This window comes from Mirounga angustirostris, unplaced genomic scaffold, assembly GCF_029215605.1.
Source record: "Mirounga angustirostris isolate CCGP_5_RB_7025 unplaced genomic scaffold, mMirAng1.0.hap1 SCAF_1, whole genome shotgun sequence".
NCBI lineage: Eukaryota > Metazoa > Chordata > Mammalia > Carnivora > Phocidae > Mirounga > Mirounga angustirostris.
In genome coordinates, this window is record NW_026991709.1 from 200,412,924 (window position 1) to 200,555,509 (window position 142,586).

Below are 142,586 nucleotides of genomic sequence, written 5' to 3' on the forward strand. Positions count from 1 at the left end.
TCCTTCTGAGTTCTGAGTAAAGAACTCCTTCTGAGCCTTCTGAGTAAAGAAAGAACCAACGTCCATGAAACAGCGCAATGAGCCAAAGGCTTGAATGGGAGATTACTGGCAGTCCAGTGCCACAGGCACAGGTGGGGGGGGGTACAAAAGTCAGAATGGAGCTTGAAGGAGTGGTTAGGAAAGCTGTGGAGTCCCAGACTCCCATGTGAGAATGACCCACGGACATGTACAGTGTTTCATGAGCCCCTGGAGTTGGACACAGTATTTTACATAACTAGGCATCAGCATTATCTTGGGCAGAATATGGACCCATGGCCCAAAATAAATTTTAAATAAAGTGGTAGACTTCTACCTGTGACTCCTAGTACCAATGCCACACTAGGTGGTAGCGAGTCGGGGAACTTCCTCCATCACCATCCACCTGGAGATCCAAGGGTCTATTCTACTGACAGTGTACAGAATGGACCTTCTGTTCTACCTCTCCCAGTTTGCTTCATCCAGTCTTCCCCATCTCAGCAATGCAAGTCCCTTCTTCTAGCTTCTCAGGCCAAGCACCCTAGCGGCGTCCCCTTCTCCTGACGCTCACACCCCACATTCCCGGGGGGATATAAGCAAACCCCATGGTGTCCACCTTTAAAACACATCTAGAATCCAACCCATGCTGCCACTTCCCCCCTGCTGCACCCCAGACCAAGCTGTCCCATCTCTCTCGCAGATTATTGCTGAGCCCCCATAACTGTCCGTCTGCTTCCCTCCTGCCCCTCCCTCTTAGTCTACTCTCAGGCCCCTCCAATGGCTCCTCCCTCCCTCAGAATGAAAGCAAAGGTTCTTCAGGTTTCCTGCGAGGCCCCACAATTCCTGGTCCCTATAACCTCTCCCTCAGTCACTTGGTTCTAGCCAGGCCCAACTTGTGGAGGTTGCTGGAAGATGCCAGGGTGGGGGAGTATGGGGGCTTTCCCAGCCTCTTCCAGAGCTGCCCCAGACGGTGACACCTCCCCCATTTACAGGGCACTGGGCACGAGCATGGTCTTTCATGCCTTTTCCTGCACATTCTCATCTCCCCTGTGGTAGTAACTGTCTGCTCTCTTGTCTGTTGTCCTTGGGGGCAGGGACCACTTCTGATGCATGTTGCTGACCCACAGCACTTGACAATGACCTGGCCCAGAGCAAATGCTCTGTTGAGATGTCTTCAGCTGAAGGGAACCTTGCTTCCCCATACTCTCCTCACTCCACCTAGTGCAAGTCAGGAAGCCAGAGTCCACCTAGCCCTACTGGGGCCAGTCTGGGCAGGCCACATGCACTGTCTGTGCTTAGAGATCCCACTTTTAAAATGGTATCCAGGGAAACATTCAGCTCTGAAAGTGTCTGATTTTTTAGTTAGCTTATTTCATGGGAGCAATCTCAAAACAAAACATTTCCAAACATCCTGGAAATTGCTCACTTCCGACTCTCCTCCATTTCCAAATAGCCATCAGGTTCTGCTTCAACTACTGGGTCTCCATCTACTTTGCCCACCACTTCCTTATTCTACAAGTCGTCTTCTGCCTTCGTGTCTTTACAGTGACCCTCTGGCATTCATGTTGCATCCTGGGGCCACTTCCTCGTCAAAGTGCAACTTCCCCAGTGACCAGGGAATGGTGGCTAAAAACCAGCTGGGCCTGGACTCACCTGGATTCACCTGGACTCACCTGGACTCACCTGGACTCAGTCCCTAGAGCTCTCCGTGGCCCCTACCGTTGCCTACTGATGGGCAAAGCACATCACCTGTCCTTAGTCACCAACACCGTGACCTTCAGCTCCTGGGGAAGAGACCAAGTGGCTACACAGGCTCCAGGAAAGCTTCTCCTATAGCCCAGGGAAGCTTGGAAGCGGGAGGGAGAAGGCACTGTAGAGCAGAGATAGGACCTGAGAGCCGAGAGTTAGCTGGCTAGGAGATAGATCAGAAGTGCTGAGGACAGTGAAGAGACTGCTGGGAGAGGCCATTAGGGGACTTGGGGGCTGTGGGGCTGAGGGAGAGGGCAGGAGTGATGAGAGTGACAGAGAGATGTAGTGGGAGGATGAGACAGAGAGAGACCTGGAGTTGAGAAAAAGCCAGAAGTCCTAACAGAGAGTTACAGACAAATAACAGGACAGAACAAGGGATCAGAAAGACAGATGTCATGGGTCAAACATGGAGGGCATGCTGTCGGGGTCAGCTTCAAGAGCGAGACTGTGGGGAAGGGGCTCCCACTCTGTCCCCGGTCCTACCTGCTCCTCCCGGGTCTCAGCCCCACTCACCCATTGAATATTTGGATGCTTAGTTTCTCTCTTTTTTAAAAGATTTATTTATTTGAGAGAGAGAGAAGGAGAGCGTACAAGCAGTGGGGATGGGCAGAGGGAGAGGGAGAGAGAACCTGAAGCAGACTCCACACTGAGCATGGAGACCAGCATGGGCTTGATCTCACGACCCTGAGATCATGACCTGAGCCAAAACCAAGAGGCAGAAGCTCAACCGACTGAGCCACCCAGACACCCCTGGATGTTTAGTTTTTAAGAGTTTGGAGATTTTCCTCTTTTTGTTATTGATTTTTAGTTTGATTTCATTTTGATCAGAGAATACGTTTTGAGTGATTTCAATTGCTTTGTTGAAGTTTGTTTTATGTTCTAGGACAGGGTCGGTCTTGATAAATGTTCTGTGGGAACTGGAGAATTATATTTTGCTATTGTTGGGCAGAGTGCTCCTTAAATGTTGCTTACGTCTTGTTGGTTGGTGGTGTTGTTGGTCTTCTGCACCCTTGCTGAGTTGCTGTCTTCTTGTTCTCTCAGTTGTTGAGAGAGGGGTTTGACGTCTCCCATTATAATTGTGGACTTGTCTATTTCTTCTTTTAATTCTATCAGTTTTTTTTTAGGATTTTATTTATTTATTTATTTGAAAGAGAGTGAGTGTGAGCGGGGGGGAGGGGCAGAGGGAGAGGGAGAAGCAGACTCCCCGCTGAGCAGGGAGCCCAAAGCAGAGCTTCGTCCCAGGACCCCAGGATCATGACTTGAGCTGAAGGCAGATGCTCAGCTGACTGAGCCACCCAGGCGCCACAATTCTATCAGTTTTTTCTTCATGTATTTTGTAGCTCTGCTTTTTGGTGTGTACACATTTAGGATTGTTACCCTTTTATCATTATGTAATGTCCCTCTGTGCCCCTAACAGTTTTCTTTGCTCTGAATTTGACTTTGATATTAATACAGCCACTCCTACTTTCTTTTTATTAATATTTACATGATATATATTTTTCTATTCTTCTACTTTCAACCTAGTTATGTCGTTATATTTTCCAGTGAGTTTCTTGCAGACAGCCAATAGCTGGATTATGTTTTTTTATTTTTATTTTTAAATTTTTTTTTAAGACTTTTAAAAATTTATTTATTTGACAGAGAGATAGCACAAGTAGGCAGAGCGGCAGGTGGAAGGAAAGGGAGAAGCAGGCTCTCTGCTGACCAGGGAGCCTGATGTGGGGCTCGATCCCAGGACCCTGGGATCATGACTGGAGCCGAAGGCAGCTGCTTAACTGACTGAGCCACCCAGGTGCCCTGGGTTATGTTTTTTTAAAACCACTTTGCCAATCCCAGTCTTTTAATTGGAGTATTTAGCCTATTTATATATGATATAATTATTGATATACTAGGGTTACATCTGCCATTTTATTTTTTATTTGTTTTCTCTGTTTTTACATTTTTCATCATTTTCTTTTTCCTACTGTCCTGTGGGTTACTTAAACATATTTTTACAATTCCATTTTGATTTATCTACAGTGTTTTTGAGTGTATCTCCGTAGTTTACTTAGCGGTCACTCCAGTGGCCACTTCGCGTACATGATTCATCACAATCTACTGGCCTGTTAGGCTGAGTAATGGAGCCCAAAGATGTCCATGTCCTAATTCCTGGAACCTGTAAATATGTTACCTTATGTGGCAAAAGGGACTTTGCAGACATGATTAAATTAAAGATCTTGTGATGGGGAGAGTATTCTGGGGATTATCCAAGTGGGCCCACTGTAATCACAAGGGTTTTTATAAGAAGGAGGCAGGGGATCAGAGTGAGAGACAGAGGTGTGAAAGTGGAAACAGAAGAGGGAATGGTATGGGGCCAAGACCCAAGGAACTCAGTCATTTAGGATTGTTACTAGAAGCTGGAAAAGGCAAGGAAGTGAAGTCCCCTGAGAGTCTCCAGAAAGAATGCAGCTATGTGTTCTTTAGCCCACTGAGGATGATCTGAACCTCAACATTTAGAACTGGAGGATGATAAATCTGTGTTGTTTTAAGCCATGATAGCAATCATCCCCAGAGTTTTAAGCTGTATGTGGGAGGAGTAAGGAAAGATGTGTCTGCTCCATCTTGATCCAGAACTGGAAGTCAGACATGCGGTTTTGAGGTGCTGGTGAGACTTCCAGGTTGAGCTGTCCTGCTCACGGTTGAGCACACCTCCATCAGAGTAGACATGAGATCTGGGTGGGCAATATAGTTCCAGGAGTTTTCAGCACAGAGAGGGTAATTTAATCTAAAGGAGGAAGGAGGATGAAGTTCTTCAGGGATAGAGTGTAGGGAGAAGAGAAGAAGGGCAAGGAAAGAAGCCACTGTGGGCTCTGTGGTTTTGAGAGTCCCTTGGAGAGGGACTGCAATGGGGCAGCGAGAGGCAGGAGGGTGATCAGGATCTGAGGCAGGAGCCTAGGACCATCTCATGACCACTGAATGGGAAGGGATGCATGGGCACAAGAGGCAGGATGAAGGAAGGCCAGATGGCACCCAGGGAGTGAAGGAGAAGGGGGCATCTGAAAACACACACAAGTATTGACTTAGACTGGGAGCTGAGCCAAGCCCTGCCAGATTGGAATGAAGAGAAAACCATAGGGGGCTAGGATTCCAGAGAGGAAGGAAGACACGAAGAAGAGGCAGGAAGGATGAGCAGAGAGAAGCTCTTTCATTGCCAAGTTTCCTTTACAAATGGGGCAACATTGGGCAATAACAGTGTTGGTCAGAGCCTTGCTCTCCTGTATCCCCAGCCCCCACCCCTCAGCTTCCCCCAACCCTCCCTCGAACACCACACATGCCAAGGTGGTGACTGAACTTTAATCTTTTCCCAAATGGGTTTCTCTGGAAGTTAATGCTCTCTGGAGGAAGACTTTGCTCAGGATCAAGACCTGCTCAGTGGATCAAGAAAAGGGGGCGTCTTGGGGCACCTGGGTGGCTCAGTCAGTTAAGTGTCCGACTCTTGGTTTTGGCTCAGGTCATGATCTCAGGGTCATGAGATGGAGCCCTGCATTGGGCTCCACACTCAGCATGGAGTCTGCTTAAGACTCTCCCTCCCTCTCCCTCTATCTCTCCCCACCCCACCCACCCCACCCCTGTCTCCCTCTCTTAAAAAAAAAAAAGTCAAATTCCACTTGTTTAAAAAAAAGAAAAGAAAAGGGAGTGTCTTGCTCCCCCTCTCTGCCCCTCCTCTCACTCAATGTGAGTACACAGGAGGTTAAGGATGAGCAGACAGAGTGCCAGGACAGACCCCGGTCTAGTGCTCTCTGTAGTCTTGGGAGAGCAAAAGTTCAGTGATAATGTACACTTGTGGGGTGATGTCCCAGCTCACATGCCAGCACCTCCTACAGGGACCTGGGTTTGTGTTAGCTCTATCTCTGCTTTCATGAACAAGAGAAGGGGGAGGGAAGAGGAGGAGTGGATCTAGAGCTGGGAGGGAGAGGGAAGGAGGGGGTGGGAAGGGTGGGGTATCCCTGGAGAACACAGCACCTAGAAGGAGCTAGAGAAAGAGGTCCCAGGCGGCCAGGGCCCTTCTGGACATTCCAACAGGCCTTTGGCTGCAGACTAATTCATTAAGATGAGAGCGTCTCTGGCCTGGAAAGGGGGGCGCATTAGGGTTTGGGAGGCTCTGGTTCCCCGCTTCCACAGTCCTCCCAGCTCATCACTGGTATTTCCCTGCTGCTCTCCTGGGGCCCCCCTCTCCTTGTCTTTGGAAGCTGATGTGGGCTGTAGGGGAGGGAAGAGGTCTTTCAGTAGAAGGGGACCCTAGCTTCCCTGTAGGGGAGTTCTGGGTGTTGGGGGTCACGGAGGAATCCCTTCTCCAGCCTTTCCCATCAACCCCCTAGCTGCTGTCCTCAGACAGATGCTTCTTAGGATAACAGGCCCACAGACGCTAGATGCTGCACAGGTCAGGGCAGGGGCAGGACAGGAATATCCCATCTGCTGGGAGGTCTCTGCAGGGTGCAGAGGCGGGGGGGGGGGGGCGGCTGGGAGAGGAGATGGGGCAGGTGCCCCCCCACCCCCTCACGCCGCACTGGACCTCAGTGCTCCAGTCACTCTCATGGGCCAGCTTCCTCCTACCTCCACGAGGATGAGAAGGGTGCCAATTAGACTTACAACCAAAGGATTTTGGGGAGGGGGATTTTGACCTCTCCTCCTGTTTCTCCTGTTTCTCTGATCCAGAGATAGGTCAGAGGCAGCCCCTTCTTCCCAAAGCTTGGCATCAGGAGAGGGGGGAGGGAAGATGGGTCAGTGTCACAATCACTGTGACAGAAGGACGCTCAGCCAGGGTCAGCAGGCTCCCTTTGGAGGGGCACCCAAAAGGAATGTGGACCGGTGAGTTTAGGAGGGAGGGCCAGAGCTGGAGCTGGAGAACGAAGCCAAGGAGGGAGAGGCAGAATGAGAGGAGACCGAAGAGGCAGGAAACAGGGACAGAGACATGGAAGAGGAGATGCAGTGCACGCTAGGGTAAGACTGACACTCTAGAACACACAGGCAGTTGAGGGCAGCCGCATGCTCTGTCCAAAGGAGGGGCAGGTGGGAAAAATCACTCTGCCATTGTCTTTGCTCCGGGGGGCTGTCTCCCCCCTCCCCCCCCCGCCAGAGCTCCCAGCAGCACCTTGTTGGGAGACCTGCACTTGGGATGGAGACTTTTAGCACACACAGCCCCTCCTGATGGGCCAGGTGTCCCCAGAGGCCACTGCCTGCTTCCTCCGCACCCCTGTGCCCAGCCGAGGCCTACACAGCTCATGACACTCATGCGTGTCAGCAAATATGACCGATAGCTTGCCTGTACTGAGCGCTGTGTAAGCATCTCAAACATCAGATTTTAACTCTACCCACTTCATACGGTGGATATTATTTGTATCCCTTTTTTACATATGGGGCAACTGAGGCTTGCACGGGTTAAGAGCCTAGCCCAGGTCCAGGTGGTTATTTAGAGTGGAACAGGTTCCAACACAGGTATCCAACCAATCTCTTATGCCTCTAACCATTTCTCCCCTGGGCCCTCCAGCCCGCCAGGCTGTCCAGTGCAGAAATGAATGAGGGGATGTGGAAGAGGCATTTGCCTGGAGTAGGTCAGGGGGCTGGCCACTCCTAGCCTGGGACAGCTGGCGAAGAGCAGCTCTGGCCTCGCCCCAGGGGCATGGAGGAAAACAGCGGCTCCTTGCTTTTCTGGGCACCCACTCAAGCTCCTTCTCAGAGATGGCCCAGCAATGGTCCCCTGTGGCTGGGCGGGGGGCAGCCAGCGAAGCTGCCAGGGGCTCTCCAGTTCAGGTGCTTCCTGCCTGGGATTTCTCTGGCAGGGACCTCATTCCTTCTGGGAAGAAATTTGCATGGCTGGCCCTGGGCCAGCAACTGCCACCCTCCAGGCGGCCCCTGGCTGGCACCTTCCAGGAAGACTCTCCCTGGGCCTGGCCTGCTGCATGTTCTCATCTGGACATGGTGATTAGGTGCTCATGGAGTTCGGATTTATGCCAGGGAAATGGGGGTGCTAACCAGGCCGGGAGAATTGAAATCTTGCACCTGGAAAACCTAGGACGTTTCCACTGGCCCCTGGACTATTGGGCAGAATGGTGCAGTGTCATTCGGCAGGTCTGTGGGGTGCTGGCCCTGAGAGGGGAGGGTCCAGAAGGGCAGAGGGTGCTGATTATGAGGAGAGGAAGGTGAAGGAGGAGGAAGAGGGCTATCCAAGGACACAGAAGCTCTTGTCTCTGTGGGTTCTTTGTAAATTGGGCAACATTCGGCAACAAGACATATTAGTTAATAAAACCACCATTTTCCTGCCCGCCACCCTTCAGCTCAGCCCCCACCACCCACAGACACCCCTGAAGACTCCCCAGGGCTTTTGGCTATATGCAAGGGGCCTGCTTGGGGCGGAATATTAGGACCTTGCTCTGGAAATAGTGACCATCTCACTGGCCAAGAAAGTAGGGAGCTCTGCGTCCACGTCACCCTCACTTTCTGCTCTCTCTTCAGGGTGGTCAGCAAAGGAACGATCGATAGCCATCAAGGATCACTGGATAGGGGGCAGGCGGCAGTGGCAGATTTCTAGACCTGACCAGCGGCATGACCATGGATGAGTTGCTTTGCCTGATTCCCCCCATTTGGAAAACAGGCCTGCTGAGGCACGTCGTGGTGCTTCCACGAGGATCAAGAACCACGGCTGACGTGTGGAAGGTGCTGGACAGTCCTGCGCCACAAGGGGCTCAATCCCTGCGGGTTTTCCTTCCTGCCGAGATCAAGAGCTAGGTCTCTCTCTGGATCTCAGCCTCTGCAGAGGAGGACAGACCAGCTGTGGGCCTCAGGGGAGACTCAGGGCCGGCAGTTCCATCTTTGCATCTTACTCACTGGGTGACTGTAGGGCAACCCTCAGTTTACCTGTTTTTAGAGCAGTAAGTGTGACTTCCAGAGCTGTCCGAGCCACCAGAGACAAGGCCACAGGCAGCTCTGTTTGGAGTTCCGAGTGCCAGCCAAATGCTTCGGGTTATTATCTTGTCTGTCCCCTAGGATGGCACCCCCTCCTCCGCACGTAGCCACGCTGACATGGGGACCGCATGCCCCCACACAGTGACGACACCGGGCCGTGATGTGCTGTAAACTTGCTCCCCAGGAGGGAAACATGTTCCGATTCACAGTGTTTGCTAATTTCCACGGTGTAGATACTCCCACCACGAATGAATTCAAGCTACCAACGTTCAACAACCTGCCACAAAATCCCTGAATATTTAACAAGCGGCTCTCTGGCAAGTCAGTAACTTCCCACCACTGGCAGGGGCAAGCAGCCCGGCCCGCGGTCTCCGGTCGGCCAGGGTGGAGCCCCCCGTGTGAGCAGATGTCTCAAGAACTCCTTTTCTCCTTTGTTCCATCTAGAGCTGGTTCTGCCCAGATCTACACCTTCTTCCCAAAGCTCCTCTTGGGGTTTGAACCTGGAGGGCTCCATCGAGGGCAGGGTGTGGGACTTACTGCGCACCTGTCGGGAGGGCGCTTGGCTTGGGCCAGTCCTTGAGCTGGCAAAGGGTCCCTGTGTGAATTTTGGGGGTGAAGAGGGAGTGAGGATGTGGGAGAAGTTTGTTGGCTTCCCTCACCTGCCTGCCACACACCAGCTCCTGCCATTATATGGTGGTTTGTACCATCTGCACCCTTCTTTGCCCTGCTTATATTCACACCATGCCACGGTCTCAGCATTGCAAAACCCGCCTCCTACTTCCCCGCAGGATCTGCAAGATCTGGCCCAGCTCCTGGCCCCTCAGAGAGCCATGCAGATCGATGCTGAGCTCACGGGCAAAGTAATGACCCCGGGCACACAGGTTCTGGGGAGGCCTGGCATCGCCAGCCCTGTCTTTCAGACCTGACACATGGCGAGCAGGATCCTTCAGCCCTGTCCCTCCTCCTTGCTCCTTCATTCATTCAACCGATAGTGATCATCAGGTGCCCATCGCACGGACAGGGCTAGCTGGCCAGAGGATTTGAGGAACTTCTGAGGCTCTTTGTTTGGAGGGTTTGGTGGAAGGTGGTAGGAAATCTGAGAGAAGGTGCAGGGCTGGAGGGAGTGGATGGCTCCATTTCAGATGCACGGAATTCTGGTGCCTACAGGACGTGCAGGAGGAGCTATCCAGAGGCAGATGGACACTGGTGTGGAGCTCAGGACAGAGGAGGTGACGCTGTTAATCCTTCCAAGGAGAGGTCCAGGCCAGAAAACCCAGAGGGACCTTTTGTGGTTCTCGTGCTTAGGTAATTGGTCACCGAGTGCTCATGCTCCCACGCCCTTTCTTGGCTGTTTCCTCCACCTGAATGTTCTCCCTGTAGAAATGCGGCCCTTCCCCCACCGATACCCAGGTCAATGTTCTTCCTTGAACCTTTCTGGAGCCTTCATGATGGAAGCTGGTCGGTCATTCCTCCTCCCACCTTGACTTTGTTTATGCTGCCGTGTCTGTGACTGCCCCCCACCCTTGACTGTGCTGTGAGCTCCTGAGGGCAAGGACAGACCCCTCTTCTCCGTTCTCCTGGAACTCACCAGTTCTGGCATGAACAAATGAAGAATGAATGCTGATGATAGTTCAGTTGAACTTCATAGTCTCCTGGGTAGACCCCACCCTTCTATCCACTTCCTCTGCAGATGGCCTTGGCATGGCCATGCTCTGCATGTGTCCAGCTGAGCACATCCCTGGCCTGTGACTGGGCCATGCCCTATAGACAGAGCATACAAGCAGTCTGCCCCGGGGCCTGACCTATCCCAGTCCTGCCTCCAGGGCATATCCCTTCAGCTCAGCCTCTTTTTTTTTTTAATTTTTTATTGTTATGTTAATCCCCATACATTCCATCATTAGTTTTAGATGTAGTGTTCCATGATTCATTGTTTGTGCATAACACCCAGTGCTCCATGCAGAACGTGCCCTCCTCAATACCCATCACCAGGCTAACCCATCCTCCCACCCCCCTCCCCTCTAGAACCCTCAGTTTGTTTTTCAGAGTCCATCGTCTCTCATGGTTCGTCTACCCCTCCGATTTCCCCCCCTTCATTCTTCCCCTCCTGCTACATTCTCCTTCTTCTTCTTTTTTTTCTTTCTTAACATATATTGCATTATTTGTTTCAGAGGTACAGATCTGAGATTCAACAGTCTTGCACAATTCACAGCTCAGCTCAGCCTCTTGATTGTGGCCCCAGGTTCTCTGTGTTCCTGCCAACGCTGTAACAGACATAAGAGGGTCTGAAGGCCCCTGACTTCACAAGCCACCCTTTGTAAAATTTGCATTCAGAGACAGACACATGGGTGGTGACATTTCTTAATTCTTCTATAATTATGGAAGGGCAGAGCTGAGTGGCTAATTTAGGTACAAAGATGCTTCAGCACTCCTGAGAATTAGTCAATTTTGTATTTCTTCACTATTTTTGAAAGCGCTTATTGCAATTATTGATGAAAGCAACTTTTAATGTTGTGACACTGTTTCCAAACAATAGGAGATTCTGGATCTGTCACCCCCAAACCCAGGTGGTGATTCTAGTGCTGAACCCCAGACCCCACTCTTGTGTCTGGCAAGCAGGGTACCTGATCAGACCCTACTCTGTGCCCTGGCAGGCTCCACACCGGGGGCAGAGGGGCCCCACGGCCTCCCTGAGGGTCTCAAGGAGGCACACTCTTTGACAGCCCCCAGACATGGATGTTTAATTTGCTTCCAGTTGGTTAATGACACACAGTGTTGCCCTGGAAACCCTCATATGTGAGCCGTTGTGCATCATGGGAGTGTATTTACAAGATATATTCTTGGCAGCCGAATCCTAGAGTTGAAAAACACCTTTCTGAAATAAGGTAAGCTTATGTTGACAAAATATGACATTTATCAAAATGAGGTTCCCATCTCCCACCTCATACCACCACAAAACAAAAGAAAAATGACACAAGTGTTAATGAGGGGACAGGGAAAGAGCCACTGGGCCTGGGTGGTGGTCACTTCCCCTGAGGCCTCTGGCTCTGTTTTCTGGAAGCTGTACTGTGGTCTCAGTGGGGCCGGGAGAGACCCATGGGCAGCCTGGGGCAGACTCTGGGCAGCGACCATCACCTCGGCTAGCTGTCCCACAAGGCTGATCTCAGGCCGAGGCAGCTCCCAGGCCCTTTAGACCCATCTGTGAAAGGAAAGGCGAGCCTCACAGTTCAGGATGATCACAAATGTTCACCTTAGGACCCCTGCTCTACGTCCAGCCGTCTAGGAGGCAATGAGACCAGAGGAAGGACAAGGACAAGACAGAATCCCTAGAGACTTGCAGACTGGTGGAGAGAAAAGACCATCCCAGTAACCACGCAGCACCAGCGTGCACGAGATTGCCTGTGGGCCGGGTTTCCTCTCTCCTGGTGGTCAGGCTGCTGAGGCTCCGGTCCTTCTCCCCTCCCACCTCTGTTTCCCCTCCCCCTCCCCCCTTTCTTGGCCGCCAGGAACTAGTGGAGGAGGGGTGCGAGGGCTCAGGGCAGGGGATCCCTATTGGGCTACAGGGCGGGGCAAACCCTGTGAGGTCACCAAGCCCTGGATAAAGGGGTGCCGGTGGCAGAGACTTCGTTCGCCAGAGTCGCCTCAGGAGCCCAGAATGAAGCTAGTCTTCCCTGCCCTGCTGTTCCTCGGGGCCCTTGGTGAGTGCAGGTACCTGGGGGCGCGCCCTGCCGGGTGGGCGCCCCCCCCCCCCCCCCCCCCCCCCCCCGTCCCCGACGCCCGGTGGGTGGGTGCCTGCGTCCCCACTCCCCCGCCCCGCACCTGTCCATCCCTGCGCCCCGCAGCCGGGTCCCGCCCACCTGCCTGGGGAGGAGCCAGAGCAGGGCTTAGAGGAGCTGGTCCGGGTGTCCCTAGAGCTGCGCAAAGCGACCCTGTCCCATTGTGTCCCTCCCGGAACTTTGGTACCCATAGTACTGTGGCGGGCTTTTTACATGGGAGGAAAATGAGACCCAGAGACCGTGAGTGACTTGCCCAAGACACACAGGAGACGAGCTCAGAGCCCAGCTCCTGCAAGGATTGTGTAACTTGGAAGAGACAGAGCCCCAGTTTCTTCGATTAAAAAAAAAAAGTCCAGGGCGCCTGGGTGGCTCAGTTGGTTAAGCGACTGCCTTCGGCTCAGGTCATGATCCTGGAGTCCCTGGATCGAGTCCCGCATCGGGCTCCCTGCTCAGCACGGAGTCTGCTTCTCCTTCTAACCCTCCTCCCTCTCATGTGCTCTCTCTCTCTCATTCTCTCTGTCTCAAATAAATAAATAAAATCTTAAAAAAAAAAAAAAGAAAAAGTCCAGCCGTCTTCCCACGCAGCTGTGAGGTGGAGGCTGGCTGCCACCTGCCCAACGGCGGGCAGAGGTATACACACGCGCTTCCCGCTGCAGAAGGGCGGGGGGTGGTGGCCCAGACCCTCCTGAGGGGACCCCTCCTTCAGAGCGTCTAAGAGAGAAATGATTGATTCCTGGTTTGAAATGCACCCAGACTAGGACTGTCTGAAATAATTTCTGGGGTGTGCAGAGGGCACTGGCCAGTCATGGACATCAGAGACGTGAATGTGTGAGGGCAGGTGGTGGGGGGCTGTGACGGGCATCAGTGCCTAGGCAGTATGTGGGGGGTCAGAGGAAAACGACAGGTGTCCCCTCCCTCCCTGGGCTCCTACCAGCCCGGGTCAGCCTCCTCCTGGCTAAGAGCATGTACTCCCAGCTGGGGAGCTTCCTGGATGGAAAAGGGTCATAGAGAGCACAGTGAGCTTACACCCCCAAACCTAGGGACCATGAAGCCATCCCTGTCCCCACCTTCTGATCCCCTTCTCCAAAGTCCTTCCTATGGGTATTGTCATCCCGGTCTTCTCTGAGGCAGGATTGGGTCTGCCAGGACCAACTGCTCAGGGCCAGCTTCCCTTCTGCTCCCTGACCTGTAGCCTGCTGGGAGCACAGCACAGGGTTGAGTCCACCTGGGAGAGCCCGAGAAGGAGGAAACCTTACTTTCCTGGAGGTGGTCATGGGCTATGGTGCAGGATCTGGGCTCAGAGTTGCACCCCTGGGTTCCATTTTCACTTGAGTCTTTGGTTGCCTTGGACTCCTGCTCTAGGGGATTCTTGCCCTGCTCCCATGGGCATCCTGGCTGGCGGAGGTTGGGTGGGGTGAGAGGAGTAGCTCCATCCCGGCCCCTGCCCTTGAGGTTCAGGGCACTGCATGTCTGCAAAGAAGCAATCAGGGGATGCATACTTTCAGGAAGATTCCATCCAGGCTCAGGGGGGCAGCGTTTGAATGGTTGACACAGTTCAGGTGTGGGGGTGGGGATACAGCCCCAGACCTGCTTCAGAGAGCACGTGGTCTTAAGGGGGACATGTGGCTTCGGAGGTGGCTGGTGAGAGGGGGAGGGATGAGTGGGTGGTGCATTCTGACTCAGGCCCTGGTGTTTTGGGGGCTGGGACTGTGGATCTTGGAAAACCCCTCGGTGGTCCTTTATAGTCTTCTGGTTCAGCCCTTCCCAAGAGAAGAAACCAACTCTGCCCGTGGGTTCCCCATTCCTGCCGCTATTCATGCCCCCCCACCCCACCTTGACGCCTGGTCTTCTGTTTTGCTCTCCCTCTTCACCCTCTGGTCCCATCCGTCACCAAGCTAATTTCTGACACCACCTCCCTGTTCCTGCCCCTTGTCCATTCCCACTGCTTTTCTGCTTGGTTCCCTGCTTTCAGTCTACCCTTCCCCCATTCTAGGCAGAACTCTTAACTCTGCTCTCTTTCACGAGAGAGCTCTACTCCCTCTAGAATAAGACCTCCTTGGACCAGCACTGAGGGCTTTCCATGATCTGACCCCAAACCCTTTACTCACCCCATCTCCACTGCAGCCCATCTCTAACCTAGCCAACCTAAATAGGAAAGCTAGCTTTTGTGGTAAGAGACTTTAGCTTTGTGTCTGACTTCGTAGGTTCAAATCCTGGACCCAACACTTATTAGTTTGGGGGACCTTGGGAAAGCCATATAACTAGCCAAAGCCACTATTTTCTGCCCTGGAAATGAGGGTGTTAGCAGCACTGACAGTTCAGGGAGTTGGGAGGATCAATGGACAGAGAAGGTGTGAGGTGCTGAGTAAAGCACCTGGCATAAAACATGCTTGCAACAATGGGGCCATTATTCTTACCCTCCTGGACTGCCACCACCCTGATTACTGGCAGAGGTCATGGGGACCTCACTTCTGGTTTGGTATTTGTTTCTTCTAGAGCATTCATCATCCTTAGCTTCCTCTTTTTTGACTTTCTGCCTCTCCAAATGGGAGGTAAGATCTAGTCTTGTCTGCTTACATGTTCCTCTGTATGACACACAGTGCTGTGTATACAGAGGGCATCCAGTAAATGCTACTGGGTCACAAGTGGCTGAATATGACCGGGTTAATTTTTATGGCAGGACAGTTCCATGAGAGCCTCAGGCTAGATTACATCCCCTGGGATTTCCTGGGACGATGGCTGGTGGAGAAGGATTGTGGCAGCATGCTCTTGAGTCCCTGCAGACCTGGCCTGGGAGCCACTGGTCTCCTCACCAAGCCCTCCCAGCGAGCTTCAAATACTTTGGTGGGTCTGATTATGCAGGGAATGGTTCATGAATAACAGGTGGCAGAGAGCTGAGTGTTCCACTCTAAAGCACATCCAAATGAGAAGGGGGCTTTTGCAATCAAGTGTTTTGGGTTTTTTTTGTTTTGTTTTGTAATAGCTTTATTGAGGTATATTTTACATATCCCCAGATTCACCTATTTTTTTTTTTTAAAGATTTTATTTATTCACTCGAGACACAGGGATACAAAGAGAGAGAGAGAGAGAGAGCACGAGCAGGGGGAGAGGCAGAGGAAGAAACAGGCTCCCCGCTGAGCCAGGAGCCAGATGTGGGGCTCGATCCCAGGACCCTGGGATCATGACCCGAGCCAAAGGCAGATGTGTAACCATCTGAGCCACCCAGGCGCCCCCAAATTCACCTATTTTAAGTGTACAATTCAATGATTTTTAGTAATTTTACCAAGTGGCACGACCATCACTGTAAATCAGTTTTAGTACATTTCCACCCCCTAATGAGTTTCTTCATGTCCATTTAAAATTACTTCTCATTCCCACCCCCGCATCAGGCAATCATTAATCTACTTTCTGTTGTTGTTGTTTTTTTTTAAAGATTTTATTTATTTATTTGTGAGAGAGAGAGAGAGAGACAGAACACAAGTAGGGGGAGAGGCAGGCAGAGGGAGAAGCAGGCTCCCCGCCGAGCAAGGAGCCTGATGTGGGACTCGATCCCAGGACCCTGGGATCATGACCTGAGCCGAAGGCAGCCGCTTAACTGACTGAGCCACCCAGGCATCCCTACTTTCTGTTTTATAAATGTGCCTTTTAGGACATTTCATACAAGTAGAATCACATAATAGGTAATGTCTTGTGTCTGGCTTCTTTCATTTAGCATAAATGAGGCTCATCCGTATCATGGTCCATATCACTAGTTCTTTCCTTTTCACTGCCAAATAATGTTCTGTTGTGTGGATGTATCACGTTTTCTCTAGCCATTCACCAGTGGCTGGACTTTCAGGTTGTTTCCAGCTTTCGGCTTTTCTGAATAATGCTGCTATGAATATTCATATAAGAGTTTTTATGTGGATATGTTTTTTTATTTCTTTGGGTTATATATCTAGAAGTGGATTGCTGGGTCATAGGGTAACTCTATGTTTAACATTTTGAGAAACTGCCGACCTGTTTCCTAAAGTGGCTCCACCATTTTACAATGTACAAGGGGTCCCATTTCTTCACATCCTTACCCATATGTTTTCCTCTGTTTTAGTTACTAGAACTAGTTCCAGTAGGTATGAACAAATATCTCATTGTACTTTTAACTTGCATTTTCCTAATGATTAATGATATTGAACATCTTTTCACGGGCTTATTAGCATTCATGTATCTTCTTTTGTGAAATGTCTGTTCATATCTTTTGCCTATTTTTTGATTGGGTTGTTTGTCTTTGCTGAGTTGTCAAATTCTTTGTAAATATTTTCTCCCAACCTGTTGCTTGTGTTTGCATTTTCTTTTCTTCTTTTTTTTTTTTTTAAGATTTTATTTATTTATATGACACAGAGAGAGTGAGACGGAGAGCAAGCACAAGCAGGGGGGTAACACCAGGCAGGGGAGAACCAGGCTCCCTACTGAGCAAGGAGCCCGACGTGGGGCTCGATCCCAGGACCCTGGGATCATGACCTGAGCCGAAGGCAGATGCTTAACGACTGAGCCACCCAGGTGCCCCGTCTTTGCATTTTCTTAACTGTCTTTTGAAAAATAAAAGTTTTAAATTTTGATAAGCCCAATTTATTAATGGTTTTTTTTCATTTATGGACTGTGCTTTTGGTGTCATAGCTAATTAAACTTTGCCTAACCCAAGGTTGCATAGTTTTTCCCTTGTGCTTCCTTTTAAAAGTTTGTTTTATTTCTTACGCTAAATTCTATGATCCACTTCAAGTTCATTTCTGTGTGTGGTGTGAGGTAGGGCTCTAAGTTAATCTTTTTATATGTGGATATCTGTGTGCTAGCACCACTTGTTAATAAACTATCCTTCTGCCAATGAATTGCCTTAGTGTTGTAAAAAATCAATTCAATGTAAATATAAGGATTTACTTCTGGACTCAATTCTGTTTCATTGATCTATATGTCTGTCTTTATGCTAATCACTGTTTTGATAACTGTAGCTTTATAGTACGTTTTGAAACTAGGAAGTAAAATTGCAATAGGTTTTTTCTTTTTCAAAATTGTTTTGACTATTGAATATAAATTATATAAAAATAAATTGTAAATATAAATTACATAAAATTTCTTTGGCTATTTTATATCAATTTACTTATTTATCCTATATAAATTTTAGAATCTGTTTGTCAATTCCTACGCCCCCCCCCCAAAAAAAAACCAAAAAAAACCCTGGCCTGCCAGAATTTTGAGAGTATTTGTGTTGATTCTCTATATCAATTTAGGGAGAATTACCATCTTAACAATATTGAGTTTTATAAAGCATGAACACAAATGTTTCTCCATTTTTTAGATCTTCTTTAATTTCCCTCAGCAAAGTTTTATAATTTTCAGTGTACAAATCTTACATTTGTTTTGTTAAATGTTTTCCTAAGTATTTAATTATTTTTGATGTTATTTGAATAGAATTATATTCTTAATTTCATTTTTGGATCATCCAGTGCTTAGATGCAAAAATATAATTGCTCTTTGTGTATTGATCTTTATCCTGTGACCTTGTTATACTTGTGTATTAGTTCTTTTTTTTTTTTTTTAAGATTTTATTTATTTGACAGAGAGAGATACAGCAAGTGAGGGAACACAAGCAGGGGGAGTGGGAGAGGGAGAAGCAGGCTTCCCGTGGAGCAGGGAGCCCGACGCGGGGCTCGATCCCAGGACCCCGGGATCACGACCTGAGCCGAAGGCAGACGCTTAACGACTGAGCCACCCAGGCGCCCCTGTGTATTAGTTCTAATAGCATTTTGTGCACTCCTTAGGATTTTCTACATAGAGCCTCATGTAATCTGCAAACAAAGAGAGTTTCACTCCTTCCTTTCCAGTATGGGTGTCTTCTATTGCTTTTTCTTGCCTTATTACTGTGGCTAGGATCTCAAGTATTATGTTGAATAGAAAAACTGAGAGTGGATACCTGATCTTAGGGGAAAAGGATTCAGTCTTTCACCATTTTAATATAATGTTCACTATAAGTTTTTCAGTGACATGGTTTTTAAGGGCTGTGAGCAAATCTGGTCCAGCCTCCTTCCTGATTGCATAGATTCCACCAACAAGGCAGTCTCGGCAGGAGAACCAGTCTTTCTGATACAGAGGTGAATGGTGGTAACTCAGGCACGCTGACCCATTTGGTACACCACTTCCTGTAGCTACTGACAAGGAGTCAGGTGTGTTTTAGTTGCCTTGGCATCATCTGGGGAGTTTCTTGTCGATGCAACAGTCTAGAGAGACCTGGATTCTAGGCTGGATTTTGCCACTGCTGAGCAGCCAGTCACTCAGCCTTCTCAAGAGCCAGTTTCCACATTAACAAAACAGGAACAGTAATCCCTTTCCTGCCCATCTCTCGGCTTCAAGGGGGGCAGAGCAGGTGGAAGACCTCACAAACTGAGGCAAAAGGTCATTGTCATTTTTTAGAGGTAGGAAATGTGTCAGTTACAGGAAGGAAAATGTGTCAGTTACAGGAAGGAAAATAATCCAGAGGCTCTGACTATCTCCTTTCATTTATTGAGAATCACATCCCTCCAGCCAGCAGAGAATGCTCATTAGACCATCAGGACACCTCCACTCGAGGAGAGTGGCCTGATTTTGGCATTGAATGGAGAGGAAAGGGGAGGAGCAGAGAAATGGAGGAGTCTGGAAAACCCTGTCAAAGGGTGAGGCGGTGTCTCCCGTGGGCAGTGCTTGAGCCCTGACTCCTTGGTTTCTCTCTCCTAGGACTGTGTCTGGCCACCGCTACGAAAAATGTTCGGTGGTGCACCGTATCAGAAGCAGAGTTGGCAAAATGCCTCAAATTCCAACAGAATATGGAAAAAGTGGGTGGCCCCAGTGTCTCCTGCACAGGGGGAACCTCCCGCAAACAATGTATCCAGGACATCAAGGTAAGTCAGTGCCAAGTGTTGGGTGGGACCAAACTGAGTGGAGGGAATGAAATGGAGTGAAATAGGAAATGTGTTTTCCCCTACTTCCTCTGCTTTTCTCTCCGGGTACCTGTAAGTTGGGAGTGTTCCTTCCTCATAGGACACAAGGTTATTTTGAAAGCAGATATTAACATTTCAAGTGTGGGGAATCTGGGATTGCAACTCAGATTGTTAATTACAGCTGTTGCAAACACAGAAGCAGTCACATTGGATGAATATGTAACACTGGCAAAAGTCACGGTCCCTCTGAAAGGTAAAACCTCCAGAAGATCATTACTGCCAAACCCTGAGCAAAGTAAGCTCAGCTGGTCTGTAGTTACCACATCACATTGCTGGGGAAGGGCCGGCCAGGGCACCGGCCATTGGACAGACATTCGTGCAAGACGTTTCCAGAGGGAGAGAAGAGGGAATCATGACTTCCGGATGATTTCAGATTCCTTTTGTTTTTTGAGATATAAGATCTACTGAAATAATTTTTACTCATTCACTCAACATATATGTTCTGTGTCCCTGCCCTGCGCCATTGTTGTGGGTACTTGACTCTAGCACAGAGTGGGTAATTTGTGTCAAAGTTTCTAATAATATCTAGAGTTATCGAAACAGTATGTAGGGGGAAAAATCTAGTTTGAACAGTGTTGTAGGCTATTATTTTATGACTGTGGCATGGGGGAAAAAGAGCACCAGCATACCCTGCTGGTTTAAAATGCAGATTCTTAGACCTTATTCTAACCTATTCAACCAAGTACCTGTGATGAGGTCGCAAAATCTGCCTTTTTAATAAAAGCCCCCTTCGAAATCAGTTCTACATACCACACATCAAATGACATGGTTGGAAATAAAACATTTATTATTGAAGGACCAAGGGACAGTTTAATTCTCAGAACTTTAGAGAACAAGAACTCTCATAGCTTTTAAGCAATGAACTAAATCATGAAGTAAACTGACAGATTGAAAAACAACAAATTTAATTTATAGCCATTAAAAACATTTAACCAAAAAATTTAGAAAGCACCAGAAGGAATATGCAACAGTTCTGACAAGGGTTTGCTATTTACTGTATACTCTAAAGAACTAATTCAACCTGGTAAGAAATGTAGGGTCATCTATGAAAAATGATATGAACCGAGCATTAGTAAGAGGGCATGCATAATTACTAAAAATAGGAAATGTTTCCCTTAGTAACCAGAGGAATACACACTTAAGCAATTTGTTAGCACTTGCATTTTCTAAAATAATAGCAATAAAATGAAAGCCAGTCCTGCTGGTGATTTTATAGTAAAACTGATCTTCGTGATTGGTGGCATTCTAAATTGACATTACAGATCTTCTGGAAGGCAGAATAACAACAGTGGCCAGGGCCATGAAGATAAACATGCTCCCTGTCTGTGATCCCACCCTCAGATGCCTATCCAAGGCAACAGGTCATCAGAAGGAAAAAAAAAATTTATGAGGACAAAACGATCCATGAAAGCATAGATATCACAGCAAAAACAGAAAGTGCTGAACATTTAAGGCATCATTTGATAAACTATGGAACAACCACGCTATCATAAAATTTTATGAGGTCAATCAAATCAATAAAGGCTGCAGAAGTAAGACAATGTCATGCTGTTTTAGATGAGTAAAGCAGTCCACCAAATATTATCTCTACCAGATTGCAAATACAAGAAATATATAAGTATATGAAAAGTAATATGCCAAAGAGGATGCACATGGTTTACTATGATAATTTTAAGATAGCGTAATAGTTCTATTTTCTATTCGATAAAAAAGAACTTAAAAGAAATAAACATAGAGCAAAAGAATGGGAGGAAGCATCTAGAATAAACAACTTTAGATAGAAATGGCTGAAATGAACAACCAATACAGGCAGGGGGGCTCATACAAAAGAGCCAACATAGCAACCCCAGGAGTTAAAGCAGTTGAGCTGATGCAGGGCCCCAGAGGAGGGACCCTTGGCCCCAGAGGAGGACACCTCTCACAGGACATGAGTGAACATGACCGAAAGGCAACGCTTCTGAAGATCCTTCCAGCCACGGAGACTTGTGACCTCCTGGAATCAAATGGCCTGGGTTAGGGCGGGCTCTCTCCTGAAGCTTGGTTGGTGTCTTTGCTTTCAGGCAAACAAGGCAGATGCTGTGACCCTGGACGGTGATTTGGTGTTTGAGGCAGGCCAGGATCCCAACAAACTGCGACCCATAGTGGCTGAGGTGTATGGGACCCAAGAAAGTGAGTTCTCCCTGGAGACCCAGAAACTGGGGTGGCCCTGGCCTTGGCCCTGGGCTCTGTGCAGCCAGAGGGGCTGAGCTGTAGAGGTGGGGTCTCAGATAGCGCCCCCCTTGCAGCGGATGGAGTCCCTGGGCTCTTCAGGCCAGATGCCCACCCACTGGGGGAGGACATGCATGTGCTCCCAGGGGAAACAGAGCAGGCCAGAGGAAAAGGCAGCAACACGGCTCCCCTTTCCACTCGGGCAAGGTCAAGGTGGGCTGTTTTTCTCCCTCTAAGCCTTTTAATTCTCAGGCTAAGAGCTTGCAATTCTCTCTGTCCCTTTGCAGAGCAACGAATCCACTATTATGCTGTGGCCATAGCCAAGAAGGGCACCAACTTCCAGCTAAACCAACTGCAAGGCGTGAGGTCCTGCCACACAGGCCTTCACATGCCGGCTGGATGGAACATCCCCATGGGTACCCTTCGTCCGTTCTTAAACTGGAAAGGGCCACCCGAGCCCCTTGAGGAAGGTGAGGTGGCTGGGGGATGGTGGGCCATCTCTGTCACGGGTCTCCAGGCCACTTGGTAAACATGTGCGATGAGCCCAAGGCGGCCCTTGGGAGGTGGCAGCCGAGTCTGCCGTGGGCCAAGTGCATCTCTGTGCTCCCAGCCTCACGAGGGAGGCTGTCCAGCAGGGGTGGGGGAGGTGGTCTCTGCCCGCAGGAGTGACGCTGGGAGGTGTGATGAGTTGTGGCCGGGCCGGATCGCACTGTGTGGTCTACTTCTCTGTGTCCAACAGCTGCAGCCAAATTCTTCTCTGCCAGCTGCGTGCCCTGTGCGGATGCGGGGCGGTACCCCCAACTGTGCCGCCTGTGTGCAGGGACGGAGGGCAAGAAGTGTGCCTGCTCCGCCCAGGAACCATACTTCGGCCACTCTGGTGCCTTCAAGTGAGTGAGAAGGCCCTCTTCTTCCACGGAGGCCTTTTCTTTGGCCCCAAATACAGCTCAGCCCGCCGGCCCGGCCCACAGAGCAGGTCCGGTTCTCCCACTGCCGTGTAGACAGAAGCACTGAGTCCAAAGAGTGAACTGACTTTGCCCGGAGCATGTGCCTCTCCAGCCCCCACCCCTGGGCCCCCCCCCCAGGTGCCCCTCACCTCTACACCCCAGGGAGCCATCCCCACCCCCCCACCCCCCTGGCAGTGGTCATTCCTTCTCCCTGAAGAACCCTGAGTCTGGCTTTGCCCTCTGATGTCCTGGGTTCCCCTGCGGACTTCTGCCCTCTCCCTAACCACAGAGGAACTGCAGGGGTCTTGTCATGAGATGACCAGTCCCACGCTCCCGGCGGGACGGCTGGAGTGTCCGGGCTGATATGGTCTTCTCCGCACGGGCCTCTACCCTGGCTGGGAGACAGCGAGCTCTGCCCGACTGCCCCCAGCACCCTCTGCCCCCGTGCTGAGGCTGAGGTTGAGGCTGAGGCTGAGGTTGAGGCTGCTTCTCTTCCCCCATCTGCCTCCTGCGCTCGGGCAGTTTGGCCTGCCTGTCTGCCGGCCACCACTCAGTCCTGGGAGAAAGAACCACACGGTCGAGGATACTCAGATTTTACTCTCTGGTGTAGAGGCTTCAGACCCTTTTATATAGAAAGACCCATTTTGCCCTTTCAGCCTCTAACACAGGAGGAGGTGCGGGCGGGGGGGGGGGTGCTGTCTCTGGCCAGCACCTGAGCCATTCTTCCTCACCATCTACCTGGGAGTGGCTCCTGACCCCTCCCCAGATGGGGTGTTCCAAAGCCTCAGAGCCCTGACCTCCGTGGGCCGGACGCCCACAGGAGACAAGCCCTAGGACCCTGTTCTCCTGGGATGCACGAGGAAGAAGTTGGGGAGGGCCGCTCCGTGCTGACCCTTCTGGTGCTTTCTCATTCCATAGGTGCCTGCAAGAAGGGGCTGGAGATGTGGCATTTGTCAGGGACAGTACAGTATTTGGTAAGAGGCAGGAGGACAGCCAGGGGCACTCCTCCTTTTATTTTATTCTCTCGTAATTTTGAGCATGGAGCTAATCGGACTCCTCACCTCTTGGCACACTGTTGTCAAGGTTCCCTTCAGGGCATGCCTCTTATGTCCTGTTATTTCCAATTTAAGCAATCATTTTTCCTTAAACCCACCATACCCACCGCCTTTCTTTTCCTCATAGACAGCCCCGCCACGGCACTTGACACGGGTCCCTCGAGACGTATATGGTCTTGCAAAATGTAGAGCGCCCCTTGTGTTTTTGGGTTCTAAGACCACAGGAGTTTCAACATTAGAAACCATGCTACTACCCAGATTTTCCACCCAGCATTTTGTTTTAGAGATTTATCTATGATTTATCTATGAGATATATCTATCTTTAGAGATCTATCTATGTTTAGAGATTTATCTATGTATGTCTAGTTCAGTGGTTCTAACAGTTGAGGAATGCTCCACGGAATGTGTCCACCAGATTTGAAGTGCATGCTTACATTTTCTTCTGTTAGTATGATTTTGCTGTAGCCGTTGTGATAAATGGCATTTGTCAAGGTCAAGAACTTTACCAAGTTCTCCATATTACTAGTTTCCTGAAACTAAAAAACAAACAAACAAACACAAGTAGATGTTGAACATACACATGCTTTTTCTGCATCTATTACTATTAAGATGATCTCATGGTTCTCCTCCTTTACCCCATTAATGACGTGCATTGCTTCAGCTTTTTTGATCTTTTGTTAATGGAATAAATTGACAAAACTTAATCCTGATCTATTAGTTTTTAAAATACTCTGTTAGACTGAGTTAGCTAATGTATATTTGAGATTGCTGCATTTTATGTTCGTAAGTACAAAAGGCCTGTAATTCTCTCCTGTACTTCTCTCTTTGATTTTGAGATCAAGGTTGTACTAATCTCGTAAGATGAGTTGGGCAGGTTCCTGTCACCTTATGTATCCTGAAGCAATTTATGTACGAGATACATTAGCAGTTCCAAATCGGGCTGACCTCGCTCATAAAAACAGTCTTCTTTCCCTTTCTTTTGATAACACCCAATGTTGGGAAGCGACTCAACTGTATTTCCTGCCTTAAAAGTGTTTGTAGTTTTTATTCTTTCTAGAGAGGTGGGTGAGGCATTGCCCCCTGGCTGGCTACCTGGGGTTGCCTCTGCCACATGGAAACAGATGGGGGCCGGTCCCCCCTCCTTGGCTGGCCTGGCTGCAGTCCTAATAATCCCAGAGCAGCCTGTCTGACTCAGAGGAACACTGGGCTTAGCCCCTAAGGCTTTCTGGGCACTATCTTTCTTTTTTGAATGTTCTGGAGCAATCCACTACCTTTCTGACCCCCCAGTTTTGCAGAGTGCGTCAGGGAGAGTAGAGGTTTTGGTAAGAGGGCAACACTAGCTCATGGTCAGTGCCTCCAGTGGGCTCATCTGGGCTCCCCTTCACTTCCACCCTTCCTCCAGAGAACCTGCCCAACAAGGCTGACCAGGACAAGTATGAGCTGCTCTGCTTAAACAACGCTCGGAAGCCCGTGGACGCTTTCAAGAACTGTCACCTGGCCCGGATCCCTTCACATGCTGTTGTGGCCCGGAGTGTGAATGGCAAGGAGGACTTGATCTGGGAGCTTCTCCAGAAGGCACAGGTATCCATGCCCCCTCCCCCCATCCCCGGACCCCCCCCCCCCCCGCTTGGATTGGTGTCGGGAGATTCCTTCCTTCCCTAATCTCCTCCTGCTCCAGAAGTCGCTCTGCAGCCTCTCTGCCCAAAAGTTAAGAAATTCCGTGAACTCCCTAACTCGGCTGTGCTCTGGACAGCAGAAACAATAAAGATCTCTCCAGCATTACTGATGAACGGTGTCTCGTGAGCTGGAGCAGAAGCAGAGGGAGGATGAGGTCGTATTCTCAGGACCCTAAAGTGCTTGGACCCTAGCCGCTTTCTAAGGAATAAGCCACAGCTGAGCTCCTGTCACAGGGATGGCGCCTGGCTCCCTGCACGGGAGGAAGTGAACTAAGGCTCCCGCTCTCAGAATCATCCCCCAGCTCCAGATCATTGTTTTTCAACATTGTGTTTTTTCTTTCCTCTCTATTTACCACGGAGACTGTAATTCTGATTTTTCCCGAATTAGGAAAAGTTTGGAAAAGACAAGTCATCTTCATTCCAGCTCTTCGGCTCCCCTGAAGGGGAGAAGGACCTGCTGTTCAAAGACTCCGCCCTTGGGTTTTCGAGGATCCCCTCAAATATAGATTCTGAGCTGTACCTTGGCTTCAACTACATCAATGCCCTCCAGGGCCTGAAGGAAAGTGAGTGAGGCCCGGGCAGGCCCTGGGGGCAGGCTGGTGCAGGGGCAGCCACGGGGGAGGCCTTCCAGGAAGGACCCTGCTCTGGAGTGCTCTGATACTATCGTCAAGGTTCCCTTCGGGGCATGCCTCTTATGTCCTGTTATTTCCTATTTTAAACAATCATTTTCCCTTAAACTTCTCCACTGGAGGCAGATACCAGTGTTCCATCAACCAAGCCAGGGCATTTTAATATGTCCAAACTCCTGTGACAGGCGCCCAATGCTGTTCTATGTCCTTGTCTACATCAGGCTCCCCAGCCCTGGCAGAACAATCAACGTGCCTCCTATGTAGTAAGATATGTGCACAGGAACCAAGAGAGCCAGGGTGCCTCCAGGGATGAACCCCGAGGCCTGGTGGACACCACGTCTGGCCTGGGGCCCTGCACCTGGCGGTTACCACAGTGGGCCGGCTCCGCCGTGGCTCCTCCTCTCCTGGCTGCAGCGGGGAGGTGGAGGCGGGGGGGGGGGGGGGCGTGTTTCCAGGACACCTCACTGTAGTTAACGGTGGTGACTGCCCTAGGGGAGTTCAGGGCTGGGCTCCACGCCCCCTAGGCCAGCTCCTGGGACTGCCACTGTCTCTGTGTCCTGGAGCTTTTATCCCGTGGGACCGAGATATTAGGCAAGTCATTGCACTAAGGCTCGAAGGGTGGATTAGAAGCCAGGGAAGTCTCCAAAGGAAGGGGAATGAGAAGCCGGGGTTGCGCGCGCCTGGAGAAGGGGTTGCGCGTCTGAGGGTGGAGGGGGAGGGCGGCAGGTGCCCGGGCGCTTGCTTCCCTGGGCCGGCGGGCGGCGGGCGGGCGCCGGGGTGTCCCCGCCGGGCTCTGGGCCCCACGACGGCCGCGTCCCTGTGCGCAGAGGCTTCGGACGCGGCGGAGCGGCGCGCGCGGGTGGCCTGGTGCGCGGTGGGCACGGACGAGCTGAGCAAGTGCGAGCAGTGGAGGCGCGCGAGCAGGGGGAACGTGAGCTGCGAGTCGGCGCCCAGCGGCGAGGACTGCATCGCGCTGGTCCAGGTAGGGGCGCGCTTACTGCAGGGGGCCGGGGAGGCATCGACAGGTAGCAGGTGGAACACAACTAGCAGAGCTACACCGCCGTTCGGGGGGTGATCGTTCCCCAGCCCCGGATTTCTTGGTGCGTGAGTGCACATGCCCGCAACCATCCTGGACGGCACCAGCTCCGCAGGCTTTGAGTCCTTGTCACTTGACGGTACGTCGTGGCCATTTTCCCACGTGAAGATGTATTCTCTGAAAACACTTAAAAATGAGGTTAGGGTATCTTTCCTGTGTCTGTGGCTCGGTTTAGTCGTGATCCTATTCTGCTTTGTCCCCTTGTTTCGTTATTACCTCTAACCCCGTGGTGCTGCATCCCTCAATAGAAATCTTCAGCCACGTCTCCAGATATTTTTAGTAGAGTTGTCAAAAGAATTATTACTGGCCCGAAGAGGGAGTTTGCAGTCTTGATGAATCTATGTTCTGATGTTGGGGAGCAGGCTCGTTCATTCCCAGGGCGAGGTGGATCAGTCATTCCTGCTCATGTGTTGAACTACTTTTTTTTTAATTTTTAAAGATTTTATTTATTTGAGAGAGAGCGCACAAGCAGGGGGAGGGGCAGAGGGAGAGGGAGAAGCAGACTCCCTGCTGAGCAGGGAGCCCAATGCGGGGCTCGATCCCAGGACCCTGGGATCATGACCTGAGCCGAAGGCAGACGCTTAACAGACTGAGCCACCCAGGTGCCCCATGTTGAACAACTTCTGTGTAGCACTTTGAGTGTGGTGCCCACGGGATGCAGCCCATGCCTCTCCTCAGTGAGAGAGGCTGGTCCAGGAGGGCGTCCCAAGAGTGCTTGGAGGACAGAGGGTCAGTGTTGCCTGTGCGTGGTCTCTGCATTGGAAGTGACAGCATGAAAGGCGTGTGAGGCTGGTAGAGAATCCATAGTGCATGTAGTCTTTCCTTGGATGTTCCATTCAAACAAACCTGGTCTCTTTCTGCTGCTTTATGGGAACACCTGACATTCTCTGACATGAAGCCATGCTCTTAAAAACCGTAAAGACAGGCGGGACAGGAGACAGCCTCACTGCGTGGTGCTGACGATTTGCTTTGGTTTTACAGAAAGGAAAAGCTGATGCCCTGAGCCTGGATGGAGGCCTTATCTATGTTGCGGGCAAGTGCGGTTTGGTGCCCGTCCTGGCAGAGAGCCAAAGTGAGTCAGGGGAGTGTCCTCTCTGGTCTGTTCCGCTGGGCCGTGGGAGATGGATGGATGGATGGATGCAGTCAAACAGGAGAATCGGGGGAAAGAATAAAGGAAAGGGGCTTTTACCCACACAGCTTGCTGTGTTGAGGAGCAACAGAGCATAGATTGAAGAGATTCCTCCTCTTCATTTAAAAAAAAGGCGTTAGGGGCACCTGGGTGGCTGAGTCGGTTAAGCGTCTGCCTTTGGCTCAGGTCATGATCCCAGAGTCCTGAGATCGAGCCCCGCATCGGGCTCCCTGCTCAGCAGGGAGTCTGCTTCTCCTTCTCCCTCTGCCCAGCCCCCCACTCCTGCTCTCTCCCTCTCAAATAAATAAATAAAATCTTTTTAAAAAAGATTTTAATAAAGTATAATACACATACAGAAAAACAGTGATATTTCACGAACTGATACAGCCCCTTGTGTGAGTGCCCAGATTGAGACACAGCAAGTTCCACGTGGCCCCGGGTGCCCTCCTGCCACCAGCCGTCTTACTCCAGCCAGGGTAATGACCCCTGACCTCAGATGGCACAGAAGAGTTCTGCCTGTTTTTAAACCTTACATGCGAGGCGTGTGCTTTGTACGTCTCTCCATTGTGTTACGGTGTTAATGTTTGTGCTATTCATCCAAAGAATATTGAATCTGTGGCTGTACGGTATTCTGTGGTGTGACTCGACCACAGTTATTTGTCCGTCCTATGGTGGAGAGGCATTTGAGTGGTGTCCAGCCAGCGGCCGCTGTGAACGAGCTGCTGTGAGCATCTGTGAACACACAGATGCCTTTCTGGTCCCTGGACCACTGCACAGTCTCTTCGGATTTGATCCTGCATCGCTGAGGTTTAAAAGTTTGCAACTTCTCAACAAAGCTCAGTGCTTAATGACATTTTGCTTGTTTTTGTCCTTTCAGAATCACAGAACCCTAATAAAGCAGGTTGTGTGGATAGACCGGTGGAAGGTGAGTTGGAACCTGCTCATTTTAGGGTCGAGGGCAAGTCATCCTCGTTGCCCGAGGAGGTGGCAGGAACTCTAAAAAAACTCACAGAGATGCAGCGGGAGAAGCCTTAAGTTCTTTTGGAAATGCAGAGAATTCACAGATGAGTAATTGTAATGAATCTTCTACTGACCTTCACACTTGGCAGAGAACTTTCAGAGTTGAACCAGGTCTCTTGTGCTACATCCCGTGCTCTGAGCATCACCCCCGCCCTCCCGCCAGAGCCCATGCTTGTCCCCGATTCAGAAGAGCTCTGTACTCGCCCAGCGGCTCCCATATCACGGCGAATTGTCGGTGTATAACTCAGGGATGATGTGTGGCTGGTCAGGGATGGTTCCCGGCAATCACTTAAAGGCTCAGCTTGTCTTACTTCTTCATTTCATAGCCTAGATCAGTCTCACCTTCACATAGAGCAGCTGCTTAAGCTTCTGACGATGGCTAGGTATCCGGGAGCATCACCACCTGGGGGCGCTCCTCGACTTGCTTTGGCTCAGGCTGCAGACAGCTACGCTCAAGTCGATGCCAGCCCCCTCTCCTCTCTTCTATGGTTCAAGGGTACCTTGCTGTGGCCGTTGTCAGGAAATCAGATGCCGGTCTCACCTGGAACTCTCTGAGACACAGGAAGTCCTGCCACACAGCCGTGGGCAGGACTGCAGGCTGGAACATCCCCATGGGCCTGCTCTTCGAACAGACAGGCTCCTGCAAGTTCGGTAAGGCGTCCTGAGGGCGTCGTGGGTGGGTGGGGGCGCTGAGCTGTGGGACCTCAGGGAAGGGTGGGGGCGGGGAGGGGCAGGCCGACTGTGGCCTGCAGGCCTCTTTTGGGGTGAGCACTTTGTCCGTGTGGCTGCCCCCTGCAGACAGAGCAGCATTGAGTGGATCTCTACCCCACACTTCCCCTGCCCCAGCCACCCCCCCAAGATAAAAAAACTGCAGGATCAATCTGCTTCTCTGCACCCTAAGAATAGACGCAGGTTCTGAGAAGTACAGATGTTACTTTTTTTTTATTATTATCTCTTGGAGTGCTGGATCCAAATTTCTCGTAGGCACTGGCTTCCTAATTTGGGGAAAGGCACCTGCCTGCCTCAGGAGAGAGACTTCTTCCTCCACACTGCCAGGAAACCAAATAAGAGCTCAAGGGTTCTGGCTCCGCCTGCTTCTGGGGCCTTCTCTCCCTGCCATGTGCCATGCTCCCACCCCATGTGTAAGCCGTGCCCCACCTGTGCGGGCCTGCTGATGTGGAAGTGTGGGGCTCGCCTCTCGTGCAGGCATCTCCGTGAGGGGGGTGCTGCTGCATTTTGAGTGGATTTGGGAGCCTGGCTCGGACAGACTTCCGTGGGGCTCTGCACTCACCTTTGTCGCCCTTTCCAAGCCCCGTGGCTGCCTCCGAGCTGGGGGGACCTTAGCTGGTGCTCCCTGGGCCTCTCCGGAGGTTGACACGCGGTGTGGCTCTTCCAGGGGCTGGCGCCGCACGAATCTGGTAATGGGTGCCAGCTGCTCATCGAGACAGGACTTTCTTGTCCCCACCGTGTCCTCTCTCCTTCACCCATATAAGTCCAATATAAGTCCACGTTAACTCCTGAACGTGGGTCAAATCACACGGTGAGTTAGTTCAGATTAAGTTCAGTGGCCAGGAGAGAAAACTCCAAGTAGCAGAGACTTTAACCAAGCAGAGGTTTCTTCCCCATGTAAGTGAAACCCAGAGGTTAGATTGTCCAGAGCTACTGTGACAACAACATGGTGTCAGAGACGCGGGTTTCAGACATCTGGCTGCGACCTGCATGGCTGCCATGCTCAAGGTTGCTTCATGGCCCATTGTCACAACTGGAGGCTGAGTGCCCGCTTCTGCATGCCGTGTGCAGAAGGAAGGAGAAGGGGAGAAGGGCCTGTGCCAACTGTCTTCGAAGGGTGTTTCTTTTTTTTTTTTTTTAAAGATTTTATTTATTTATTTGAGAGAGAGAGCACATGAGAGGGGGGAGGGTCAGAGGGAGAAGCAGACTCCCTGCCGAGCAGGGAGCCCGATGCGGGACTCGATCCCCGGACTCCAGGATCATGACCTGACCCGAAGGCAGTCACTTAACCAACTGAGCCACCCAGGCGCCCTCAAAGGGTGTTTCTAAGGAGCTCACTGGTGAGTTCTGTACTAGCCACAGGGCATCTGGTCAGGCCGGTCTTTATTCTAAGGGACCAGGCACCGAGGTAAAAAGCAGGGTTTCTATTTCTGGAGAAAGTGGACATCAGATCCTGGAGGGCGGCCTGCAGGTTCTGCCACGAGTTGCCGCCAAGTTCATCGGTTGAGTTTCCAGCCCGAGGCTGTCACAGTGGGACCCTCTGGTCAGTCCCTGGGCAGACTTCCTGTCAGTGCCTCCGGTGTGAGCTCTTCTGATTTCTGCTGGGCCCGCGGTGGGTGGTAGCGCGTGGCTGTGTGTGACAGCGAGAGTATGCTGTCCATCCCGGGCCACAGAATGAACCCAACCCAGGTTGCATGGTCTGCTGGGTAGAGAGGCCTCTTGTCTCGACTCAGGTAGGAAGCGCTGACTCCCATGTTCCTTCTCTGCAGATGAATTCTTTAGCCAGAGCTGTGCCCCTGGGTCTGACCCGAAGTCCAATCTCTGTGCACTGTGCATTGGCGACAAGAAGGGTGAGAACAAGTGCGTGCCCAACAACAGTGAGAGATACTTTGGCTACACTGGGGCTTTCAGGTGAGTTCTGTGGCCGAGCCTGCCCAGGGTAGGGCCCTGTCCTTCGTCCCTCATCCTCCAGAATCTTGGCAGTGCATTTCTAAGGAGACAGATACGACCTGTCACATCAGAGCCAGGGGGCAGCCTGGAGGTCCACTAAGAGGCTGAACCCCTGAGGGTTCCTCCATTCCTCCCCGGAGGCTGCCACAGGGCTTCTCCCACGGGACTGCATGACCTCAGCTCTGCTGGGCTATTCCCCAGGGCTTGGAGCCAAAGTTAGCCTCAGTGGGCCTCAGTGTCCTCCTCCTCAAAATCAAATGGGTCGTGTTTGGTGGTCTCTTACGTCCTTTCTACAATTCAATTTTATGGGCAAGACTTCTCTTTCCTGTAGCCGCCAACCGCCGCCCCCCCCCGCCCCCGATCGGGGTTGTCATTACGTCTCACTCTTTACTTTTCTCTTTGATTTCAGCCTTAGAAATGGCAAAGACAAAGCAGTAGGGCAATGTTATTCTCCACTGGTAAAGTGAAAGGTAAACCAAAAAATAAGTTTTCAGAATTCACCAGTTATAACCACTTAGTGATCCACAGTAACTATCCATAATTCAAAATTACAACCCCGTTCATACAGATGTCGGTTGTTCACTTCTCAGGGGTCCTCCCCAGCCTCTTTTTCTCTATTCATCAAGAATATATTGCACTTGGGGCACCTGGATGGCTCAGTCGGTTAAGCGTCTGACTCTTGATTTCAGCTCAGGTCTTGATCTCAGGGTTGTGAGTTCAAGCCCTGCATCGAGCTCTGCACTGGGTGTGGAGCCTACTAAAAAAAAAAAAAAAGGATATTGCACCACCAGATGGTGTCATAGATCTGACAATGACCGTGGCCAACTGGAGTCTTTGAACTTTTTAATATATAAATTCAGTAGCCTTCACTCCGATGATGGGATGATGTAGATGTAACTTTTACTATAGTGTGAGTGGCTCACGAAAATATTTTGTGAATGTACAAGAGTATCTTTAAAAGACTAAGGATTTGCAAATGGAAAAGTTGTAATGTGATTCTGCTCAGAAATATTGGGTAGACACATATCTGAGAAAAACCCAGAGGAACTATGTGTTTTTTTTTCTTTTAAACTCGTGGGAAGGTATTATTTCATTGAAAACACCTACACTTTAGTATTCCTCTTTATACAAGAAGGAAATGCTTTGCCTTTTATGTAAACTGAAAGCTGGACCCAGAAGTCCTTTCACCTCTATATTTCTAACTAACATCCTTATATTGCTGGTTCTTAATTTTCAATTTTCAGCTATTTTCCGTTGACTTTCCATTATGGAAGAAGAAGTTCTAGCCTCTCCTGCTGCTCTGTGTCACACAAACACAGATTTCACCTGCTTTCAGCACCCGACAGATTTATGTCACGTTCAGTGCTTACGTTATTATGAATATGTAAATATTCTCATATTAAATACGTGGTGTAATAAGGTTGTACTTCCCTTATGGTACAAAGTTTTTGTTTACTCTAGAGTTAATAGGTGTCTTATTTATTTATTTATTTTGCTTACTTCTCTGTGCTTAAAAAAAAAATCACTACTTCATCTCAAAACCCATAGCCAGTGGTGTAAACCTACTAACAGTACATGCCCAGAGTGAATACTGGCTCAGGTTCTTCAGATGCTTGGGAATCTTGCCCCGGCCCAGTCCAAACTGGTGTTCTCTAGACCCCCTCTAGACCCCAGGCCCCCCTGTGGTCCCGGGATTCCCTTTGACGGTCATTCTGGGATTTCCCTTCGACGTACTTCTTGTTCAGTTGCCTGTTTCCTGGATTCCATATCGTCTGCTTTCTTGGTTTTGTTGGCACACAACACATCTTTTTGAGAAACGCTGAGTTGGCATTGCTGTTCTTTGAGTATTACATGTCTGAAAACATCTTTGTACTACCTTTGAAATGATTTATAGTTTGGGTGGGTAACTGTCGGTTGAAAAACATTCTCCCTAGGGATTTTGACAGGATTTTCCCTATCTGGGAAATGACAGCATTAGCTATTTTGAACAATTGTCTCACTAAAACCAAGCCAAAACATTGGATTAGTCCACATGCGCGTGCGTGCGAGTGTACACACACATTCTTAAGAATATCGAATAAATGACAAAGTAGTAAGATTATTAAGGGAGAATACGAATTCAGAGAGCTAAGTGTTCACTTTGTCCTGAGGACATTTACCTGTCGTGACAAACTTGAACACAGAGGTTACATACACCTTTAAGGTAGGAGTGAATCAGAAGTAATTTCCACACCTACTCCTGAGGGCATCGAGTTGCTGGGTGCTGAAGAAAACAGGGAGGAGAATGCACACCATCCCTGAGAAACAGAAAGCATGAGCCCTCTCCTGCATGGATTTGCAGCTCAAACTTATATCCCCTAGAATGGTCCAGAAATTCTCAACTCATAAATATTTTTAAAAGTGGTCCCCTCTAGAAACCTGCCTGAAAGACAGCACCTTCAGGTTAGGCTTCAACGATTGCTCAAAGATCCTGTCTCGATAACAATGAGCAGTACACAGTCAAAAGTAACTATAATTATATTAACTAAAAACACAGGGGGAAAGTTACTAGAAGCAACATCCATCAGAAAAAACAAGGTAGTATTTTTTTTTTTTTATAAAAGAATAAATTGAACTTCTGGAAAGGACAAAATATAGCAATTGAAATTAGCTACACAGTTGACCAGTTTAACAGCTTAGGCATAGCTGAAAAGAGAATTAAGGAAGATATGTGAAAAAGTTATCTAGAATGTAACAAAAAGACAGAAACTACAGCAAATTCAAAAATTTTAAAGCATCAATCCATTGTCTTCTAAATCTAGAATTTTTGTTGAGAAATCTGATACTATTTTGGATTCCTGATTCTTTGTATATGACTCTTCCTTTTTGAAAAAAAATTGATTTTTGAGTTTTCAATTTATTTGTAATTTCCTTGTTCTGAGAGAATGAGCTTTAGGAGGGTTAGGAAGTATCTTAGATGCACAGGTTGACACAAAGAATATTTTGTGAAGAGTAAAGAAATCAGACACCTAAACTTCTCTCTTAAATATGTATTTCTCTCTAAATTTACAGAGATTTAACAATGAATGAAAAATACTTTTTAGGAAAAATTCATTTGGAGTTTTATCAAAAGTAAAATGCTTAAAAAACAAGTTTCTTAAGAAGTTTCTGAGTTTTTAAAAAAATGATTTAAAAAAAAATCTCCAATGTTCTGAACTTCACACTGATATTTCTTTATGTGAGTCCCTTTTAATCCTTTGGATTGGGCACTTGGTGGGCCTGTTCATCTGGAAGCCCAAGTTGTTCCATTCTGGGAAATTTTAATTCATTATTTCTTTGATAATTTCTACTCTGTTTTCTCTGATTTCTCTTTAAACCTTAATTCTTAAATTATTGACTCCTGGGTTATCATTTCATTTTCTTCTTATTTATTTTTTATAATTTGCTTTTCTTTATCTTCCGGTTTCTGGGATACTTCTTCAGCTTAACCTTTTAATCAATATATCATTTTTGAGAATTTTTAAGATGATTTTTTATTTTCTAAGAACAGTTTGTGTTCTGACTGCTCCTTTTTTAGAGCTTCTTGTTCTTGTTTTATGAATGCTACACTTTCTTTCATCTCTTTAATGATATTCATTATAGTAAAAAAAAAAAGTTTTATTCTCTCTCCTGTATTGTCTCTGTATTTTCTGAGTATAATTAGCTACATTTGTTTAAACATTTTTTTTTAAAGATTTTATTTATTTATTTGACAGAGAGAGATAGTGGGAGAGGGAACACAAGCAGGGGGAGTGGGAGAGGGAGAAGCAGGCTTCCCGCTGAGCAGGGAGCCCGATGCGGGGCTCGATCCCAGGACCCTGGGATCATGACCTGAGCCAAAGGCAGACGCATAACAACTGAGCCACCCAGGCGCCCCTTAGCTACATTTTTTCAGTCTACATTTTTTCCAGTATTTCCTCAGTGGTTTCTGACCATTTGTCCATATTTAAGAATGAAACACCAGTGCTGTGAGTTTTGCATCGGGTGCCACGTCTTGGCTTGGTTATGGGTCTCGCCTTTGGGGCAACTGGTTTGTGTCATTTCACCGTGGAGTTTCCCCATGTCAGAATCTATAGGAATTTTTCTTGGATTGATCAGCTTTTCCAGAGAAAGAATCATCTCGTACGCTTTGTGGGAGGCTGAGTGGGGGAAAGAGGTTATGATTTAACCTACCAGAATATAGATACTCAAACCACTCTCCGATGTCAGTCTTGGGCCTCTGCTCTCCACTGTGCTTGGCTCTCTGTCTTTAATGTTGTTCAGGTTCAATCTCTCACGAACAAACCTTCAGTGCTCTGCTTGGGGGAGGTGGGGAGCCACCTCCCATCCGTATGGAATAGGAGGGCACATAAGCCGTGTCTATATACACTCTATCCGGTCCTCCTGTCTCAGTCACTTTCATGGTGCTTGGTGCTTCTAGCTGATGAGCTTTTCTGGAGTTCTGTAGCACACCTCAGTTCTTCTGGGCTTCCCTCACTTTCAGCTTACATTACAAGCTGTTTCTGCTCTGTTGGGTCAATTACAGCTCATTGATTTGCTCTCCGCCTTCCAAACGTTGTCAGTATTACCTTCTCTCTTCCCCTCCTGCCCTCCTCTTGCTCACGGTTTCTGGCTTAAAAAAACTTGCTAATGTAAAAAACCCCAGCAATCTCACTAACGTCATTTTATTGGGATTCTAGAAGCAGGGAAGGTTCACAAATGCATGTGTTCAAGCTACCATTTTAAACCATAAGTTCCTGGAAATATTTATCTTTATCTGTTCCATGTTTCTTCCTGTGTTTCAGTTTTTGGAATCTATATTACAAATACCTATGAAAACCCTAATAGTTTCTCTTTTGTGGCAATGTGTTTATTTTCTGGAACATTTTAGGTGTCTGGCGGAGAGGGCTGGAGACGTTGCGTTTGTGAAAGACGTCACTGTCTTGCAGAACACGAATGGTAAGCGAAGTGTTTCCCTTTCGCGTCTCAGTATTCAGGTTTGCAATTGGGAAGCTGTTATAACCTGTTCTAGGGTTTGGATCAAATAACTTCCAAAAGTCTTTACCTCGTTATGCCACATGGTATGTCTGTGAGTGTCACATTGATTTTGAAACCAAATTCCCTCTCTCTGTCTCTCTCTCTCACACACACACACACACACCAGCCATCCTCAATAGCAAATGTCTCCCTGGCTTTGTCTAGTCAACCTCAGAAGCACACCATCTCCCTGTCCCATAGTTTTAAAAAAGGAAGTAAGGGCCTTCATTCGGACCTGTGTGAGCCCTACGTTTGGAAACTCCTTGGGAGTCTTTGGGGACAAAGTCACAGGCAGGTACAGATAATGGAAGATGAATAATAATTGCCATCTTCAGCCCCCCAAGCCATCTGGCCACCTTCCAAACTGCAGCCTTCTCCTGAACCCCCACTCGGCCCCCACGGTCCCCAGCAGATGACTAGCCACTTCAGCCTCTGAGAAAGAACCTCCTCGACCTTCTGCCTCTGTCCTTCAAATATCGGCAGTCACAGCCCCTCCTCCCTTCTTCTGAGCCTCCCCATGTCTCTTGGGAGAGGGACTGAGGACAGACATAAAAATTTGTTGGAGTGATCTCAATATCAAATAGACAAAGCCAAGAGAATGGATAAAGTGTTTTTGTTTCTGTTTTGTTTTGTTTTTGAGGGAAGAGGGGGCAGAAGGAGCGAAGCAGGGGCCTGAACATTGAACCTGTGTTTGCACACACACAGACATGCATACAATTCCATTTTGAATTTATGAACCATTAATCTAAGTGATCTCTGGGGATTGATTGATGTCAGTTTTTTTTTATTGAAGTATAATTAACATACAGTGTGATAGTTGTTTCAGGTATACAGTATAGTGATTCAACACTTCTGTACATGACTCAGTGCTCATCACGATAAGTGTACTCTCGATCCCCTAGAGCAATGTCAGATTTCAGTGTAAGTTTCTTCACGATTTCACAACTATCTTTTTTAATTAATGGAACATATTCGATAAACTTGTAGAAGTTCCTGTCCTTTGTCTGGTTATACACTAAGAGCATTTGAATATGAAGGGAAGGACAAAACACTTTCTTCTTGAACATAAACCAGATATTCTTTTTCTGGAACTCACTGGAAAATAGGGCACAGGTGGAGGGCATTCTTTTTAAAAAATTAATAGCTCTCTTGAGATATAATTCGTGCTATAAAAATCTGCCCATTCCAAGTGCGGGATTCAGTGGTCTCTAACACATTCACGGAGCACCACACCCACCAGCCCAGTCCAATTCTAGAACACTCTAGAACGCCCCATAAAGTACCCTGGCACCTTTCCCCACGCCTCCAGAGCTGCCAACCCCCAGTCTCCTCTCTTGTCTCTGTAGATTTGCCTATTCTGGACGTCTCACAGAAATGGGATCACGTGGCCTTTTGTGCCTGGCTTCTTTCACTGAGCATCCCGTTTTCAGGGCTCATCCACGTTGTAGAATGTGTCAGGGCTTCGCTCCCTTATGTTCCTGGATCCTGTCTGCTTGTATGGAAGCGGCACCGATGTTTGCTGTGTTTGAAGTTTGTATAGCCTGTGTGGACAAAACTTCCTTCCCTCTCCCTCGCGTCCCCGCGACCCGCATGTGTGCATTTCAGGAGAGGCCAGTGGACTCGTCCGACCCACCTGACTGAGCGGGGCAGCCCCGTGGCTGATGCCGCCTTTCTTTCTCTCCCCAGGCAGGAACCCTGAGGCCTGGGCTAAGGATTTGAAGCTGGAGGACTTTGAACTGCTGTGCCTCGATGGCACCCGGAAGCCCGTGACAGAGGCTGCGAGATGCCACCTGGCCAAGGCTCCGAACCACGCTGTGGTATCTCGGGAAGATAAGGCAACACACTTGAAGCAGGTGCTGCTCAACCAACAGGTGTGGATGACCAGGGCCTCCTGCCTTCTCCTACGTGCTCGGGCTGCTGCGAGGCGGGGCGGTCACAGTGGCAAAGGGGTAGCAGCCCGTCCAGAGCCCCCCTCTCCTGTCCCGCTGCCGGACGCTGGTGCTGACCGTGTTCGCTTCATGCGGAGGAACCACCCAGAGTCTCAGTGATGAGAACCACAGAGGCGTCCACATGTGTCTCTAGACACAACACACCCGGAACTTCTATAGATTGAAGGCTATCTGTGGGAAGTGGTTTGAAGGGAACCATGCAATTTCCTTAAAGTCTGTGATTCTCTTTTAGAGCTTCTAGTTTTGTATTAGAACACCTTGTGTCCAGGTTGCTTTATTTTTATTTTATTTTTTTTTAAAGATTTTATTTATTTATTTGAGAGAGAGAATGAGATAGAGAGAGAGAGCATGAGAGGGGGGAGGGTCAGAGAAAGAGGCAGACTCCCTGATGAGCAGGGAGCCCGACGTGGGACTCGATCCCCGGACTCCAGGATCATAACCTGAGCCGAAGGCAATCGCTTAACCAACTGAGCCACCCAGGCGCCCTCCAGGTTGCTTTAAAGGCCCTAGAATGGCAATAATGGGCACAGTAACCTCACTGTGGCACGCTCACTGGTGCTGGCAAGAGGGGGTCCATCACGGAGCTGTGTTGCTCTCGCCCTGCACAGGAGGCTAAGTGACCCACCCGCCCAAGGCAATGACCTGATCAATGGCAGAGACGATTTCCAGTGCAGACTGTCTGTATGCTGGAGCTGGCCTCTCAGAGTGCTGTAGGTGATCAGCTTTTGGGGGAGAGCTCAGAAATCCTCAGCTGTCATCTAGCCACCCAGAGGTTCTACGGGAAGAGGCCACAGATGGACAAGGAGGGAAAGATGGTGGGAGGTGAGATCAGGAGTAGTGAGGGGCCCAGGCACCACCCGGTGGATCTGCCGCACCCAGGTCACGGGCCGCAGGAGGACGTGGGGCAGGGGAAGGCTCAGCCAAGCGGTGGAAAACCTCTAGAACTCAGCTCCTTTCATTCCCTGGGCTTCCCGGGGCTGAGCCTGGATGGAAGAGATGTCCTTGGCCCCTCCCAATCCATACGTTCTCCTGTTTCCCTCGGCCGCTCCCTTACCGTCTGCCCCGTTACTACAGGATCAGTTTGGAAGAAACGGAGCTAAATGCCCAAGAGAGTTTTGCTTGTTCATGTCTAAAACCAAAAACCTTCTGTTCAATGACAACACGGAGTGCCTGGCCAAACTCCAGGGCAAAAACACGTACGAAGAATATTTGGGATCAGCATACGTCACGGCCGTTGCTAACCTACAACAGTGCTCAAGCTCCCGTAAGTGCAATGCCCCGGAGAAGCCAGCATGCGTGAAGGGTGGCGAGGTTGCAGGGCCAGGAGGCATTCTAGGAATGAAGAAGGGAATAAAAAAGGGCGATGTCCTATCCCGCTGCCTCAGGAAGTTACAGCGTCCCGGATGAGATGAAAGACAGAGAAAAATAAGGCAGTGGTCATATGCTAAACTTTTATAATGCTGATAGTGCCTGTCGTGGGTTTTAGAAACCGTGATTCATTTTATCCAGTAGAATGAAGTGTGTGTGTATATGTATGTAGGTATATGTACATGAGCTTATACACATGTACATACACATACATGTGTGTGTGTATATATATAAATATATATATATATACACACACACACAAATTCTGGTCTCTTGACAGTTACCATAAATATCAGCCGTGGAGAATACAAATTCTCAGAAAGTATCTTAGCCAGGAAAATGTATTGACAAATAATTTGCTCCCTTAAAAACATAAGATATTGCAGAGTGTCGTAAGGCTCCAGGCGGTGATTCTAAAATTGCAATGTGCACCGCCTCCCCTGCACATGGGGTCACCCAGAGCCCTGTTTCTGGTACCTCATCAGACACTGGAGGCTTCGGGGCGGTGGGGGCCCAGGGATGGGGTGGGGCCAAGAAGCTCTGTATCAGTCCTTCTCAGCTAGGTGCAGTTCCCCCCGCCCCCCCGAACCAGGGGACATTGGACGATGCTTGGAGGTATTTTTGATTCTTACAATTTAGGGGGTGCAGCTGGTGTCTGTGGGCAGAAGCCACGGATGCTGCTGAACAAAGCAGAGAACAGCCTGGCCAACAAAGAGTTCCCCGGCCCCAAATGTCAATACTGTCACCGCTCTTTACCAACCAGCATCTCGGGGAATTGTGATCAGGTGGTCCGAGGACTCTGCTCTGACAAAGAGGCTGCAGGGCTATTCTTGTGACGTCAGGGCCCGTGTGTCCCTGCTGGACCCCACACTTAGCACAGTGCCTCACACAAAGCGGGCCTCAGCGAGTATTTGTGAATGCCTGAGTGCACGAGTAGGTGAACACCACCTCAGACAGATTTGCCTGAAGACGGGCGACTTGATTGCTCCCATCTGAGGACCATCCGTGTCTTGTGACTTGAGTGTGACAGTTGATTCAGTTAGAGGCAAATGGGGGTGGGTCCTGTGTCACTCAGGCCAAGGCAGGAAGAGCCGTGGTGGCTGCCATTAGGAGGAGGCTCTGGGGGTCGGGGGGGGGGGGCGGTGGCAAGGTGAGCAAGCACGGGCCGAGGGTTGGTGGGAGAAGACAGGGGAAGGTCTGTGTTTCAGTACTTCAGTCCTTGATTGAGCTCTTGGTTTAAAAAAAGATCAGTTTCTGAATCTCTTGCTTTGGTTATGTCCCACAGCGCTTCTGGAAGCCTGCGCCTTCCTGAGTAGATAAAACCTGCCAGAAGACGGCCTGGCCTCCCTTCCTGAGGCGCCTCAGCCCCTCGCTACTCTCGGCCCTTCCCGGAGGTGCTGAGCCTTCTCCCTTCCTGGCCAATCATCTGCTTTCCCAGCTCCCTGCTGTCATCCTCGCAATAAATAAAATGAGAAAGACCATTGATTTTCATTCCTTGTAAAGCGTCATTCATCTTTTCTAGATTTTATGCTGAAATCATGTCTGATCAAGTGCCGGCGCAGTTGGCCTTTCGTTCTGCGTTTTCCAGGTCCAGGGCCTCCTCTGTCCCGCAGTTTCTGGAAGCAGAGGACAGGCCCAGCAGCTAGTTTCCCCAAGGGCATCGGCTAGTTGTTCACATGGATGTTTGCGTGTGTGTGTGTGTGTGTGTTTCTAGGGCAGGGGCAGGGAATAGGGAGTAGGAATCAAGGCATTAGTGAAAAACACTGGATATCACAAAGAGTTTTGAGTATTTGGTATTTTAAATAAATTGTGTCAGGTACAGCGAATGTACAAATAATACAGGCGTCATAGGGAGAGGTGACGACCTTCTGTCCCTTGGCCGTCTGACTGGCCTTATTGTACCCCACCTCCGGCTAACCTCCACTCACTCGTTTTCCCCCCACTTTCCTCGGCCCAGCTCTGGAGAGCACGGTCCAAGCGGGCTGCCCTCTCTTCCTTCAGCAAGGGAGTGGGCTGGTTGGGCCACTCTCTCATTCTCCCTGCACCTCACTGTGATTGGGTTCTAACCTGTTCTCTCTCCTGGGTGGTTCTGGAAAACGATGCCCATGCCCTCCCAAACCGCCAAGCTTCTCAGGGTTTCCCGGTCTCGTTCCCTGACCCTGTGGCAGGGTCCTCCTCTCTGGTCTTCCTTCCTCTGCCTTGTGGACGGCCCATGCTTTGTCCTTTAAGTGTGTCCCCCATGGTTTTTTTCTCCAGGGTTTTGCTTCTGACCCATGAGAGAACCAAATGATGGGGTCTCAGCTACTAATGCAGACTTTCTTCCAGAAAGTGGGGCTCACTGGTGGTTAGGTACCAGCTCTCTCAGATTGCTAACTCTTCCTTGGGAAGGGATCATTTTCCGGGTTTCAGTTTTTCCATCGGCTCATTGGATGCAACAGGTAAACCCGTGGCAACCGGGTGAAGACAGCCCCTTCAAAGGCAGACGCCAGACAAGGGTGGCCACCACCGATGTGTAGGCAGCTTTGCTGCTGCCTGCATCAGGCTCTGAACTCTGCCACGAAAGGACGTGGATTAGGGTCCTTTAAGCTTAGGATGAAAACTCACCTTTTGCTACTATGAATTATTGGCCCAGATATGCAGTCTATCCTCACTAGCCTGAGAAGGTTATTCAGCGAGCAACATTTAATGCTGTTGCCGTATTAGTTACGGTACCAGCCCCGCAAAGCATAACATTTGAACAGTATGAACCTTCTTGTATAAATAAGACACAAAGGAGAAATTAAAGCCCCACCCGTGAAATCCCCTTTCTGGCCAAAATTAAATTTGAAAATCGAACATCACTGAATCCATCAGCTTATGCTAATAAGTTCTATGGGAATCCTAGCGGCTTACACACAAATGCTTGTATCTGTCTTTGTTCTGAGACCTGGGCTAAAAGAGAGGGGGAGGTGCCTCACTAATTTCTAGAGCTTCTGTAGGACAGCGACCTTGTCATTCCCATCATTTCATTGTTCAAAGTCAGTTGGGTGGCCACGACATCAACGAGGCAGGCATATGATGTCCTGCAGGGAGAGGCCCAGTGGAAAGGAGCAGTGAATATCTTGGCAATAGGACCCTATTTCCCTTCTGGATCTGGGGCAGTACCTTCATTTACTTCAACCCTAAGGCTCTGGTACATCTCTCTTTTCTGAAATTTAGTATTGTCAACAGAACGCACAGGAATATCCATACATCAGGCTCACAGTCGTGAAATGTAGAGAAGGTAAGCAAATCACCATCTATGCTGTGGTTGTGGGTGTGAGCACCCACCTGCTCCTTCCAACCGAAGTGTCGGTCCTGCTGGGCTGTGAACACCATGGCCCAAAGCAGGTCATTTGTAGTGTTTGAGCCAGAGTGAAATAAATGGGTGAGGTTGAGTCTGAATTTTAGGTTGGAAGCAGAGGTTATGTTAGGGAGTCATATTAGGTGGCCCTTGGGGTTGAGAAAAGTGAGCCCTTTACCCTGAGAGTGAGAGTTTGGAACCAGATCAATCGAGCTGACTCGCTCCTCCAGGTGAGTTCCCCCAGGGAACTTGGAGTCGGCCGCAGGCGAGGAAAGGTGTGGAGATGGTGGAAGAACCGCCCAGAGAGGACGCACGGGCCCCAGGAACACAGCCACTCAGGTTCTAAAGAAAAATGTCATCACGGAGACAATTCCTGCCTCTGCTGGTCAGGGTGCTTTATCACCGACACCTGATACCTATCGATGATTGGACCCATCTTGGCCATCACCCACCAGGACAGGGCCTGCCTGTGGGGATCGCAGCTTCTGGAAATGAAAGGTGGTAAAGATCAGTAATGAGGGAGCAGAAGGATGTGGGTGACAGGTGGTCAGAAGAACGTGAGGCCCAGGGAAACCGTGGGAATTCTGAACAGGGCTGTGAGCTCTCTGCAGAGCAGGAGATGGGTACCTCAGCCTGCTGTTTGAGTTTTAAAGAAGAGAGTCACCCCAGAAAGTCAGAGACTATGGAAAATCTGGGGTAAGGCAGGGACAGATGGAGGAAGAGAAGAAACAGCCCAACATCTCCTTCGCTTCAGCTTGGATGGGACGGTGGTCAAAGCTTCTAGTCATGAGAAGGAACCAACGTGTGGACTTGGTCTTAGCCAAGGGCCACACCCTTCCTCTGTGTGTCTCGTATCTTTGGGGACATACATCTTTGGGGATGCTGCACCCAGGGTAAACAGTCTCAGAGCTTCGTACTCATGAATTCTGGCGGAAGTGGGGATTTTTTTTTTTAAGATTTTATTTATTTATTTGACTGAGTGAGAGAGCACATGCAGGGGGAGCAGGAGAGGGAGAAGCAGGCTCCCCGCCGAGCAGGGAGCCTGATGCGGGGCTCAATCCCAGGACCCTGGGATCATGACCTGAGCCAAAGGCAGACACTTAACCAACTGAGCCACCCAGGTGCCCCAGAAGTGGGAAATCTGCATGTTACCATCCCATAACTGCCCAGATGCTCCTTTCTCTTCCCACTTGGGGTACATCCCATGTAGCACAAGCCCTGGGCTGCCACAGGACCCTTGGTCCCCCCATTCTTTTCACACTGAATGGAGGGTGGCCTCAGTTTGGTGTTCTGCTTTCACTTCCTCCAAACCCAAGCTCCTCACAAGCTTCAAGTGAAAGCCCATGGCCTTGCATTCCGCATGGTTTCCACCCTGTGTCTGCTTCTCTGGCCTTTCTCCCCTCTGGCCAGGCCTTACCAGCCCTGCATGGGCTTGCAGCTGTCTCTGCCTTGCTCCTCGAATTCCCTCTGCCCCCGAGCTTGGTCCCGGAGGGAGACAACCCCCTTTCCAGTTTGTCCTGGTGGCAGAAGGATTCCCGTGCCCACACACAGGACATGGGAGAGGGCAATGGCACAGGGAAAATACACTAGAGCATTTCATGGTGCCTGGCCAGAGAGCAGTCAGAGGACAGCCCTGCCAGCCCATACGGGGCCGCTGTGCGAAGGCCAGGGAACGTACCCCTTTCCCAGGGTGCGTACAACCCCCTGCCTGGGACCATGGCCTGCTCAGCAACGTAGGCTGGATCTCAGGCCCAGTGTGTCCCTCATTAGGGTGCAGAGGCAGGGCCCCACCTGCACAGCTGCCCCGGCCCCACAGAAACAGAAGACGGAGCAGGTGCAAGATTCCTGTGGGGGAATCACTCATGTCTGAGCCCAGATACTCTCCAGGGAGACTGCTGCTGAATCTCGTAACCTGGTCACACTCCCTGGCCCAGTGATAGCTTCGCTCCCCTCCTCCAGGCCACATCTTTAGGACTGGTCTGGGTACCTCTCCTTATCATCCTTATATCCATCTACCTGCGATTCTAAGCACTATGGGTGTAGCAACGCTGGACACCGTTGTGTGTATGTATGATTGGGAAAATGAGTAAATGTGTTGAAGCTTTTGGGGACCTAGAGTTACCATGAAAGAAAAGAGGAGGACAGAAATATGGAATGGAAAAATGAAGGGGGGGTGGAATCGGAGGGGGAGACAAACCATGAGAGACTATGGACTCTGAGAAACAAACAGGATTTTAGAGGGGACGGGGGTGGAGGGATGGGCTAGCCTGGTGATGGGTATCAAAGAGGGCACATATTGAATGGAGCACTGGGTGTTGCACACAAACAATGAATCATGGAACACTACATCAAAAAACTAATGATGTAATGTATGGTGACTAACATAATAAAATAAAGTTAAAAAAAAAAAGAAATACAGAATGGAGAAGGCAAGGTAGAAACTCTGGGTTGGGCTAGAATGGGCAGTATCCGTACCAACTCATAACTGGAGTATAATTTCTTTTGTGTGATACCGGTCTACTAATGAGAAGAGTGGAAGTTAGGGGGGTGATTTCTGTTCAATTGAGGTTCAAAACTGGTGTTCCCTCTTATTAAAGTTGATTGCAAAAGGTCACCCCTTAAAGCTGATCTGTGGAGAAATTTTATATCTTTCATCTTTGAAAATGTCTTTTCACACAAGGTGCTGCCAAACACTGACACCAGGCTGCGAGCGTAAGGTATTACATGTGCATATTTATCACTTGGAAGGTATTTATAGAATTCTATTAGATTCCTCACTTGATGTGTACCTTCTAGCATGGCATGCCATTAGATCACAGAGCACCTCCAACTGAAGGTAAGATGAAAGCTCTCCAGTTGCACAAACTGATTTTAAAATATGGAAATGTCTTCTGTCCTTGCACTGAGGTCTGAAAATCACCGCAAAGTTCAGAAAACACGTTTTTTAAAAAAAGATGTATTTATTTCTTTGAGAGAGAGAGAGAGAGAGTGAGCAAGCATGAGCGGCAGGGGCAGAAGGAGAAGAGAGAGGGGAGTCCCAAGCAGACTATCTCACGACCCTGAGATCACGACCTGAGCTGAAACCAAGAGTTGGATGCTTAACCGACTGCGCCCCCTAGGCGCCCCAACGCTAATGGTTTAATACATGTGGTAAATTCCAGCATTTCCCACAAAATACCACTAACAAATAACCATTGACTGACCCACTTCCACACATTTCGTAAATTTGTCCCACCCAGGCTTTTCCTGCTCAATGCATATTTTAACCCCCATCAGTTCCAATGCATCTTAGCAGATTCCACTTCAGATTGTACTGAATGAGTGTTTTCTCAATTCCTTTGAAAATATTCTTGCCTGGAGTTATTTCACGCAGACTATTCATGTAGCAAGTAGCCAAGGAGATCTAGCAAATTCCACAGAGCAAGTCACTTTTACCTCTTTATCCCTAGTTTCCAGCTAGCCAGTCCTTTCAATTACCTGCAAGAAAATATGCCTGAACAATTACTTCTATATGAATGGGTTGCTTTTAATTTGGAATGTGGTCTGATTGGTTTTAAGGGTACGTATTTATTTCGTGTGTTTCCTTGCCCAATTTTTGGAAGTTTGGCATGCTGGATAAAGCGTAGGCTCTGGAGTGAATGGCACTCATGTTTGGGCCCCAGCCCTGCCACTTTCTAGCTGTGTGAGCCTAGACAAATTTCCGTGCCTCAGTTTCCTCCTTAGCGAAATGAGACACATTCCATCCACACCCATGGTCAAGTATTGAGGCACAAAGGGGCTCAGGTTTGCAAAGAGCCTAGCACAACGCCTGAGACAAATTCGGTGCTTGGAAAATGCTTGTTCGCCTCCCTGCTTCTCTTCCCATATCCTGTTTTATATACAAATGTGTAAAAAAAAAAAAAGCAAAACAATGCAGTGATATAAAAATCAATGTTTATTTGTCCCGCCTTTGACGGAAGCTAGTTTACACTTTGGTGGAATGGTCACGTTCTTCCCTGGAGGCATCTCGTGTAGATTCCTCTCTGGACTGAAGCGGACGGCCATCGTGCACACAGCAAAGACGGCCAAGGTGTCTTCTGAATGTGGGGTCAAGGAACGCATGGAGGAGGGGGTTGACGCAGCAGTGGGTGGCTGCGACAATTCTCAGGATCTGAATGCTCCTGTCCAGGTTATAGCTGCTCTTGCAGTCGTGCAGGGAGAAAGATTCTTTGAAAGTGGACAGGAAAAGTGCAACATTGTAAGGTCCCCACATCAGAAGGAAAACAGCCATAATGGCAAAAACCAGCTTAGAAAGGCCAGACCTCCTCTCCCCAGACCTTCGTATTTTTCTCATTCGCGCGTAGCAAAAGACAAAAACGCACAGTGGAAAAAGAAGTCCCAAAATGTTCATCTTTAAGGTCAGAAAACGCTTCCAGGATGTCTCCTCCACCAGCAGGAAGTGAGGTAGTCTCAAGAAGCACTTGTATGTCTGGCTTTCCATCTGAGCTTTATAAACCACGGATTCGGGCAAAATGACCAGAGCGGCTAGGACCCACGCCAGAATACTTGAGATCATGCCCCAAGGTGTCGTCCTGGTGGTTGAGGGAAGGCTCACGGGGAAAAACACCAGGTACCTATGCACAGTCAGGAGGACGTTGAAAAATGCCTCGCTATATAGGCCTATGGAGTACAGGACCACTAGAATTTTACAGAAGGGGTTGTCGAGAACGCCCCCGTGTGTTGCAGTATAGGCCCAGAATGGCAGGGCCAGCAAGAAACACAAATTCGAAACCGCCAAGTTCAGGAGATAGATATCTTCCATGTGCTTGAGTCCTTTATGTTTCACCAGGATAAGCACAACCAAGAGACTGCCCAGGAGACCAGTCAGGAACACGGTGGTGGAGAGCTGGGGTACCACCCGGGCCACCAGGATCTTGGGGTCATAGGGGTCGCATGGTTCTATTTCATTGCTATTCAGGTCATCCTCTATGAGGACGTCATAGTCATCCTCCGGGGCTGACGTGTAATTGGCCATCTTCAGGCTGCCCTGTGGAGACATGAAAGATTATTTTCCCTTCATACAGCTGGGTGGTCCTGGAGGGGGAAAAAAAAATTGGATTAGTGTCCGTGAAGCCATCCCGTCCCTTTTCTGGTGCTTCATTTTACCCAGAGTAGGTCTATAGCTGAGAAGATTGAAAATAAACATTTCTCCAACACATCCCCACCTGCTGAGAGTGGCTATTTTTTTTTTTAAAGATTTTATTTATTTGACAGAGAGAGACAGCGAGAGAGGGAACACAAGCAGGGGGGAGTGGGAGAGGGAGAAGCAGGCCTCCCGTGGAGCAGAGAGCCTGATGTGGGGCTCGATCCCAGGACCCTGGGACCATGACCTGAGCCGAAGGCAGACGCTTAACGACTGAGCCACCCAGGTGCCCCGAGAGCGGCTATTATAAATGGCCTCCTCACGAAGCCCTCATATACTTGGCAATGCACTAATACCACCGGGGAATTAAAAGTAAGCATTACACTTCTTCACAGAACTTAAATTCTCCTGGTGGAAACACGATTTGCCTGTCTGAAGGTGATATTTAAGGAAACATACCGTCAAAGAGAGCCCGGCGCTGCGGTTTAGGGTCATGAAATGGGCATCGGTCCTAATGTCTACGTGTTCCAAAAGTCTGCTCACCCTGTGAAGCAGCTTCCTGCAACAGGCTGGCCGAGCTCTTCTCTCGAAGGATAGAAACAAAGGTTTGCAAAAGCGAAACCATCCCAAGCATCAACGTGGGCGTCACTGGTTAAATACATAGACGACTTACCCCTTGACGGAGTTCCAGGGGCACGGGGCTCGGCCTCCTGACCCACCATCCGAGCGGCTGTGGGAATGGCCTGGGGCAGCCGAGAGGCTGGCTTTCTTCTGAGCAGCAGGGCCTGACCTTTAGGGGCAAGATAAGCCACTGTTTACCCCTGGGGAGCTCTACACCACAAGTCGCTGGCCTCGGTCTTGGTCTCGGGGACTGACCCAAAGAAAGCAACTTGAAAGCTCCTCCGGACCCCTACAGTGTTTCTCAAGCCTCTGAGAGAAACCAGGAAGTTGTTTTCTCCTCCCGGTTCCCCCTGGACCCCGCCTTTGATTTCCCCCTGGCCTTCAGACAGGCGTCCTCCTGGCTGCCCCAGATAAGGGAACTGAGTTGCCACTGCTCCCCAGTGATACGAGGTGGGCTGACAGCAGGGCACTTCTGAGCAGGTGACAGCCAGCTGTGGAGGGGAAAGTGTCCTGTGAGAGCTCTATGTGCAGACCCCAGGGCAGAAGCCCACTCCCTGCATCCGTAGGGCATCTAGACGGCTCGGGGAGATCCACAGTGAGCAGCATGAGGTCTGGTTCTCGCTGTCACTGTTGAGAGACACTGTGCTGTGACTAGGGGGGTGGCGTCCCAAGAGAGGATCTGGGGACAAAGGAAACCACAGAATGGTGTCACTTGGGAAGGGGGCTGGTGCAGAGATGCTCAGGACCAGTGAGTGGGATTTGAGGAAAACATAGTGAGGAAAGCCAGGAGTTAAGCAAGGTGTGAGGTGCTGATCGTGCTCCCAGAAGATCCCAGGAAATTCCACGGAGGGTGGGGGAAGGGCGTCAAGTCTGGGCTACAGAGCCTGTGGGGGAACCTCCCAGGCTGGGACTGCGATGGGGGAGGGGGGAGGTCTGAGGCTGGAAAGAAAGGAAGCTGGAGGAGTCCAGATTTCAGAGTTGGGGGGAGGAAGCAGTGGGTGGTCAGGGGCAGGACATACGGGGCAGGGGGTGGCTTGGAAGAAGGATGAAGGGAGAAGAGGAATGCCAAACAGCTGGGAAGTCCATATGAACTTCTCCGGATCCTCTCTCTGGACCTGTGACTGACCTAATTGGGGGCCACCCCCCTACACCGCGGTTTAGCACTCACACAGTTGGCTAAAGGACATCCTGTTAGTGCATGCCAGAGAAGTGTCTGAGCTAGCTTTCATCTCAGAACGTGGACCTGTGAAGATGGAAATAGAAACAAACTATTAAAAGAAAGGCAAAAACAAACATAAAAGGGCCCAGACGAATATGCGGTTGAGTGTTCAATTTAACTCAAAGATGACGTTCGTCCTCCGCACGGAGGGCTTGGTGTTGGTGGGAACCTGGGGGGCGCACGCTTCCCAGCATGGTCTTGCCCCCCTCCCCCCGCACGGGCTCCTGGAGTGAGTGGGGGTCACTGCCCACTGGGTGGCAGCACAGCCCTGGGACCCGCCCGTGGGGGGGCTCTACCTCCCTCGCTGGGCTATTTGCCACCACACCAGCCCCGCACCCCGCTCCCCCCAGGACCTTGAGTGAGTAAGGGACGGTGCCTCAGTAAAGCTCACGCAGGATGCTCACTGGTCCGCGCTGGGCAAAGCAGTGAGAGTCAAGTGAACTCGGAAACACGGAAAGCCCCATGGATATACACACGTACACTACATGGCTCAGTAGAGGAAAATGGCAGTAGGCAGGACCTCGTGTAGGTCACAGAATTACATGAGATTTTTTTTTTTTAAGATTTTATTTATTTATTTGACAGAGAGAGAATGAGAGAGAGAGCACATGAGAGGGGGGAGGGTCAGAGGGAGAAGCAGACCCCCTGCCGAGCAGGGAGCCCGATGCGGGACTCGATCCCAGGACTTTCAGGATCATGACCTGAGCCGAAGGCAGTCGCTCAACCAACTGAGCCACCCAGGCGCCCCCGAATTACATGAGATTTGAAGTTCCCCAGGAAAAACACAGGAAATTCGAGACCACCCCTAACTTCCTGATATTAATGGCCTTCACTTTCAGTATTATTTTATTTTGGCTTGATTCCCAACATTCTGCGTATCCAGCCTCAGGCCATGGGGTTCTTCCCTTTTTATTTTTTTTAACGGAGAGATAATTGACATATACCATTGTGTAAGTTTAAGGGATACAGCGTACTGATTTGATATGTTTATCAACCACTGAGCGAAGAACATTTACTATGTTCTTTGTTCAACCACTGGGAGGTTGACTGACACCCCGTCCCGTCGCGTAACTATCGTTTCTTCTAGTGGTGGGAACCATTAAGATGTATCCTGCCAGCAAGTTTGCTGTTTATAATACACTTTTGTTGCCTATAATCACTATAGTGTGTATTAGCTCTCCAAGGCCTTGGGATTCTAGAAACTTCTAAATGGATAGGAAGGAATGGTCTGGAGGTCTGAAGTGGAAGCGAGAGGAAAGTTTTATTACCCTTCTACTATCTGGAACCATAATAGGGTCTTCATTGTTTGTGAAACCTTACCTCATTCTGCGGCTTTGGCACGTGGCTCACAAACCTTACCTTCAAGGGTCTGAATTCTTCTTTAGCACTATAATTCAACCCCAATTTCAGTCCAAGAAACTAAGAAGCTCTAACTCTCATTATCCTGTACACACAGGTCATTCATTAATTCAGTTCATCTATTCAGATATTCACATATATTTACAGAGTTCCTAGCAGGTGCCCGGCACCGTTCTGGGTGAACAACGTAGGCAAACATCCTGAACTTCACAGAGCTTCCATTCTACAGACAAAAACAGAGTAAGTACGTAAGTTGTAGGGTAGTAGGAGATATGTTCTGTGGAGAAAAGCAAAGCAGGAAGGAGGGTAGGAAGGGCCAGGATGGTTCAGGGGCTCACACTTTATGTAGGATGGTCAGAGGAAGCTTGGTGACAAGTGTGCATAGGAACAGCATGTGATTAGGCCCCATAATTAATGCTCACGATCTCTTTTTTCTTCTTGTTACTAAGTTCTTATACCAGGGAGCTTGGAAAACACACAATCCAGTGGATTGTAGTCCTACCATCTCCAACAAGGTCTGAAGCTCAGCCTTGGGAGGGAAGGCACCTTCCAAGTGTGTTCATTCTGGGTGTTCTACCTTAGACTAGAGACAGCTCCCTACCTCTGTTGTTCCTGTAGTTAGTCCCTTGTTTAATTCTTCATAGTAAATGTTCTTTGTTCAGATTACTGGTGTGATTTCTGTCTCTTGACTGGATGCCGACTGATAGATATCAACATTGAATTTAGTTCAGTGAAGGGTTGCGAGCATCCCTGGATGATGAATTACTAACATGGAGAATTTCTCAGGGATTTATTGATATTGAGAAATGGGTATTCAAAATTTTTAAATTACAGTAATTTAATCTAGCCCTTAAAATGGCTTCTTCAAATATCAGTGCTCTCAGATTATCTATCAATCAACCTATCTATCTAATTTTTATTTGAAAATATTACATTACAGAAAAATTGGAAAGTATAGAAAAAATAATCTATAATAGTGATATTCACAAAGAACAGCTATCATAATTTTTAAATAACACTGCTTCTTAATGGAAAATGTGCAAAAACTGCTTTTAGATGACTGCTTTCTGCTGGATTAGTTGCTTGGCATTGAGTAGTAGATTAAAAGGACAAATACCCATGTGTTGAAATTCTCAGGATTCTGAGGGTGTCTGTCCTGCCCCCAAATTTTCTCCCACTGACTGCCTAATGACTAACACCCAACCTCAGGGCTTGGTCCTCCCAGTAGCTGGTCTTCCTGGGAAGGCAGCAAAGGGGGGAATGATCCTTTCAAAATGTGATCATAATGATAATCAACCCTGAAACACAGATTTTCTATGTACTTACTGAAAGAAAAACTGTTAACTGTATCTAAAAAAGCCTCTCTCAGTGCATGCTCCATTTATTCTGCAGTGTGCTAAAACAGTGTAAAAAAGAAAAGTTGGGGGGGGAAGACTTTGCCCAAGTAAGTTTGAAAAAGAGCAAAACTAAAAAATTTAAGCAAGTTTCTTTACTACAGGACTTCTCAGAACTCTTTTTTTTTTTTTTTAAAGATTTTATTTATTTATCTGAGAGAGCAAATGAGAGACAGAGAGCATGAGAGGGGGAGGGTCAGAGGGAGAAGCAGACTCCTCGCTGAGCAGGGAGCCCGATGTGGGACTCGATCCCGGGACTCCAGGATCATGACCTGAGCCGAAGGCAGTTGCTTAACCAACTGAGCCACCCAGGCGCCTAGGACGTCTCAGAACTCTTAATATGCTAATAAGCATTGTGATCCTCCAAGAGGAAGAGAGGGTCTGCAGTGTTTCCCAAAGTTGTTTGATCATGGAATCCTCTTTTTTTATCCTCAAACAGATATTTATGGGCCAAGGGCTCTGCAGAACATAATTTGAGAAGTGTTGCCTTTGACATATGCATGTTACTGTGTCTTGGTGTGGCCATGGGGACAAAACTCCACATCTCTGAAGGGAGCATAGTGACCGAGGGTCCCAACTGCCACACCCTGAAACACATCCTCGAATTCGTGTCAAGGCCATGCCTACCAGGGGCTGCTCCAGCCAGTGACCCTCTTAGGGACACCAGGGCAGCCCCAGTCCTGGGAGGTGAGCTCCTCTGAGGGGACTTTGGCTGGCGCTTTTTCCCAGCCTCCCTCCCCCCGTCTCTCCTTCACTTGGGGCCAATTCTGCTTTGTGATCTGGTGGCTTTCCCAGCTTCTCCCGGCTCCCTTGCAATCTCTCAGAGATGTTTCCTCTAATACACTTCCTCTACACCACATCCCATCTTGAAGGAGCTAAGCTAACACAGCCTTGGAAGGGAGGCATCCATCTCTAGAGTCTTGGGCCCTTTGCTTGCTGGGGAATGATACACTTTGCAGCACCCCATCCTTCCCTGACCGTCTTGCCCACCATCTACCTGTGGCCTGCTGGGGTGGAACTTTTCAGAACACAGGAGACCAGGTACTGCCCTCATGCCCCCATCCTGCTCAACTCCTCGGGTCATGTACCTTGTCTTGGTTCTTATTGCCATTCTCATTTGTGCTTCCTCTGCCCTTGGCTCACTTCTCAGTGTCCCCTCTCTCCCCATCCTCTTCCTCTGTGCCCTCTGGAATCTGAACTCCAGGACAGACACTCCTCCTGACATCCTTCACGCATTCCAGAACATTCCTGGCATCTCTTGTCCCTTGAGGATACTCCTTCCCTCTCACACCCACCTCAGACTTGGGGGTCAGGAGGTGACATCCTTGGCCCCAGTGCCACTTGCTGACCATTGCTCCTGGCTACGTAGGAGACCCCTTGGGTCCCCAGCCCTCTGACCCTATCACCCTCTGCTCCACTGTCAGCCTAATGGCCCCCTTCTTTTATTTTAGCCTTGTGTACCATGGATAACAGGCTTCTGTTTGCCCCAGTTTCCTCCACGCCCCTGGGGACCTACCTGCCCAAGTTGATCCCCATCCAGCACCCAGATCATAATTTTAATGGACTCGTTAATTAACTTCACTCAGGTCTGTTAACACTGATCCACCACTGAACCCTTACAATGAAATCGCTCACCCCCATTCACTTCCCACCATCGGTTGTTCTCTTTCCTAGAGTCCTCCAGCTCTGCCTGTGAGCGCCTTGGGTGGTCACATCCTTCCCATCTTGCTGAGACCCAAGTCTGTCACTTAGCCACTCGCCAGTCAATACTCTGCCCTCCCTTGAAACCCCAGCCTTAGCTCAACCCGTCCATCTGCTTCTCCTTCCCAATTTTTTTCTGAGGATAGCTGGTTAAAACCACTTAGCCACAAAGAGAAGACCCATCACTAATTTGTGGTCTCCAGGCTCAGCTAGCTTCCAGAGATTTTTCTCGTTTCCCTAGTCACTCTTCTGAGTGTCCTAAACCGTCACCTCCTCCTGTTTTCCGTCAGCTGTTCCAAGCTCCCTAAAACTCTTCCAGTGCCTTCAAACTCCCACCGCCACCACCCACCCTTCTGCTCAGGAGGTGACCTCATCTCCTGCTTTTCTTAGAACTCTCTCCACTCCCCGGCTTCATATGTCATCATGGCATCTCCATTCCTTCCTCCTCCATGGACAGAGCTGCTCCTCGGAGAGCAAAGGCTCATTTCTCCTCCTGCTCTCTGGACTGCATTCTGTCTGACCTCTGGCAACTGTTTCTGAGGGTCAGTTCCAACCTTGACTGCATTCTTTGCAATATTGAAATGCTCTGGTCTCTCTCTTAAATAAAGACCACAAACCCATCCTGAACCCCATACATTGCTCTAACTACATACGCTCCCTCTTCTCAGGCAGCCTTCATTCATCGTCCAAACCCATTCTTCCTCCTTTGTCCTTGTTCATTCTCTACTCAGTCCCCTCCAGCCTGGCGTCGGTCCCCACCCTCCTGCTGAGATTGGCCTCCCCAGGGTCCGCAACACCCTTCTGTGCTGAAATGTCATCAATTGCTTTGTGAAGCGCCCATGAGTAACAAAGTGTCTAATACGTCCCTACTCACAATAAAGCCAACGGCACGTCCACACCACTACCTCTGGGGCTTTCCAAGCTGAAGTCGTGCTTAATGTTTTTGAAACCCTTATGAAATCTAAAAAACATTAGTATGGGTTTTCCAGGAAAGATGGCAGAGGGAAGCAGGATCAACAGCCTCGCCCTCTTCTGGCGGTACCTTATAAAATGGCTTTAACAAAAATTCTAAAATTTTGCCCGTGCAAATAGGGTACAATCTTGTTCCCAAACCTTGAAATGTGGTGCATTACAGCAATGTCTAAACCTAATCCTATTACAGACACAGTGTTGAAGAAAGAGGGACAAATCAGTAAATCCTGAGAATTATCCCAATACTCTCCCGTTAAGAGACAAGTGGGTAGAAGCGGAGTATATATCCCTAGGAAAAGAAAGGAGAAACACTTACTGAGTAAAAGCCCTCCTATTCCAGAAGGGTTTCTTGGACTTCTCACATTCTCTCTCTCTTTTTTTTTTTTTTTAGATTTATTTATTTATTTATTTGAGACAGAGAGAATGAGAAAGAGAGAGCACATGAGAGAGGGGAGGGTCAGAGGCAGAAGCGGGCTCCCTGGCGAGCAGGGAGCCTGATGCGGGACTCGATCCAGGGACTCCAGGATCATGACCTGAGCCGAAGGCAGTCGCCTAACCAACTGAGCCACCCAGGCGCCCGGAAGGCAGCCACTTAACCGACTGAGCCACCCAGGCGCCCAGGACTTCTCACATTCTAAGACAGTGTGCTGAGCAGGCCAATAGGACAAACTCCACAAAAGTCAAATATACCTTTATACACACTGAGTAACTTCTGGTAATAATAGTTTATTTATTTATTTTGGTTCTTTTTTAAGGATTTTGATTCCTTGTAGAAATACTTTTTAAAAAAGATTTTATTTATTTATTAGAGAGGGAGAGAGACCATGATCAGGGCAAGGGGCAGAGGGAGAGTGAGAGGGAGAAGCAGACTCCCCACTGAGCAGGGAGCCTGACACGGGGCTCGATCCTAGGACCCCAAGATCAGGACCTGAGCCGAAGGCAGATGTTTCACCGACTGAGCCACCTAGGCGTGCTGATTCTTTGTAAAAATACTTTGAATCAACTAATGATTTAACCAAGTCTTTCAGGGTTCTAGTCCTACGGTCTGGGAGCCCTGCCCGCCGTCACTCTTGGTGCTGCATTTCCTCATGTATTCTGTAGTGTCCGCGTGGGTTCACATTTATTGGGAATTACTGGTCCTGCAGCAGCTTTTCGTGGCCTGAGGTGGGACCACTCCCTCCTGGAGGAGTTTTGCATTTGTTTCCACCAGGACCACGAGGGGCATCCGTGGCCTGAGCTGAATTTTAGTCTCGGGGTCTCCCATTTTGAGGGTATTATAAAATCGAACTTGCTATTGGCATTGAGGTATGGGTTTTGGAGTCTCAGAGATTTTCCGCCTACCACTTGGAGTCAAGGCAAAACCAGCGAAGCTTCCTTATTGTCCCGCCTGTGGGTGTGTTTCTTCCCCAGGGGCTAGCTTTCTGGGGGGACCTCGGCACCAGCTCCCCGTCACACATGGCCCGAGGCCTTGCTGTCTGCTCTGTGTTGGCCCGCGTCCTCAATGGCCTTGTAGGGTGAGTGCCTTCTGATTTGTTTACATCAGACAGTGATCAAAATAATAAATTGAATGAATGTTCAAGGAATATTTGTCGAAAAACGTTATTCATTTCACAGGCATTTAGTGTCTGCTGTCTGGTAAATCCCCCCCATTTGCCCTTCCATATCCACTCTCCATCCCCTTCCAGCCGCTTTTGTGTCCCCATTCGTGGAGGCTCAACTTGTTAACAGCAGAGCCTCCGCCCTCTGACCCTCTGAGCCTCAGTCGGGTTTGGCCAATGGGGGCTTTGGGCAGGAGGTTAGAGACTGAGGTCAAGGGGTTTAGAGCCCTGGCTCCTTCCTGGTGGGGCTGGTGTGTCTCTTGACCTTGACCTAGGCGGCCCCTCCCCCTGCTCTGCCCCTTGTTCCTAGCAGTGGGAATGGCGGCATGTTCTCTCCTGCACCAGTCATGCACTGGGGTTTCCCTACACCCTGTCTAAATCTCGGGAGGAATCCTCTTACCAACCTTCCTCAGTTGCCTTACTTCAATGTGCCATTTGTTCTAGGCAAGACTCTGCAGGACACATCTCCTGGGTTCCAGGAACTTTGCCAGGCCCTGGGAGAAAATGGTGAGCAAATAGACCTGTCCTCTGCCCTCATGGCTTTGATGTTCTAAAGGGAGCTGGGCAGGTACGTAACTGATTGTAATCCAGGGAGTCTGGTGCTGTGCTGGGGGAAGCCCACGGGAGCTAGGGGAGCCATGGGTGAGGGCACCTGGCCCCGTCCAGAGGGACCAGGGATGGTGTCCCATGGGAGGGGTTGTCTAAGCAGAAAGCCTGAGTGGGAGTCAGCCAGGTGAGGGGGACACAGCCTCTTCTCTCCTCCCTTCTCCTCCTAACGTCTCCTTTAGGTTCTTGAGAAGCCATCCACCTGGATCTCAGAGATGGGGCAAGGCAAGGGAAACAGAACTCAGGGGGGAGACATTTTATTACTTATCAGCATCTGAGTTTCTGCAGAAGAGAAAGCTGAAAGCAGGAACCAGGCTATTTTCCATCTAATTCCTGGGAATCCAGAGCTCAGCGGGACAGCTGCAGGCCAACGCCGGGCTGGGGAGGGCTTCCGGGAGGCACCCCCATCAGCGAGTGGGCAAGGCAAGACTGAACAGAGGGAGAAGCAGACCCCGGTGTGAAGACTGCCAAAGCCCCCACTGACCCCACGAGGAGCTCTAGGCCTGGGATGGCCCTTCCTCACTGTCCCACATGGAGGGAAGGGGGCCGGGCCCTTGCTACCCCCCATCAGCCAGTCATGGGCTTCAGTCGTCCCCTGGGAGGGGGCAGAGCCCAGAGAAGGCAGGTCCCAGTGGCTGAGGGTGGTGGTTCCCGTCCCCAGCAGCTGGGAGGGTGGGCGCACTGACCCTGAAGAGGACGTCTGGGCAGACCCCACAGCATCCACGACACGGGCTGGGTTTCCTACAAATTTCCTGCATGACAAGAAATGGCAACCGGAATTTCTAAAAGCACCACGTCATAAGGCTGTGAGCCCCTTGGGTGCACTCGTGCACGCGGGAGGAGTCACGCGCACAGCAAGGGCAACCTGCTCACTCACTCCACGTGACCGCTCTGTTGGTTACTCACCCATTGGCGTCTGAGTGTGAAGAGCAGAGCTGAAGAGGAACTGGACCCTCCCAGGCCCCATCCTCCAGCTTTTTCTTTTTTCTTTCCTCTTTCTTCTTCCCCATCTAAGTGGCCACACTCCTGTTTCCGCGGGGCTGGGTGGGTTGGACAGTCACTGGTCTGATAGTAACCATATTTAAAATAGATTGGAAAAAAATCTCTTTTCACGAGCAGGGGCAAAACATAATAAACCAAGTAGCATTCTCATTATAACAAAATTCCATCACAGCAAGGCAGGGTTTGCTCCCGTGGTCGCGGTGGGCCCCTCCTAGGGCCTAGGCCGCTGTGAGCCCCAGATGTTGGATACCAAAGGCTCTGCTCCCTCCCTGCCTAGTGCCCGGCCAGGGATGGCCCCTGAGGCTCCTCAGAGGCTCTGCAGCCATTCCCTAGCAGGCCCTGGGGCTCCCATCTCTGCCCCAGAGTTCAGGGCCCCCACACCCCTTTCCTGTCCCAAAGGATTCAGCTGCAACCTCTGGAAAGGGTGATTGGAAAGGGCCCCTAACCAGCTAACCAGGAACTTCAAACCACAGAGGCTGGTCCTGTCCCCCCCGGAGAGGCCAGAACTTGGGTACAGCAGTAGTGCTTTTCCAGAGCGAAGGAGGAAGCACGATTCTGTGTCCTTGGCCGTGAGTCGGCGCAGGAAGAGACAGGCAGGGGCCATGAGGTTATCTTGCCTTTCTGATTGCATCATGGAGTGCATGGATGTTTTTTCCGCTCTTACCTTGCTTCATGCCTCCGCAGCGTTTGACATTGCCAACACTTCTTCTTCCTCCCAGAGGGCTCTTCTTTGCACCGGGTCTGCCTTTCCCGGCACACCTTCTCCTTCCCCTTGGGGCTCCTTTGCAGGCTGCCTGTGTGCTCCTCTGGGTTCTGTCTGGAGTCATTTGTCCACCCCCATGGTGTCCATGGCCTGTGACTGTGGATCTCCACACATGTGCTCCGCTGGGTTCAAGGCGGCTCCTCGTGACACTGCCACCTGGATGGCCCCTGGGATTTCTGACTCAACCTGTCCTGAAACCTGCACCTGAAGCCAGTGCTTTGCATCCCCCTGGGCTGGGGCCCTAGCCTTGCCCTCCCTGCTTCCCTCACTCCCTCAGTCCAAGTTCTGATGAGTCCCTGGCCCCTGTAGCTTTCAGATCCATTCACTTGTCTCCACCCAGAGATTTTTACCTTGGCAGAGGCCTCTGCTGTGTCCCAGAAGGAACAGAGCCCAGCCTTCGCCTTGGGGCTCCGACTCCATTCCTGCCTTCCTCTAGGGGCCAATTAGCCATCCTGGCTTCAAACATCCTACCCCACTGGCCGCACCCCTCAGCGCTCTGTGCGAGGCCCGGCCTCATCGGCCCTCCACCCACCAGCTTGCAGTCCTTTCTGTTCCCACTTTCTTCTCGCCTTCTGCTCTCACGAAACCACTTATGGTTCCATGAAGTTGCCTCCGTGTTTTTTGTCTTTTTTCTTTAAATTTTATTTATTTATTTGACAGAGAGAGACACAGCGAGGGAGGGAACACAAGCAGGGGGAGTGGGGGAGGGAGAAGCATTCTTCCGGCAGAGCAGGGAGCCCGATGTGGGGCTCGATCCTAGGACCCTGGGATCATGACCTGAGCCGAAGGCAGATGCTTACCGACTGAGCCACCCAGGCGCCCCTGCCGCCGTGTTTTCTCACACACCGTTTCCACCAAAATTCCTCCCACGTGTATGCACTTGTCCTTGTATTTTCTCCTTGTAGGACCACCACCTCCCACTCCAAACTGGATCACTCAGAAAGATGCCTGGCATGGCTGTGTTTTAAGGGCACCTTGCCAGTGGAGATGGGGGTTGGAGGGTATGGCATTCTGGCCCCCGGTGGGACTCGTGGCGGGCATGTCTTGCATCGACAGGTGTGGGAGGGCCATGGAAGCAGAGGAGTGGCATGAATGAGGATGAAGAAATTGTGTCTGGACAGCCAGTCTCCTGCAGCCATGTGAGGGATCTGGAATGTTCCACAAGTAAGCTGCAGCAATCTGGGAGGGCCCAGGACCAGCCCCCTACAGGCCTCGGACTCCTTTTTTTTTTTTTTTTTTTTTTTTTTCGAGAGAGCGAGAATGAGCAGAGAGGGGCAGAGGGAGAAGGAGAGAGAGAATCCCAAGCAGATTCCACACAGCGCAGAGCCTGATGCGGGGCTCGATCTCACGACCTGAGATCAGGACCTGAGCCAAAATCAAGAGTCGATGCTTAACCGACTGAGCCTCCCAGGCTCCCCCCCAGATTCCTCTTGCTAAGGCTTCAAGCAAGGCAGAAACACCAGATAGGGTTTCTAACCGTGGCAACTGTCCACATTTGGATCGGATAAGCTTTTGCTGTGGGGGATTGTCCCGTGCGTCGTAGGATGTGGAACAGCGTCGTTGGCCTCTTCCCAGATGGTGACAACCAAGATACAGCCAGACCTTGCCGGATGGCCCCTGGAGGAGAAGCATGCTCTGGTGGATAACCGCTGCACCTGAAGAATCAACCATGAGAGTTGGGGGACCGGGAGAAATGAGCCCTGTACCTCCTGAATTTGGCTCCTGAGTCCCAGGATGGGACCCAAGATGCTAGGAAGGGGGGGGGAATAGAAGTCCGGGCTCTAAGACAAGTCCAGCTCAGAGTGAGGGAGCGTTTGTTTGGCTAGAGACTAGCTTCCTCTGTGCTTCCGAGTATGGGCCTGGTGGAGATGGGAGGCATCAGAGGGCTCCTCCTGCTTCCCAGGCTCTGGCTGAAGCTCTGGGCTGGGGGGCCAGCCTTGGCACAGGGGGCGCCCCTCACTCTCATGGGGACCCTCCGTTTCCCTGGCTCCCGTCGCTCCTTGAAGACAGGACTTGGGCCATGCTGGGCTCCAGCCCCAGCACACCAGCTTCTCAATGAACATTAGGTAAATCACTGAATAACTTAACATGCCAGTCCCAAATTAGTGACACTTTCCACCACCATCTGTTAGTTAACTCTGTGCGGGGTGAAGGAGGGAGTGGAGTTTTTGATCGAGGAGGAATACCATGAGACGGGCAAAGGGGTTCATCTTCCAAAAGCAGGAGTCTTTTGTAATTGTCTTAAGGCCCCTTGAGAAAGCAATTTCCAAGGGGGTAGACAAACACCTAGTAGAAGAAAGGGCTGGTGTCTTGGCTCGGGCTGCTGTATCGAATTATCACAGACCTGGGTGGGGGGTGGGGGGGCTTAAAGAACAGACATGTGCTTCTCAGACTTCTGGAGGCTGGAAGTCCAAGATCAAGCGGCAGTCAGATGTGGCATCTGGTGGGAGCCCACTTCCTGGTTTGCAGATGGCCATGTTCTCATTTTGTCTTCACAGGGGGCAGGGCAGAGAGAAGGAGCGCGCACTCGTGTCTCTCCTTACAAGGGCATCGGTCCCATTTGTGAGGTTCCACCCTCATGCTCTCGTCACCCCCAAAGCCCCCCTCCCCCAACCCCATCACATGGGGCATTAGGATTTCAACACACAGATTTGGGGGGAAGGCCAACACACATTCAAGCTACAAAAGCTGGTAAACAATCTGTGCATGAAAACCCATCAACTCATCTAGAAAAAGAAAGGGGCAGCTGAAAAGGATGAAGTGGAGAACTTTCTTGCTGAGTGTGGGAGAAGTGGGGGCTTTAAGTCTGTACTAGTGAGGGCTCAGCTCGTCTAGCTGTGATGGGGAGAGCCGGAACATTGTTGGGGTTGATCATAGGACAGAAGGAATCACTGGATGTTTTCCCCAGGGAAAGATGGGACCCCAGGCAGCTCTGCCTTGGGACATACATCTCCCCAGGCGATCCTAAGGCCTCCCTCCAGGGCACCGCTGGCCACTGTGGGGTGCATTCGTGGTCATCACTTTTGGGAGCAAGAATCTGATCGACTCACCCTGAGCAGCACATCCCTGCACTTTGTGGTTGGCAGTCAGCCTCTAATTTGTGACCAGTGGGGGACTCGAGCAGCTCTGACTGACAGTCCCTGACCCACCGATCGATGTTCTCATCACGGAAGCAGGGGCAGAGCGCCCCATGTGGAGCAATGGAAGGACTCGCCCCACGCATGGAGGGGCCGCCCCAAGGAAGGAAACACATTAAATGACACCCGGGGATCTAGTCCTTTAACTGGAAATATAGAAGTAGGGCCAAACATGGGGGCGGGGAGCCTAAAATAGTATAAAAATGGCATTTTAAGTTAGTAGGAAAATTATTTCATAAATGGTCTTGGGATGGTCGTGTGCCATCTGGAGAAAACCTTGGGATTCCCACTTCACTCTGCATTCCAGATGAATTCCAGAAAGAGCAATACAAATGATAAAAACAAAACAAAAAAAACGAAGCCATAACAGCATTAGAAATAAAAATGGGAGATTTTTGCAATCTCAGGATGGGAAAGGCTTTTCCAAGCATGTCATAAAACCCAGAAACCAAAGAAAAAGTTACTAAGTTCACTTGCATAAAAATAAAATCTGCATGGTGGACGACAGCTAAAGTTCACCGGATGGTTGTCATGCGACGGTTGCCACATGCCAGGTCACATATCAGTTCATTTACTCCCTGGAACAATCAATGAGGTGGGTGTTATTACCCCCATTCCACAGATGCGGAGAGTGAGGCACAGAGAGCTTAAGAAGCTTGCCCAAGAGTGTAAAAAACCCAAGGTGTGATATATAATACTGGCATTGGTGTAAACATGGGGGATAAGGGTAGAGACGTGATCTTGCTTATATACGCAGGAAATCTCTCCCAAATGATAAGACAGTGGTAACTTTATCGCCTCCGGGATGGATGACCGAGTAGCGGGAAGCAGGGGCGGTACTCCCTTTGGTACAAACAAGCTGAAAGCCAAAGTGGAGACGGGGAAACTACAAAACCAGCCCCAAGAATTCAAAGAGGCAGCTGGTGTCTTGTGCAGACACGGCCCTCTCCCCGGCCCTGGAGGACCCCGCCTCGGGGCAGCGGTGCTGGTGCGGGGACAAGGAACGAGTACGTTCTGTTCCGCATAAGCTGTTTAAGGAGGCATGGAACCAAGAAGCGGTTGTAGCTACGCTTTCCTTACAAAAATGGTCAGTTAAAGCACTGACTGTCTGTCTGTCCCACTCATCAGTGCTGGGCCACTTTAGGAACCTGGATGGTACCTAGCCCTGGGTCACCTGCTGGCGCCTGCATAGTTGCTCCTCCTAGGCTCCACCCACGGAGCTTCCAAACAACCCTCACTCCAGGGCACAGCGCCCCCTGCGAGCTCCCTTACCCGACGCCCCCTGTCGGTCATGCATAGGCCCTCCGTAAATGTTGGTTGAATGAATGAATGAACGAGTGAATGTCTGCTAAAATTGGGCTGCACATGGTCAACGCACAAGTGAACTATGTTCCCGCCTTGCTTCTCCGGGTGTGTCAGCTTCTGTCGGAATTCCAGACAGGGGGAGGGGGCGGGGAGTTGGCCTGCCGCCCCCCACCTCCCGGTTTGCTTAGAGCTGCAGGGTCTGCATCAGCCAGAATTACATTCTCAGGTTAATCCCCGCCCCCCGCCCCTGAAAGCCTTTCCCAAGACCCTACACAGGGTCAGACGGATTGAACACAACGCCATAAGGTTGGGAGGCCCTTTCCATCTATTGCTGTCAATCCACGGTGTTTGATTTCACACCCAAGAGCCCTCCCAGGTCCCCAGTAGCTTCCATTCCACTGCAGAAGGGGAGCTGCGTTGCCCATCACACTGAAGAGCATTCTTTGGGCGAGCGCAATTCTAATCTAAAGAGGAAATAGTCATTATTAGGAAAGTAGCTAACAGCGACCAGAACTCCAATGTGCCAGGCACTGCATTCAGCCAACACGCGATCTCTCATTTCATCCTTCACACAAACGTATGAGCTAGTAGGTATTACTCTCTGCCCCATCTCACAGATGAGGAAACTGAGTCTAGAAGCATTGAGCAACTTGCCTAGGAATCCCTGATGCCACAATCCAAGTTATACTGACATTTCTTGACTACTTATTGTATGCAAGCCCTGCACTGTCCATTGAGACATGCATCGGATGTTTTAAAATTAATTAAAATGAAATAAAATTAAAAACCCAGCTATAGAGTCACATTAGCCACATTTTGCACTGGTCTGGTGGCCATTGTACTGGACAGTGCATCTCCATCAGTACAGAAAGTTCTTCTGAACAGGGCTGGTTTAGATACTCCATCCCAACCTAGTTATCAGGCAGATAGTATCCCAGGTCACTGGAAGGGACTCTGAGGTTCCGACACAGACGCTGAGTCATTTCCCCAAGCTCCCTTGGCCTCAAGGCTGGACCTCAAGCAGGCTCTACTTTCCACCCTGTAGAAAGGAGTGACATAACCAATCAACAGAGAGTCCTGATTTGATGATCTGTTAGGAAAAAAAAATCGTAATTTTCTTAAAAGGGATTTTTGAAGAATATTACCTAGTGGAAATAAACCAAAATACAGGCATTTTATTTATTTATTTATTAAGATTTTATTTATTTATTTGAGAGAGAGAGAGAGCAAACACAAGCAGGGGGGAGAGGCAGAGGGAGAGGGAGAAGCAGGCTCCTTGTGAGCAGGGAGCCTAATGCGGGGCTCAATCCCAGGACCCTGGGATCATGACCTGAGTTAAAGGCAAACGCTTAACCAACTGAACCACCCAGGCGCCCTCTTTCTTTGTTTTTTAAAGATTTTATTTATTTATTTGAGAGAGAGAGAATGAGAGACAGAGAGCACGAGAGGGAAGAGGGCAGAGGGAGAAGTAGACCCCCCGCCGAGCAGGGAGCCCGATGCGGGACTCGATCCCGGGACTCCAGGATCATGACCTGAGCCGAAGGCAGTCGCCTAACCAACTGAGCCACCCAGGCGCCCCAGAGTTAATGTTCTGTTGTGAAAATCGAGGAGTTGAATCCAGACCCTCCCTGGCCCACATGTCACTCACGGAAGGATCCTCCACAGACAGCAGCCTCCCTCTAGCACGCTCAGTTTGATGGGCTTTAAGCAGTGGTTTCCAAAGTTGGCTATACTTAGAATTGCCGGGAGCTTCTGCAGACCTAGCAAATCAGAATCCCAGGGGTGGGACCAGGTGTCCCTATTTGTAAGACTGCCCAGGTAACTCCAACGAGCAGCTAAGGTTAAGCCAGGGGCCAGGAGAGCCAGCTCTCCATCATTCACATGGGTGCTGACGGGCAAGGCCCCCACCTGCTCTCCTCAATGGCACATCGCTGGCTGCCTAAGTTTGACGGGGAAACCCCAGGAGAACTGAAACCAGGCCTGATGCTCTGGCCCACCTTGACCTCTGACGTCAGAACATCTGGCCCCGGGGGGTGGGCTCTGTTTTCCTCCATAGAGTGAGGGGTGGGGCTGACTGGTCCTCAACAACCTTTCTGTTTTCAGATGATGTGATACCAGCAGAGGGATCTGGATGAGGTGAAGTCAGCAGTGGAGAAAGGGAATTGTGAATTTAAAAAAAAAAAAAAAAAGCCACCCAAACCGGCGATCATAATTTTTTTTTTTTTAAAGATTTTATTTATTTATTTGACAGAGACACCGCGAGAGAGGGAACACAAGCAGGGGGAGTGGGAGAGGGAGAATCAGGCTTCCTGCTGAGCAGGGAGCCCAGCGTGGGACTCGATCCCAGGACCCTGGGATCATGACCTGAGCTAAAGGCAGAAGTTTAACGACTGAGCCACCCAGGCGCCCCATGGTGATCATAATTGATTGCTTCAAACACTTGGTACCTGAGACCATTGCTGGATATACAAGAGAGACACAGGGGAGGGGCTTGTGACGTTTTTATGGCCTGTGAAAAATACTTTGTCACAAAACTTTTTGTGACCTTGCTGCAAGGCTGTGGGTTCAGTGATCTGCAGAGATGGGCCCTGGGTTGTTGGCACCTTCATTTCCACTGCAGGATCATCCACGGGCGCTCCTCTTGTTCTTCAGAAACAGAAAGAGTCGAGCATTATCTACCCTGAGCTGCTGTGGAAACACCTCTTGTCCAGAACAGGAATGGTACCAGCAGAGGCAAAAACACTAAACCGTCCCCGGCTCTTCCGGCTCTGGGGTCCAGGCTCAGCTGGGGACGCCCTTGTTGGTTACCAAAGTGGCCACAGGGAGGCAGTGTAGCCCAGGGTTCTTACTGGCTCTAAAGGCCCGCCCGTTGGATTCCAGTTTGAAAAGACTTTATTTAATCAAGTGTTTAAAAAACTGGGTACCAACCATAAGAAAAAGAAACAAAACCAAGCTCCTGACACAGGACGGAACCACAGTGATGCAGAACTAATGAACAAACTAAAGTAGTAACAATATGGAGCCAAATAGAAGTTAAGACTTGTAAAAATGTTTCTAGAAAAGACTGAAGGCAAATAGGAAATACGGCACCATATGCAGAAAAATAACTTGATTTCATGATAACAGTGGGAAGGCCAATACACTTTACTTGTGTTGCATGTGTTTATTTTTAACTTTTTTTAAAGATTTTATTTATTTGTCAGAGAGAGAGAGAGCACAAGGCGGGGGGGAGTGGCAGGCAGAGGGAGAAGCAGGCTTCCTGCTGAGCAGGGAACCCAACGTGGAACTTGATCCCAGGACCCTGGGATCATGACCTGAGTCGGAGGCAGATCCTTAACCGACTGAGCCACCCGGGCATCCCTAACGTTGCAGGTGTTTAAACTAGAACCTTGAAATACACGTGTGAGCAGAATCCTAATTTATGAATTTTCACATTTTCCCTCCCTGCTGAGGACGTTCACTTTACTCGGACTTTATCCATGGCACATACGTAACCCCTTCCATGACAGAGGCCTCCGGGCTGGGGATAGGGTACCTTCGACCAGGACATGGTGAGTGGAGTCAGAACCCGAAGGTCACTATGAGTCCAAACTTGTTTGTCGGTCTCGGGGCTGGGGCGGAAGAGGGCTGGGCAGTGGAGGGCCCTGCAAAGTGAGGAGTGCGGGGATGATGGGAGGGTGCCCTAGACCCTTCCTCTGCTCAGACTCAGCCCCCTTCTGCCCTTCCTTGGGTCATGCCTCCTCTTGACTCGCGGGTGGAAGGCAGTCCTTCAGGCTGTTAGGGAAAAGCCATCGTACGAGCCAGCTCCGGCTGTCCTTGTCTTCTGCTCCTTCCACGGACCTCCAGGTAGGATGATGACCTGCTCCGGAAGGTGAGAACCTGAAAACCAGCCAGCCCCAAACCGTGGATGTGACCCGAACCCGTCACCTCTTCTTGGGAGCACCTGTCCTCTCTGCGGATAAGAGACACATGCCCAGAAATCCAAATGTCAGGGACACAATCATTGTCACCACTGTGGTTACAGACAAGTGTTTGGAAGGGATTTGAAATGAAAGAAAACCAACCTCATGAGGAGCCTTCTTCATGCATCATGTGTCTGCAACTTAGGATGACAGAAATGACCAACCTGGGACCTTAGGCCTTCTTCACTGTCAAACACGGATAGCTGGCGTGGGCTTAAACACACATCGATTTTCTGTGTTTTAGAAATGTGTCAGGTCTTTGGCTCTGGTAGTAGAATTAAATTAGAAATTTAAAGGTTTCCGGTGTCCATTGCTCAGAAATGCTACCCTGAGAAACCGCATCTTCAAACACATTATTCTGGCAGTTTGACCCAGGGAGGGGGGCAACTTTTACAAATATTTAAAAAGCAGTGTGATTCTCTGTGTCTGTGTGAGGGTGTGTACGTATGGAATTTTCCAAAACCAGCTACTTTCAAAGGGCTTTTGCAGTCTCGTATGCTAGTCTCTAAATGGGCACTTGACTGAAAGAACAAGAATACAATCAATTATTTTAGAGGGCGGTTTTTATTGGGTAAGGATTTTCTTCCAAGCAATTTGTAACTTTCCACTGATGTAAGATTCTCACATATATAGGAGATATATATATATATATACACATACACAAAAATACCAGAATGTCTTTGAGTTGACTCAGAGGCTAGGGTCAGAGGATATTGATACCCTCGTAACAACCTTCAGAGCATTTCTGGGTGCTTCCCGTTGCCGCCCACGCTCTCAAGTCTCGTCTTTCAGAGCTTGAGAAAAATCCGTAGCACCTCTTACTATTCTGACACCTTACCCTCTCGAGCGACTCTCCCTTCTTTACGTTCCATCACCTGATCTTTCCCGAATGGTCTTAGCTACTCCCCAGATTCAAAACCATCTCAGGCAGGTACAGAATAATAAAAGTAGCAACTGCAGAACACGAAGTCATGACTCTTTCCTGAAAAGATCCCTTAGTGTTTGGGGACAATGTGTCTGTAGAAGGCGGCTGGAAGGAGTGGCTAAAGCCACCACACTCAGCCTGAAACACAAAGGTCCTCAAATCATGCTTTTTGTGGCTGATCAAGCTGCGGGCGGCCTGTTTCCAAATGAATCCGTCCCTTCTGCCTTCTGCCTACAGAGAGTTGAATCCAGAAGACAATGTTTAAGCCGTGGTGTGCCCGGGAGGGCAGAAATTTACTCATTCGGGCTTCCCTCCCTGCCCCGGGGTCTCTTAGCTCAATGCTTAGAAAGCTCTGCGTGTTCATTAACTATGTAACCAGTCCTCACCTGGATGTGTTCCTGGACAGTCCCTGCTCTGACTTCGACAGGTGGTGCTATGCACGCTCTCCATGGTCCAGGCTCACCTTGCCTTCCCCAGCCAGCACCCGTCCTCCCACAGCTGCCGAGCCACTCCACGAGTGTGGGGTCTGCAGCTTGGAGCTCAGCCTCCCTCCCCTCTCCCAGCAGAGGATCCCCTTCTCACTGAAGAAGCTCTCCCGGTTCTCACCTGGTCCTGAACATCTGTGGAACTTACCAACCACACCTTGGAGGGCAGATCACACTTGGAAGATGTAGTTTCTGAACCGATCACAACAAGGACCTGCTTCAAGCACATCTGCAACCTGCCCTTGTTGCCTCCAGCAGGTAAGAAACTATACAATATGTTTATTGATTAATTTTGGTATTCCCGTTCAGGTTAACCAGACTCAAGAGTCAGCAGTTCTCCGAGGATTCTTTTTTTTTTTTTAATAATGAACTTCTGCATTGAAGGGAGAGTGTGTCAATAAGTTGATGTGCGTGGAGCGGAGATGAGAAGTTGTTATACCATCTGCATATATTGATTTGGCTCTCCGGAAGTGATGGTCTCAAATGATCTAATATACTTAAAAGAGGTGCCAGATGGATGGGTGAATCGTAGACCCTCTATGACAGTGACTTCCTTTTCAAAAGAACCACTCCCACCCCCAGGCTGTGTACAAAGACCCAGTCCAGCTCATAAGCCGACAGAGATCTCCTGCTCCCCAGTGGATCGAGTGTAAACCGAGCTTGCTCTGTCGGAGACATCTCCCAGGAAGACGGGGCAGCGTTTGCAGAAGCGTCTGGCGATGTGCTTTCGGAAAAACTCCAAGAGGTAGTTTCTGAACTTCTCCCCGACGAAGGCGTAGATGATGGGGTTGATGCAACAGTGCGTCATCCCAAGCGTCTCGGTCACCTGCATGGCTTGGTCTAGCCTGTTGGAGCTGCTGCAATTGTTCAGGCCGAAGGACTCCTGGAAGGTGCTCAGGAGAAGCACGATGTTGTAGGGAGCCCAGAAAAGAAAGTAAACAATCATGATCACGAAAATGAGCCGCACGGCCTTGTGCCTCTTCTTTTCGTTTCGGCACCGGAGCAGGGTCTTGAGGATGGCCGAATAGCAGATGACCATGACAAGCAGGGGCAGGACCAGGCCCAAGATGCTCATCCTCAACGTCAGGAAGTTCTTCCAGAAACGGTACTGACTGGGTGGGAAGTGGTGGCTACAAGTAAAGCGAGACCCCTCTTTTTGGGATCTGGTGAAGATGATCTCAGGGAGAGAGGCGAACACGGCCACCACCCAGGTGACCCCGCTTGTCACCACCCCAAAGGTGACCGTCCGGGCCTTTATGGCAAACACCGCGTGGACGATCGCCAGGTACCTGTCAATGGTCAGGAGGATGATGAAGAAGATGCCAGTGAAGAAGCCGATATAATAGAGCCCTGTCAAAAGCTGACACATTCTATTTCCAAAGACCCACTGGTCTGCAGCATAGTGGGCCCAGAACGGGATGGTGAAAAGGAAGAGCAGGTCGGAGATGGCCAAATTGAGCAGGTAGATGTCCGTCATGCTCTTCAGCCTCTTGCAGTTGATGAGGATGAGGATGACCAGCATGTTGCCCACGAAGCCGAAGATGAACACCAGCGAGTAGAGCGGAGGCAGGAGCCCGGCTGCGATCTGTTTCACGTTGGTCTTCTGACAGGGCTCTGATATCCCATAATCAATGTCATAGTATGGAGTCGACGTTTGATAATTCATTTTGCTCGACCTTGTGAATAAAGAAAAAGTGATCTAAGAAAAAGTGATCTTTTATAAAGCCCTAGAATGTACTGAGCAGTCCACCACGAGCACAAACAGTCTCATACCTCCATAGGCTTTCAACATTGGTGCCTTGATTTCTACATTTAACTGAGTTCCCCTGTGTGGCCAAACGAAGGACTTTGGCAGGAAAGGGCAGGATCACCGCCAGCGTCTCTGCTCGCTAGACCAAGAGCGTGACTCTCGGGGAAATTCACAAAAGCGTCGTCTGACCCAATAAAATCTGGTGCTCTGTAGCTATGTGGAGCGAAGGCAGCTTTGGTCACAATTTCAAGAAACTGACTCGGGTGCCGTCTAATGCTATTTTACAAGCTAGGCTGTAGCTGCCCTTCCCTGGGCTGAGCTTACACAGAGCCGCACCCTCCCCCCCCCCACCCCCCGAGGGCTAGTAACCCATTAACCATCCCCCAGGGCACTCTGTGGGCCAACTACTATTCTGAGCTTCACATCCGTTCATTCATTCAATTAATCCTCAAGGTCACCGTAGGAGTCAGGTCATGTTATTGTCCCCATGTTGCAGATGAGAACCTCAAAGCACAGAGAAGATGAGTAACTTGCCCAAAGACACAAAGCTAGGAAGCAACTGATTTCGAAGGCAGGCAGTCTGTGCTCTTATCCACCAGCTACCCCGGTCTCTCGCTTCTTGGGGCGAGAACTGGAACGTGGCATCGCCAGCCAGGCGCCTCGATATAGTCAGAACGAAATGGGCTGAAACCTGAGTCCCCCCGAGAAGGTCACAGGAGCCAGCAGCCAGCTGTAAAATCCAGACTCCCATTATCACATTTGCCCTCACACTGGCTTGCCTGGTCTATTTCAGGTTCATTGCTTGATTGAGAAGTTTCTTTAATTAATCCCTGTGGGTCTCAAGCCCCCTGGACCTCAGATTAGGCAGCTGGGAGGAGCATACAGAAACTTTCATCTTAAATTCTGAGCCAGAACAAGAATCATTACACTAAATGTGCTGTGGAACTGATATATTAAAGGGAAACTTAATTTGATATTTGTAATACAATATTAATTTGGACAACATTTAGCTTCCCTCTTTTATGGGGGGAAAAAACAAAGAAACACAAGAGCCACACTTAGATACAACTTCTGCTTGGAGACACATTCAGAGGGCATCCCGGCCCAGGCGGGTGGGGGTGGGTTTCAGTTCTTCTTACCAGAAGATAACCTCTGCCAAGATTTTGGCCAAGAATCATCTCTCTTGAAAGACTTTCTTTTGAAAGGTGAAGCTTCTTTCCTTCTTTTTTCTTCCTTCCTTCCTTTCTTTCAATATCGATCCCTTTACAATCTTTCATTCACAATCGTGTCTTGTATCCTTGATGTTATCACAATCTGAAACTCATTCTAAATTCTAACTCTTTTCTTCTCTCAAAGATTATATTTCAAGATAGTTCTAGGAGCAGCTGGTGTTTGTCTAATGGGTTTCCTGTAAGCCTTTTACTCATCACAGAAGCAGAGCTAACTAACAGGCAAAGTGTCTGAAAGGTGACTTACCGGGAGGGTTCTCGTAGGGGGACGGATGTCTCAGCTCCTCTGACCAGCTGAGCTGTGCAAATCAAACATATAGGCAGCATAAAAGTAGGAAATGCACAGTTTCTACTGAAAGGGGGAGGCGGAGTTTTAGTGAATAAGTATATTGCCTGGCCCCAAAAAAAAAAAAAAAAAAAAAGAAAATCAGAAAACAGTTCTTCTTCTTCTTCTTTTTCAATTGAACTTAAAATACTCCGGAGACTAGATGTCTGGCCTGAGAGCTTATTCATGGATTTCCCTGATTACACTTAGGTCTTTTGTTTTCTGAGCAGAAAACAAAATCTGTTAGAATCTGTTAGAAAATAGGACTGAAGGATATTAGAACTAGAAGACCATTCACGTTGATCAAGTCGAAATCCCTCATTTTGCCGAAAGAAATGGCTGTTTCAGAGGCCAAGGATTTATTTGTACAAGACCACAGGGCTTATCAATGGTGAGGCTAAACAGGAGAGATTCTGATTCTCTTACTCTTTGTCCTCAATCAAAGCCACTGAAGCCAACTTGAAATTGAGAGAGGAATACTTCCCATGATCCCCATGGTCCCCTTTCCCCACGTTCCCCCCATCCCTGTGCCCACCCCAGCTCACACCCATAGCTCACCCCCCAGTACTCTTTTTCTCTGCAAACGAAAACGACTGATTGTCTAAAGGGCTTTCCTTGCAGGTTCACCTGTGAGCTAAACACGTTGCCTTGGGGTTGGCTATGTTGTGGGGTCGGCTATGTTGTGGGGCTTGTCATTACGGATTTCCTCCACCTGGTTACTATGTTGCAGCCCTCCAAACCAGGAGGCGTTCATGAGCGTCTGCACTGTGCCGACATATAAGCAGCAGTGTGATCCTGCAGCTGAGAAGTTGTCCACAGAAAACGAACAACAATTGATGACATAGGGTCAGGTTCGGGAGTATATGACAGCCCCATATGCAGCCACAGAGAGCTTTCTTGGTGGTTGGTTACTTATCTAAAAACCTCAACTGTTGACTACTGAGCGGAGAACACAGGGGACAGCACCCTGAGCCTCAAGAGCGCCCTCTGGGGCCTTCCACTTCCTCCACTATAGAATCAGAAGCACCGGCTTGTGGTCTAAGAAAGGGCGGAGACCCCAAACCTGTGGAGGCAGCATCGCACAGGGCTAAGAGCGTGGCCTCTGCAGCCAGACAGCCGGAGCTTGAAGCCCCGCCCTACCCTCAGCTTTCCCATCCGTGCAATGGGCTGAATAATGGGTTTGTGGGGAGGGGCACAAGAGGCAGCCACACCCAGAATTTAGCGCATTATATCCACTCGGGAGACATCAAACTTCTAGTCGCTCATTCCGAGATCCTTTCCTAGGGACAGTTTATTTGATAACATTTTAACGAAATTGGTTCCCGGGGTCCTCGTCTAGAGCAGAGTAGTCTCAGCAGCCTAGAAGCTGCAGGGCTGAAGCTAGGGACCAGTGCTTGGAGAATAGACTAGAAGGAGATGATGGCTGGGACAGCCAGAAAAGCGCATAGAAAGAGCCCAGCAATCAATAACCACCCAGCCAGGGCCATGCTCTTGGGTCACAACAGAACCCAACAACTGGTAACCACAACCAGGACAGTGAATCATGAAAAAAAAAAAATCTTCAAGTTCATCTCGTGTGTGCAAGTCAGGAGGCAACAATTAAGAACCCGCCTCTGCAGACGTGCTCCAGGGGTGAGTTCCAAGCTTCATCGTTTGCCACTTGGCTCTGAAACGAGCTTTTGAAACTCCCCAAGCCTTAGTTTTTCTTATTTGTGAAATGGGGGCAAAAAAAAAAAAAACAACAAACCAAAAAAACCACCCAAATCACAAACCTATTTGATAGGTCTGTGGTCAAGATCAAATGATATAACAAGAATACGGTGCTTCACAGATATCGGCCCTCTGTGGGCTATGTAAAGAAGGCCTTATATTTCACAAAAATATGGGTTCACAAAATAGGTAGCAAATAAATCAATATAGAATTTTGCAGAAAATAGGTGGCGTCGATAGTTTTGGTCGTCCGAAGAGCAGCCTTGTGTTCACTGGTGGTAATGTGAGTGTGTGTGTGTGTAGAACTCTCAGACGCTGCTGGATAAATGTTACATTTCTGTATGTGACCACGGCTGGCTTTTTACTTTCACCACCAGAGTTGGGGCTTCGCCCTGTGAGGTTCTGCTGTCCATCGTCCGGGCGGCTGAGGATGTGATGGGTCCTCGCCCCCAGAGGGCAGTATGGAGTAGTGGTGCAGGTTTGCAGTCCCAGACGGTGCTGCTGACCCCCCACCCCCTAATGTGTGTCCTTGGCAAGATACTTCCCCTCTCTGAACTTCCCTATCGTCATCTGTTGGGTGTTGTGCTAGACCCGGGCGTCCGGAAGGCAGCTCCCCCATTCAATACTGGATGACTCTATGGCCAAGCTGGTGTAGACAATACACATTTGGAGGGGAAACAGGGTGAGGATTCCTAGAACATGGAAGCCCAACTTAGCGGGTGTGTCACCCCTTTTGGGGTTTCTGGGTCCAGAGGGGGATTCAGGTCACCTCTTGGGATGGAGCCTCAGCCAAAGGAGTTACAAGGAAGTGAGGACCCACGGGAACTTCTTCAGCCTGGAATCAAGGAAACATTTCAGTCTGTCATGCCATGACTGAGTTTCATGGTCTCTTTCATGATTCTCTTTGGCCCCCGTTTGCAGAGCTCTTGTTCTCCTGGGGATGACGTTCAGACTACCCATGAGAAATGATCTTTTGACCTGCTTGTCACTCTAGACTCGATGCCCATATTGGAGGCATCTTGCGCCCACCCTCCTTTCGGGGAGCTGGCCAGACTCTGAAGTAGCTGCTTGGCATCCAGACATTGAATCCATGCTGGATGGGTGGCTCGACTCCTGTTGCCCACTCATCTCTGCACTGTGGATGCAGAGCATCTGCCTCGGGCTGGGGAAGACGTTGGTTCCTCTCCTTGGGTTCGGAGGGTCAGCCGCATGAGCACAGCTCCTGCCACCTGCCACACGGCAGCTCACACACACACACACACACACACACACAGTTCCAGCCTGACTCTAGGTCAATGCCAGGCAACAGCAGGATGGGCTGTGAACGTCTTTTAGTTTTTAAAACCAATGTCTAATAAAACCAACACACACTCATTGTATGGCATCAGGAAAAATAGAAAAATGGAAAGTAGGGAAAAAAATCAGACATACTCTCATGATCTCAAAACAATACTTTTGAACATGGGATGTGCTTCAGTCCAGACTTTTTCCCATGTATACTTTTTGATTAATTGTTTCTGCACGTATACCAGTCCTATATGCTTCTCTCTTTGTTTTTTTTTTTTGCTAAAGATTATAGTATAGGGGTGCTTGGGTGGCTCAGTCAGTTGGGTGCCTGCCTTTGGCTCAGGTTGTGATCTTGGGGTCCTGGGATCGAGCTCCGAATCGGGCTCTGCATTCAGCGGGAGTCTGCTTGTCCCCCTCTCTCTGCCTTTCCCCCTCCTCTCAATCTCCCTCTCTCTCAAATAAACAAAATCTTTAAAAAAAGATTACAGTATAGTCATTCCTCCATGTTATTAAAAAGTTCTGTCTCTATATAATTCTTACATTGTCATTTTTATGGTGGTTTCTTTCTTTCTTTCTTTCTTTTTTTTTTTTATGGCAGTATAATTTAGATGCAGCAAAGTGCACTAATCCTAGGTGCACAATTTGGTCAAGTTTTGATATGCATATACCCACATAACCATCCCCCCCCGATCGAGATGATAGAGCATCATTCTATCACCCCAGAAGGTGCCCTCATGCCACACCCAGGGGTAAGGGCCACCTGACTTCTGTCACCATGGATCATCAGGTGCCTCTCCTTTGAATTCATATAGATGGAATCATGGATGCTATCCTCTTCTGTGTCTGGCTTCTTTTGTTCAGTATATTGCCATAACCATATTTGCCAGAGTTCTGTTATTAGACATCAGGGTCTTTCCATTGATCCACTATTATGGACTGCTGCCGGTTCTCAGCGTGGCTGCCAGTGTTCTGATATCCCCACCAAGGAGAACGCTCCCAGTGTCCCCAAAGCTACCTTCACCAAGAAAGTCAGAGAATCCCCATGGTCCTCAAAGAAAGAGGAAGAATCCCTCCCTGCCTCCTGTGTGTCTTAGCAATGATGCTAGGGTCCCATGACTCCCACACCGCTTCACCTTTGGCCTCAGATCCACTTCATGGTGAATGGGGCTGGGGGTCATTGCACTGTCCTCTCAACCCCTGATGTCTCTGTCCTCCAGGTCCTTCCCGGAATGACCCCCTTCCCAGCCCCTGCACCACATCCCCCATGCCCTGTGCAAATCATGAAACCAAGTGGACACTTGCAGGCTGTCTACCTCCTCGCTTATTAGATATGTCCGGATGTGGTGGAAACCCTTTAACTCAGCTGGGAAGTCTGCTCTATGCATTTGGATCATTTCTTTCGAATCAGTGCCCAGACATAGAGCTAATGCAATGCAGTGCACCGAGGAAGGCATGTAAATAGGCTTCTGTGACTTCAGATCGGATCACACCTGCACTCTGTCTTCAGCTCTATGCAAAACAGGATACCATACAGGACTTTTCCTGTTGCCCCAGAATTGGCAGTTATGGCCCAAGGCTGAGGGCAGAGAGGTGTTAAGTACCCTACAGTTCTAAGGAAAACCACTGACACCTGGGGTCACACATCTTCCTTGGGGGCTTACTAGAGTGACAGAATCAGCTCTGTGCCCCTGGTTGTCATGTCGACTCCTTGCACCCCTGTCCTGTAAGGAGACAGATTTGGGCAGGAAAGCGTCCTAGAAATCGGCGGGCTTGATGAGGAGGTGAAAGGGGGTCCTCTCCTCAAAGCCAAGTGGGTCTGAGAGAATTACGTGAGGAATGGGAGCTTGCCAGAAGGGGAGGCCGGCACCTCCTTGCTGGGTGGGGCATCCTCTGGGCAGCAGGCCAGCTGAGCAGAAGAAGAGGGGATTGGAGAGAGGAGATGGTGGAGACAGGGCACAGCGGTGAGGCAGCAAGGAGGTCCCGAGGATGTGAGAACACAGACGTAGTGTCAAAGTGACAATGTCTCAAGACATTTCCAACCTCAGTCACTCACCAAACCCAGGGCCAACCCTCCCCTAAATTCACAGAGGTCAGCTCACCAGCCCAGAGGCCTCTTCTCTCTGACGAGCCTCCTCTCGGTGCTCCTTGGTGGCCCTTGCTGCCGCTGGCTAACCAACCCTGAAGCTATTTCAGTTTGTTAGGGAAATCCTAATAATTAGAAGAAGGCAAAGTAGAGGAAGATGGGGTCTGGGTGGCTCACTCCCAGGAGACAGCAGGGCCTTTGAGCATCATGCATCGTGGAGGATGGCACTGGGCGGGCTCTGCCAAGGCCCCAACTCCACCAGAAATCTTGAAGACACCCATCCCTGGAAATGAGGATCTTCCCTGACATCTGCTTGACTCCAACAGCCCACTCAAATGTTTTCCTCGGGATGAAGAAGACGGGGTTTCCCCTTCTAGAAATGGAAATAGTCAGCAGCTTTTTTTTTTTTAAGAATTTTTTTTTAAAATTTATTTATTTGAGACAGAGAGATAGAGAGAGAGAGAGAGAGAGAGAGAGAGCAGGAGCAGTGGGGAGAGGGAGAAGCAGACTCCCTACTGAGCAGAGAGCCCATGTGGGACTCGATCCCAGGACCTGGAGATCATGACCTGAGCGGAAGGCAGATGCTTAACCATCTGAGCCACCCAGGTGCCCCTAGTCAGCAGCTTTTAAGTAGCGGTTTCTTTGGTGGCAATAAATTCCTACCACAGCTATTACTACCGTGACGTGGGACTATCAGTGAGTTAGTGACTCTCTCCTCTGGGCTCTCAGAACATTTCACATATGCCTCTACTTCTGTGCTTTGCACGGTGCCTGGTGATTTACAAATACCCCATTCTCTACCCCTCCTCCCCTCCCCAGTCCCTGCACTTAGAGGGGCCTAAGAACGTGGGAATTAACACACCCATCCTTATGTGTCTGGCCCAGACTGGCACATGGTAGGTCGTCAGGGGTGTTGGCTGCATTGAACTCCCTGATGGAATAACAAATGGATACTTTTCCAAATTTTATTTATGAAGCCACTATGTACCATATGTACTAATTAGCCTTTGTGCTTTTTGGCAAACAGCCCCCACAGTTCAGTGGCTTAAAGCAGCAAGCGTGGACTTCTTGCTCCCGTGACGTGTGGCTGCCGTGTGTGGCCGGGGCTCTGGCTCTCTTCTCTGGGTCTCTTTGCTCGCTTGCCACGGCACCCACTGTGGCCTGGGACGGACCTTCCCATGGCTGAGCAGGGAGAGCCAGAGTCTCAGCCCAACCACCTCTATCACTCTGTGTGGATGAGGCAGATGGCACTTCCACTCACTCTTTAGTGGCCGAGCCTCCCGTGGATGGAGGAGGATACCGGCAGGGCACACTCTAAGTCAAGTTACACCGCAGGGACAGGCATGTGTCCTCACACAGGGGAAGGAGTGAAAAGTGGAGAACAGTAAGACAACCTACCACACCACAGAATAACAAAATAGGCAGGCTTTTTATTATTATTATTATTATGGTTAGAACACTTAACAGGCCATCTACCCTCTCAGCAGATTTTTAAATGTACCATACAGTATTGTATCAACAGGTACAATGTTGTAAGCAGATGTTTGGAACTTCTCATCTTGTATAACTGAAATTTTATGCACATTGATAAAGGTATAAAGAAAATGCGGCATATACATGCAATGGAGTATTTTATTCGCCCTTACACAGAAGGACGTCCTGCCATATGCAGCAACATGGGTGAGCCTTGCGCCATTAGGCTGGGTGAAATAAACCAGTCACAGAAGGACAAATGCTACATGATTCCCCTTACACGAGGTACCTAAAATAGTCCGAATCATGGATGTAAAGAGTAGAATGGTGGTTGCCAGAGGCTGGGTTCGGGGGTGGGTAGGAGAAAATGGGGAGTCGCTAATCAGGTAGTTTTGTAAACAACAGTGTAGTTAGAGCATTAACTCATTTTCCGAATCATAGCTTAAAAAAAACCCCAGTATTTACACTTCATCATCCAAACAAAATTTCATGCATTCATGAGGATACTACAAATACCGGAAGGCAAAGCCTGCTCTCCCCACCCCAAACACACACACTTCTTTCTGAAACCTTCTCTAGCCGTGAAGCAGCAAAGGAAAACCATCGTCGCTTACAGCTCTCGAGCTGCCAGGTTCCAGAAGCCCTGTGTTTCCTGCTTGTGTCAGATCAGAAATGCACTGGGTCACCCAGGTGTACCTTCTTAACTTGGCTCACCCAAGATAAGAGTCTTTGCTGACTTAAGTGAGCCAACTCCTCCCCTTTACAAATTGGGTTTAAAAATTCGATTAGGGGTCAGTGTGATTTGGGAGTTCCCACTCCAAATTGGACAGTTTGAACATGAATGACATTGGCAGAGCACAGAAGCATTTGAACACGATCAAACCCATGACCTCCTAGACTTCATAATGACACGAAGGATTTGTGGCCGTAAGGCTGGGAGAATAAAGACCCGGTCGAGATGCCATCTGTGCAGTGTGGGCTATGATCCAAATCGTACGAGTTAGACACCGCATCGCCATGAGCTAGTAAGCCCGTAGACCAGACCCTGGACTCCCTGATCAACAACTATCCATGTTGAATTGGTAGTCTCCCAAACATACCACAGGCTCCAACTTTCTAAGCTCAAAACCAGAATTCTCTCTGGGATTAATACGGTATTTTCAGGCTTGACATAATAGCAACTCTTAAAATGATACTCTGCCCCATTTGCAAGTTATAGTTTCAGCTTTACTTTTATTTTTACTTTATTATTATTATTTTTACATATGCGAACTCTATGCCTGGATCCAAAAATGAGGTGCTGGAAGGTAGTTTGGAAAACATTTTACCCCAACCCCATCTAGAGTCTTCCTCGTGTAGGTCCGCCCCATCTGGCCGATTAGACCCCGAGATTCACAGGCTAGGGTATGACTTCCAAGGCGGGGGCCTCTGTCATCTTTGCCGGCTCCTTCTCTGCCCCGGCGACACACCCCAGGGCCCCCACCGGTTTTCCCCCTCTCCCGGGCCCATGGAGGGGTTCTGGCTGCGCCGTTTTCTACTCCCCAAGGCCACTCTCCTGGACCTCCTCGAGCTGGCTCTGGGGCAGGGCAATCCTTCGGGCAAGAGTGATGTGATGAAGTCTCAGGGGGTGGGGGGCGCAGATGGGGCCAGGGCAGCAGGGACAGGTAACAAGAAGATAAACACAGTCAGATCCAAAGACCTGAGGCCTCTACGGGTTCGGATGCATCCTTCCTGGCCTTTCCTAGCTGATTCTGGAAACACTGCTGCAGGGGGTTGCGGGGCGGTGTGTGTGCTCACATAGCCTCCAGAGCTCTTGCTACAGTTCCCGCCTTCCTGATGCAGGAAGTCATCCACCTTCACGCCTTCTCCCCATCACTACCTGCAAACCTCCCCTTTCCCTGCACAGCCCAGACGAGGGCTTTTATTTTTCATCTCATTATAGACTACACAGATTTTATAAACAAACACGTTCATACATTTTTACATAGGGGCATGTGGCTTATGACGCATGTGAAAAATGGGGCATGATATTTAATAGATTGCAAAAGTAGACCGCGTGGTTGTCACAGATAAATGGCAACAAAGCAAAAATGTGTCATGTACTTACACAGAAGAGGATGACTGGACCCAAATGAAGCTCTCAGAGGGTTCTTGGGGTTCCCATGCTCTCCCTGAGCAGGTGGGGCCTTCCAGGTTAATATGGGTGGGAAACAGGGCCTGGGGGCAGCACTGCTGTCTGGCTGGACCAACGAAGCCCTTCCCATCCTCCTCACCCAGGCTCAGCCATGCCCACACCTCCTGGCACTCGACACTGACCCCATGCGCCCTCACGCCATCCACCCATGCCCACTTGCCCCCCTCTCCACCTCCAGCTGGACCCCTGACCAAAGGGATAGATAGCATTGCAGAGCCAGTGAAGAGAAGGTGAAGGCCGGGAGAAGCACATAAGCATTTTCCAGGTATGGCGTTTTCCAGGAACTGGGAGGAGCTCGTTGGAGAAGTCACAGTCTCTACCCACAGTTGTTCTGGACTATCCCCTGAGTGCGCCTTGGTCACGTAGGGAGGAACAAAATCTGTCTTGGTGCGCACGACCCTGAGGTTCCTGAGCGTGCTATCGCCTCAGAAGCTCACAGGCCTCCCTTCTGCAACAGACCCTTGAGGCTTTATTATCACATACAGATTGCTGTCCCCTCTTAAAAGTAAGAAGCAAACTGCTACTCATTTACAAACCAACTGAGACCTCCTGCTCCCCTGTGGAAGGTGTGTATGTGGAACTCACTCGATCCGCGGTCTCCCCATAGAAGATTGGGCACTGTTTGCAGAGGTGTTTGGCGATGTGCTTTCGGAAGAATGTGGAGAGATACCTTCTGAACTTCTCCCCGACGAAGGCGTAGATGATGGGGTTGACGCAACAGTGTGTCATCCCAAGGGTCTCTGTCACCTGCATGATCTGGTCCAGCTGACTGGTGCTCTGACAGTTGCTCACGTTAAAGGACTCCTGGAAGGTGCTCAGGAGAAGCACGATGTTGTTGGGAGCCCAGAAAAGAAAGTAAACAATCATGATCACGAAAATGAGCCGCACGGCCTTGTGCCTCTTCTTTTCGTTTCGGCACCGGAGCAGGGTCTTGAGGATGGCCGAATAGCAGATGACCATGACAAGCAGGGGCAGGACCAGGCCCAAGATGCTCCTCATTATTGTATGGAAACTCTTCCATGTTTTTGGAAAGTGAGAACTGCAGGACGTAAAATCTTCTTCCTTTTCCACTCTCGCGAAGACGATCCCGGGGAGAGAGGCGAACATGGACACCACCCAGGTGACCCCGCTTGTCAACACCCCAAAGGTGACTGTCCTGGCCTTTAATGCAAACACGGCGTGGACGATCGCCAGGTACCTGTCGATGGTCAGGAGGATGATGAAGAAGTTTCCGCCAAAATACCCAACGTGATACAGCCCGGTGAATGACTTACACATCACCTCCCCCAAGAGCCACCCATGTACGGCATAGTGGGCCCAGAACGGGATGGTGAGAAGGAAGAGCAGGTCGGAGATGGCCAAATTGAGCAGGTAGATGTCCGTCATGCTCTTCAGCCTCTTGCAGTTGATGAGGATGAGGACGACCAGCATGTTGCCCACGAAGCCGAAGATGAACACCAGCGAGTAGAGCGGAGGCAGGAGCCCGGCTGCGATTTGCTTCACATTGGCCTTCTGACAGGGCGCGCCGTAATCATAGTCATAAATGGTGGTGGGTTCTTCATCGCTGCCCTGGATGTTGGTTGTAAACAGAGAATGCGATGTGGACGGCATGTTGTGGCTGGCCTGGAGAAACGTGCTGTTGTCACCCATCTTTCTCCAACCTGTAATCAGAGAACAAACTGCTAACACGCCACGTAACCGCTGCCGTCCCCGAGCTTAAAAATACCCTCGCTCCGTGTCAGCGACCGCCTGGTCTTTGTCTCTGCTTCATGGCCATGTCCTGGAAAGCTCTCATGTTGGCTGATCACTTCCCTTTATTCCTGGGAGCAGACGCTAGCTGTCTCCCCACCAGCCGTTTCTCAACACCCCAGGCCTTCCCGGAGGACCCAACTCGCGTCGTATAATGCCCCGCACGGCATACTTACTGCTCCACATCCTCTCCAGGGGGTACACGGGCCGGTGACCCGTGCCTGGAGGACAACAAGGAAGGGCACTGTGTGAGGGGGCCTCTGGGAACGCTCTTCTCCGACGGGAGGGATGCAGCAGAAACCCGGGCCTGCCCCTTCTGCTGCTCGAGCTTGTCTTGTGAGGGCTTGGTGTTTGGGACCCTGAACAAAAGACTCAGAGAACGGAGCAAAACGAGGCCGAGTCCCAGCACCGCCAAGTCGTAAGCCCAGCCTTGAACTGCTCATCCTCTGACGTCTTGTGATTTGAAAAACATAAGCCCTCGTTTTTAAGCTACTGTGAGTTCCATGTTCTGTTACTTGCAGCCAAACGCCTTCTAACTAACTCTCAACTCTCTGCCTCCACCTCCCCGCCAAAGCTTCCTGGGCAAGGTTACCATGGCAACCCAACTACTAAATGCCCTGGGTCTGTTTCAGCTTCATCCTCGATGAGCACCGGATCCTTCTGCTAAGTTCTCCCATTTAAAACTCTTGTGCCTTCTGGGAGGTTAGTGCCTGCCTTGGGCCTCCTTATTCATTTTCTTCGTTGGTGTCTCCTTCCCCTGCCCACGCTGCGAGAGCCCCCAGGCACCATCCTTGGCTGCCACCTCTTTACCTGCTACCTCTTTATTCTCGCCCCCAAGTCCTTGCTAAGTCGTGCTGTCTAATCACGGGGTTCTAGGCACCCTGAATGTCAATGCATCCCAAAGCTCTGCCTTCCAGTCTCACCTTTCAACCGCTACATCTCAGAGTTGAATTTCCCATCGCCTCCTGCGTAGCACCCCGTGGGTTGACCCATTTAACCAGCATTCACTGAGCACCTACCGTGAGCCATACTCAGTTCTACTACTGCTGTCATGATCATTGTCATGTGAATTCTACCTCATAAACACCTCAGGGCTCAGCCCCTCTGCACCTCTGTCAGGCTGCCACTGTCTGGCCTCAGACCCTCCCCACTTCCATCTTTGCTGTGGTCTTGCTCGCAGCTTATTCCTGACCATGTTCCTTCTCAACCTGTCCTCCCCAACACTGCAATGGGATCGTGCGCTTCTCAGCTGAAAACCACAGTGGTCCCACACATTGTATGTGGCAGGACCTCAAAGGCAATGCCCAGACCACTCGTCAGTCTTGTCTACGCTCATGTCTTCCCAGCTTCGTCTCCAGTCACTTCTCAAACCCCAGGTCCTGTGCTCCCACCCCAGCCATCTCCCGTCCATTTTCCTGCAAACTTACCTGCTTCAGCAGTTTTGCAGAAGCTTGCCCCTCTGCCTAAAATGCCTGGTGAGCTCCTAGTCATCCGCCAGTACCTCTTGTTCAAATTCCCCTTCTCTGTGAAGCCAAACCTGCCTCCTCTAATCAATCACTCCAGTCATCTCATAACACTATGCATACCTCTAAACAAGCCCTTATCACACGATCTCCAATACACTGTGTGCCCCTTGAAGTCCAACCATGTTTCTGTTTCCAGCTCTTATGATATAGCATCTGGCTAAAGGAGGCACCAATAAATGTTCATTAAGGGAATGCATGAAAGTCTTTATCCTGAGTATAACATCTAACATCATTAGGCTTGATTCTCAAGAATATTCTTTTTTTTTCCCTTTCCTGGTAGTGACTGTGAATTGGTTTTTATCTTTGTACACACCTTATTCTTCAATTTCTCTTCTGATTGATACATCTCATACATCTTCCATTTCACTAAGCCAGATTCTTGGAAATCTGCTGCAACTAAGTAAGACTTCTAATCAAGCTCTGGGGGAAAAAATGTATCCACCTAAAGAATTACGTCCATGATCATTAATTGAGTGCTCCTTAAGTTCCAGGTGCTGTGCTAAATACTTTGCATGCATTAGTTTAATACTTGCAAAAATATTGTGAGCAAGTGTTTATACATTATACAAGTGAAGAATTCAAAATTCAAGCCTGGACAAGTTAAATGACTTTCCCAAATTTACAAAACAAGTAATAGCTGAGCTGGATTTTGAACCTGGGGCTATTCCGTTACAAAAGACCTCAGGAGCTCCTATCTCCAGGCTGGGAGAGCAGAGATGGATATAGAATAGGTAACAATTTTCTAGGTATGCTTCCATGCCTTGAACTTCTTTGGCATTTAGACTTAAAAGCCACACATTCACCAATATGAAAATGCCCCACCTATGCATGCAGAAGGGTGCACATGTGCTCACGTGCACACACACACACATACACACGAAAACAAGCTCCACCAGGGCCAAGAACTTTGTCTTGCAATAAAGTATCTTGGTGCCCCAGAGCCCGATCTGGCACTTAGAGTCTGTTAAATAAATATCATTTCTGTAAGTGAATGACAGAGAACCAGCAGGCTGCAAGCTGCTGAGAAACACAATGCCCCACTGTGGACTAGCCTCCCAGGCAATCCAGTGGGAGACCTTTTAAAAACTAAGATACTGGGGATCCTTGCACTCAGCCCATTAAGTGCAGCACACCCTTTGGGCTGTTCTAGAACCAACCACAGGGCTGGCCTCCTCATCTGGATGGGAAAGTGTGGACTGGACCAGTGGTTCTCAAATGCTGGGCTTCGGTATCACACAGGAAGCCTGTCAGTCAGAAATGCACAGCCCAGACCCTCTGGTGATTCAGATCAGGGGAAAGGGGGGCCAATCGCCCTGACCACTTCCACCGTGTGTTCTCTCCACGTTGTTGTTTACCTGCGCTGGCTTCTCATCTACCAGCCACCTCCTCCTCCACGACTTCTCCCCAGTCACTCCGGCACACCTAGCTCCTGACACAGCGGACTTGCAAGGTGTCACTTTCAAGTGTCAGGACACATCCTGAATCGATTAAAAGCTGACTCTCAGAAAAATAGATTCCTCACTTCAGCCCCCGTGGGCCTTCTGAATTGAGGAAAGAGGCCAATTTTGGTTCAGGGCTTGGACCATCACATAGATGGACTATGAAGCGGGGAGGGGGAATATTTGGGATAGAAAGTTCCAGCTCTTTAAAGCCCCAGGGCCTGGGAGGGGCAGAGTGAGAGAAGCAGCAGCTGAGTAGCCTGAATGTCCTTACTTTCGTGACTGTCCTCTTTAGCGCACTCTCCTCTCACCTGAGCCCCGTGGGGTGGTCTCACCCTGCTCTGCACTTGTTCACGGTTATCTGGGCCTCTCCAACATTTCTGGTGCAGACACCACCCTCCAGCCTTTTCTCCCCCAACACCATCCCCCAAGGTCCTGAGCTATGCAACCTTCAGGGTGTTCCCAGTCCCTGCATCTCCAGTGTTGGGATGCTTTGAGCCTGTGATTCATAAAGTAATGGAAAAAGCACCCACAACTCACCGGTGGATGGCTTCTCCCAAGTGGCACTAGAGGGTCTGGCTTCTCAGCAACTGAAGCAAAGAGATCTGAAGGTAGAAACTTGGTGTGCAGAAGTAGGAAATAATGTTTCCTGCAGAAGAAGGCGGAGATACAACGGCAAGTAATGGTACAGATTTAAAAAAAAAAAAAAAAAAAGAATGATATAGTTCTTCTTTTCCAGCCAGGAACATTGTACACTAGGTTGAGGTCTCCAGAGTAATATTAATTTTGAAATCTTACTTATGCAACCGTTAGTGTGAGTCAGGCGTACCCTGTTCATCGGCTCCTCTGTCTAACGACTCTGGGCTTCTTTATCTTGTGGGTCTCTATATCTGGAAATCTTCCTCTCTCTTCTGCCAGTGGTAATTTGCATGAAATGAGCACAACAGAACTTAATTTTCCAGAGGATAAATGCTAACAGTGGGGCTGTTGTTGAGGGTGGAGAAAACAGAATGAGTCTTATGTGACCATGCACACTGGTGACATTATGGATTTGGGATCTGATTGGAAATTTTTTTTTAGGTGGAGATTTTTATTGAAAAGGGAATGTAAAATTGTCTCTTGTATCAGAGATGTCCCTAGCAATAAGGGCCTCAGTTATTTCAGGTCCAACTCCTCAGAAAGAAGTTTTCCTAAAAGAAAACACCACAGAGATTCTGGGAGGATGGTCACATAGGAAGCACCAGAAATCTCTCTCCCCACCCAGACAACAATTGCACTGACAGAATCCGTCTTATCTAACTATTCTGGAACTCTGGAATCTACTGAAGACCTGCAACTGTCACGAGGAGGCTTGGATGATCAATTGCAGTTAACTTTGGTCGATTTTAGCTTTCGGCACTGTAGCATCTACCCATCCCCCACAGCCTCCTCTTGGCATGTGATGTATAAAGGCATTTCTGTGACACCAGCAACCAAAAGGGGTGAGAAAAGAGCCATAAAAGAGCAGAGTTTTGTGTGTTTTTAAGCTGTGTGCCATTAAGCTGGTATAAATTTAAATTAGAATGTTCTAACTATGCTATCGCCATGGTAATCACAAAGAAAATAGTTTTAGAACACACACAAAAGGAAATAAAAGGGAATTTAAGCATTTCATTACCAAAAAAATAAATAAAACACGAAAGAAGACAGTAGTGCAGGAAATGAGGGACAAAAAAGCCATAAGCATGCACATAAAAAAAAATGACAAAATGACAGAATTAAATCCCTCCTTATCAGTAATTACTTTAAATGTAAATGCATTAAATACGGAGCACTAGGTGTTATATGAAAACAATGGATCCTGGATCACCACATCAAAAACTAATGAGGTATTGTATGGTGACTAACATAACAATAATAAAATTTAAAAAAATTCAAAAAAGGGCGCCTGGGTGGCTCAGTTGGTTAAGCGACTGCCTTCGGCTCAGGTCATGATCCTGGAGTCCTGGGATCGAGTCCCACATCGGGCTCCCTGCTCGGCGGGGAGTCTGCTTCTCCCTCTCCTGCTCCCCCCTCTTGTGCTCTTTCTCTCTCTCACTCTCTCTCTCAAATAAATAAATAAAATCTTAATAAAAAAATTCAAAAAAAAGAGAGAATGGTAGAATGAATAGCAAAACAAAACAAAACAAACATGTTCTAATATATATTGTCAACAAGAGACTCATTTTTGATCCAAACACACAAATATATTGAAAGTGGAAGGATGGAGAAAATATTAACTAAAAGATGTGAAACAAAAGAGAGCAGGGATGACTATACTAATATCAGACAGAATGGACTCTAAATTGAAAAAGATTACAAGAGACAAAGACAGATGTTATATATATTAATAAAGGGTTCAATACAGCCAGAAGATACAATGATTACAAACATTTACACCCAATGACAGATCATCAAAATATGTGAAGCAAAAACTGACAGGAATGAAGGGGGAAAAAGACAGTTGCACAATAATAGTCGGATATTTCAACACCCCATTCTTGATAAGGGAATGCAAAACAGTGCATTTTGGACAACCAGATGAAAGATAAGTGGGGAAGCAGAGGGCTTGAACAGCACAATAAGTCACCTGGATCTGACAGAGAGATATGGGATACTCTACCCAAGAACAATAGCACACACATTCTTCTCATATATATCTGGGACATTTTTCAGAAGATGCTGTATTGAAACTAGACAGATAAATTCTGAAACTCAACAACTAAACAAAACTCAATTCAAAACTAGGCAAAAGACTTGCCTTGAATAGACCTTTCTTCAAAGAAGATATATGCATGGCTAATAAGCACATGTTATGCTCAACACCAGTGATCATTAGAGAAATGAAAATCAACACTAAAATGAGATACCACCACACAGCCATTAAAATGGCTACTATCCAAAAAACAGAGAATAACAAGTGTTGGTGAGGATGTGGAGACACTGAAACTCTTGTGTGCTCTTGTGGAAATGTAAAATGGTACAGCTACTGTGCAAAACAATGTGGTGGTTCCCCAAAAACGTAAAAGTAGAATTACTATGTGATCCAACAATTCTACTCTGGTTGTATACTCAAAAGAAATGAAAGTAGAGTCTTAAAGAGATATTCATACACCCACGTTCACAGCCATAATATTATTAACAATAGCTTAAACATGGAAGAAATCCAACTGTCCACCCATGGATGAATGGATGAGCAAACTGTGATATATGCATACAATGGAATATTATTCAGTCTTATGAAGGAGCGTCTGACACCCGCTAACAACACGGAAGAACCTTGAGGACATTATGCTGAGTGAAATAAGCCAGTCACAAAAGACTGGATGATTCCACTTACATGTGGAAGAGACAGAAGATCATAGAGACGGAAAATAGAATGGTGGTTGCCAGGTGCTGGGGTGAGGGATTAACGGGTGCCGATGGGTACAGAGTTTCAGTTTTACAAGATGAAATGAGTTCTGGAGATGGATGGTGGTAATGGTTGGCAACATTACAAATGTGTTTAACACCATCGAACTGGTACACTTAAAAATGGTTAAAATGGTAAGATTTTATGTTATATAAACATAATACATCATGTTTATTTTACCACACACACACACACACACACACACACACAAACATAAATCATCGTTAACAGCACAAATCCTGCAATTGAGGCAACTACACTTAGGAATATTCCTCAGGTTCCACAGGGAAAATTGAGTCACCTGAGTTGGCTCCAGGCACTTTCTAGAATTCAGCAGATCTTGGGTCAGGATCCTTATGCTATGGCCTTGGCAAATGTCTAAGCTTTGATTTCCCCAACTATAACATAGGAATAATAAGGCCTCTGGGGTCTGTGGGGTTTAAATGGATACAAACCAGCTAGTACAGCAGCTGGTAGAACGAGGCACTCAACAGATAGCTAATAGTAGCTAACAACAACAACAATAACACACTCAGTGCAATCCAGGGGTCCTGTCTGGATTTCTATTTGTTGTAGCCATGTATCCTGCATAAGACCTGGCTTTTGTGTGAAGCAAGAAGGGCCTCAGATTTTTCCTTAGAAGATAGCTTCTTGCTTGATCAGGAACATGAAAAGTTCCCCAGTTGTTTCCTAACGTGGTCTCTGAGTGAGGATCAAAAGGGTCTTTCTGAGATTTCAATAGTAAAACTGGTCTTACCCACCCAGTGATGCTGGGTCCGTGCCCACTTATGGAATGTCTTGACTCTGGCATCATGCTGCTGGTTCCTTTAAGTCAATCTGGGATGGCAAAGGTCAAGACCCTGGAATTTTGCCCTTGTTGATTTCTGCCTTCACACTAGACATCACTGACTCCAGCTCTGTGATTTTGTAAACAGAGAGGCACAGAGATAAGGGGTGGCAGAGCCAGGATTTGAATGTTTGGCTTATCTCTGGCACAGGGAACAGATGGCACACTCGGCCATCTGTTTTGAAGACACAGTGTAAGGCTGAGTATACATATAGAAAGGTAGGCAGGGTTAAAAGAACCAACAGGTGGGTGAGGTGTCCAAAGACTAGTGGGATGCTTGAAGGATCAAACCAATAAATATCACCTGAGCCCTGTTGAGAGCTGAAGGCAGAAGGATACAGCTGCTGCTAGAACTTCTGCAGGGCAGGAGGAGAGCAGGAGCAGAAGTCCTCTGACCTTCTGCTAGTGCCTGAACCCAACAGGAAGAGGGAGCAGCGGGGGTATAGGTGATGTAGCCAGTAGGAGAATTTATCCTCTGGGATCCTGGAAATCAGAGTGGATCTCGGGGAGCATGACTAATAACCACTCAGCTATCAAGTCAAACTTTTTTTTGGTCACTATGTTCTCACCTGGTCCATGCAGATAGTCAGAAAATTGGGAACCAGGGTAAGTACACCTTAAGATTCTTTATGCACATGGAGAGAGTTAGGAATGACGCTTTTCCAGCAATTTGAGAGCCTCATGTTCACCTGTTGGCACTGGGTTCATGGGTTCTGAAATTCTCAGTGTGGAAGAGAGGTACGGCCTCTTGAGCAGACTTGGGGGAAATTGTGTCACCAGCCTCCTATCTCAATAGTGGGTATGGCTGTGGTCACCTCAAGGTGACCTGGGGCAGGGATGAGGGGACACTTAGTTCTATAAGCAAATAAAATAAAAACAGGTCACACTCCCTGAAGAGGGAAGAACGAGACCAACACCGGCCATGAGAAGGTTAAGATTCTTGTTTATCTGTACTCTGAAGGTCCGCAGTGAGCTGAGGGTTAGATCATTGACGCTGAAAGTTAGGTTTGTTCTAAGAACCTCTCTCCCCTTGCACAGATGCCAATATTCAGCTAAATGAAAACGTGGGGAAAAGTGTGGCTGTAAAGAATTTCTGCCAGGGCAAGAAGACAGGAAATGTTTATCAACAGCCTCAGGTTACACTGATGACTCTCCTTGTAACTAACTCCCTTACTTATCTGTAATGGATTTGTTCAGTTGACACCTTTAGAAGATAAATTCTTGCCCTTTTTTCAACACAGATGCTTTGGTTGATTGTGGTTTCTATGGTTTGCATGCTTCCTGTGACCTAAAATAGATTAGTGAGTTCTAGGATCTTCCATCTTCAGTTTTGGTTAAAAACATTGATCTGGACTAATATGATACCCACAGAAAGAACCCAGTTATACATTCTTACATGCTCTGGTCATGTTTCCATAATAAAAAGAATACAAATTATTTCCACTATTGTCCCAAGTGACAAAGTAACACAACAGCAAGAAAGCCCAGAAACTGCGAATAGTTTTTGGGAAGGGAAAGTATCAGCTAACAGAAGATAAGCATGAAATTCTCTCTCCTCCTCCAAGTTCACCACCATCTCCAGTGAACCAAGAGCAGACAAGGATATGTGATGAAAAAAATAAATAAATAAAGGTGTCATAAAAAACAGGTAATTTAAGTCTCTATTAATTGAGAGTGTAAAGGTAGTAGATGAGATGTTTCCATTCCTTGAGACCAAGTCAACTTTGGAAGATAAAGGTGAAGTCAAATCTTTAATACATCCACTTGCTAAAAAGCCCTCTCAAGTGACTCAAGAGGATGTTGTTTGAATGCTGTAGTGGGGAGATAATCTTGTGTTCTTCTACAGCCCAGATGTTTTGACCTACTCTGTGACTAGACTCAGACCTTAGCCTTGGAGGTGGCCTGCTCTAGGGAGGAAGCCGTGGCTGGGGATGGGTCAGGACACAGTACTTGGAAGACATTTTTAGAGACCCCTAAGACATGGCAGAAGTGGGTGGGGGGCTGGTTCTGGGGAATCGGAAGCTGGAATTCGCTGTCAACACCATCACCTGCCCTCCCCCAAGGCGTGGTGAATAGGAGGAGGATGGGGTGACTGCCTACAGGATGAGGTTTCAGACATGGCATTAGGGGCCATAGCTACTCTTCTTCCACCTCTGACATCATTTGAGTGTGGCTTCTGAGGTGTCTCAGGGAGGGGTACAATGCTGTAGCCATCTGAAAAGAACTCAAATAGTGCTCTTTGCAGGTTCTGGTGGCATGAGAAGAAACCCACAAATCTGGATGTGGCAGAGATTCTGATTGGAAGATATGACTGAGGCCTCACCCTGAGTGGGCAGTGGGTGATAGAAGATAGAGAGACCGTTCCCAAGTATGGCTAGTTGAAGATGTGCCCAATTGCTGTTGGCTTTGCAGGAACCATAAATACTTGGTGGTGGGGAAAGGACAAGTTTGGGGAGGACAAATAATTTGTAATGCAACTCAGATATATATACATATAAAAATATAGTATGTATTATATATATAACATATTATATATATTTTTTAAAGTAATGCATGCTGAAAGCAAAAGTTGGTTCTTTGAAAAGATCAAGAAAGTTGACAAACCTCTATGCTGACTATGAAAAAAAGAAAAGACATAAATAACTAAAATCAGATGAAATTGATTACTAGTGAATTTACAGAAACAAAAAAGATTGTAAGAGAATATTATATACAATGTCCACTAACAAATTCAATAACATGGACAAATGAAATGAAATGGACAAATTCCTAGAAACACATAAATTACCAAAAAGTGACTCAATAAGAAACAGAAAATCCTTGGGGATTAACATAAGAATAAAAAATTTAAAAATAAAATAAAATAAAATAAAATCCTAAGGATTCTAAAAAAAAAAAAAGAAACCGAAAATCTTAAAAGTTCTATAAAAAATAAAGAGATTAAATCAGAAATAAAAAATCTCCCAACAGATAAATGCCCAGGACTGGGTGGTTTCACTGGTGACTTCTACCAAACATTAAAAGAAAAATTAACATCAGTCTTTCTCAAACTCTTCCCATAAATAGAAGAGGAGGGGACATTTCCTAACACATTCTATGAAACAAGAATTGCCATGATAGCAAAGCTAGACAAAGAGGATGTTGTTTGAACCCTGTAGTGGGGAGATAATCTTGTGTTCTTCTACAGCCCAGACGTTTTGACCTACTCTGTGACTAGACTCAGACCTTTGCAATATCCTCTATGAATATAGAGGCAAAACTCTCAACAAAATACTAGTAAACTGAATCCAACAGCACATTAAAGTTTTATACTCCATGGCCATGTAGGATTTATCCAAAGAATGCAAGGGCAGTTCAATACAGGAAAAATCAGCCAATGTCATACACAACAATAACAGAATGAAGAAAAAAATACAATCATCTCAATTGACACAGAAAAAGCATTTGACAAAATTCAACACCCTTCCATAATAAAAATGCTCAAAAAAGTAGGAATATGAGAAAACTGCCTCAACATGATAAAGGATTTGTGAAACCCCTCAGCTAGCATCAGACTCAATGGTAAGAGACTAAAAACCTCCCCTCTAAGATCAGGAACAAGACAAGGGTGCCCACTTTCACCACTGCTATTCAGCACTATACTGTAAGTTCTAGTCAAAGCAATCAGGAAAGAAAAGGAAATAAAAGGCACTCAAATTGGAATGGAAGAAGTAAAACTCTCTATTCACAGATGACATGATCCTATATATATAGAACATCCCAAGGGATCCACAAAAAACCTCCTAGAAACAACAAACAAATTCAGCAAACCTGCAGAAAATAAAATCAATGCACAAAAATCTGTTATGTTTTTATATACCACCAACGAACAATCTGGAAAGGAAATTAAGTAAACTATTCCATTATGCAAGCTGGTGCAGCCACTCTGGAAAACTGTATGGAGGTTCCTCAAAAAGTTGAAAATAGAGCTACCATATGATCCAGCAATTGCACTACTGGGTATTTACCCCAAAGATACAAAAGTAGGGGTCCGAAGGGGTACGTGCACCCCGATGTTTATAGCAGCAATGTCCACAATAGCCAAACTGTGGAAAGAGCCAAGATGTCCATCGACAGATGAATGGATAAAGAAGATGTGGTATATATATACAATGGAATATTATGCAGCCATCAAAAGGAATGAGATCTTGCCACTTGCAACCACGTGGATGGAACTGGAGGGTATTATGTTGAGTGAAATAAGTCAAAAAGAGAAAGACATGTATCATATGATCTCACTGATATGAGGAATTCTTAATCACAGGAAACAAAATGAATGTTGTTGGAGTGGGGGGGGTGGGAGGGATGGGGTGACTGGGTGATGGACACTGGGGAGGGTGTGTGCTCTGGTAAGCACTGTGAATTGTGCAAGACTGTTGAATCGCAGATCTGTACCTCTGAAACAAATAATGCAATATATGTTAAGAAAAAAAAAAAAGAAGGAGGTAGCGGGAGGGGAAGAATGAAGCAGGGGAAATCGGAGGGGGAGATGAACCATGAGAGACGATAGACTCTGAAAAACAAACTGAGGGTTCTAGAGGGGAAGGGGGTGGGAGGATGGGTTAGCCTGGTGATGGGTATTAAGGAGGGCACATTCTGCATGGAGCACTGGGTGTTGTGCACAAACAATGAATCATGGAACACTTCATCTAAAACTAATGATGTAATGTATGGGGATTAACATAAGAATAAAATAAAAAAATAAAATAAAAAATAAAAATAAAAATCTTTAGAAAGCAAAAAAAAAAAAAAAAGAAAACTATTCCATTTACAATAACATCAAAAAGAACAAAATACCTGGAAAAAATATTTTATTATTTTTATTATGTTATGTTAGTCATCATATACATTACATCATTAGTTTTTGATATAGTGTTCCATGATTCATTGTTTGCGTATAACACCCAGTGCTCCATTCAATATGTGCCCTCCTTAACACCCTCAACATCCTGCTCTTAACCACTGCATGAAGAATCCAGACAGAGGGAGCCATACCTCACCAGGTGAGCCATATACCTCACCAGCCATATCCTCACCAGGCAGGTGAAGACCAGGAAGCAGAAAAGAGCCAGTTAAAAAATTACATGTGTGCTTTTATTTTTTAAAATTTTTTATTGTTATGTTAATCACCATACATTACATCATTAGTTTTAGAAGTAGTGTTCCATGATTCATTGTTTGTGCATAACACCCAATGCTCCATGCAGAACGTGCCCTCCTCAATACCCATCACCAGGCTAACCCATCCTCCCACCCCCCTCCCCTCTAGAACCCTCAGTTTGTTTTTCAGAGTCCATCGTCTCTCATGGTTCATCTCCCCCTCCGATTTCCCCCCCTTCATTCTTCCCCTCCTGCTATCTTCTTCTTCTTCTTCTTCTTCTTCTTTTTTTTAATAACATATATTGCATTGGGCGCCTGGGTGGCTCAGTTGGTTAAGCAACTGCCTTCGGCTCAGGTCATGATCCTGGAGTCCCGGGATCGAGTCCCGCATCAGGCTCCCTGCTTGGCGAGGAGCCTGCTTCTCCCTCTGACCCTCCCCCCTCTCATGTACTCTCTCTCATTCTCGCTCTCTCAAATAAATAAATAAATCTTTAAAAAAAATAACATATATTGCATTATTTGTTTCAGAGGTACAGATCTGAGATTCAACAGTCTTGCACAACTCACAGCTCTCGTGACTTGAGCCAAAATCAAGAGTCAGATCATTAACTGGAGCCACGTTGGTGCCCCTGTAGTTTTGTTTTTAAAATGGAATATTCAGGGACTCCTGGGTGGCTCAGTTGATTAAGCATCTGCCTTTGGGTCAGGTCATGATCCCAGGGTCCTGGGATCGAATCCTGCATTGGGCTCCTTGCTCAGCAGGGAGCCTGCTTCTCCCTCTGCCTGCTGCTCCCCCTGCTTGTGCTCTCTCTCTGACAAATAAATAAATAAGATCTTTCCTAAAAAATGGAATTTTCAAATATACAGAAATATTTTTAAAATGAGAGTGGCCATGTACCTACCGCCCCAACTTTAACAAATCTTATTTTGCCATATTTTATTTTGAAAAAGTAAAAATTTAGAACAACTGAAGTTAACCTTGTATACTCACCCCTAGTCCCCATTTATCTTTCTCTTTCTCTTCTCAGTATTAACACTACTCTGAATTGGGTATTTATCATTCTCATGCATGATTCATTTCATTTTACTATAGACACAGTGTTGCTTTGTGTGTTTTAAAGTTTAAAGAATTTCTATACTGCTTGTATCATCTGCATCTTTATGACTTTAAGATTTATCTCACTAGTTATAAATGCCTCTTTTGGGAAAACTGGTAAAAGTGGGAGTCCTAGATCAAAGAATATGTTCACTTTAAATTTTTATGTATACTAGAGAAGCCCAGTAATCAGACCATGGTTGGAATGGTCCTAGTGCAAAAGGCTTCCATCTGGTGAAATGAAACAACTATTATTTCATGTAATATTCCATCAGATGAACAAACCACAATTTAAAAAAAACTGCTGCTTGTGAATATATTAATTGATTCCAGTTTTTCACTATTTAAATAATGCAACAGTGAACATGCTTTAGGTATTTAGCAGTATTTCTGTCTGTGTCGATTTGTCTATTCTGGACACTTCACATGGATGGAATCATATAATATATGGTCTTCTGTGACTGGCTCCTTTTACTTCGTATCATGTTTTCAAGCTTCATCCGTGTTGTAGCATGGATCAGTACTTTATTCCTTTTATGGTCAAATCATATTTTATAGATATACCACATTTTATTTATCCATTCATTTGTTGATGAATATTTGGTTTGTTTCCCTTGTTTTTGGCTTTTTATTCATTGCTAATATAATACTTTTTTTTTTTTAATATTTTATTTATTTAATTGAGAGAGAGAATGAGATAGAGAGAGAGAGCATGAGACAGGGGAGGGTCAGAGGGAGAAGCAGACTCCCTGCCGAGCAGGGAGCCCGATGCGGGACTCGATCCCGGGACTCCAGGATCATGACCTGAGCCGAAGGCAGTCGCTTAACCAACTGAGCCACCCAGGCATCCCTAACTAGTTTTTTTTTTTTTTTAAGATTTAATTAATTAATTAATTAATTTATTTATTTATTTATTTTTTTATTTGAGAGAGAGAGAATGAGAGACAGAGAGCATGAGAGGGGGGAGGGTCAGAGGGAGAAGCAGACTCCCTGCCGAGCAGGGAGCCCAATGCGGGACTCGATCCCGGGACTCCAGGACCATGACCTGAGCCGAAGGCAGTCGCTTAACCAACTGAGCCACCCAGGCGCCCACTAATATAATACTTCTAATAATAAATATAATGGGTATCCTATTGTTTGGACTACATTATATAGTATTATGGCAATTAATATAACATTGTATGTTATATCGTTTATGTTATATTTCTTAGATATATATCTAGAAGTTGAATTGCTCGTTCACATAGTAACCCTATGGCTCCCTTGGAGTCACAGTGTCAAACTTCCACACTGTCAAGGCTGCTGCTGTACATTCTACATTCCTACCAGCCCTGTATGAGGGTTCCCGTTTCTCCACATCCTTGCCCACAATAGCTGTTATCTGTGTTTTTGATTATAACCATCTGGGTAAGCGTGAGTTGGCGTCTCATTGTGGTTTCCATTTGCATTTCCCCAACAATGATGTCGTGCATTTTTTCATGTGTTTATTGGCCATTTTTGTATCTTCTCTAGAGAAATGCCTATTCATATCCTTGGCCCATGTTTTAGTTGGGTTACTTATCTTTTTAGTATGTAGTTGTAGGTGTTCTTTATGTATTCTGGATACCTCTCTCTCTCTCTCTTTTTAAGATTTATTATTTATTTACTTATTTGAGAAAGGGAAAGAGAGAGCAAGGGGAGGGGCAAAGGGAGAGAGAATCTGAAGCAGACTCCGCACTGAGCACAGAGCCCAAAATGGGGCTCGATCTCAGGACCCATGAGATCATGACCTGAGCCGAAACCAAGAGTCTGACGCTCAGCCAACTGCACCACCTAGGCACCCCTGGATACATGTCTCTTATTAGATACATAATGTGCAAGTATTTTTTCCCATTCTGTGGGTTGTCTTTTCACTTTTTTGATAGTGTCCTTTGCAGCACGAAAGTCCTTTTAATTTTGATAAAGTCCAAATTCATCTATTTTTCTTTTGTTCTTGGTGTTTTTAGTGTCATATTTAAGAAAACATTGCCTGGCCCAAACTTTGTAACTTTGAGTCAGTAAGTGTAAGTCTTCCAAGTTTGTTCATTTTTCTTTTCAAGATTGTTTTGACTGTCCTGGGTCCCTGGCATTTCCATGTCAGTTTTTGTGATCAGCGTGTCACTTTCTGCAAGAACATCAGCTGGAATTTCACAGAGGTTGAAATCTCTGAGTTGAATCTGTAGCTCAGTGTGGGGAATACTGCCATCTTAGCAATATTGAGGTTTATTATCACTTCTCCTTTTCCTACCCAACTCCCCCATTCTGGCACAAACCTTCTATCCTCAAGGTCACTTGGTGGCCCAAAGTGTGCCCAGCCACCATGCCCACATTTGAACAGCAGGAAAGAGCAAATGAGGAAGAAAAAAATGGCAGTCCTCCCTTTATTTTTAAGGAGAATTTGCAGAAGTTCTACATAAGGCTTCTGTTCACTTCTCAATGGCCAGACTTAGTGATTCCTAGTAACATGGGAAGCTGTGAAAAGTCATCTTTTGCTTAGCTGTAATTGCGTTGCCCAGGATTTTGTTACTAAGCAAGATGGAGCTCCTAAGGAAGGAGAGTCTTTAGAAGGCATACAGTAGTTTGTGTTAGAGTCAGACATTTGGGTGTGTTTCTATCCCTCAGGAGTCCTAGAACCTAGCCTCTGACTTTAACGATAAGCCTTGGCTGTCTTTATTACCACTTGATTTCTTCACGAATTGTGGGATTTTGACTTGTAATCTCATTTTGAATAAAAGAATATTTGGTCTTCCTCATTATGCTTGTCTTTCCTTGTCCAGCTACCTGGTCGTCGTCTTCCTCTAGTCCCTCAGGCCAGAACCAGGCCTTATGTGGTAACTCAAAGCATTGGCCCTGAGAGGATATTGGGGGTATAACAGCAGGTGGCCTGGTTTTGTGCCTGGATTCCAGGTGACATCTGGTCCTCCTGCCTCCTTAAACCTGCAGCTCTGTACAACTGTAGCCCTAGAAAAGCCTGGGTGACGACTGTGAGCCTTTTGTCAGGAGTTATAGAGTCTCCTCCCACCTTTGATTTTAAGATTCAGCCTGGGCTCCAATCCCTATCTCAAGCACACACTTTTAGTACCTATTACCTATTAGAAGCTACACTCCTGGCTGGTATTGCCTATTTCTGGACCTGGGCCCAACAAGCTTGTGGTTTAGCTCTACTCACCACATTGGTTTTGTGCTCCACTTCCGGTTCCCAGAGATGCTTGTTTTAGAGCCTGGATTTGTGTTTTTGGAGGTATATTCTGTATATTATATATATATAATATATATATATATCTACTGCCATATTGTTATAGCAGAAAGGATACAACCAAAGAGTAAAGTGAAGTTTCTAAGCCATTTGGATCAGAAATCACCATTTTCAAGGAATTAAAAGAAGGACAGTGAGAGCAGAACACAAAGTATAATGTGAAGATTTATGGGGTTGGAAGGGACTGGAGTGTATAATGCCTTGTTCAGTTTAAGTCTAACATAAAATTGTAAAGACTTTTGAACAGGAGCATGTACAACAGAAACAAGAGATTACATTTCCCAGAATCCTTCTCCTTGTATGGATTTTATATGGCTTCCCTTTTCTATATGGCTAGAGGCCGCCAATTTGTGATTTGGGAAGCAGAAGAGAAGAAAGACCATTGTTCTCAAAAGTTGTGGCAGCCAGATGCAAGGGCTCTGCAGACTTCTCTTTCAGCTCTTGCTTCACTGTCAAGAAAACCAGGAATTTTAATGTTCAAAAGTATTATCATAGGGTCTTATTTATTATCTCGTTCTCAAGGGGATGTGGGGCTAGCTGGGCACTTTTCATTATATATATATATATATTTAAAGATTTTATTTATTTATTTGAGAGAGAGAATGAGAGAGAGAGAGCACATGAGAGGGGGGAGGGTCAGAGGGAGAAGCAGACTCCCCGCCGAGCAGGGAGCCCGATGCGGGACTCGATCCCGGGACTCCAGGATCATGACCTGAGCCGAAGGCAGTCGCTTAACCAACTGAGCCACCCAGGCGCCCATTTTTCATTATATTTTACTGTCTTTTCTTCTTTCACTCATTAACATGGCCAATATTTAGCTGACTTTAAAGTCAGGTGGATGGGTATTACAATATGTAATGATCAGCCTGTAGAATTTTTCAATAAATCGTCCTTTACGTTTATTAATGACTTTGCACTGGTCTTCATTATTTATTCTTTAGGTCTCTATCAGGAGAAATTAATGGTCCACTTGAAATATATGCAAATATGACTGGAAATAGAATCTACACATTCATTCATCAAATACTAGCTGAGCACCTAAGGTATTTTGGATGCTGTGCTAATGAAATCCAAAGATGCATAAGTCATGATAGGGTGCTGTCCTTAAGCGGATGAAAATGTGGTGAGCTGGGGAAATTTTAATATAAGGCAACATAGGATAATGGCCACAAATGTAGACCTCCAGGTTTTGCAGAGCTCAGAGGAGGGAGAACCTCCTGATGGGGGTTTCCATGAAAGAAAGGGTGTCTGAAATGAGCTCCAAAGAATTTAAATCTGGGGAGATGATGAGGGAGGACATTTCAGGTAGAGTAAATGGCATGAACAAAGTTATGGGTAGAGAAAGCATGATAGCATGAAGTATGTGATGAAGAACTTGGGGATGAAACTAAAATGTTAAATTGACTCATGGAAGTTATGGAAGACTTTGAATGAAAAGTTCAGGAGTTTTAGGCAATGAGGAGGAAGAGATTTGTTATCCCAAACCTGCCTTAAATGAATTGGAGTTTTGACAAGGTAAATTCTGATAGAGGTGGACAGTATGGATTGAGGCCAAACAAACCTATGGGGTAGATGAGCTAGAAGGCCATTATAAGACTTACGTGGCACGAGGTAACTGGAGAGATGGATGTGGATGAGCAGCTAAAGGGAAAATGGCCAGGATTGTGTATATGTTATTGATTGGGAGTGGCAGTGAACATACTGGACTCAGAACTTCAGTCCTTATGCATTTACCATATCAGCCTGATCAATCTTCAAATTAGAGCCTAGAGCCTCACGACTCAAAGTGTGGTCCACAGACTGGCAGCATCATCATCATCTGTGAGCATGTTTGAAATCCATGGGCCACACTCCAGCTTGTGGAACTGAAGCTCTTGGGGTGGGTTGATCTATGTTGAAACAAACCTTACAGGTGATTCTGATGAACACTAATGTTTGAAAACCACTGGTCTAGAGAAATGAGGTTTTCTATAACAGCTAGGGCACTAGATATATAGTTGAGAACATTGACTACAGGGTCCAGTGCTGCCCCTTCATGATACGGATGACTAAGGATGATCCATGCAGACTCTGAACAAGCAGGCTCTGGAGGTGGATAGCTTACATTCTGATTCTGGCTTTTCCAGACACACCTGGTGACCCTGGGCAGGCAACTTTGTTTCTCTGAGACTCAGCTTCTGACCTGACAGTAAGTCCTCAGAAAATGGGAGATCTTAGTATTATTATTTCCTCTTCTGGACAATGACTCAATTGACCCAGCATTATATGTTTCTAAGAATGCTCTAAAAGGATGCCCTAGTTGATAATGTTTTATCTAGAATTGAAAAGTGGTAAGTTTTATCTGGGAGTGCCTTGGGGGTAACTATGTAAGTCATTTGCAGTTTGGGCCCTGCCTTCTCTAGATCTGCTATCCCAGCAATTGGTTACCCTCCTTGTACCTCATTTCTGAGGTCATAAAATAGGCATATCAGTACTTGACTCTACTCTCACAGATATTTTAAGAGGGTTACCACCCTCCACCATCAAATAAAAAAGAATGCAGGTTAAAAGCTCTTCCGTAAATTGTGAAACACATGCTGATTATTACTTATGCTATTGTAATGGATAAAAGGAGTATTACTTCTTGGGCCAGCGGTTCTCAAACCTTAGTGAATCAGAATTCCTCAGCGGGGGGTGCCTGGGTGGCTCAGTTGGTTAAGCGACTGCCTTCGGCTCAGGTCATGATCCTGGAGTCCCGGGATCGAGTCCCGCATCGGGCTCCCTGCTCGGCAGGGAGTCTGCTTCTCCCTCTGACCCTCCTCCCTCTCATGCCCTCTGTCTCTCATTCTCTCTGTCTCAAATAAATAAATAAAATCTTTAAAAAAAAAAAAAAAAAAAAAAGAATTCCTCAGCGGGCTTGTTAAGACCAGCCCTCATCCCCAGAGTTTCTGATTCCATGCATCTGGGGCGGGGCTGAGAATGTGCATTTCTGACAAGTTCCCAGGTGCTGCTGGTGCTGCGGTGGGGGACCCCACTCTGAGAACCATCGTCTTTGGATATATACCTCTATATCTAAGGAAAGTTCAGGGGATGATGCTAATTCAATGCAATGAATACATCATATTGATATGGGGGTCCGATGAAAAGAACACAGGACAGATGTCTAAAAGTGACTTTCCAGCCTGTCTCTGACCCTCGTTAGCTTTGTGACCCTGGGAGAGCTTCAGAGTCCCCTTTCCCTGAGATGGGAGGGTTGGACATTTTCTTTCTTTTTTTTTTTTTTTTAAAGATTTTATTTATTTGAGACAGAGAGAATGAGAGACAGCATGAGAGGGAGGAGGGTCAGAGGGAGAAGCAGACTCCCTGCCGAGCAGGGAGCCTGATGCGGGACTCGATCCTGGGACTCCAGGATCATGACCTGAGCCAAAGGCAGTCGCTCAACCAACTGAGCCACCCAGGCACCCAGGGTTGGACATTTTCAAGACAAGCCCTTTCAGCTTAACACACCTGTAGTTGGGAAATTGCCTGGCTCTTCAGGTCAGGTTGCCTGAATTCTCAACTGTAATGATGCAGAGACTTATTTTTCTCAGAGCTGTTTCCCATTGACTATTTTTTCCCCTTTTTTGATGGAGTCGTCAGGGAAAAGGGGGAAGCTTCTGGACTTTCTTTGTAAGAAAATTTAATTTCCATTCCTCTTTTTTTTTTGTAACTAGAATTTTACCTTCCTCTTTTTGTTTCTGGCTCTTGAGCCCTGCCTTCTCTGAAATGTTTCAGTTCCTTCTCATGTATTTTTAGACCAACTTTCCTTCTTTCAACAGATGTGGCAAGGGTACTTTTTGCACAGCTTTTTAGGGGCCAGGACCCAGAGGGAGACCCATTCTAGAATAGACGTAGCCTGAGTCCCTGAAGTCCTTCTTCATTCTTCCAAGGCTTCTGGTTTTAGATCCTAGGTTTTGTTGTTGTTCTTTTAGTTTAAAATCAAAGCTTGGGTCTCCTTGGGAAGTCATTCATGGGGGTAAAGGCAAAGCCACTTTATTCAGTGATATTCTCAGTCAACTTTTGTCCTCTTCTAGTACCTTGCTTTATTTTTCATTCTTTTGTGATGTATTTAACACCTATGGAAAACTAGAAGTATATGCAGCACACAATGCTTTATATTCACCAGATGCTTTCCATCTCTTTTCTTTCTTTTTTGATCTTTCCACATTATTGCTAATTAAGTTTATTAACTTAATTAGCAATAATGTGGACTCCTGCTTTGCAAACTTCTGAAGTTCTTTAACCCCAAGAATAGATTAAAGACTCTTTCAGACCATGAAAAACTGAGAGTTTTTCTCTAAGATTAGGAAAAGACAAGGGTGCCTGATATCACCACTTTTATTCAACATAGTACTGACAGTCATGGCAAGAAAAAGAAACAAAAGGCATCAAAAACAGAAAGAAAGAAGTAAAATTACCTCTGTTCCCAGATGATATGATTTTATATATAGAAAACCCTAAAGATTTCATAAAAATATCTGTTAGAACTAATAAATGAATCCAGCAAAGTTGCAGGATACAAAATCTATACACAAAAACAAAATATTTTTATATGATGTGAGGAAGGGATCTAACTTCATTCTTTTGCATGTGGATATCTAGTTGTTCCAACATCATTGGTTGAAGAGAATGTTCTTTCTCCAATTAGTGGTCTTGGCACACTTATTGAAAATTAATTTGCAGTAGATGTAGGAGTTTATTTCTGAACTCTCAGTTGTATTCCACCGATCTATGGGTCTATCCTTACGCCAGTGCCACACTGTTTTAGTTAATGTAGCTTTGTAGTATGTTTTGAAATCGGGAAGCTGGAGTCCTCCAAAGTTGTTTTTTGTTGTTGTTACTATTTTTTAAGGATTGTTTTGCTCTTCAGGGCTCCTTGCAATTCCGTATGAATTTGAGGACTGGCTTTTCTCTTCTTGCAAAGGCCACTGGAATTTTGATAGGAATTGCGTTATATCTTTTGGATGGCTTCAGGCACTACTGCCATCTCAACAATGTTGAGTGTTACAATCCATGACCATGCACTGTCCTTCTATTTATTTAAGCCTTCTTTCATTTCTTTCTGCAGTGTTTTATGGTTTCAGTATACAAGTATTTCACTTCCTTGGTTAAATTTATTTCCAGGTATTTTGTTATTTGTTATTTGTTTATCTGAGACAGAGAGAATGAGAGAGACAGAGAGCACATGAGAAGGGGGAGGGTCAGAGGGAGAAGCAGGCTCCTCGCCGAGCAGGAGCCCGATGTGGGACTCCATCCAGGGACTCCAGGATCATGACCTGAGCCGAAGGCAGTCGCTTAACCAACTGAGCCACCCAGGCACCCCACAATGCATTTTTATATAGCAACAATGAACAGACTGAAAAGGAAATTAAGAAAACAATTTAATTTATAATAGCATCAAAAGGAATAAAATAGTTGTACACTGAAACTACAAAACACTGCTGAAAGAAATTAAAGAAGACAAAATAAATAGACATCCCGTGTTCATGGATCAGAAGACTTAATATTGCTAAGATGTGAATACTAACTAAAACGATCTACAGATTCAATGCAATCCCCATCAAAACCCCAACAGCACTTTTTTTTTTGCAGAAATAGAAAAATCCATTCTAAAATTCATATGGAATTTCAAAGGAACCTAAATAGCCAAAAACAATCTTGAAAGAGAACAAAATTAGACGTCTTACTCTCCCTGATTTAAGACTCCTACAAAGCTACAATAATCAAAACAGTGGTAGTGGCATAAAGACAGACATAAAGATCAATGGAATAGAGTATGATATGCATGTATGGTCAAATGATTTTCAACAAGAGTACCAAGACCATTCAGTAAGGAAAGGACAGTATTCTCATCATGGTGTTGGGAAAACTGAATCTCCATATACAAAAGAATACATCTGGACATTTATCTTACACCATATACAGAAGTTAACTCAAAATGGATCAAAGACCTAAGTGTAGGAGCTAAAACTATAAAATTCTTAGAAGAAAACAGGGGGAAAACTTCATGACATTGGACTTGGCAGTGATTTCTTGGATCTGACACCAAAGACTCAAGCAACAAAAGAAAAAATAGATAAATTGGACTTCATCAAAATTAAAAACTTTGTTCATCAAAGGACACCATCAACAGAACGAAAAAAGACAACCCACTGAATGGGAGAAAATTTGTAAATCATATATTTGATAAGAGATTGGTACCCAAAATATGTGAAGAACTCCTACAATTCAACGACAAAAATCAAACAACCCAATTTAAAACTGGGCAAAGGACTTGAATAGACATTTTTCCAAAATAGAAAATGAGTAGTAAGTACTTGAAAAGATGTCCACATCACTAATAACTAGGGAAATGCAAATCAAAACCACAATGAAGTACAGAGGGTATAGAGTACAGGGGTAGGAACTCTACATCCAGTAAGACGGTTTTATTAAAGAACCAGAAAATAGTATGTGTCCATAAAGATGTAGAGAAGTTGGAACCCTTGTGCATTGCTGATGGGAATGTAAAATGCTAAAATGCTGCAGCCACTGTGCAAAACAGCATGGTGGTTCCTCAAAAAGTTAAATATAGAATTACCATATGACCCAGTAATTCCACTTCTAGATATATACTCAAAACAATTGAGAGGAGGACTTGCCCCAAACCGACGTTTGTATACCCATGTTCATAGTGTTATTATTCACAATAGACAAAGATGGAAGCAACCTAAGTGTCCATCAACAGACGAATGGATAAGCAAATGTGGTATATACATACAGTGGAATATAATTTGGCTTTAATAAGGAAGGAAATTCTACAAGATGGATGAATCTTGAAGACTTCACACTGATGAAATAAGCCAGTCACGGAAGGACAAATACTATATGAATCTGCTTAATATGAGGGTCCTAGAGTAGTCGAATTCATAGAGACAGAAAGTAGAATGGTGGGTGCCGGGGGCAGGGGGATGAGGGAATGGGGACTTAGTACCTGATGGGGAGAGAGTTTCAGTTTGGGAAGATGAAAAAGTTCTGGAGATGGATGGTGGGGATGACCGCACAACGGCGTGAACGTGCTTAATGCCACTGAACTGTGCACTTGAAAATGGCTAAGGTGGTAAATTTTATGTTATGTGTATTTTACCACAAGAAAAAAAAAATGTCTCTCAGACTTAATTTCACCACGTTGTGGGCTAGTAGAGCGGGGAGTGACCTTTCTGGTTACATGGTGTAACCTGCACATGCTATCGCTAAAGAGACTGAGGCCCTGAGAAATGGTGTTACTAGTGACAGGGCCAAGTCCTGACGGCTTTCATTCTATTACACTGCACTGAACGCCCATGTGGCTTCTCCAATTAGCCTTCTCCAGTTTGATTCCCCTGCCCCCAGCCCCCATCTTATCTCATGTGCTCTGTAAAACCTCCAGACTGCTCAATGGATACTACAGTTCAGATCCATATTCCCATTCCCCAGATTAAGATCTTCCATGCTGCTCTCCCATGCCCCACTATGGTTTAAAAAACCATATTCTCTAGTGTGGCATAACAGACCTCTGAGATCTGGCCCTCTGCCTCCCCACCCCCTCTTCCTGCCACTACCCCACATGAGCCCCAGCTACACCAAACCCGTTCCAGGTCCCTGAAGTTATTATGTAGCCCACACCTTGTCTCCTGCCTGAATGCCCTTCCTCCTCTCATCTACCTACGCAGCACCATTTTAGGTGTCCTCTCCTCTGGGCAGCCTCTGGGAGGACCTGTCTAGGGTCAGCCCCACTCATGCTGATGTCAACACTGTGCTGAGTAACACATCTTCCACCTTCCTGTATCATTGCTGGGCCATGAGTATCTAAAAGACAAGGGTCAAGTCTCTGATCTTGTTAACAAGCAATTCTCAGCCCCAGGCAAGGAATGGTACAGAAATAACAGATGCTCAGGCCTCTCCTTAGACCCAACTCAATCAGATTGTAGTAGCAGAGTGCTAGGCACGCTTGGGGGACAGTGAATGACCAACTGCAGGGATTGATAGGTTTATATAGGAATCGGCTAGAGGAGTGACACAATGAAATACGCATTTTAAGATGGTTAGTGTGGTGCAGTATGTGATATGAATCGGGAGGGTGAGACGTTATGGGCAGAGGGTTGAGTGAACATCTGAAGTGTTGCTTCACATTTGTATTTCTGGTGCCTAGTATACATTTTCCCTGGTACAGAATAGATGCTCAGTAAATGAATGAGTGAATGAATGAACTGAAGTCACGATAGCAGGAATGGAGCAGAAAATTTTGTCCTGGGTGTCATTTCAACTGCAGACAGAGAGCTTAAGGGTCAGTGTGAAATTTTCTTCAGCATCTTTTAGCATTTTGACTTTTTTTAAACATCTAAGGCTGTACTGATTACACTCTGGCTCAATAGTGCCCTGACAAGAATGGAACATATGCACGTGTGCAGAAACACACACACACACACACACAACCTCAAGTGTGGATAGTGGTTGTAGCTGAGCTCAGCAGATTTCTGCCCCACTTCCCCTGTGTCTGTGAGCCAACTACAGGGAGGAAGGAGTCATGCCTTTCCTGGACATATATAAGGTTTTTTTTTAGGTCAGAGAGAAGTTGGAGTGTTAAGGAGTTAGGGGTGTTAAGGCGAGTGCTTCTTGATCTTGGATATGCACATGAATCCACAGGAGATCTTGTTAGGAGGCTTTTCTGCTTCAGCACGTCTGGGGAGAGCATGAGATTCACATTTGAAACAAGCTTTTGGCCGAAGCTGCTGGTCCCCAACCACTGTTTGATTATCAGGGTCAGGCAGAGCTTTCCAACTGGTATTCCCAGTAAACAAAAGGATCCTGGGTGGGTCAAGAGGCCGAGTGTCCTTGCTGCAAGTTGCTTCACCTTGTTTACTATGCTGAATAAGTATCATCTTCTATGATGGTAGAGCATGGAAAAGGTTGAAGAGCATGACACAAAATCATTGGTTCTCTAGTTCGGGTAGATACTAGAATCACCTGGGGAAATTGGTAAAACTACAAAGGCCTAGGCCCTCCTCCTACTTCAAAGAACCTGGGCCTCTAGATGATTCTGATACACACTAAAGTTTGAGAGTCACTTCAGATGCCCCAGGTGCTGAGCTCTAGCCTGTAAGAAAATAGCAAAACAACTAATCTACTGGTCAGAAACAAAGAGGCTCATTTCCCCCCCAGCTTTATTGAGGTATAATTGACAAATCAAATCAAAATTTTTTTTAAAGATTATTTATTTATTTATTTGACAGAGAGAGAGACAGCGAGAGAGGGAACACAAGCAGGGGGAGTGGGAGAGGGAGAAGCAGGCTCCCTACAGAGCAGGACAGACTCCTGCCCTCTAGAAACTCCTAAGCTATTGGCAAAAAAAAAAAAAAAAAAAAAAGGAATATGAAAGTTTAGCATGTTGGGCTTCCCTGGAGTCCTGGGTGATAGAGAAGACAAGGACTCTTCTAACCCATGGATTCTTGGAATCGATGCCTAGTGGGTCACCATGGAAATAGGATGAGTTCTCATTCAAAGAGGCTAGCTCTCACAAATATTTTGAAGTGCCTTCTTAATAATACTTTCTCCGGCTCCATCCCAGTTATGCCCATCTATGACCATAATACACATCCCACAGGAAACTGGAGCAGAGGATTTTGATGTTTAGTCTTTACAGGGTTTCACTTTCTTGTGACATTTTATGGCCCATGATGCTGCCAGTGTTGTCCCCAGCCACTCCAGCTCCAATGCTTGATTATGGATTTCAAATCCAGAAAAGTCCTAAGTCCTAAATTACATAGACTTTACACACCAAAGCAAGGAGATGTGCATCTTGCCTTTCCTCATTAGAAGGCTGCAACCTACTTCAAGCAGAAATGAGTCACTTCCTCTGGCTTTCCTCTGCATTGATGTTAAGGACCAGAGCTACATGGCCAAAGTCAGGGTTGTAAGAAAAGTTCTGTTGGTGGGACTCTGGTGTGTCTGCAGCTGCAATCCCTCTTGTGATGAGCCCATTTGTAAGGTCATGCACCTGAAATAGAATGTGTTTAAATCTCAGCCTTTGAATTTTTCACCAAATACAATCAAATGAAAAGAGGAAGTTATCATCTCCAACCTCAGGGATGAGGAACCAGTGTATATTACACATTCAATAAAGATTTAACACCAAACACTGGTGTAGTTGTCATTTTCAAAAAAGAATGAAATCATCTTATATGTGAGATACCAAGCACACCATTTCACACATTCTTTCTTTTCACATCTATAATTTTCCCTTGGCTCTATCTGTACAAAATCTCTATCTTCCTCCCTCTTCTCCCATACAAAATTCTCTTTCTCCTCTTACTTTTTCTCTAAAATAATTCATGAAATTATTCTATGTTTTGTCTATGTAGTGATGGGTCAGCAAGTGCTGAAGACAGAGGGAGAAGCTCTGAGGAGGGAAATATTGCTATGTGTCCTCAAGAAGGATGCCTTCCAGTGAAAGAGGCAGGATTTAACACAACTGGAAGGGCACTCAACAATGCTGGACTGCTTGTATTTGTAGAAGAGTAAAGTCCCAATTTATTGCTTTTTATTTACATTCATGAGAAAATATTAACGTGTTGTTTTCTTATATTGTCTTTGTATGATTTCGGTATAAGGGTAATGCTAGTCTCATGGAATAAGTTGGGAAGTATTCCCCCTCTTCAGTTTTATGAAGGAGTTTGCTAAGAATTGCTATTATTTTTTCTTTAAATATCTAATGGAACTGAAGCCATCTGGGGCCAGAGTTTTCTTTATGGGGTAGGGGTTAACTACAGTTTCACTTCCTTTAATAGCTATGGGGCTGTTAATTTTACCTGTTTCTTTTTAGATGATCTTGGTCTGTGTCTTGCAGATAATTTGTTTTATTAAGTTGTTTAATTTACTTGTATAAAATTGTTCATAATATTCCCTTATTATCTGTAGGGTCTGTAGCGATATTACCTCTCTCATTCTTGATATTGGTAATTTGTGTCTTCTATCTTTTTTTCTCAATCAGTCTGGCTAGAGTTTTATTAATCTTACTGATCTCAAAGAACTAGCTTGTCACTGAATCTTTCTCTATATTTTTTGTTTGTTTTCTAGTGCATTGATTTATGCTCTTAACCAACTAAGCCACCCAGGCACCCCAGTAGTCTCATTTTAAATATGAGCAACTTAAGGTTCAGATAGTTTATGTAATTTGTCTGAGGCCAAATACTATCAGAAGTAAGCTCTATCAGATACCAATACCTTTTCTATTATACCTCATTATCAGTCTTTTGTTCTTCATTTAAAAAATATTACTCAGATACTTTCCTGAATATTGGCTTTGATCTGGGGAGAGAGAAGAGAATGTGACCTCATCAGAGACTTCAGGAGAAAGGGAGATACATAATTGATGGGGTACAATGAACATTTATTATTTTGGCTTCCCGGTAGGCAACTCTTTGTATTTTTCAGAAATAACTCAGATCCTACTTGAGAAGCCAAAGCAGGGAGAAATGTCCTCTTCTCACTCTCTGACACCTTGTGGATAAGCATGTGATCTAGGCTGAACCATATACTGCCGTCTGGACATTTTCATCTGGAGGGAGTGGTGCTTAGGGGGAGCTCAGTGAGCGACGAGTGTTGGGTAGCAGCTGAAGTAAAGTATTCATGGCACCAGAATAAGGGATGTGCCTTGGTTTCTGCCCAAGCCTGGATTCTTGTCCCTTCATCAATTATGGCAGCCACTGATGCCCTTTCAATAAAATTCTTTGTTCCTGTATCAATTACAGTTGTTGCAACTAAGAACCCTGACTAGTATAGAAATTAAAGTCTGGAGGCACACAGGCCAGAGACCCTTGGGGAAATGGGGAGACTGGGATTGACTTCCTTGCCCGGTTGGGGCCAAAGCTGTTGAAAATCCAGCACGCCTTAAGGTATGGGCATTTGAAACAGGTATAACCAAAGTATCGCCTGTGGTCACTGGTAATAAAATGCTGTTATGTTGTCTGGGATTTATAACACTTTGGTTTTAAGCATGTAATGTAGTGGTGTGTTATTTAGCTTTAATCCCTACCCGAGGGGCATCAGTTAACATTTGAAATACCCCAATCAGGAATACACCCTCCTGGGGTTAGTTAACTTTGGAAGAATTTAGTTAAGAGCCTTACTCCAAAAAATGATCCATTTTTTTCCCCTACTGATTCACGATGCCACATTTATCATGTATTAAATGATCTTTTATTTATGAATCTATTGCTATATTTTGTATTCTATTCTATTGATAAATTTGTCTACTTTTGTACCAATACCACAGTTTTTAAAAAATGACTGGTGTTTTGATATGTAGTAGAAAAATATCCTTGTATTGTTTTAATTTAGGGTGGACTGAACTGGCCCTGGCAATCAGATTCTGGTTCCGGAGTGGGCAGAAGAGAGAAACCACACCTCTTATAAAATGTCATCAAAGATTAGCCCTGCAGAGATGTGCTCTATCTAACGATGGCCCCTGGACTTGCATACAGTATTCCAGACATGACCAAGGCAAAGTAGGAGATTTTTACCTCCCATGCCTAGAGTTCTATTTGTGTAAATTTCTCTCAGTGTAACTCCTGTCTTTAGGGACCGACTCTTCCTCCATTTAAACATGCCCTTTGCAGCCAGTGAAGAGTATTGGGTATTTTATGAGCATAAACTGATACAAGGTTAGATCTCCCCCATCCTGTCTTGTGCAGTTAAAAATCATTAATTTATACTTTATTATAATAACAGATATTAGATGAGAAAAATCACACAGCAGCCTAACACAAAGATTACTTTCATTTTTCTGTTTTTGTGCAATTCTTATTCATAATTCTTGTTCAAAATATACATAAGCACATCTAACTTTACAACTGTACTCATAGAATAGGAAATAATTAATCTTGTGTTTTTATCTCATACCATAAGATCTTTTCCTGTTGCTCTATTGTCTTTAGAATAACACCCCTTCCTTTGAAAACTTCCTCCCTTTTAAAAGCTGCACAATGTGGTTGATATACATATCAAATTACTAAATATTCTCATTGTTGTTGCACCTTTGTCTCCAGGTTTTTGCTATTATAAGTAGTGCTGTCATGAGCCTCTTTTTGCATTTGGCATTTTCCTCTTTTTTAGATTTTTTTTTTTCCAGGATAAAGCCCTAGGAATGGAGTTACTGTGTCAAAGAGGAAAAATAGTTTGAGTGTTGAAACATTTGTCCAGTAATTTTCCAATATTATGCAATTTATGAAATACAAATGGGTCATGTTTACTGCAAACTTATAAACATTAGCTATTATTATCATTTGACATTTTTGAAAGGTTAATTCTTACCCCTCTGAAATCCAGACTATATATTTATTCCTATTACATTTTATCCTCTTAGTTTTAACTAGTTATGTCAGGCTGTCAAGGTGTTTTTGAAATCTGTTTCTGTTATTTAACTCATTAGCTGTCATTCCCAGCTTTGTGCCAATTGCCACTCCAGTAAGGTACATCTTTAATATCTTCATTCAAGTAACTGACAAATCACTGACTGGAACGTAGTTCAACGTGATACATTTTAACTTACCCCTAAGGACCTTCTTCAAGGGTAAGCTTACCCATTAATCAACTATTGTTAGAGACCAGTATTGAACCAGTCTTCATTTCTCCTTTAGGCTATCCCATAGGCTATACTCAATCCAGTCCAATGCAATTAAATCTATTTCTTGTGATTTAAGCTCTAAATGCCAAAATACGTACTAGATAGCAGAAATTCTGCCAAATAACTTGTCATTGAGGTTCATCAGGCATTCCTGGTTTTACCAATTGAGTAACTTTGTTAAAAAAGGGAAATGTGGTTGGCGTGGCATGAATTGTTGTTAGTGGATTTATGTTGTTCTATAGTGGAAGAGCTGGTTGCTCTGCCAGAGGAGGGGGGTGGCAATAGGCCAAGGGGTTAAGCAAGAACAAAACCAGGGGTGGGCAAGTGGGGTGGAACTGAGAAGCTATTGCTTAAGCACACACAAGAGGGGCTAAACCAGAAGTGGTTCATAAGCATGGTGGACTCATTGCGGGGAAACTTAGGTCAGAGGTTCGGGTGGAAATGAAAAAATAATATTCAAGAAGTTCACAAACTTACAGTCTAATCTTACAGTCTAGCTGTGGGAAAAAGACATAAAAGTAAACAACCAAAAACTTTCAAGAAGCTGAAGCAAAAGTATTTTTCCCTATTCCTCCCACTAAGTATGACCAAAACCCAGATCATCATATATAAAATAAACATAAGGAAACTCTCAAAGGTGGAGAGAAGGCAGACAAGCCTGAGACTTCAGGACTTGCAAGGAACAATACGGTGGTGAGTTCTCCGGCTTTTCTTTGTGTCTCATATATCCCTGGGGTCTGGAGAAGCTAGAAACCTGGAAATGACAACAGACAGAGACAAAAAAATAACTTCAACAAAAGCTGGCTCTCTCTAGCCAAAGGACTAGAAAGACAAAAAACTTTTAGGCATTAAATGCTCTACTCCAGCCAAACACCACAGAAAAAGGTGTGGCCCCGACCCCACCCATGCTATCAAAGTTCAGTGGGGACCACAGATTTTCACCTTCCATGGGGTATAATGAGACTGCCCAAACCTCTCCCCTCCTCCCATGGTAGTATTGTGTCAGAGAAGGCCAGCTAGAAAGCAGGGACTTTCATCCCCACCAGGTGGTAATGAGGCTCATCCCCTCCTCCCTGCAGGGTCAGTGGAGACTATATGAGGAGCCTGGACTTCAACTCCCACCCAGCAGTAAAAAAAAAAAAAAAATCCCTCCCACTCCCCACTGGGGTGGTGTCAGAGGAAAGCTAGTGGGAAGGCAAGACTTTTGTCACCACCCATCAGTAACAAGGTCCCGTGGTAATGTGGTGTCAGTGGAGACTGCATGGGAGAACAGTAATGAGGCACACCCACCCCTCCCATCCAGAATGGTATTAACTGAAACCTGGTAGGAACTCCCAGTTTCACTTAGCAGTATAAGAGCCCCTCTTCCCCCTTCGGTGTCAGTGGAGACCAGGAAAATCTGGACTTCTAGCCCTACCTGACAGTAACAAGGCAGCACTCTTTTCTACCAGAGCAGTGTCAAAGGAAGACAGCTAAAACAGCAGGTTTAAATAAGACCCAGAGTCTTGTCTTATACTACTTAAAATGTCCAACTTTCATTAGACGGTCACTTGTCATACCACAAACCAGTAAAATCTCAACCTGGAAGAAAAAACTATGATCAATAACTTCCAACACCAAAATGGTAGTGGTGTTAGAAATACAAATATTTATAAGCAGCCATCATATAAAGACTTCAAGGAGCAGTTATGAACACACCTGAAGAGTATGAATAAATCACACATCTAAGCAAAGACATAGAAAGTCTCAGCAAAGAGAGGCACCTGGGTGGCTCAGTTGGTTAAGCATCTGTCTTTGGCTCAGGTCATGATCTCGGGGTCCTGGAATCAAGCCCCACATGGGGCTCCTTGCTCAGCAGGGAGTCTGCTTCTCCCTCTCCCTCTGCCCCTCTGCCCCGCTCATGCTCTCTCTTTCTCAAATAAATAAATAAATAAATAAAATCTTTAAAAAGAGAGTCTCAGCAGAGAAATAGAAGATATAGAGAAGAACCACATGACAATTCCAGAACTCAAAAATACAACCACAAAATCTTGTTGGAGGGGCTCAACATAATGGAAGGAACAGAGAAAAAAACATCAGTGAACCTGAAGAATGAACAATAGAAATGACCTTTACTGAACAAAAAAGAGAAAAAAGATTGAGAAAAAAGGATAAAAGAACAGGCCCTGTGGGGCAAAAAAAAAAAAAAAAAAAACAAAAACTAACATTCACAGCATCAGAGTCCCAAAAGGTGATGATAAAGAGGATGAGGCTTAAAACATACTCAAAGAAATGATGAATAATGGGTGAAAGCTTTATAAATTTGGCAAGAAACCTAGTTTGAAACCCACAGATTCAAGAAGCTGAGAAAATTGCAAACAAGATAATCCCCCAAAATCCACACCAAGGCAGATCATTGTCAAACTTCTGAAATTTAAAGACAAAATATCTTGAAAGCAGTTTTGCTTATGAAGGCAAACAATTAGAATGATAGTGAATTTCTCATCAGGAATCATAAAGGCCCAAGTGAGTGGCACATTTTTGAGTGGTAAAAACAAAAACAAATAAACAAGCAACCCCCTATTAATCCAGAATCCTATATCCAGTGGAAATATCCTTCAGGAGTGAAGGAAAAATCAAGACATATGATGAAAGAAAAGAGAGAGAATTTGTTACCAGCAGACCACAATAAGAGAATGACTAAAGGAAATTCCCTAAACAGAAAGGAAATAATAAAATAAGAAAACTTAGAACATTGAAAAGAGGGCAAGAACAAAGAAAAGAGTAAAAATATGGGTAAGAACAATACATTTTCCTTCTGATCTTGAGTTTCCTAAATGATGTTTGATGCTCACAGCAGAAATTGTAACACTGTTTGATGTGGTTTGAAATAATATGTGGAGGAAATATTTAAGACAATTTAAATATAAATGGGGAAGGATAAAGGGAAGTAAAAGGAAGTTTCTACACGTCATTTGAACTGGTGAAATGTCAGTACCAGTAAACTGTGCTGTTATGCATATATCATGTAGTAACTAGAATGACCACACACACACATACACACACATACACACACACACAACCTATACAAAAAGAGATACCTTCAAAAGCACTATGGCTAAATCAAAGTGGAATTCTAGAAAAATGTACAAATGTCTCACAGAAAGGCAGGATAAGAAAATAGAGAAATGAGAAACAGATAGAAAAAAACAGAAAATAAAAATAAATCGCAGGCATAATGCATTAATAATTACATTAAACGTAAATGGTGTAAATATACCTATTAAAACACAAAAGTAGCCAAGATGGTTTAAAAAATATGACCCAGCTATCTGCTCTCCTAAGAATCTCACTTCAAACATAACAATACATGTAGATTGAAAGTAAAAGGATGGAAAAATATACATCATCCAAACATCAGTCAAAAGAAGCAATAATGGCTATCTTAATACCAGTCAAAGCCGAGTTCAGAGAAAGAAAATTAACAAGGACAAAGAGGGACATTAACAGGGACAGAGAGGACAGAATGACAAAGGGGACACTCCACCAAGAAGACACAGAAATCGTAAATGTGTATATACCAAATCAGAGCCACAAAATAAGTGAAGCAAAGACCAAAAGAACTGAAGGAGAAACAGATCTATCCACAGTTATAATTGGAGACTTCAACATCCTTCTCTCAACAATTAATAGAACAACCAGACAAAAAAACAGCAAGGTTATAGTTGAACTTAATGACACTATTCACTTACCAGGATCTAACTGATATTTAAAGAACACTCCACTGAACAACTGTAGAATTCACATTTTTTTTAAGCATCCACAGGGCAAATATGAAGGTAGATATGTTCTACGCCACAAAACAAACCTCAACAAATTTAAAAGAGTTGAAATAATACAGGATGTGTTCTCAGATCACAGTGGAATCAAAATAGGAAGATAACAGGAAAATCAACAAATATTTGGAAACTAAGCAATACACTTTCACAAAATCCATGCATCAAAAAGGAAGCCTCAAGAAAAATTAAAAAATACATTAAACTAAAAGAAAAAGTGAACACAACATCTCAAAATCTGTGGGACACTGCTAAAGGAGTGCCAAGAGGGAAATCTATAGCACCAAATGCTTATATTAGAAAAGAGGAGAAATCTCATATCAATTATCTAAGCTCCCACCACAAGAAGCTAGAAAAAGAAGAGCTAAATAAACCCAAAGCAAGAAGAAATAAATAAAAATAAGAGTAGATATCAAAGAAATTTAAAAGAGAAAAACAATAAAGAAAATCATTGAGACAAAAGCTAGTTCTTCTAAAAGATCAATACCATTGACAACCTCCAATAAGACTAACAAAGAACAAACATAGCACAAACAATTCTACAAACATCAATTTCATCACTCAGATAAAATTGACCAATTCCTTCAAAAGCACAAACTATCACAATTCACCCACTATGAATTGATAATTTGAATATCCATATAACTATTAAGGAAATTGAATTAATAATTTAAAAATTTCCCCTCAAAAGAAATTTCCAGGTCCATATGATTTCAGTGGAGAATTAAAACCAATTCTATGCACTTTGTCAAAAAATAGAAAAAGGGGGAAAACTTATAATGTTATATTGCTAGAATTACCTTTATACAAAACCAGAACAACTCAATACAGTAAAGGTAACTACAGACCAATATCTCTAAGGATTATAGACTTAAAAAATCCTTAATAAAATATTAACAAATAGAATTCAACAATATTTGAAAACAATTATACATCATGACTAAGTGGGGTTTATTGCAGGGATGCAAATTTGACAATCAATCAATGTAACCCACTATATTAACAGGCTAAAAAAGGAAAAATTACATGACCATATCAATAGATTCAGAAAAGCATTTAACAAAATTCAACATGCATACATGGAAAAAAATCTCTGAAAACCAGGAATAGGGCAAAACTTCCTCAACTGATGAAGAGCTACTACAAAAAACCTACAGTGAGCATCATACTTAGGGGTAAATGGCTTAATGCTTTTCCAATAAAGTCAGGGACAAAGGCAAGAATGCCCACTTTTACTACTCTTATTCAGCATTGCACTGGATCTTTTATCCAGTGCAATAAGGCAAGAAAAGGAAATTAAAAATATATGCATCCAAAAATAAGAAATAAACTGTCCCTATTTGCTGATGATTTGATTGTCTACATAGGAAATCTCAAGGAAACTACAAAAAAACACCTAGAAGTAATAATAGTTCAACAAGGTTTCAGGATACCAGATAAGGAAATAAAATTCAATTATGTTTCTATATACTAACAATGAACATGTGGACACAAAAATTAAGAGTACAATGCAATTCTACAATTGTTCAAAAATGAAGTATTTAGGCATACATAACAAAACATGCATAGGATGCATATGCTGAAAACGATAAAATGCTGATGAAAGAGATTGAAAAAGATTTTCATAAATGAAGAGACTTACTGGGTTCATGGATTAGAAGGCTCAACATAGTAATGACCTCAACTATCCCCAAAATGATACACAGGCTTAATGAAATTCCTTTCAAAATCCCAGTCGGGTTTTTTGTAGATATGAACAACATTATCCATACTTTATATGGAAAGATAAAGGAATTAGAATAGCTATAATGATTTTGAAAATGAAGAACAAAGTGGGAGGAATTAGTCTACTAGATTTCAAGACTTACATCGCTATAGTATCAATATTACATGGAATTAGCAGAGATATAGTCACATAAATAAATGACACAGAATAGAGAATCCAGAAATAGACCCACATAAATCTAACCAACTGAATGTTGACAAAGGCACAAAAGCAATTCAATGGAGGAAGAACAAACTTCTCAAGGAATAATGCTCAAATAGTCCCCCCACAAAAGACCTCTATACCTTATACAAAAATCAACTCAAAATGGATCATAGACTTAAATGTTAAACATAAAACAATATAGCTTCTATAAAAAAAAAATCTTCGGGATTTGGGGTTAGGCAGAGTTCTTAGACTTGATACCAAAAGCATGATCCACAGAACAAAAAAACTGATAAATTGAACTTTATATAAATTAAAAACTTTTGGTCTGCAAAAGGCTTTCTTAAAAGGGTGAAAAGACAAGTTACAGAGTGGAGAAAATATTTGCAACTCTTATACCCATTAGAATATACAAATAATTCTCAAAACTTGACAGTAGAAAACCAAACAATCCAACTTTTAAAAGAATAAAAAACATTAACAGACATTTCAGCAAAGAGGATATACAGATGGCAAAAAAGCACATGAAAAGATGTTCAGTGTTGCTTCCTGTTAAGCCATGATGAGCTATCACTAAATACCTAGCAGATTGGCCAAAATCAAACACTGGTGACAATGTAGAAACAGTGCTCATACCTCGCATTGCTGGTGAAAATGTAAAATTTCACAGCCATCCTAAAAAAATAGTCAGGCAGTTTCTTAAAAAATTAAACATGCAGGGGCGCCTGGGTGGCTCAGTCGTTAAGCGTCTGCCTTCGGCTTGGGTCATGATCTCAGGGTCCTGGGATCAAGGCCCGCATTGGGCTCCCTGCTTGGCAGGAGGCCTGCTTCTCCCTCTCCCACTCCCCCTGCTTATGTTCCCTCTATTGCTGTGTCTCTCTCTGTCAAATAAATAAATAAAATATTAAAAAAAAATTAAACATGCAAATACTATGTGATGCAACTATTGAATTTCTAGGCATTTATTCCCAGACAAATGAAAACTTATGTTCATACAAAAACCTGTATATGAATATTCATAGTAGCTTTATTCATGATAGCAAAAAACTGGAAACCACTCAGAAACTTCAGGGGTTGAATGGGGAAGCACACTGTGGCATAGCCATACTGTAGAATACTACTTAGCAGTAAACAGGAATAAACTCTGATACCACAATATGGATGAATCTCAAGGAAATTATGCTGAGTAAAAAAAGCCATTTCAAAAGGTTACATACTGTATGACTCCATTTATATTGCATTCTTTAAATTACAAAATTTAAAAAATGGAGTCCTTAGCCTTGGCAAAGGACTATGAGTGAGGGTGGGATAGGGAGGGAAGTGGGTGGGGGTCTAAAAGAGCAACACCAGATCCTTGTGGAGATGGAATTGTTCTGTATCTTGACTGTGTCTATGTCAATATCCTGGCTGTGATATTGTACTTGACTTTTCCTTGATGTTACCATGAAGGAAACAGGGTAAAGCCTACATAAGATCTTTCTGCATTATTTCTTATAACTAACTGCCCATGAATCTACAATTACCTGAAAATAAAAAAACTTTAACTTAAAAGAACACACAAGTAAATGGATAATTGCAATATGTGATTGGAGGTCTGAAAGTAAAGAAGTGTGCCTTATTAGGATAGCAACTGACACAGAGTTGGGGATGATAGGTAGTGATTTAAAAAACAGGATTAAAATGTAAAAACCTGTAATAGGCTAGGTATAATGGATCAAAACGAATGGGATAAAATATATTGGATTTTAAGGGAAAGCCCTGTTTTTATACACATAAAAACTATCTGCTCAAAAGTTGAAGTAATGAAAGTCCTGTCCTCAACCTTGAGAATAGGTTTTTAAGTTATCAGTTTTAAGTTATCAATTCTAATGAAAATTATCTAAGAAAAATCAAAATTAAGAAAGTTTCCCTTTCTCTACCAATGCCACCTCTCAGCAGCTGTAGAAGGCAAAGTTCTGAACCATAAATGTAGTTCAAGAGTCAGTTCTAATAATGTATTAAGTTAAAAACATTCACAAGAGTATTGATCCTACTCCTTCATTTGTTAAGAAACAGGGTGAGAAAATTCATTAACTGTGATCACCCTTTACTTGTATTATAAAAAGTCATTCTTGCTTTGCATTTCTAACTGATTTTCAAGACATCTAGACTTTAGACATTACTATAATTGTTATGAAATGCAGCTTTAAGTACTAAATGTCTGGTTTGTGAAATTGGTTCCCTTGCTTGATCATCTGTTGCCCTTGGTAATAATATTCAAACTGGCTTTTCTGATTTTGGAAGGTATAAATACTTGTAATGAAAAGGGCACATATAATTTCTTTATGAGCTAGAGGAATGTAGAGGGTAAAAGAAATTAATGATGCAGGTAGATTTATCTTAAAACATTGCACATGGTTGGTTACTGTCATGTCATTATCTTACCTCTGGACCTCTAGTTTTATGAAATAATAACCCTCCTTATTGTGAAGCTGTTGTTTTTTTTAAGATTTTATTTATTTATTTGAGAGAGAGAGATTGAGAGAACGAGTGGGAGGAGGGGCAGAGGGAGAAGCAGACTCCCTGCGGAGCAGAGAGCCAGACATGGGGCTCAATCCCGGGCCCTGGGATCATGACCTGAGTCAAAGGCAGACGCTTAGCTGACTGAGCCACCCGGGTGCCCAAAGCTGTTATTTTGGTTGGCTTTTCTGTTAGTTGTGTCTAAAATTATGCTGCTTCAAATATACTCCTGATGAAATTAATTAATAATTAATCGAAAAAGGCTTTAAAATAACTATACTTAGTAGTTCACAACAATATGTCTAGGCACATCTTGAATGGAACCAAAGTGTGCCCGGCCATATTATTATGAAAACATAGCACATCAACGGTCCAGAGAAACTCTTCCAAGGTGTCAGAGAGAAAAGATGGGTCTTAAGCCAGATGACAAAGGAATAATAGCATCCAAATGTTTACAGAAAATCGGGGCACCTGGGTGGCTCAGTCGTTAAGCATCTGCCTTCGGCTCAGGTCATGATCCCAGGGTCCTGGGATCGAGCCCCGCATCAGGCTCCCTGCTCCGCAGGAAGCCTGCTTCTCCCTCTCCCACTCCCCCTGCTTGTATTCCCTCTCTCGCTGTGTCTCTCTCTGTCAAATAAATAAATAAAATCTAAAAAAAAAAAAAAAATGTTTACAGAAAATAACTGTCAACCTAGAGGTTTGATACCCAGCTAATTTATCATTCAAAAGTGAAGACAAATTTAAGAGATCTCAAGACATACAAGGATTAAGGAATTTTACTATCTAAAAACAATAAAAGGACTAGCCAATAAAAATCTATTGGTAAATTTAAATGCTGATGGAAGAAAATTTGGTTGTTGTTGTTTACAAGTGTAAAACAAACATAAAAACAACCCTCAAGGCAGTGATGATTACATAGTAAGGAGGCAATGCTCGAAGAGTGAAAAAATTGTACAAAAATCTATGTTGTGTTTAGGAGGAAAATAAAAATATTAAATAATTTTACAATCTGTTGGAAAAATCTGTAATTAAATATGCATGTTTAAGGGCACGTGGTGGCTCAGTTGGTTGGGCATCTGCCTTCAGCTCAGGTTGTGATCTCGGGGTCCTGGGATCGAGCCCTGCTTCAGGCTCCCTGCTCAGTGGGTAGTCTGCTTCTCCCTCTCCTTCTGCCCCTCCCCCTGCTCATGCTCTCTCTGTCTCTCTCTCAAATAAATAAATAAAAATCTTTAAAAAAAATATGCACGCTTAAAAACATAAGAGGAACTGCAAAGAGAATTAAGTACAATACCTAGCTTCCAAAATAACACAGGAGAAACAAACAAACACTAAAGACAGGGAAAGAGATTTAAGGATGAGCTAAAGGGGAAAAGCTGGTAAACAGAAACAAAATAGGATGGCTAGGGTCAGTCTGATCATATCGGTAATCACAAAAAAAGCTAAAAAGTAAATGGATTGACCTCATTTGTCAAAAGACATAAATTATTGGGCACTGCTTACACAGAACTGTAAGAAAACCACATAGGCTGAAAATAAAGGGTGGGAAAGAGGTATTCTGGGAAAAAATGAACCAAAAAAATGCTGAAGTAGAATATCAAAATAGAACTTAAAGCAAAATTCCTAAGAAAGAAGAAAACTATATAATTTTAATGGAATGATCTATTAGGAAAGTAATACTCATTTTGTTAATATCATAGTTATAATAAACAATGTAAAATTCACAATATTATATCATTAATTAGAAATTATTGTAATTTTATAATTTTATTATTTGACTTTTAAATTTATTTTTATAATTGTATTATAATTATTATAAAATATTAAATATTGGCTTTTTATCAGTTTTACAAATAAGGTATTTTCCCATTTTTTAAATGAGAAATGAGGTTGCCCCTACAGACATAAGCCTTTATGGTATTTTACGCTAGAGACTGCTAGACACCTTGCAGATCAAGACTTTTGATGACAGTAATTTCAAATTCTTGATCATCACCATCAGTGAGAGACTTTATTCATTTGAGTGGGTGATAAAAATTAAAGCAAAACGTTTACAACCATACAAACTTTTGCAACAGTTGAAATTATATTTGAGAAATCTAGCAGTTCTTTCGCTTTCATTAACACATGTAATGTTGAAATTTCTTGTCATACTGAAATACGAATGACTATCAGAGGCCACCACATGTTTTATACTAGAGTTTAAAAAAATGCTGCAGCTCTCTTTTACAAATCATACATACATGGTCATAACAGTCACCCCTGTGTTTGGTTTGGATGTCAGTAAAAGGGCACATCAGCCACATATGAGCAGAAGTGACCAAAAATGAAAAGCAGAGAGTCAGTGCTGTTGCCTAAAGCTGTGTCTGCCAGGAGCCCCAGCAGAGGCTCCCTGTCCCTGCCAACCTCTACCAACCAAATGCCTCAGCTGTGCTCTACCTCCTGGGCCCCTGGAATATGAACGAACTCTCTTATAATTTCGTAGACCCCTTGTCTTTGATGGGCAGCCATGAGCTCTGCAGCGGGCTAGTGATGTGGATGTCCACTGAGGGACGCCTCCTTACTCAGGCTCAGCCCATGACGCTAAGCACAAAGGCTGCAGGGAGGGCACGTGCTTGCTATGCACACGGGTTACCCAGTGAGCTTCCTGGATGAGGGGCTGCCTGCCAGGAACCCCAGATGAGGTTGCTTAGGATAAGGCCCCACCCATCTGTCCCGAAGGCTGAAGAAATCCATCTGTTGCGACACACCCACAGCCCATTCATGGCTCACTGGCTGGGAAGTTCTGAAACTGAGAATATATAGGGAACTTTGATAAAAGCTGACCGTGTGCAAGATCATAATAGACTTATTAGCAAATACGAATGAAATGGTATCCCACAGACCACATTCCCTGACTTCAATTTATTAAATTAAAAACCACCCTTATATAAATTCTAAAAAACACAAAAAACATGTTTTTGGAAATGGAAAAATACGTTTCTAAATGCATTATGAGGGATGCCTGGGTGGCTTAGTCGGTTAAGCATCTGCCTTCGGCTCAGGTCATGATCCCAGAGTCCTGGAATGGAGTCCCATATGGGGCAGGGAGCCTGCTTCTCCCTCTGCCTGCCGCTTCTCCCTCTGCCTGCTTCTCCCCCTGCTTGTGTGTTCCCTCTCTCTCTCTCTCTGACAAATAAATAAATAAATAAATAAATAAATAAATCTTTAAAAAAAATGCATTATGAGTTAAAAATAAAAGCAGAACAAAAATCACCAAGTAATGAGCACTGAATGAAAATGAAAGCACTGATCTGTAATCCATGTGGTCTGCAATTCTGAAATCCAAAAGATTCTGAAAACTGAAACTTTAGTTCATAACTCACTTGATGGGAAAATCTGACCTGAGACTATTCGGTCTTCATTTTCCCACCTCTAGCAAGACAACGAAGGAAACAAACAAACAAACAAGAACAGGCACAAATAAGCAATATTAGCAACCACAACCACAAAATATATAGCTACACAGAACAGAGAATAACCACCCTAAGAGAGTAGCTGGCATGACTTTATGCCAATACATTTGGAAATTTGGACAAAATGGATAATTTTCTAGAAAAATACACATTGCCAGAATTAACTCCTGAAAATTATAAAAACAGAGTAAACCTTTTAAGAAACTGAATTAAAATTTCCTCTCTACCCCAGCAGATTTCCAGACTAGGAGCTCTAAATGGTCAATAAACATGCATCATAATTAAGAAAATATAAACTGAAACGGTATTGGGCCAACATGTCCCACCCAGCTGGTTAGTAAAGATGACGAATCTTTCATAAGCAAGTGCTGCAGACGATGTGGAGAGCCAGCCCTCTCCCGTAAGGTGGGCAAACAAATCCGTTTGTAGAGCAATTTGGTAATATCTAGAAAATGTACAGATGCTCTGATTCAGCACTTCCACTTTTTTTTTTTTTTTTTAAGATTATATTTAGCACTTCCATTTTTAAGTATCTATCTGGCCTGGAGAAATGCAACAGTGGTGCCCCAGGAACGGCCAGGTAGCCCAGAGTAGCTGGCACAGAGGGGAGCGAGGGGGAGTGTGGCAGGATCCACACTTGGCAGAGGGGCAGTTGGGAGGCTTGTCAAGTGGGGGCTGGTGGGCCTTAGGTGGGGCTGGGGAGCTATTGGAGACTCTCGGTAATAGAGGGACCGATGTGGTTTTTTTAAATTATTTTTTATTTTTTTTATTTTTTTAAAGATTTTATTCATTTATCTGAGAGAGTGAGAGAGAGAGAGAGAGAGCACACGAGAGGGGATAGGGTCAGAGGGCAAAGCAGACTCCCTGCCGAGCAGGGAGCCCGATGTGGGACTCGATCGTGGGACTCCAGGATCATGACCTGAGCCGAAGGCTGTCGCTTAACCAACTGAGCCACCCAGGCGCCTGAGGGACCGATGTTTTAACGGGATTGCTCTGGCAGCTGCATTGCACACAGAAGGGGGGGAGAAACAAGTCCCACCCACGGTGCCTTGGCAAGCATAGCAACGCAGGTGCGGGGAAGGGCTCAGATCCTGGGTGCAGCCCGGCGCCCGCACAAGCATAGCCCTGGCCTCACTCCCGCACACTGTCCAGTTGCGTGGGGGGAACATTTTCGAATGTCCTCGTGGGAAACCTGTTTCTCCCAGGGCGAGCAGCTTTCCTCTCCTGGTCCCTGTGGAAGCGAGGAGGCCACTAGGATTTCTGTTTGCTTGATTTTGACCGTGTAAGGAGTGGGCGTTTGAGAAGGGTTTCTACGAGCGAGTGGTCTGACAATTCCTAGTCCCATAAAGCATGGAGGTGTCTTGGAATGACGTAAGAAAGCAAATCCCGAAATAGATCATCAAAATCCGTGAGATCTTGAGAATATTAGTGGCAGAAATAAACCAGATGAAATTTAAAAATAATAATAGTAGTAGTAGTAGTAAGGAGAGTTTTGACTCCAGCTCTAGAAGCAGAAAGGCGCAGCAGCCTAGTTGGTGCCCCTTCCTTAAAGCAGAGTGGTCACTCACAGTGTTCTATCACTTTGTCCAAGCACCGAGATATTCACTCAAAATGGTTGGTTGTATCTCCTGAGTTTGGGACTTTATAAAGAAAATACAGGAATTATTTGAAAAGAGCCCAAGTCATGTTTTTGTTTTTGTTTTAAGTGAATGGGTTGCCAGATGGTTACTTTGAACATACAGACATCAAATCACAAATCTCAAAAGGCAACCCAGCAGTGGTCAGGGCACAACCTGCACAACCGTCCTTGCCCACCCTTCCTCCAATCTACTTCTTGGTAAAACCCTACAGCTGAGAGCCTCCAAAGATTCCTTGACTTGGGTTCAGTCCGCTTCCTCTTTTATCCTTGATAATTTTTTTTTTTCCTGTTTCTCTGCTCACCTCTTTCTGCATCCCACATATGCCACGCTGATCTACCCTAATTCAGACTGGACTTGCCACTTCCTTTTATTAAGGCTGACACATTAACTGCCAAGAGTATTTTTCTTTTTGTAGTTTCCCAAAGGTCAGACTTTAAAGTAGGTCATTTCCACTGCGCTGTCCCCAGTGTTCTAGCTACTTTCCCCTGTGGGATATTTCACAGATCCTTTTATTTATTTATTTATTTTAAAGATTTTATTTACTTATTTGACAGAGAAAGAGATAGCGAGAGAGGGAACACAAGCAGGGCGAGTGGGAGAGGGAGAAGCAGGCTGCCTGCCGAGCAGGGAGCCCGATGCGGGGCTCGATCCCAGGACCCTGGGATCATGACCTGAGCCGAAGGCAGACGCTTACCGACTGAGCCACCCAGGCGCCCCTCACAGATCCTTTTAAATCTGAGAACTTAGAAGCTTAGTTTTCTTTTGCTGTGCCTGCAAAATACCTGCTCCGTCTCTTCTTCCTCTCCTCCTTCCCTTTCTTATGAAAGCCTTATGAATATTCTAATTTTGAGGTAGCCATGGGTTTAGGCTTGCTGGGCTTATGAAAAGCTCTTAAATACAATGGTGACATCTGAGGCTTGATAGTGGATGTTGGTTGATAATTTTGGCCGGGGATTCCACAAAATGACACTGTAGATGCAACCCTTACACCAAATCCACTGGCTGGTTCTGCGTGGCTCTTAATTACTCACGCAGGTCTCACAGGGCTCTGCTCTGATCTACCTTCTCAGTGACTTTTCTCTTTGACCGAGAAAAGTTCCATTTTTCATCATGATGGGTTGAAGCCAGGAGGCCTGAGCTTTGATCCTGCTTCTGCCAATGAATGCAAGACATAGGCTGTGGCCATGTGACCCCTTAGGACCTCAGTTTCCCCAACAGTGCAGAGGGCAAGATCAGTCTCTGTCCCAGCCCTGCAGGTCCTTGGTATTGGGAAGACGGCTCTTGCTATGCACGCTGCATTAAAGCAAGAAAAATAAAGGGGAGCCACCCCCCTGGATTGTTTTTCTTCTGGTGTCTTTTCTGCCTATTTCACTATGACTTTAAGGAAGTGGGGTGAGAGACAGACAAGGTTATAGAGATGATTCGTCTCTCTAATCAATGGGGTTTCGCACCTTCTCCGAGCCTGCCCTGAGAGCTTCTGGTTCCGTAGGTCTGGGGTGGTGGGGCCCCAGACCGCTTTTCTAACAGCATGTGGCTGATACCACTGCTCTGTAGGACTGCGCCCAAAGCTTGTGACTCCTAAATTTCATTCCCTTACCTTGACCTCCCATGCACCTGATTGGCATTCCAAGCAAAGGAGATTCACACTCACTTCCATCCACTTGCTCAGATCAAGTGAGCCACTTCCGGAGTGACTTGTGTAAGAGTTGAGCCTCCTGGTCAGGCCACTCTCTGTGGTAAACACCCCCACCCCCCCCGCCCCCCCCCCCATGGAAGGAGACTCAGAGGAAGCTCCTTTGTAGCTGCAGGAGGAGCAGCGGCAGAGGGGGAGAGGGGAGAGAGGAGAGAGGAGGCTCCTGTTGTCTTGCGCTCCCGTCTTGGCTGCCCGTCTTTGAGGTCCTGTTGCTCTTCTGTCCTTGGATCCTCTGAGGAGCCCCTGTATCCTTCAAAAATATTCCTCTGTTAGCTGAAACCAGCAGTTTCGAGCTTTAATGCACCTCGGCTTCCCCAGAGGGCTGGTTAAAATGGACTGCGGGGTGCTGCCTCCAGAATTTCTGATTGAGTGGGTCTAGGGTGGGACCCTGAGAATCTGCTTCCCTAACAAGCTCCCAGTTAACAGGGTGCTGCTGGTCTGGGAACCTAACTTTGAGAACCCTTGGCTTAAATAGCCACGTCCTCAGTATTTCTGCTTGCGTGAGAATTAGTTAAGCCTCATGCCATTCCAGGCATCTCTGCGGTGCTTTACATACTGTAACTACTCGATCCCCGTAAGAGCCCCTTGGGAAAAAGGGACATGTCACTGCTATGGTTGTGAGAGGTTAGTCACCCGCCTGAGGTTCCTCTCTCCGAGGGTGCTCGGAAGCTCGTGTTCCTAACTAGGGCTCAATTTCACTCCCCACTCTGGCCAAACTTGGGTCTGTTGTCACCCTCTGGGCACAGCTCCGTCTGGAGTGCTACTCTGCCCTATCATCCTCAGAGGCTGTTCCAAAGGCTCCCTCTCCCATGAAGCGCCTCTGGATTTCCTCATCTCTGCCCATTCACAGTCCAAACCCTGGATAACATCGTCCTCAGAGCATCCCTTGCACTTTTGTAAAATTTAAATTCAATTAATTAACATATAGTGTATTGTTAGTTGCAGGGGTAGAATTCAGTGATTCCTCAGTTGCCTATGACACCCAGTGTGCATGACACCACGTGCCCTCCTTCATGCCCGTCACCCGGTTACCCCATCCCCCCCCACCTCCCCTCCAGCAACCCTGTTTGTTTCCCAGAGTTAAGAGTCTCTTATGGTTTGTCTCCCTCTCTGATTTTGTCTCCTTCTTTGATTTCATCTTATTTTATTTTTCCCTCTCTTCCCCACCACCTCACACCAGTCAGAATGGCTAAAATTAACAAGTCAGGAAACGACAGATGTTGGCAAGGATGCAGAGAAAGGGGAACCCTCTTACACTGTTGGTGGGAATGCAAGCTGGGGCAGCCACTCTGGAAAACAGTATGGAGGTTCCTCAAAAAGTTGAAAACAAAGCTATCCCAGGACCCAGCAATTACACTACGAGGTATTTACCCCGAAGATACAAATATAGTGATCCGAAGGGGCACCTGCACCTCAATGTTTATAGCAGCAATGTCCACAATAGCCAAACTATGGAAAGAGCCCAGATGTCCATCGACAGAGGAATGAATAGAGAAGATGTTACACACACACACACACACACACACACACACACACACACACAATGGAATATTACGCAGCCATCAAAAAGGATGAGCTCTTACCATTTGCAATGATGTGGATGGAACTAGAGGGTATTATGCTAAGCAAAATAAGTCAGTCAGAGAAATACAATTATCATATGATCTCATCCCTTGCACCTTACATTTATCTTACGGCATTTCGTCTTGTATCTTAGCTGCTTGTTCTCCCAGCTCCGTTGCATGAGCTTGAGTCTGTGAGCTCCTTGAGGGCGCTGGTGTTGATGCTTCTTCATGTTTGTACACAGCACCCACCCCACACTCCCAGCACTGACTCCAGGCCTCAGATATATCCTGCCTTTGGCAGATGCCTTTTAGGTTGAACTAGAGAAAGAAAGAAGGGGCTTGTTCTTGGCGCGGGCTGTGCCCCTGGCAGCCTGCAGGGTGTTTATCAGGAGTGGATGACCCTGGGGAGGAAGGAAGGACAGGAAGCAGGACTGGGAAGAGGGAGTTGCTGGGCTGCCATGGAGTCTCAGCCTTGCGGAGCCACGAAGGGCCAAGACAGTAGAGGTGCGCTGTCCTGGAAGGGGGTGGGACTCTTTTCAGCCAAGGATGTGCCAAGAAGTCTGACAGCTGAGGCTGTGTTGGCAGAACTCCCCACACCAGGGGGCATGAGCCCTTCAGCCCTGCAGGGACCTCAGGGTGCAGCATCCCTGGATGTGTCTCAGCCACCCTCTGGGCCCTGGTGCTCCCCTTCTAGTCCCTGCCACCTGCTTTCTGCATCTTGGACTCATCCCAGGCACTTGAGGTGGGTCCCCGGTGTGGCAGAGCACCCCAGCTGACTGCCCCAACCCACGTCTCCTTCTTCCTTGCCAACTGTGATGATGTTCAGGACAGGCTCCCTGGCAGCTAGAGGTGGCCCTGGGGTGACATCCTGGCCCATGAGGATAAAGTGGAGTCTGCTGGGGACCCCTTGGGAAACTCATCTGTCTTCCTGTTGTCACTGCCCCATCCTCCTCTTGTAGTTGATTTCTTCTTCTTCCTTCCTGCTCAGAATGCAGATATGAGGCTGGCAGTGGGCCAGCCCTCTGCAGCCCATGTGACAGCCAGGACATGAAAACTTTACTCCAGGGGTGCAGGGCAGAGAGCTGACTGCAGCAGCCAGGGTGCCTGTATGAGCAAGACAAGGCCATGACTAGTCAAGGCCCCCTCCCCCACCCATGACTGGGATTCTGTTGTGCGCAGGTGGGAGAGACTCGGTGGAATACACTGGAACGCTCTCCCCTGTTGTTCTGGCCCGAGTCTGTGCTGACCACTCAGTGCATCGTTCTGGTGCATCCGGTTATCTAGAAACACATGGGCTGGAGCTGTGGGTCACAGATTATGGGTCTTGGACATGGGGAGCTGATGAAAAGTCTTGGAAGATAGGGAAGGGGTTCTACAGGGTGGGTGTGGAGGGGGCTAGGCAGCATTAAACAAGCATAGGGAGAGGGAAAGATTAAGTTCAATCATTGTGGTTCAATCGTGGTCATTTCCATGGGCTCCACACAGGACGAGGGAGGGGGCACGGGAGACAGTAGGCCTCAAAGATGGGCAGAGCTGAGTCTGAATCTTGGATTTCTCACTGACAAGCTGTGTGACCTTGGGCAAGTCACTTGGCCTCTCTGAGTTTTTGTCTGGAAAAAGATTTAAGGTGACTTGCAAACAGAGGTAACACCCAGAAAAACATCTCAAGTAAATGAATGAGGAAATGGAGGAGAACAAGCAGACACCGGTGAGTCAGGCCCACACACTTGCTGTGCTCTGAGGCTCCACATACTTGCTGGAGGCCCTCTGACAATCTGGGTCTCAGTCCAGCAGCCAATAAAAAGAGCCAAACACATCTAGTTTCAGATTCTCGGGACTCACAAAATCAGGCAAGGTGGTACTGGATTCAAGGAGAGAAATGTCTCCACGCGTCTTCTTGGAGAAGACACGGGCATTGGGAAGTCTGTTCTGAAGTATTTTACACAAGAACATCTTTCACAAAGAGGCCAAGTTGGGAAAGCCCCGTCTATCAGAGCTCCTCCTTGGAGAGTCCCACATCAACATATTAAAGGCTCGGTAAATCTCACAGCAAACTAACTTCCAGAGCTTCTCGAGCAACGGAGGGGGTACCTCTGTCTTCTTCCTCCTGTCCTTGTTTCTCTGTAGCACCTGCTAATCAGTGCATCATGGCGCCCGCCTCAGCAACTACTGGGGCAATGTAATCCACATCCTTAACAAAATCTACGGAGTCCATAGGGCGGTGTGCTGGAAGGAGCCATTTTAAAACGAAACGCTCCTCAATATAAGTCAGTGATGACACACGGAAGCACAGTTCAGGACGGGGTGTTCCGAGTCGGGGAGGCAGGGATGGAGGGCACCCCCTGCCTCACACCTGCCTCATTAAAATGTGTGCAGACTAATCTCCCCTTTCTAGACCCGGAGGACAGTCCCCTGCTAAGGGATTAGGGCGATTCTTAGTGTATGAGCTCTTCTTTTCTTTCTGGATTACGTGAGTTGAAATTTGTCATTTGTTGGTTTCCTCAAGCAAAAGTAACTGTCTGGAACACCTTAGTGGAGTGGAAGTATACTACTTAGAACCACACACACATTTTTCCCGACAGGAAGGTCCCACAAGTAGGAGAAAGAGAGGCCTGGTGTGGCGGGGTCGTTCCCCGGGGCCTCCTGCAGAAACCCTGGGCCCCCTTCTGGAGTGCGGTCAGCAGGGAATGGCAGTCTGCAGCCTTGACCTTGGCAGCCCAGCCCAGTTTCTTTGGGTGGGTCAGGTTGGGAGCTTCCACAGAAGCAAGAGGCTGCCTCTCAAAGTCGCCCCACTCTCCAGCTCATTGTCTTTCCGGGCTTGGGCTATGGCTCTTCTTCCATCCTCAGAGGGTGAGGATGCGGTGGAAGTCATGTGGCCCTCAGGTGGGAGAGAAGCCTGACGTGCGTCTCCTGGGTGGGGCTCAGTGACCTGTCTCATCCAAGGAATGAACTGCAGATCTCAAACCGTGAAGTATGAAACTCCTGGGACTCCTGATAAAAAGTCAGATGTCCAGGCTGCACGCCAAACCTCTCTGAATCTGAATTTTCAGGGGGAAGATCCTGGGTATCTGTATTTTAACAAGTACCAGGCAGTTCTTGCATCTTTGCCCTCTCTCGAAGCATCTTTGCTGCTCTCTCAGCCCTGGGCTGCCTCAGTTTTGATTCCTGTCTCTAAATTCCCTTACTCCACTTGTTCTTTGCCTTTCTGTCTTAACTTCTATAGAAGGCTTGAAACTAACAACCTTCAATTTCAGTGCTTCACGTAATTTCCTTCTTGCAGGTTTTAAATTATCTGTGTGACTCATCTCTCCCTCTGCTTTTTGAAAGTCTACCTCTCCCTGTCCCCTGCCCATCCCCACGCCCACTCACTCCCGGGATGTGTCACCTTGCTTTGTCATGGCAACCTCTTCTCCAGGGCACAGAGCCTGCTGATGCTTGCCCCATGCACACCTTGTTAACCCCCCTCTTGGTTTTTTCCACACCAGCCTCAGCTGTCACTCTCTTCTGTCACTTACTGTGCTTTCTGCAGAAGATCCACACAACCTCCAGGAGGAAGGGGTCATGGAGGTCATGGAGGCTCCCTGCATGGGCTGGGACCAGAATGCCACTTAGAAACTCATGGATTCTTACCATTTCATTGTTGTTCACCTCACCCCGTGTCACCGGGCAATGTCCAGGTTGTCCTAACTGGCATCTGTGGATCAACCCATAATGGGAGGAAGTGGGGACTGACTTGGAGCAGGGGTCAGGGCGGTGGCTGGGCTGCCCAGTTACACTGGAAGGAATGTCATATGGAGCATCCTACCCAGTGTCCACGCAGGTGTCCTGACCCAGGTCCCGGATTCCTCCCAAACTCAGTGCAGTGGTTGGTACCTGGTGGCTAAAGTTACAGACCCCACCTAAATGTGGAACCCAAACCCACACAGTCTGTCCTTTAGAGCCACACTGTGGATCGGGAGTATCAAGAAGGCTGGGGACGGGCGCCTGGGTGGCTCAGTTGGTTAAGCGACTGCCTTCGGCTCAGGTCATGATCCTGGAGTCCCGGGATCGAGTCCCGCATCGGGCTCCCTGCTTGGCGGGGAGCCTGCTTCTGCCTCTGACCCTCCCCCCTCTCATGTGCTCTCTCTCTCTCTCATTCTCGCTCTCTCAAAAATAAATAAATCTTTAAAAAAAAAAAAGAAGGCTGGGGACATCCAAGGCATGGGGAGAGCGTCCTCCATAGCTCAGCGGGATTTCAGGGCCCCACATGGATGAACTAGAATTCACAGGGTGTACTCTCAAGCCAAGCCAGAAAACACTGCTCCAGAGAATTAAGGGGTGGATGCTAGTGTTTCTCTTTTCTCCACAGTGAAGACAGTCTGGTACCAGATAGAAGACTAGCATTTGAAGGCATACCATTTCAGGTGTTGTTGGTGGAGTTTGAAAGGAGATACATATGCTTTCCCCTTTATATTATTATTTTCAGTGTTACTTACTATTTATTATATTACTATTGATTCTTATGTTATTATTTTTTTTTAAGTGTGTTGAAAGCGGAGTTGTAATCTGATTGATGATCTAGCACAGTTTGCTTTGCTAGAAGCCACCATTTTGGGGGAAACCTGCTCTCTGTGGTAGAAAGACAAGCTCCTTATCTCATCAGGTGTGACTTTCAACACATGTTTTTGTTGGGTTGTTTACCCTTTTCTGGAACATTTTTTAGAACTCTCTACATTGTAGATTTCAACATTTTATTGGACGTGCTAGCGCAAGTGTTTTTTCTCAAACAATTGTGTTTACACTGAGTTTGCGAAGGCCTACTGTGTTCTGCAAAAATTTGAAAAATTTATATCATCAGACATGTTTATCTTTCTTTTACAGCTTCTGAATTCCTGGGCCACTATGGGTAGTCTAAGGAAAGCTATTGATTTTTGGGTGTTCCAGAAGTTTCTTTCTCTTGGGCTTTCTAGATCCTGGACATGCAAAGTTTTACCAACATTTTTTCTTTTTGTACTCATTGCATTTGTTAGACCCTCTAAGATAATATTATATTATAATGATGATGGCAGGCATCTATATGTGGTTTCTGAACCTCGCTGAATTAGTTTTAATATTTTACCATTTGGGAGGATATTTTTTGAGGATTTTTGGTAACATATTTCATCACAAATAGTTCCATGATTTCCCTTATTTTGGAACTAATTGCTGCACTTTTATCAAATAATTCCTCAATTATTGCAATCATTTGGGTATTGTTCTTTAATTTTTTAAAAGTTTTTACTTATTTATTCATTTAAGCAATCTCTCCACCCAATGTAGGTCTTGAATTCACAACCGTGTGATCAAGAGTCACATGTTCTCCCAGCTAAGTCAGCCAGGTGCCCCTGGTTTCTGTTCTTTAATTTGTCAATCAAATGTATTAAGAGAATGGAGCTCGGGCGCCTGGGTGGCTCAGTTGGTTAAGCGACTGCCTTCGGCTCAAGTCATGATCCTGGAGTCCTGGGATCGACTCCCACATCGGGCTCCCTGCTCGGCAGGGAGTCTGCTTCTCCCTCTGACCCTCCCCCCTCTCATGTGCTCTCTCTCATTCTCTCTCTCTCAAATAAATAAATAAAATCTTTAAAAAAAAAAAAAAGAGAATGGAGCTCCTAATTTGTACCACTTTTTCATGTTTACATAATATCACTTGACCATAGATTATTATTCTTTTGATGCACTGCTGAATTTTATTCAGTCATGTTTGGATTTTTATGAACTTATATAAGTAAGATCCATATATAGTTGATTCTGTCTTTACAACAGGCTGACCTCAAAAAATTAAATAGGAAGTTTTCCATCTTTTTCTGTGAGCTGCAAACATTGAAATATCATAAGAAAAATCTACTCTTAAAAGGTTAGGTAGCACTTAGCTGTGAAAACATCTGGTTCTAGTGGTTCTTTTTAAAGTAGATATTACTTTACCTTCTAATTTTCTATTATTAATTGATCTCTTCATATTTCCCTCTTCTGGCTGAATTTTGATAATTTAAAAATTTCCAGGTAGTCTCCTGAATCTTCAAGATTTTCAAATGTATTGCCGTGATGCTGTATGTAGAATTCACATGTAACTGTACAATCCCTTCCACATTTATGAGTATGTCTCCTTTCTTATCCCTGATGAATGGCCAGTTCACAGAAGGGCAAATCAAACGGCAACAACAACAACAAAAAAACCACACACACAAGCATGTGTAAACACACATAGGCATTACACTCAAGGCAAAATACCACTTTATGCCTATCAGACTAACCACAATGGGAAGAGAGGGAATGCCTGGATAAGGAGTTCGTGAAGCCCAGGCAGAAGTGGGATCTTTCCTCATACACAGTCTGTGGAAAATGTAAATTATTGTAATGTTTCAGAAAATAATGGGGCAGGGTCTTTCTTCTTTTTTAAGATTTTACTTATTTATTTGAAAGAGAGAGAATGAGTGAGAGAGAGCATGAGTGGGGGAAGGATCAGAGGGAGAAGGAGAAGCAGGCTTCCCTGCTGAGCAGGGAGCCCAACGTGGGGCTCAATCCCAGGACCGCAAGATCATGACCTGAGCCGAAGGCAGCTGCCTGACCAACTGAGCCACCCAGGCGCCCCAGGCAGGGTCTTTCAAACTGAGAACACATATTCTGTGTCCACCCCAATCCCACTCCTGGCATTGATGCCATAGAGATAAAAGTACCAGTGACTGGTGTGTAAGGATATTTAAGTAGGGGGGAGGGAAAAACGCCTGGAAAGTGATTAATTCTAAATACTAGAAAGATTTAATAAATTAGGGCCCATCCACACCCTAGAAGTATTATTATGCCATTAAAAAGAAGGAATTCAAGCTAAACCAGCTGATTTGGGAAAATTTTCTGCAAGGTAGTATTGTTGGATGAGGGAGTCAGTTGCAAAGAGCTATGTATTATGGGTTGTAAACAATGGCAAAAACAAAACAAACAACCCTGTGTATGGATGTGGCACATTGGGACAGAGAACGTGGTCCTCTGTGAGAAAGGGGACTATAGGCAGGATGACAGGGGATGGAGAGACTGGTAGTAAAAAGAGAGAAACAAAAACTATGCTAAAAAGAAAAACATACCCTCATCCATGCATGTATAATGTAACACCATAAATGTAAAATTATGTGTGCAAATTTGTATTTTTTTATGAAGAAACTAGGGGAAAGATGGAGAGTTAAGTATCTATCCATTGAATGGTGGGATGCCCATCATTTACAATAAAGTGAAAAATTAGCAAGTTGAAGGGAGTAAGTACCATACAGTTATATATTCATAAAAGCAAGCAAAGAGAACTCTGTTTGCGTGGATATGCTCGTGTTTCTGTTTGTATGAGCAAGGGGAGGGCGGAAGGAGAGATGATCACCATTGTTATTATCCTCTTTGTCTATCTTTATATTAAGATTTCATTTGCTATAACTTGTATGTATTATTTTGGTGATCTGAAGACCATCAAAAAAGGAAAAGAAAGCACAAAAAGAGAAAGGAAAACTAATCTGTAATTATTATTAACATTTTAAAATATAAGCTTCTGGTTCTGTTTTTATTATAAAAGGCTGTCAGGTACTTACTGATAGGAGCAGGTTGTCCCCCTTCTTGTGATGTTATCAGCCACTGAAGACTGTTGCCTGCATGTACTGATTCATTATGGGTTACAAAGTGGTGATATTATCATCCTGTTGTTTCTTCTTGATTTATTAGATGGACTCCTTCTTTTTTTTTTTTTAAGATTTTATTTATTTATTTGACAGAGAGAGAGAGAGGAATCACAAGTAGGCAGAGTGGCGGGGAGCGGCAGAGGGAGAAGCAGGCTCCCCGCTGAGCAAGGAGCCCGATGTGGGACTCGATCCCAGGACCCTGGGATCATGACCTGAGCCAAAGGCAGACGCTTAATGACTGAGCCACCCAGATGCCCCTTAGCTGGACTCCTTCTATAAAGAGAAACATCCTCTCCTCTACTATTTGATTGCAATAATAATCTTTCTTATTTTTAATTTTTTTATTATGTTCAGTTATCCACTGTATAGTATAGTACATAATTAGTTTTTGATGTAGTGCTTATGCTAAGTGAAGTAAATCAAGCAGAGAAAGACAATTATCATATGGTTTCACTCGTATGTGGAACATATGCAATAGTAATTTTAAGGACTCTACTGGTTAGATCATCTTGCTGTGGCAGAAGTCAGTATTTAGTTTTTACACACACACACACACACACACACACACAAGCACCCCATTCAACACTTGTTCTTCAGAATGTACACTTCCAAAAATCACTCTAGTCTGAGCACCATGCTTGACCACGTCCTTGTTTCTTATCCCACAATGATTCTACACTTTCTCTGAATTCACCGTCTCTAGTCCAATCCAGTGTCCTCCGCGACCAGATCAAACTTCCTGAAATAACCCAGCCTTCATGTCCACATCAGTTACGTTTCTTGCTGACACTTAAGCTGCAGATAGACTTGTTGGAAGGATGCACAGCAAGGTTATGGAATGGAAGCATGAGCTGGGCAGCCTGGCGTCGGGAAGGACAGCGACTGAAAACTCTGGGGGGTCTCGGCCGCTGGAATTCATGGACATGCTCTCCAGAGCCTTGAGATATCTCACTTCTACCCACCTTTGGCCCCAGAATGGTTTCATTCAAAGGTTCAAAATGATTTTGTTTGAAAATTTCAAATCTGATCATGCAGCATGGGTCAACTCCACAGCCAGGGAGCAGAGTTAGGTGACATGTCCATGGTCACTGTGGGAATTTCTGTGAGCCGCCTGAAACCTTTCTGGAAATTCATCATAGTCCACCCGTTGGCTACATGCAAACACACACTTGACCTTTCTTCCTGATTATCCAGAGGTGACCCTGGATAATAGGTCAACTGCAAAAGCACTCAGCCCCTCCATGGGGGTGGTGGGGAACCGCCCGAAGTTGTCACCCACTGCTGTACCCAAAAATATGTTCTTGAGTTCTCTGTCCATGCTCTCCCAGGGACGCCAATTTCTACTGGAGTTTCACTGTGAGCCTGTTGATAATCTGCAGCCTGGGAACCAAGTGTTAAATGTAACCGTAACCAACATTACTGATACACAATACTGTGAGAAGTAAAGAGGGAAGAGAAGCACAGGCAGAAACAAGACTTATTTTTGCAACTGGTATTTAAGACCCTCCTCCACAACTGTTTCATGTTCCCCTTTCCTTTGGCCACCACCTCCATGGGTGGAGTCCTTTGGAGTGGCCCAATCTGTCATTCCTCAGCCCTCTGAGATATCCCTGGACGGTCTATATAGGACTACAGTAGTTTCGGTTAACTCTTATTTTGGGATATAATAATACAAGATGAATAAAATGTTCCCCTAGATTTCACATATGTAATCTTCCAGACTATATATCTTTTGGGGGCTGGGGCATATCTCTAGTTGTGCAAGGAAATGACAGCAAGGTCAGGTGGCATTCTCAGTTTCCAATGAAGGGGAACTTTTTTGGGTCACTTGGGCACTAACACCCTGATACCAGAGGGGCCTGGAGGTGTGAGGACAGGAAGTCACATTTATGAGTGGATCATTAGGTAAAAACATGAGATATGTCATCATCTCCTGCTCTGTCCACCCATTTCCACCTGTGGTTCTTGGACCTATGCCTTCTGGCTCTGGTTCAGAGGCTAGGTCATCTCAATCTTCAAGATCCTGTCTCAGCTGCTAACTCAGCTGAATGTTTATACAAGTTAAAAAAATCCAGTGATTTTTCAGGCATGGTAAGAAAAAGAAGAGCATTCTACCAATGAATCTGTAGGAGTGTCTTAAGACTTCCCGATACATCTATAATTCTTGAAATAACCACACAGATGTTGCTCTCTTTTTTTCTATTTTAACTCCTCCTGAGTCACAAGAAACAAAACAACACATAGAGATTTCGACGAGTACCCAGGATGGATATAGTTTATGTGAGAATGCAATGCCGTTCAAAAATGTGGCTGAGGGGGTGGGTAAAAAGCATGGTTAAAAGAATCTAATTTTTACTTCAACTTTGACCTTAGTCACTGGAAGGGCAAAAATCTAGATGTCTGCCTCAGTGTCATTTTGGGAATTTCTGAACGTATGGCTGCCTGGCGGTCATGTGATCATGCTGGTTCCCACTGGAGAAATGCATGCAAGAGAAGCACAAGCTCATTGTAAATAATCGGATACTCACTTCCAATATAAGGAAGCATTTAGGTGTCATTGAGAGTGAAAAAATCTCCTTACCTGCTTTATGTGTTGAAGTCCTATCAGCCAATTGAAATATGAATGTATGTTGACTATTGCAAGAGCAAAGTGTGGCCAAAACTAATAATAATACCAACTGTCCCTTTTAGGTGCAAAAATTAAGTTGTTTCAAATGGTTAAACAAATAGACAAAATAAAATGAAGTTAAAACAAGTACGAAGAGAGAGTGCATGTCATCTGGACAATAGAGTCAGCGTACTGTGTCAGCTTTGGGCAGAGAGATGTATATGAGCATATAAATAACATTAAAAGGCAGAGAAGAAAGAAAGGAGGTCATGGAGATTCAGTGGAATCACACTGAGTTCTCTTATGCTTTTACCTTATTTGCCTGTCAAGAGATTTCTGTGTCTTCTATGGATAACAAAAAGTGAATCTGAAGGAAAAAAAAAAAAAACATGTATATAATGGAAAATCTTGAGTGGTGCCAAGTGTTTTGTAAGTATCACAGAGAACAGAAAACACGGGGTAATGCGATGAGGCGTTTAAGGATCACAAACATGCTGTGCTTTGCTCACACCTTTCAGAAAGCACCCACAACACAGCATAATGCAGCAGAATTGCTGGGCATAAGCAAAAAGGTAGAAGGCCACTTGTATTATTCAGTTTTTAGCCGAAGATAAACTACATGGCATCTCCAAAACAGTGAAACTGCTTTGATACACATTTATTCCAAAAGCTCAAACAAATGGCACAGCATCCATGATGTGTTAAGAAGCCTACTTGACCAAAAGAAGTGGAATCAGGGGCGCCTGGGCGGCTCAGTCACTTAAGCGTCCAACTCTTGATTTCAGCTCAGGTCATGATCTCAGGGTTGTGAGATGGAGCCCCATGTTGGGCTCCATGCCGGGTGTGGAGACTGCTTAGGAGTCTCTCTCTCCCTCTGCCCCTCTGCCCCCCCCCCCCACCCCTTGCTCTCTCTCTCTCAAAAAAAAAAAGAAAGTGTAATCATACTCTTGACAGATAACAATACTGGCATAGAACCTGCTAACAACCAACAGTTGCATGTGGAAAAATGGCTGATTTACTGGAAGCCTTTGAAGAAGTCATCTTGAAAGCACAAGTATTTCGGACTTGACATGCTGTAAGGTCCTGCTGTCCTTCCACTCCAGAGCTATGTGTGCATTGAGAGCTGAAATGCAGACAGAATCTGAGACAATTTTTTTTTTTAAGATTTTATTTATTTATTTGACAGAGAGAGACACAGCGAGAGAGGGAACACAAGCAGGGGGAGTGGGAGAGGGAGAAGCGGGCTTCCCGCTGAGCAGGGCAGACAGAATCTGAGACAATTTTTAAAAATATTGAGTGCTGATCACATTGCTTCTTGGCACATTATTAGGTTCAAGGTTTAAGAACAACGTTTTCTCAAGCTCTCATAGGGAACCCCAAGCACATGGGGAAATATTAGAAATTTAAAAATGAAAGTGAAGGTGATAATCATAATCCCGTGTCTTCACTTGGGTTCCCCAGAAGGCAGAGCCTGAGGTCCAGGCTTTTGTGCCAGAACCTCATCAAGGTATGTGACCTCAGGTGGCAGGGGTGAGGGATAGGCTGGTAAAGCAGGGAGGGAGCAAGGAGTACAAGGGTGAGCTGTGACCACTGCCATGGGTGCTGGAAGCTGAGGCTCTTCTCAGGATTGTCCATCTGGGGGATAGAGGCAGACACATTTCTCCACCAGCTGCTCTCTCCTATTGGTCACTGGACACTGAGTCCCCTGCATCTCCAGCTTGCACATGTGTGAGTGCCTTG

The 142,586-nt window shown here is 46.4% G+C and overlaps 4 protein-coding genes and 1 long non-coding RNA gene across 10 annotated transcripts; 1 reads left to right on the plus strand and 4 right to left on the minus strand.

Annotated features, from left to right (window-relative positions):
- The first annotated feature begins 12,271 nt into the window (after positions 1–12,271).
- On the plus strand, positions 12,272–41,767 carry LTF (lactotransferrin). The gene is made up of 17 exons (XM_045863819.2): positions 12,272–12,401; positions 19,221–19,384; positions 21,544–21,652; positions 21,979–22,161; positions 22,431–22,578; positions 23,554–23,609; positions 25,093–25,271; positions 25,755–25,929; positions 26,823–26,977; positions 28,073–28,163; positions 29,098–29,145; positions 29,736–29,891; positions 31,739–31,880; positions 36,808–36,875; positions 38,640–38,824; positions 39,977–40,166; positions 41,556–41,767. The coding sequence occupies exons 1-17, from the start codon at positions 12,359–12,361 to the stop codon at positions 41,588–41,590; spliced, it is 2,127 nt and encodes a 708-aa protein (XP_045719775.1). The 5' UTR covers positions 12,272–12,358; the 3' UTR covers positions 41,591–41,767.
- Positions 41,768–47,512: 5,745 nt separating this feature from the next.
- On the minus strand, positions 47,513–49,941 carry CCRL2 (C-C motif chemokine receptor like 2). Of its 2 annotated transcripts, XM_045863820.3 has the most exons (3): positions 49,388–49,941; positions 49,174–49,294; positions 47,513–48,618 (listed from the first exon to the last, which is right to left on the minus strand). In XM_045863820.3, the coding sequence occupies exons 2-3, from the start codon at positions 49,207–49,209 to the stop codon at positions 47,557–47,559; spliced, it is 1,098 nt and encodes a 365-aa protein (XP_045719776.1). In that variant the 5' UTR covers positions 49,210–49,294; positions 49,388–49,941; the 3' UTR covers positions 47,513–47,556. The 2 variants fall into 2 exon arrangements, with proteins under 2 accessions (XP_045719776.1, XP_045719777.1); XM_045863821.3 differs by lacking the exon at positions 49,174–49,294.
- A 7,723-nt stretch (positions 49,942–57,664) lies between these two features.
- LOC123834795 (uncharacterized) lies at positions 57,665–60,420 on the minus strand. 2 transcript variants are annotated; one of them, XR_006788502.3, is made up of 4 exons: positions 59,851–60,420; positions 59,091–59,249; positions 58,871–58,936; positions 57,665–58,613 (listed from the first exon to the last, which is right to left on the minus strand). It is a non-coding gene; the product is annotated as an uncharacterized LOC123834795 (long non-coding RNA). The 2 variants fall into 2 exon arrangements; XR_006788501.2 differs by having other exon boundaries at positions 57,665–58,936.
- A 6,975-nt stretch (positions 60,421–67,395) lies between these two features.
- On the minus strand, positions 67,396–73,093 carry LOC123833871 (C-C chemokine receptor type 5). Of its 3 annotated transcripts, none has more exons than XR_010413419.1 (3): positions 72,990–73,093; positions 68,456–71,439; positions 67,397–68,343 (listed from the first exon to the last, which is right to left on the minus strand). XR_010413419.1 is itself a non-coding variant. In XM_045862583.3 (2 exons), the coding sequence occupies exons 1-2, from the start codon at positions 73,067–73,069 to the stop codon at positions 70,371–70,373; spliced, it is 1,149 nt and encodes a 382-aa protein (XP_045718539.2). In that variant the 5' UTR covers positions 73,070–73,093; the 3' UTR covers positions 67,396–70,370. The 3 variants fall into 3 exon arrangements, 1 of the variants encoding a protein (XP_045718539.2); XR_010413421.1 differs by lacking the exon at positions 72,990–73,093 and adding an exon at positions 71,537–71,807; XM_045862583.3 differs by having other exon boundaries at positions 67,396–71,439.
- A 7,744-nt stretch (positions 73,094–80,837) lies between these two features.
- On the minus strand, positions 80,838–87,449 carry CCR2 (C-C motif chemokine receptor 2). Of its 2 annotated transcripts, XM_045862582.3 has the most exons (3): positions 87,327–87,449; positions 87,069–87,177; positions 80,838–83,475 (listed from the first exon to the last, which is right to left on the minus strand). In XM_045862582.3, exon 3 carries the CDS (start codon positions 83,462–83,464, stop codon positions 82,343–82,345), a length of 1,122 nt encoding a protein of 373 aa, XP_045718538.1. In that variant the 5' UTR covers positions 83,465–83,475; positions 87,069–87,177; positions 87,327–87,449; the 3' UTR covers positions 80,838–82,342. The 2 variants fall into 2 exon arrangements, with proteins under 2 accessions (XP_045718538.1, XP_045718537.1); XM_045862581.3 differs by lacking the exons at positions 87,069–87,177; positions 87,327–87,449 and adding an exon at positions 83,740–87,058.
- Positions 87,450–142,586: the final 55,137 nt, after the last annotated feature.

Excerpts from the sequence above, each read along its gene's own strand:
- LOC123833871 (XM_045862583.3), bottom strand. The coding sequence starts at position 73,069 with ATGCTGCCTATATGTTTGATTTGCACAGCTCAGCTGGTCAGAGGAGCT. Across the intron at positions 71,440-72,989 it reads CCCCTACGAGAACCCTCCCG|GTCGAGCAAAATGAATTATC; the intron begins GTAAGTCACCTT and ends TTTATTCACAAG.
- LTF (XM_045863819.2), top strand. The coding sequence starts at position 12,359 with ATGAAGCTAGTCTTCCCTGCCCTGCTGTTCCTCGGGGCCCTTG. Across the intron at positions 21,653-21,978 it reads GGTGTATGGGACCCAAGAAA|AGCAACGAATCCACTATTAT; the intron begins GTGAGTTCTCCC and ends GTCCCTTTGCAG. Across the intron at positions 40,167-41,555 it reads ACAACAGTGCTCAAGCTCCC|CGCTTCTGGAAGCCTGCGCC; the intron begins GTAAGTGCAATG and ends TATGTCCCACAG.
- CCRL2 (XM_045863820.3), bottom strand. The coding sequence starts at position 49,209 with ATGACCCTAAACCGCAGCGCCGGGCTCTCTTTGACG. Across the intron at positions 48,619-49,173 it reads GCGCCGGGCTCTCTTTGACG|GGCAGCCTGAAGATGGCCAA; the intron begins GTATGTTTCCTT and ends ATGTCTCCACAG.